Below are 142,609 nucleotides of genomic sequence, written 5' to 3'. Positions count from 1 at the left end.
TAAAAGTTCCAGAAATTTTAAGGAGCAGAACAGTCAGGGTAGACTTGTTTATCATCAAGTGCATGGCTCTCTCCTCACTTAGTCATGATTGCAAAGGTGGAAGGACATCAGTATTTCTCTTAATATACCTGTGAAATGAGGACAGGTAGGCTCTTAATTTTCATGAGTGGCTCTCAATCCTCTGAGTGAAGCCTGGATTATCTCTTGTCCCTTCAAACACATAGGTCTAACCAAGGCCTGCTCTGAGTCTCATTTTCCAGAATCCTTCCAGTCATAATGCTTTGGAAGGCTGTTATCATCCCTTATCAGTAGGGAGACTGAAGTGCAGAGGTGGAGTGATTTATCCCACATGCCAATGGAGTAAGTGTGAAAACTTCCATTATTCACAGGCCAAGTTTAACACTCAGAAGGGGCATCTCTCCTATTCCACTAACAGCTCTGCAAGGACTGTTTTCAAGCCATGCTCTGGGGCTTTTCCTTGCTCCAAAAACTCAAAACCAGACAGCTATTTGGCAGGTTCCTCATTACAGTTCCACCCCCTCCTCTTCCCCCGCAGTCCATCCCACGCTCACAGGATCACATCAAATGATGAACTCATTTCATCACACCCTTTTTTGTCATCTTGCCCACTTTCTTCAAAATTTTCTGCTAAACACCCACTTACCTGCTGGGCACCAACTTTTGCTTTACTGATGTCATCTTTGTTAAAAATAATAAAAAAAAGAAACCAAAACCAAACCAACTCAGCTGCTAAATGGCAGTGCTTCGTTCTGCAGTACGTGGGGCTTCTGGGAATTGCTTGTCATTAGGGACTCAAGCAGCAACTTCATTTACTCTCTGCTAAAATGAACTATTTACAAAGCAGAGGCAACAAACCACAGGTACTCAGCTCCTGCCTCTTAGAGCTCAGCATATTAATACACACAAACATATAGACAAGTAAACACAGACAAGACTGTGAAGTGCAACAGTTGAGGAATGGCTGTTTCCCCACCCCTGCCTTCCAGGATGATAAATTTGGGCAGAGCAGGGCACACACCAAGTAATAGAGTTACCTCTTAAATTACTCTGGGGTGCATTGTCAGAACTTCTAAAGCTAGCCCCAAAGTAGGGAGGTAAGATGAACAGGCAGTGTGTTTATCTTATCTGCATTGCAATGCAACCGTTTTGATTTATCATTTAGATTTATCAACTATTTTGATTTATCAGAAACTGAATGTGCAACCTGAAAGGGCATGTTTGGTTATGTGAAGTTTTTTCTTTCCTTCTTTTCTTCCTTCTAGAGGCAGTGAGACACTGGAAGGGGAAACCTTATTCTTTTCCAACAGAGACTTAGCCATTTGTTGATATGTCTGCTTATTTTTTTATAGCACAAAGATTAACTAAAACCCTTTAAGCCTCAAAGTATTAAATCTCCCTTTGCTTTTGCACTGAAGATTTCTTTATTACTAAACCTGGTTTGCAATGATGACATCTTAGAAAATGTCATGCTGAAACTGAAACTCTTTTGGAAAACATGCCAGTAGTCAAGAGAATGGCTACCAAAAAGCTGAGTGGAGAAGGGAAGAAGGAGGAGAGAGAAGCACCCTTGCAGATGTAAGTTGTGCAGTGACTGAGGACATTCACTGAGACATCATCACAAGGTTCAGCCTCCTGAACTGTCTGATTTGGGCCAGACAACATTACACTCAGCCTCAGAAATTATGAGTGTGAGCTGCATTCCCTTTGGCCACTGTCTGCCTCAAGAGTGGGGCTGCATCTCAGAGTTACAGTTTTATGTGCATACATTTATTCCATACGTAGGCTTAAGCTGGTGTTTCTCTGCATCCTGAGCAAACAGTCTGATTATGGGATTTTCTTTCTTCTGCAGGAACGTGATGGACGCTTTGTCTTTCTAATATATGAATGCTTTGGACTCAGTTGCCCAGTGAGGGGAAGGGAGGGAAGGAAAATCAGTTTTACCTTGATGGAACCTGGTGGATGGCTGTAGGTCTGTGCTGAGGAAAGAGGAAGAAAACACATGTGATTGTCGTTCTCTGGTGTAGCAACACTAGACAAAGATTTTCATCAGCACAAGATTTGCTCAGTCACGGACTGAACATTGGCTGTACAAAAGCATGAACTTGTGTGACAGCAATAGGGAAAAGGGTTGAACCTCTGAGAGCTAAATAAATCTGATGGCTTTTTGAGATTTATCTTGTCTCTAGCTTATACACATCACTGTGTCACACATCACTCACTGCTCACTGACCTGAATTGAACCTGGATGTGCAGTCTTCTTCGGTCTTTTGCTTTCTTCTGGTTTTGTTTCGGTTTTGTTTCATTTAATTAACTGAAATTAGTTGTACATGTCTGTCTTAGAAATTACTGTGTTTTAGCTTTATGACCCATGCAGGCTTAATTCTGCTTGGGATTGCTGGCTGGGTGCTGGGGCACAGAGGCACTACCTGATGTGCTGCATGTGCTGGGTGTCTGTCTGCACAGGTTTGACAGTCTGGAGCTTTTCTGGAAATTTGTCTTTCTGTCCTATAAACATCTAAGTGGCAGAGGTCTGTCATTTTACATCCTGCTTTCCCCTAGCCTTGTCTTTATCAGTCTGGCTGGTTCTTAATATGACGTGGATTGAACATGTTGCTCCTGTAAAATTCCAGAGCTGAAATTTCACTTTTGCTGAAGATAACAGGGCATTTTAAGTCTATTTGCTTTGCAGCATGACGGGAGAGACATCAGTCTCTCAATATTGCATTAAAGCTGCCATCTTAGAGAATTTATGGTGTTTTCAAACATTATTGCACTGCTTTAACACTGCCATGAAATTGCCAGTGTATCTAACAAGAAGAGGGTTTTTACAAATACTGCAACTTGTGAAACTGGTAACATTATTATACCTTTGCTACATTAACGGCTTTACCCCCAAGAGGGGAAAGGCAGCAGCTTGAATCTAAACCAAGACCTCCTGATCCTCAGGAGCACGTGATCCTAACTGTCATAGGGTCTTCCCTATTTGCATCTTCAATATGAAGAAACTGTTTTGTTAGGAGAACACCTCACGCTGACATCTGTTTAGAGAAAGTCCTAAGCAGTGCTTGTGCCAGGGGAACAGGGTCAGGTGTGTGAGCAGATGTGGGCTGTGCTGTTCTGGCATCCCACTGGCTTCAGCAGCCCTCCACCTCTCGGTGGAGATGCCTTCTCCAGAGGTTCCCCCTCTGTGCCTGTGGATCTGGTGGTGCCGTACAAGGGCCAAGGCTCCCATTGCTGGGGGCAGCTGCAAGGCAGGACTGAGGCACCTGGGGCTCTGTAGCTGGAGGGGATGGCTGCCCATTCCTACTGCCATCTCCAGAAACAAAAAAGACCCAAGAACCCCCCGAGTAATCTAGCACAGTGTGACATCAGAGGGCAGGAGTATTCCTCACTGGATGCAGGGAGGTTTCCCTCCTCTGGGATGCAAAATGCCTTGCCCTGGCTGTGCCTGCCAGTTGCCTCTGCAGGGATGCAGAGAGCTCCCCCATGTCCCATTCAGGCCATGCCACACCACCCCCAAGGGGCTCAAGCTGCTTGTTTACTTACTTTGTTTGTGGGAGTGTCTTTTTCTCCGGATGGAGACGGGCACTTTCCACCTAGGGCGTGGAAATAAGGGTGAGCAGGCAGATCTTGGGCTTCATGGTCCTCACCTCCTGCTGCCAGCCAGGGGCACATGTAAATCCATAAGGGAGATGCCTTCTCCAGGCACTTTATGCAGCTTCTCTGCTGCTCTTCTCCCTTAGAGGCACCCCTGGTAGGCATCCAGCCCTGCTCTCAGGGTTTTGGAAGCAGGGGCTGCCACAGGGTAGAGAGGCACAAATCATAGGTCCAGGGATGGAGGGTGGCAGCTGTTGGCAGATATCAGAGCATTTAGCTGTTTCTGGGAAGTACAGCCTTTGTTCCCGGGGAAACCTGGCAGAGCAGCAGCAAAGGTTGTGGATGGGAGGAGCAACCAGCCTTTCTGGGCTTGTCCATATTAATAGCTCTAGCAGTAAATATTGGAAAGACATAGGAAAGAATTAGTCTCATGCTCCCACAAATGATCTACATCAATCTGACCTCTAGCATGTCTTGGGAAAAAGCAAAAGGAAGAAAAATACAGCGATAGTGGCACAAAAGAGAGCAGACACACAGGGGTGAGAGCAAGGCTGGTGGATCTGATCTCTAGCAGTTGAAATAATCCCTCCTGGTTCAAGCAGAAGACTCTACTTGCAGGTTTAAGTACTGAAGTTAATTGGCAAAGTTAGGAGCCCTTGCATTGTGTTCAGGTTGCTGTTAGCAAGTTTCTTGGTAATAAGAGCTAGGCTTTCTGGGGTGTGCATTGTTGCTATAGTTTGCAATTCTGCGCTTGTAAAAGGCCAGTACTTAACAAACATTTTGCAATGCAGTGTTAATATTTATATGCTAGATTTATATATATTTTAAAAATGTGCTAAGGGATGTAAAGCTGCCAAGTCATATGAATATAGGGATTACACACAACATGCGGGTGGAGGTTCACTATGAATCAGTCTCTAATTGCTTATTTGCATTTTTTTTTTTTCCTTTCCCGGGACTGAGGAAAACAGGTAATGCCATTATTCCCTTTTGCTATTGATACTTTCCTTGCTAAATGTGTGCTCCTAGGTCTCATTTCTTTTATAAGCTACCTAAGTTATGCAACTCTTCTGGAATAACTTCTTTCTGCAGATGTCCCTGGTGCTCTTATAAGAGTAGCAGAAACTTTTGCAAATATCAGTGACCTTCCCAATTTTCTATTTAGTGGAAGAACTTAGATAGCTTTCATTACACCTGGATATAAAAATAAAGCTATAATACTACCTCATTCCAGGTTGCCTGATTCCTGGTTTTCTTGAGTTTTGCCTATACTGGATATAAAATTCTCTAGCTAAACTGAACATGCCAGTGTGACCATTTCATACAATTCAATTGAAGTCCTATGGGCTACATTTTAAGTAAAATGTGTATGTGTATTTATAATACACATAACTCACATTAGGAGGCTGTTGTAGCTGTCAGACATCGTGAGTTTGATATCAATATTTTTGTTTCCTGATGTCTATTTATTCCACTTTTTCTTGTTTACTTTAAGTTGGCTTCTGATTTTTTAGTCTCTTGCTCAGAAGAAAAGGCTGTTGGGTTTGGGTAACTCTTCCCCTGGACTGTCAGAAGATAATTAAATAGCGTATGTTCTTAGAGGAAATTAGATCTGTAAATTGATGCATAACTCTTAGATAAATTCTTATTTAGTCAATCATGTAATCCTGCGGGAAGTATACATTGTATAGTCTGAGAACTGAAAGCCTTTCTCAGCATCTGCATTCTTGCTACAGACATGCTGACTCTTTGTTTCAGGCAGGTCCCCAGCAGCTGGTGAAAGTTAGGCTCATCTTGTCTGTGGGTGGAGAGGGGTTCTGAAGGCTTGGCTCTCCTGAAGGGCTGAGGTTTTTGAGGCAATTACAAGTGTACCTTTATTAGTAAAAATGCTGGGGAATAGTTCTGGCCAGCAGTCGTGAAAGAGGATAAATGTGACTCTCATTAAAATGAGAACACAGGTAGATTTCCTTTTCTGTCTTCCCATAGTTTCACTTATCTCTTTGCACAGAAGCTGCATGAGCTATGTCACAGCGCTGCCGTGCTCGGGATGTGGTCAAACCGAATACAGACATGCCTCTGAAAAGCAAACACTCCAAAGAGAAGGGGTGAAATGGCAGACATAGAGATATATAGGAAAAAGGAAAAAATCAAGAAATTAATTACAGAGGAAGCAGCAGAGTTTACAGATAAATGGTAGGGTGCAATGTCTTCTCCTAGCAGCTGCTGTTAAGAGCTCAAGTTTGTGTTGCCTGCTCTGCGCACTTGAAACTAAGGTTGCCTTCAGTGTGAGTTTACTTCAGCCCAGCTGCCAAAGGGCTGAGAGACAGGGCAGTGGACACCCCCTTGTGTCCCTGAAGCAGGGGGCACTTCCTGGGCAGAGGTAAGTGGGATGCTGCTGTCTGTATGGTCATACAGACACCCACAGAGCCACCTCAATAAGGAGTGATGCCAGCCTCAACTTGCTTCCAGAAATAGGAAGTTCCTCTGACCTGCTGTGGGACATGACACCATCAGCCTTTGGGAGGGAGGGCTTCAGGGGGGACCTGCTGCAGCTGCTGGCTCTGTCTAACTTGGTGTCCCACAATACGATGTTGCTGGTCCAGAAAGAGCTGGACCGACCTCCAAAATAATCCAATTCTCACCTGAGTCCTTAAACTCACCATCTCTGACACAAAACTGCCAAACCCTCAAAACTCCTTATATGCAACCAAATAAAAAGCTGTGGCTGGCTGCTTCTCAAAGAAAGCCCAACGCCCCATCACTTCAGTACATTTTAATTCCTGCCACCCCTGTGATTGACTCTGGGGCCTCCTCCCTTGGGCCCCACCAGATATTGCTGGTCCTCACCTATATGTGGGTTAATTCATCTGATGAACTTTGATGGCCTGTCTCATTGGAGTGATAATTTTGGGATATTTCTTCCAACCAGCTGCCAATTTTCCTGAGACTTACAGACACTCCCTCATCTGTAGGTGCCCATCTACTGTGATTTTTCTCCACATCTAGTTAAAGTTACTCAGGAGAGATGCTGACAGCTGGATGATGTAAATGCATAAGCCTCATGCCTTAGGAATTTTATGTGGATGAGCTGCCTGTTAGGAGAGACATGTGAACTTTGTGTTGTAACCTGAGCTTTCCCTTCAGCCTGACTCCCAGCTGGCCCTGTGCTGGGGGGCAGAGGAGCCTTTCCTAGCTGACCCTCAGTCTCTGCCTCTCATGCTGCCTGGAGAGCAGCAGTGGGCAGGACTGGACCTCTGCAGCACCAGAGTTTTGCAAGGATGCTGAGTGACTGCATAGGAACAACTGTTCCTCTGGGGAAAAAAAACAAAAACCAAAACGAAAAAAATAAATAAAACCCTCATCATTTATCCATCCCTCTGAAGTTCTGCAAAGTTTATGATTTTTCTGAAAGTTGCAGCTTTGTCAGCAATGGGGCAGCTATGGCTGAGATGTGCTACACAAAAATCACCCCAAGCTGGCACAGCCCATCGACAGCAGCTGGAGTGAGGTGATTTGCAGTTGCTGTCTGCCATGCAAGGGCCGCTGGTCAATGCTCTCCCCAAATGACTTCTCCTGGCAGAGGTTTGTTGGAGCTTTTGGAAGTGAAGAAAACAGGGTGTGGGGCACCATGCCAGTGATGTCTTTTATGGCAGTGGCCCCTCCCCTCTGATGAGGGGTATAGCTTTCATGGCCGCATCAAGCTAGCAGAAAAAAATCTGCCTTACAAAAACCTTGCTTGCAAGGTTCTTATAAAGAATTGTGCTTTTATTCCCACTCCTAAAAATCAATCAGGAACTATTTCAAAACCAGTACAGGTTCCCACATGTAAGGGTGACAAGACCACTTAAAGCAGTGGAGGATTCAGTAAGCCTGGGAGCTGAGAGCCTGAACCTGAGACCCTTAAGGCACATGGGCTCATCACTGCTCCTTGCTGCCACAGGTGAGGTTTCGCGTGGATTTTGTTTGCCTTGGCTCAAACTGCCTCTGAGAGCAAGGTTTCATTCTTTGGGGACTTCTGCCCTTTTCCTCAAGGCCAGGTAATGTGGTCACAACTTAGATATCTGAACACAGACCTGCAAAGGGACATGAGAGATGCATTCTCTTTGCAAACAAGAGGAACGTTGAATTTTGGCAATGAAGTGCCTCATCTGAGCTGCTTGAGACCAAGTAAGCAATCAGGGTGCAGTACTCAGAGGTTGCATGGCCTTTTTTTTGTCCTATCAAGAAGGCAATGGAAAAGAAAGGGAATTTTCCACCTGTCCTAGGTGGTTCCTGTTGAGCATCCTCTTCTGTATTTATAGTTCCTTAGGAGACAATATATTCCTAACCACTGTTGTACATAAGTACAGGATACTCATGTATCTCGTGTACAGCACTGAAATATATTGTACAATTTAATCTATTTATATATAGTGTATATAAAATCTTGTCTTTATGAGACCTGGCACCAACAGATAAGAGATAGCAAGGTGAATCTTCTCTAAGTGTAGTTTTCCTGCCTGGAAACTTGGAGCAGATGAAAGGTATTCTCTGTTCCTTTTCTTTCTCACCAGGATGGACTGCCTTCCTCCCTTTGGCAGACTCTCAGTGCTGGGATCCTACAGACAATGTCACCTCTGTAAACATCATCCTGAGACACTATTCTTTGACATACCAAGAGCTATATATTTCACCTTCATTTGCTTGCTAAATTGTGTTTTGTTAATCAAGAAACTCCTCGTGGTGCCTTGTATGATCCCTTGAGGCTGACTGATTGCAGGTATCATTTGTTATAGTATTGCTCTCTTAGTCCTATTGTTTAGCAATTAAATATAAAATGGCTTTGGACCTACCTTATTTTTGGCAGGCAGTTTCCCATCCTTCCACTGGATCTCTGCACCTGTTGGTAGCCAGTTTTGGTGTGCCTTCCTCACTGGCTGAATTGTTTTTTATGCTGCCTGTTTTACAGAATGAAACTCAGTGACCAAAGCAGTTTGTTATCTCACTGTAAGTGTATGCAGCACCCAGATGTTGTGCACCTAAAAACCCCAAAGCCTCCAGTGCGTGCAAACATTAACAAGTGGGGGTGGGAGAGGAAGAGAGGTGGAATGGATGAGTGATGCAGCTTCCTGGGGTGTTGGGACGAGCTGGTGACCTCCACAAAGTGGCTAATGTGTTGCAGGATGGACTCACTCTAGGTTCTGTAGTCTGAAATAACAACTTAGGGCGCTTTCTGGCAAGAGGAAACCACTTGCCTAGCCATCCTACTCTTCTGAGAAATGCTGCGACAAACTGAAGGTAAAAACCAAACGCTTCGAGCCACAATAAAGCCTTTGCTACTGAAGCTTTCCAGTACAGTATTTTTGTGCTTCTTTGTCTCCTTTTTGTCCTTTTCAAAAGAATTATGATACTTTTATTCCTTTTTCTTTCTCCTGAACTAGAAGGAAGAAGAAAAATAGAAGAAACACAAATATAATTTGTAAGGCTTGTTGGCTGGGGAGGAAGAAAGTTTTAGTTGACACATTGTAATGACCATACATTGCCAGAAAAAAAAATAAATTATGTAAGACTTCAGGTGTCTGCAGCCATTTCACCAAACCTCAGAGGTAAGAAGTGTCAGGCAGTTAACAGCACACACTAAGAACATGTTGTCCCCTGGGAACCTGTGGTTTTGCAGATAGAGGTACACCACCATGAGCTAAGTCTCCACTAAGTAGCCGTCTATTTTTATTCTGTTTTGCACTTTGCAAGGCAGCCCAACACCTGATTTCAGCATCAGAAGCTGTAACTTGCAGCTGACAGCAGGGGGTCAGCAGAGGGAAGGAGTCCAGTTTGGGGAGAGATCACAGATCGCATACTTCCAATTCCGACATGACAAGGATGAACAGCTGTGTCTGCTCTGATCTAAAACCTGCGTGCAAGCACAACAGTTTGTCTGTAAACCTGCCCAAATGAGTGCCACCTGGCCCTGCAGCATCCCTTGGCTTTGAGCTGCCACAGCCTGCCCTGATGCAATGCCAGAGGCTGGAGCAGATGTTGGTAGATGCAGCTGCTGTCCTTACCTCAGTGTGCTGCAGCTCTCCAAACTCAGCTGGGATGAAGAGTGATTTGCCATATGCAGGCACTACTTAAACGTGTTAGAAAGCTCCAAACCTGTCCAACTGCATTCAAACTGCTTCCCAATAGTGCTACCTACAACTAGAGCTGAGAAACCAACCTCCAAAAAAAAGTTGCTGCAATTCAGAATTGGATGAAACCCTCTCCACCTGTTCTTTGTTCTTTGTACAGGCAATGTCTTGAGAGGTGGCACTGAGTACTTCTGACAAGGTAGGCAGATGTCCAGTTGTTAACTGGGCTTGGATGGCTGAAAAAACAGTGGTTTAGCCTGGTGGTTGACAAACCAATGTTTCAGACTATAGCTGTGCCTGAGTGACTTCCCTTAGCAACGTTTGCTGGAAGTTAACGATGTGAATTATTAATCGCATAAGTCACTTGGTCTGTGGGGAAATGCTGGCATTTCGTGACTACGCAATTCTTATACGTCCCTTTTTTAATTTACACAGAACTAATGAGAACATCCTGGTGAAGCAAAAAGAAAGAAAAACGCTGTGTTTTTCAAGGTAGTTGCCAAATTTATCCCCAAGCTTTTGCTGTCTTGAGAATGTGACTGAAGCTCAGGCATGGTGTGCAGTTCTCAGAAATGAGGACATTGTGCAACCGAAGCTGAAAACCTGGGATCTGACTGGCAAGGAAGGAGAAGGTCTGTAATCCACCAAAAGTCTATGCAGAGATGAACAGAGCAGCAATACGTGCACTTAAAGATACATTCACAAATTTCAAATAATTGGTTGGGTTAATGGATTTCACATTATGAGTAAAATTTTGTGTTTAAAGCAATTAATCAAATGCTGGTGTCGTCTGGTCCCTGGAGAAAGGGGAGTGATCCGACAGAGATGCTGCAGCAGCTGGATGTGCAAACACTGACTCTTGAAGGTTGTTAGAGAGGTCCCTGCAGGCTCAGGTTCCCTGTGGCACCAGGGAACTGTCAGAGGAAAGGCACAGCTTGGAAGGAGCAATCAACTCTTTCTCACCAGGGATGCTGTAACAAATTAAATTAATTTTCCCCACCAGCAGAGTCATCTCTCCTTTGCTAAGACTGAAAATTTGCTCTTCCTTGAAAAGTGTTTCCTCTAGCAGCACACAGTTTTAAGGGCTCTGGAAGATCAGGGTGTTTCTGGGAGAAAATAAGTTCATTAAAGCTGACAAGAATATTTCCTGCATACCAGTTGGGCTTGCAACATTTTTTCAAATCAAGTGCCTTTTGTGATTGCTAAGTGGTGATCTCACATTCTGATCAGCCCAGAATGACCTTCCAGAAATTTTGCAGGAGGGTGAAACTATGTGAATAACTCAAAGAAAGGAAAATAAGTTATTTCAAAGGAAAAAGACAATAGTATGAAGCAACTGTATTTTTAGACTTATGGGAACAAATTCTTGAACCTATTCAAAAGCACAACCAAAATATTTCTTCAGAGGAATACTGACGCTTGAGCTGTTTCTGTTTTCGGATTAGTTGTCACTAAGGAGAGAAGGAATCGTAATTGCAAAAGCATGTTTGAGAATTTTTTGTGTCACTTCATGATTTGGGTCTTCCAGCTTGCAACCAATTTGCATAATTTGAGGCAAATCTGTGCAGCCATTCTAATGAGAGAAAGCATTTTACTTGCAATCATTGTCATTTGGAGTAGTAGGAATTTGCAAGACTGTAAGCCACCTCATCAGAAATCAGAAACGTGAAATACAATTTAGCAGAAATTTGATTAGTAAATGAGGCTGGCTCACAGTCTTGTTGCCATAGGAGAGCCACCAGTGGGCTGAGGGCTTGGCTGGTTTCAGCAGTGATCACAAGCCACACAGAAAGGGGAGCACAGGCATAACAATGTCTAAACAAAAACACACAAAAGCAATGACTCAAACAAGTTATGTGACCTATTTTTATGTCATCTAAGGTGATGGTGGAACAAGAAGGGTGTGTTTGTGTAAGGGCAACCTTGTCTTTCCAAGGAATAGGGATGGGGAAGGATCATGGACCTGTGGAGACGGGCCAACCTCAATGGTGGAGAGCTGAGACCAAGGCTCTGCTCTTTCCCTGAGGCAACACACGACTTAGGGCTTGAGTCTGCCTCTTGGCCTGTTTTCGTATCCTTAACCTAGAAAAAGAGTTGTGTTACAGAAGCATCAGCAGCTCCTGGGTCTTCACTGGCTTACATGATGTGTGCAGATCCCTAACTGTCCTCTGGGTTACATGTAGGGACATTTGCACCACTCATTGTAGCATGGCCTTTCCTGGAGCTCAGCACAAGGCCAGGGTGGCCTTTCCTCCTGCAACTCACAGACACTGCGTGCTGAGCCAGTTTCTAAATCTGTGCTTGCATTTAGGTGCTTATGGAAACCCAACATTATGGACAAAGTGCTTGTGAAAAACCCAAAATGCTTTGTCTACTTTGCAGCACAACTGGGAAAACCTGAGTTTCTGGCTCTGACATTTGCTGTCATGTCCTTTAAAATTCAGTTTTCTCATAGAGGCAGGGGCTGATAAAAATTATTTACAGTAGCTGAATGGTGGGGAAAGTCCCTAGAGTAAGAGTATAAGTAAGTGTATAAGAAAGGGGAAGTGGCACTCAGTGGATCACTTAGTGGTGTCACTGAGCACACAGCTAAGATGATGATGGTCACTTGCCTGCTCCTCTCCAGCATTGGGATCGCTGCTCCAGGTAATTCCCTTGTCTGTCTGGGTGTCTGTGTCATTACCCTAACAGCATTAGGGTCCTTAGTGCCAGCCTCCTTCTGTGCTGCTGGGTACTGCAGTCCCCACCTTGCACCCTCCTGGGGCAAGCCCAGTGGTGACAGGGCACTTGTGGAACTGTACCACTTACCTGAAGCTCAGGCATGTCACTGCTGGCTGCATTGACAGCATCCACTTCTTAATTTAGCACCAGTGCATTCATAAATTCCAGAGAGATACATTAATTTATTGCAATGGGCAAACTATAAATCAGGCAAACTGTGCTTGCAGGTATCTGCTCAGGCCATCAATAGCGTGGATGCATTACACTGGTATTGTATTTAAAATTCATGTAGAAAAGGCTGAATTAGTTTCAAACTAGCTTCCATGATCATGGTTTATAGGCTGCCTATGGCATGGCTAAGGTCTGGAAAGCAAAGTAAGTAGCACAGCCTGACAACGGTTTTCTTGGTCTTTCATGGAAATCTACCTGGCCATGGTCACAGCCAGAATCTCAGAGCACTTTTTTGAGTGGGTTAGCTGCAGACAGCCTCACCCTTCTCTGCAAAGCTATTTCCCTTTGTTGTAAATTGAATTATGTTTTCAGTGCTGCAACTGTTACTGCTGATATCTTCCTTCCCATGCTGGAATGCACAAACAAACTTTGAAAACTAGTATGCCAAGAGAGCTGTGGAGCTGAGCTGTCAGCTTCACCTTGCCTGTACCCTTAACAATTTTTTCATATCTACAAATTGGAAGAGGAGAGTTTTCTTTCTTCCCCTGGAGACGTTTAATACCAGGGCATGTAGGCTGTGAAAGTTTTGTGCCTGTGGACTTTCAGTAGGGTCTCTTCTGCACCTGTTTCTCAGCAGCATGACTTTGATGCTGAGATAAGAGGACAGACATAGTTTGCCTCAGGTCCTCCCTACCTTGCCTTTTTCTTCTGGTTTTCTGCTCTTTGCCAGTCTCTGACAAGTGTGAATGCAAAATGTATAGTGAGACACATAATAATTTTAGCAGTTTTACTGATTTGCGTCACCCCATGCCACAAGAGAGCTAAGAGGGTGGTGTTGGGCCAACAGCTGTTTGGTCATCAGCATGGCTAAAAGTTTAGGGAATCTCTCCTTGGGTGCCCATGGAATAGCTGTCCTAGAAGACAAATCAGTGGCTCCCAACACCAGAGCTGCCCTTCTCAGTGATGCTCTCTGCAGCACAGGTATCAGGCTGGAGAGATGCTTGGTGTGAGAGGTGGCAGCTCCAGTGAAACTCCCTGGGTAGTTCTTTCAAGCTGTGTTTACAATTTTTCCCTGGATGGAGGAATAGGAAAATCCTCCAGAGTTGCTCTGCTTGGAAATGAAGGGGAGGGGCTGCAGAAGAGTGTGAGAAATGCTGAGTGTGGCACCTGCTTCTCCCCCAGCCTCTGTGCAGGTGATGAACAGAAAGATCCAGGCAGTCCAGGCAGGAGAAAATGTTACTTTTTCATGCCGGTCAGTCACGAAAGAAGACGTGATACAGGTGACCTGGCAGAAGGAGACGGACGGGGCTGAAGACAACATAGCAACCTACAGTATGATGAATGGCCAAAAGATAGCCAAGGCTTACGTCAGCCACGTGAGCTTTGCCCACAGCGAGCTACAAGCCTCAGCCATCTCCCTTCATGGAGTCACCCTCCACGATGAAGGATGCTACAAATGCATCTTCAACACGTTTCCCTCGGGAGCTGTCACCGGCAGGACGTGTCTCAAGGTTTATGGTAAGGCACTGTAATTGTGCACAGGCACTCATCTGAGGACCAAGTCATTTTTCCCATGGAAAACCTTCATTAACATTGCTACACTGGTGTGGGAAAAATGGTTCTCCCTGCCTCTCTCCCTCTCTGGTTTTACCTCTGATGGGAAACCATCGTTCAACAGTTCTTTAATTTTCTTCCCTTTCAAGTCAGCACCAGCAAGGTTCAAAACTGACGCGTAACCCATGACTTCCTCCAAGTTTCCCTGGCCCTGTGCTGTGTTGACAGCTGCATGGCCACAGCCACAAACCCCGTGCCCCTCTGCTTCTTTTCACTGCTGCTCTCACCTCCTAATCCTGGAAATCAGGCAATTTTTAACTTGCTCTGCATTTGGTTGTAAAAAAATTGCAAAGTATTCAAAAGTAAAAGAGGCATGTGCATGACCAGAAGAGCAGGAAGCTCATGTTGAAGCTAGAGTAAAAATAACAGTAGTTGGTCTGTGGTGAGGGAATGGATTAAAAAAAAAAAAAAGGCTGAAATATTGTACAGCTCATGGGATTTGACACGTGAATATTTTGAGCAGGTCAGCATCAACTAGCTTAAAGAAGAGAGTTGAAACAAATCATGAGTCAAGATGGCAATATTTGTCACCTCCACATGAAATCATGTGCAACCTGAAATAATGACAAATAGATGAATTCAAAAGAACTATGAGTAACCAGCTGCTTATCTTTTGAGGAAAGCTGTAGGGTTTTGTCCAGCTGAGAAAGCTGAGGCATTATACATGCTCTGAGGACACCCTATTGGCTCCTGGCTTTCCCAGGAAATGACACTGTTGTGGGGAAACTGGCCAAAGTTCATATCCCATGTGGAGAGTATCAGTGTCTGTGCCCTGTCACTGGTGGTATGACCCCTGCAGAGTATTTTGTTTATCCCTAGTACCTTCTGCTGACAAAGACGCAGACACATATGTCCCCACACATGTCTCTGGAGTTCTCTGTGTGGAGAAAGAAAGCTCCTAATTTATAGGGGAAAGGAGGTGGTGGTGGGAAATACAAGGGAAAACCAAGTCTGGAACAAAAGTTCTTTTCCCCCTTTTTTGGGAAAACTGGGGCAGAAAAGAAAAATGAGAAGAAATTCATGCAGTATTTCATACACAAAGAGGAAAATTCCTAAAGAAATCCAGTTCTGAATCATTCAGAGGGTAAACACTGATTATACATTACAGGAAAAACATGGAAGTGCCTTGCAGAAGGTTCCCATTCTTTTTAATCATGTAAATCTAAACACAGAGATTTCTCTTGGTTTTTGTTTTTTGGTTTGTTTTTTTCCTATCCAACTGGGGGAATTCCTTCCCAAACTCAATAACCTTTTGGCTATGGTTCATCCTTCACCAGAGCCCTACTTCTCAAAAAAAAAAAAAAAAAAAAAAAATTGGGATGTTTTTCTGCTGTCACACACAGTCAGGCAAGAATCTCTTTCTGTATCTCAGATGAAAACACATCAACTGAGAAGGGTTTAACTTCTCTCATAGGCTCACAGGCCACTGCCAGAGGCTGCCTCACCATGGTCATGGTGGCCGTCCTGTAATGTGCATTGTCGAATCAGCCCTGGATTTCATCAACCATGAACAAACAGAGCATTTGGCACTCTGACAGAAGGTTTCGGTTCTTATATGGTTATTTCAGTAAAGCTAATTTATATGATGCTACTTAAAAGCCACAGTCTTGCTCATAATTCCCCAACTCCTAATGATGGGAACAACTAGTCTGAACAAGCCCAGAAAGTGTCCCATGAGGGAGAGTGAGGCCAGCAGGAATCTCCCAAGGCTCAGAGGTTCAGGGCAAGGTGAGCAAATCAGAGTCACCAGTTGAAAATTAAACACTGCCATGTCCTTGCCCTCAAGAGGGGACTGCCCGGGAGTTTACCAGCTGGTGATTGCCTGATTACAGCAAACTTTGCAAGCATGGCTTTTCCAGGACAGGAAGGGCACTGTTGCCATGTGATGAGGGGATGTGAAACCACATAAGAACTGAATATAAAACACAGCGAAAAAAGAAACAGGTATGACTGGGGGGATGTCTGACCTGCCTGGCTGAAGACAGTGAGCTCAGGAAGAAGCAGAGATGTCCTACCCTGTATCAAAATCCATTTTGGAGCAGAATAGTTTCAAGCAAGCTTGGTGGTCTTCCCTTTCCCCCTTCTTTTTACTTAGGAAATATTTTACCAATCTTCATAGTCAAAGACGATGAGAATTAAATCCAGGATGAGGATTGAGGGTGAGGTACATAGAGAGAGGGAGGTACCACATGAGGATGGACAAGACTTCCTGAGTCACAAAATTCCCTGGACATTTGCTGTGCTGTCCTTGGAGATTGCCTGCCTTCACTGTAGATGGCACCTTTTGCCTGGAAGTCTTGAGCACAGTTGGAAAAATGCCATCACAATTTCTTAGACAATGAAACCAAGGCACAGTACTGATGGTGAGCACCCATATGGCTGGAAAAACATTCTGTCATCATGATGCATTCTTTGATTCCTACAATCTTTTATCGTTCTATGTAACACCACTGCTAAGCCTTTAAATATAAAAAGCATATCATGACCTGATGGTCCCCCTCTAATTACAGAAAGACGTTACAGAACGTCTCTTTTTCAAATATTTGGGAATGCTGACAGAGCTCAAATTTGGGAACATCTGCAATACTGATCCACAAGAAGGACTAAAGCAAGTACTGCCACACAACATCTCAGGCAAAGACTTTTTCACTGGAAACAAATATTTTGATGGGAGGCAAAAGAAGCTGTTAAGTGTATGCATCAAACATGAACAGCCAGAACATCCTAGCAAACAGTGAAGCAGGACTTTACTGCAAAAGCAAGCACTTACAGGTTTTGACAGTGCATCTACTACAGATATTTGCTAGAGAGGAGCTCAGCCCTAGAGCATCATTCCATTGTGAGAAGAGAGAAAATTGCTTAGTCGGAAGAAGAGCACATGCAGAATGTATATTTTTCTGGCAAGACACTGAGAAATTTTTCTCATCCTTTATGGTAACATCTGTGACTTTTCCCTTTGATTGTTTTTGAACTTTGCTACACAATATTTGAAGTTAATGCTGCGGGTGGATATGCTATTTTTATGCATCCCGTGAGTGAAAGAAGAAGTTCAGAGACCATTTATAAATCAAAACAGAAATTGTTCGTGTTGTCTCTTCACACCTGGGAGATTTTGAGAAATTCCTACTGAAATCCCCCTACTCATTTTCCTTTTTTTCTCAGGGGTTTCAGCAACTCTGTGGGGGTTGAGTTTTTATCTATGGTTGATGCACAAAAGTGAGAAATACGAGTTTATTTTTAAAGGCTTACACAACCATAGTAAGTATATGAAGACTGGCTTGTAAAAAATCAAACAACAAACAAAAAGCAGCAGAATTGTTGGTATACGAAGTCTTGCTTCCACCCTCTGGCAGTTATGGCTTAGAAGACACAGACAACCTTCTGAGGTGCATCTGGAATTATACTAGGAGGTTATAGGTGCCATTAGGCGTTTGGCACATGCCTTTTCCTTTTTGCAGTGTCTGTTACACCTCACAGGCAAATCTTTGTTTACCTCACAAAATCATTGCTTTTCATAAGAAGAATGAAAAGAAGTTCTGTTTACTTGTTTAAAAAGCAGGATTGCTAAATGATAGTGGTGTGTTCTGGTGTTGGGACAAAAATTAATTTCAGTATAAATATTTCACTTACCACTGTTATTTTTCTTATGTAAGTAGTAATATACAATGGAGTTCTTCTAATTATAGCAGTGGATACATTTTAAATCAGAGGATCTTCATGGTAACTCAGACTTGATTGAAACTAGAAATGCCACCGCATTTGAATTTTTTTTTAAAAAAGCAGTGTTCTCAATATTCTCAGAAACAGAGACCTAGAGGTAGAGTGTGGTTTAGACCCCTATTTCATCAGCACATGCACTCAGTAGAAGGCAGGCTGGTGAGCTGCCACACAGAAACCCATGGATTGCACTCCCAAATGGGACTACACACCTTTATAGATATTGGCCAGTGCAAACTGACCTTATCAAACTGAGCAGAGGCTTGAACTAGACAATCTCCTGAAGTCCCTTCTGACCTTCATTATGGTATGATTTTTCACCAAAGGATAAATAGGTAGTTTTTCACATGAGACATGCCTTATGCATTCAGATCTCACCTGGAGTTCTATCCAGGTTGAAACCAACTTCCCTTTTATCTATTCCTTGCAAATTCTGTTTGTATAATAGGAACCAACAAGTAGGTTTCATGTGAGTGAGTAGGAATGAATGATGCCTGCAGTTCATCCTTCTTCCAGACTAAAATTAAATGTGGCAGCATCCGCAAATCCTCTACAGGAAGAGTATTCAGAAGAAGCGACCTTTCATGGTAGTCTTGAGGGATACTATGATCCACCCAAAACCTATTTACAAGAGGAAACAAAGTTATACAAGCACAAACCCTCCACAGGTGAAATCCCATGGTGTAACCACATACAAATTCACTATTACTGTCTTGAATAAATAGATGCATTTAGTCCTTTGACTTGCAACTCTACACACCTCAAACAGCAGTAAATCTAATCCTGCAGGTGATTTTAAAGGAAAGTAATTCTAACTTATTTAAGTAGTTCAGCTCTTTCCCAGAGAAAACGTCATATGACTTCACAGTTTCACTACCTTCTGCTTCTAACTCAGCTATAATCATCACTTCTCAGTTGGGATGCTGCTGCTAGTAAAAGAACTGAAACAGATGCTTCTACCCTCTTGCCCTTTCTCTATTCTGGCTCTTCACTTACAGACTGCTGTCAGACCACTTTCATGTTTATTTGTCACTGCTAGGTCCATGGAAAGGGGGAGTTAAGATTAGATAGCAAGCGTTTCCTTCAAGATAACTGTAAATACAGATGCTTTTAACTCAAACATAGGCAGAAACTAATGGACTTTGTCACTTTGTTGTTTACAGCCATCTCGGACCCAAAAGTGGAAACTAAGCTTTTACCCAGCCCAGACAAAGCTGAGGACTCTGAGAAAATGGTGGGAATGAGCTGCTCAGCAACAGGGAAACCAGCTCCAAAAATAACCTGGCACCTTCCCAGCATCCTGCAGCAGAAACCAAGGGAGTACCTCATAAAGTTCAGCAACCAGACCGTGACTGTCATCAGCAATTTTACCCACACCCACTCCAAAATCCTTCAGGAGTACCCCATCACCTGCATGATCCAACACCCTTCTCTAAATGTGACCCTGGTCCTGCCCACAGACAGCCTGGAGCAGGGTCAGTATGTAACTCTGCTCCTGCTCTGGAGTGGGGCAGAATTTGGGAAGCACCTCCTGGGGTAGATCAGAAAACTCCTCAGAGGGTTGGGAGCAGGTGGGGGAAGCACCTGGAAGAGCAGCTGTGGCTGGGCTTGGGAGGGATGGAGGAGTTGCTGTGGAACATCCAGATGCCCTGGCTGGTGGCACATAATGTCTTAGTGCTCCTCAGGTCCCCTTACCCACCATCACGTGCCCCAGCCTCCCAGTCTCTGTGAAGGACTATTTGTGACAGGGTTCCCTGTCACTTAACGTGACAAACCAAGATGTGCCAGCGTTGGGTAGCTCAGAGGGGCTGTGTTCTGGATGCATGCCTTACCTTAACATCAGACCCTAAGCACAGGTCTGCGGGCCATGCCACTTGGGTGCATCATGCTGGAATGTGCTCCCAGTGCTCCTATCCACCCCATTTCACCCCAGGGAATGGCCAAGGGATGCTTGAGATGTGTTCCGGGTTGTTTTTCTACTTCATGCACAAACTCAGTTCCTGCTGCTTTCCCCACAGGTCCAGACAGCAGCATGGCACCGGTCATTGCCATTGCAGTGAAGGTCCTGGTCCCCCTGGCCTTCCTTCTCCTTCTCATCTGCCTCCTCTACCACTGCCTCAGGCACCTACGTGACCCAGAGAGAAATCCAGCCTGGCCATGCTGGGTAGGTCTGCCTTTCCTCAGGGTGCTGCAACAATCACCCCCACAGGTGTAGGGGCTCAGTATCCTGACCTGGCTCTGCCCAGCCACACCAGGGCTGCCTGCACACTGCCCAAGCCAGGCTGAACCTGGGTTGGAGAGGAACACAGGAATGAGACCCCAGCCAGACAGCTGGGAAGGGGAAACCTGATTCTCCATAGCCAGCCTACAGGTGCCCAAGAGTGCTGGAAGCTAGAAAACATTCACTGTGCCAATGACAAGGCATGCTGCGCTGGAAGAATCACTCTACTACTATATTTATGCACAAAAGAGTTGTGTAAGCAGTGGCCAGACCCTTGCACTAGTCTTCTGCAGCTCCTAGAATAACCTGCCTCAACATAGCCAATGAAGCTCACGAAGGCAGCAGCTTTGAGGATGGGTCTCAAACAAAATATGGTCTTAGAGGAGAACTGTGCCTCTTTGAGGGAAGCCCAGGGTGCCACACTGGGCATGGGCTGAGGCACTGCTGGTTGTCCACCAAGGATATCCTAGTGCAAGAGGTGCAAGATACAAGCTTGGGGTGGGAGCAAACTGAGTGAAGTGGCATAATTTCAGAAAATCACAGTCCAGTTTTATGAAGGCTCCTCATCCTCCTTGGAGGATATGCCTAGCATGTGCACCCGGGATTTTGCTGAAAATTTTGGAGAAAAAGAAACAGTGGAAGAAATACAACACAGGTGCAATGTGTGTATGTTAGAAGTTTCACACACTTCCATGGGTGTTACACCTCTAGGTCCAAACTGAAGACTGCTGGTGGGATTGCAAGGGGAGACACTATAGTCCCCCCTCACAGAGAGATGCAAGGTCTCACTTGGCAATACAAATATCCAGGATCTTACACTTAAAACATCCATATATTTTGAAGAAACAAACACAGCCACCTCTCTTTCATCAGGTACCTCCTTCCTGCAGCAAGGCCAAGAAGTGCAGGCAATGCAGAGCTGCAGGCAGGTGGGGTCCCCAGCCTCAGTGCACCACTGAACACCTGAGAAGCTGCCCCACCCACACATGCAAGAGAGAAACTGAAAGTGGCACCTCAAGCTTCCAAGGATACCGCCTGTGACTTTCTCCAAGAGACATATTCGAAAGGGACATTTTATAATAGATATTTATTTATTTTATGACACTATAATACTCTGTTTTGTTAGAAAAAATTGTCAAGTATGTATTTGAAACTCAGGCTGACTATGTGGATCCATTCAGTGGAACTCATGCTTTGTACTTTGGGGGGTTTTAACATTGCTTATTACTTTTTGATATTCTAACATTGTAAACTCAAAAGTGGATGGGGGATTGCCTGAAACAAGGCAGCATTTTGTAAAGTTGCTGGCTTGGAAAATATTGCTGATAAACCAAAGGAGCCTCCCCACCAGGAGCTGGGCTGCAGAAAACCTGTGGAACAGCCCAGCACACTGCTCTGAACTTCAGGCAGTGAACTTGTTCCCTACAGGGCACAAGATACCAGGCTGAGACTGCAGCCAGCCTGGATTCACAACCCACGTGCCAGGAGCAGCAGGCTTCAAGCCAGGAGTCATGAGGAACTGCCAAGTCCAATTTCCAGCATCCTCTTGTGGAAAGCAATATAAAAGACACACAGGTGTTTCCCTCTTCCCTGTTTCTCAGGGGTTTCCACAGCCCCCTTCTTAATGTCCCTGATCTATCACAACTGCCTTGTGTTTCCTGGCATGCCACCCACCTGCTGGAAGCAGCGGGACAATAAAAGGGCAGTTGCAGAGGTAGCAGGCTGCTTGTGTCTTGGTGCAGTGGCAGATGAGTGCAGGGGGCAGGCAGGTCTGAAGAGGTGGGTGCTTTATTTATTTCCATATGGGAAATAAAGTACCAGGGCAGGGCAAGGAGTGTTCCCTATTCTGACAATTCTTTGCTTCTAAGTAGTGGGTCAGATCTGAGTGGCAATCTCCTATAATTCCCTGAATTTCACCATATGCTTATGAAGCCTTGTGGACTTAGGGAAGGAGAAATGAGCCCAGCTGGCTCATGCTGGTCTTGTGGGAAGCCACCAATACAGGCTGCTTCCTCTCTTTCTGGCTTCCTGCAGCAAATGAATGTAATCTGGTTTTTCCTCATCCATATATTTCAAATGGGGATCCCACATGAATCACTAAGTTGTAGCCAAAAAGCCAAGTGAAGTGAGTTGAGAATTAGCAAACCTGGTCTTTGCTATAAAAGGCTTCTTTCAGGCCCCCCCCCCAGCACCTACAAATAGCTGATGAGTGAGGGGAAAGAGGAACTGGCTGCAGTTGTTACAATTGGGGGTTTTTTTCTCTGTAGCCCCCTAATTGTCAAAGGAGGAAGTAATGGCAATGGTTTGTTTGAATTTTCCACCATTGCCTCTTTTTATAATTTCTTCCTTGATGAGGGAAAAGGCCACAGGAGAAAAAAGTTTTCCCCTGGGTTTGTGGAAGGCAGGAATGGGGTGGAGAGCACCTAGCACCCTTCTTGAGCGGGCTGTGTAGCCTCAGCCTTTGCCTTTCTGAAGGGTCTGCACTTCCAATTTAGAGCAGTTTCTCTGAGTTTTAACATGAGATTTCTGGTAGTTTTTAGACTAAGGTGTTGTGGTTTGGTTTGTTGGGGTTTTTAAATTAAAAATACAAAACAAATCTCTTGCAGAAACAGGGAGTTTGGACATGGGTAAAGAAAAGGATCTCCTGAGGGAAGAGAGAAAGGCACAGTGCCAGTGAAAAAATCTATTCAAACCCAGGAAAATGGCAGTGATTATCCATTACTGTTTTCTAAAAGCTGATCACCTGGAGTGTGAGAAAGCAGGGCTTGGAGTCACTGAAGTATCTATTTGTGTGGGTTTGTAGCTTCTTTTACTTTTTAGCTGAATGTAGAAGTTTTAAAAGCTTTTAGAGGTTTCTGCTTATGAGCACAGTAGGTCCAGCAGCTGGGTGAGGGATACAATGGCTTACAGGTAAAATTCTGTACATGACTTATTTTTTAATTCATGATATCGGTATGAGAAGATGACAACCAGTCACAGAACACTTAAAACCAATACATGCACTTACCTCCATGCTATACAAAGCCATCTACTAAGATGAAGTGCCACAAAATGCTATATGCTACTGCTGTGGTGTTCAGCTTCACGTTGCAATGAAATGAATGCAAGAATACAGACTATGGATAACTAACTGGCTGATAGCTATGGGGGAAAAAATAATATGGAATGGATACAAACTATCCTTTGTGGAATAAACAAAAGCGCAACTGAGAGAATCGGAAGTTTTGACAATGAATAATGAACATCTTAACTGCTGTAATGAGATTTCTTTGAGTTTATTTTGTGCTTGTCTGCCCAGTTATTTCTGTTAACAATTTGTAAGAATTAATTGGAGGTTATGTTTCAAATGGGTTTATACAGATACCTGGTATTTGTTTTAATAAATGGGTGATTAATAAATGGGTGGGTTTGGTCCCCAGCACCTTTTGGCTGCTGTGACCCTGCATGGCTGTAGGTGGAAGTGGTACGTGAGGTTGGTGTGGAGCTTGAAATGAGAAATAGAAATAAAGCTGGTAGGATATTTACGTGAAATAGACTGCTCTATTTTTCTGCTCCAATACAAGTGATATGAAGCAGATTAAGTAAAGGGAAGCAGATCATGTTTTCAAAATGGATGTTACAGGAATGTTCTCAGCTACTGCTGCCACAAAGAAAAAACAAAACAAAAAAACTAGAATTTTTGTCTGTTTTGAGGCTGGGCAGTTGTCAGTCTCACCCAACTCTATCTACCTTTGGCCACTTTGTGTCACTGCATTTTGTCCCGACACAAGGACAAGAGGTGTTGATGCGGGGTATAATTTCTCCTAACTGAGGGGAAAAGGGCAAGTGGGAATGCCAGTCTTCCTGCTCACCTCTCACTTAGATAAAACTGGTTCTGGGTAATGTCTCTCTTTATAAAGCAAATGTAGCCTGCACCTCTCAGCTTTGGGATCCTTTGACCCTGACCTTCTCCGGTTTGGGTTAAGATTTTAACTCATGTAAGAAGTGTCCTTTTAAATAGTTTAGATAGATAGATGGATAGAATGAAGGTTCTTCAGGCTGTATAAAATGTCCATGCTTCTTTTTTGGCATGCCAGGCTATTTTAGAGGAGTACTGTGTTGATATTTTATTCTGCCTAGATACTGGGTTCCTGGTTCTAAAAGAGCAGTAAGATGGCAGCAAATTGGCCCCAACAGCTCTGGCTGAAGATAAGACTTTGAAATGTAGCTGAAATATTTGTCTTCAATATTTTACAGGCACTATGTGAAACAGGAAGAATATTCTTCTTCTGAAACCTGTGCTGGCTGAGGCATGGGATTAAATGTGCACAGTGAAAAGAAACTTTGTTTTGGTGATATACCTTTGAAAGCATCATTCATCAATTCTCTGTTGCATGACCCTGGGGGAATGATTCATCTAAAATACCTCACCAGTAAATCTTCTTATGAAATCAGGCATGAGAGAAAATACTGTTTTTCATTCCATTTTCAGCACTGAGCCCCAGGAAACAAGAGAATTGCACTAATTTATTGCACTTTTCTCTTTCATAAATGAGACTATCAAGCCAGGCAGATACAAATCAAGTGTATTTTTGTTTTCTCAGTACACCAGAAATTGCTCATGTTTTTGGAAGCCATACAAAGGGCCTTCTCATATCTCTGCTGCTTTCATCTTTGGATGTATAAAGCTATGTGTGAAAGGAGCACTGAATACTTGTCCAACTCTTTGTGGATGGACTCTGTTGTAGTCTGCTCAACTTTGAGAAAAGGTACCTGAAATTTCTGGGAAGCTTGAGAGAATCCTAAGTCTAAGACCCCTATACAATACAGAGTTTTAAATACTCTAACATGTCAGAAGCTGTGGTCCTTAACCACCCTAAGGAAAAGGCAGCTTTGTCTAGTAAAAGAGCACTTGAAATTGTACATGAAAGGCTAAGATGGAATGAAAACCTTACAGAAAAGACCCCTACACTTTTTAGTAAAAGAAATCAGAGTATTTTATTTGTATATTATCCTTTAGATAAATTACAAAAAGCCCAGGTCTCATCACAAACACCCAGGGTTAAATTTAAGTTTAAAGAAATCAATTTCCTTGAGCTTTCCTTATTTACAGGAATGTAGCTATTTTCCTAAATGAGATTGTGGTGGATTTTAGCTGCCCATCATCTGAGTAAGACGAAAGATCATTGTTTACTGCAGGTTTCTCTCTAAATACCAGAACCTATACACAAAGAGGAAAAAGGGGAAATATCCTAGTCCAGTTTTGTGAGAATCCTTGCATACCTGCTTTAGAATGGTTTAATTTTAAGCATATTAAGTGTAGGCTGCCTACTTTATAGGATTTAACAGAAATAAGCCATCAGTTGTCTACTCAATACTTCAGTGTTTGTGTATATAATTTCAACATTTCTTTCTGAAAGGCTGTATTGTAATAATTTCTGACCACATCAGGACAATTGGAAGACATTCTATGGAATCTAGCTCAGGCTGCACAGGGAAACCAAGACTTGCTGCATCACTAAGAGAAAGTGCTGAGCCCCCTGCAGGCTCCACTGGGGTGGAAACCTTCTGACTAGGATGCAAAACAAAAAGGGGTCATATCCTGGGTCACAGGTAATAGCATCCCACGCTAAAAGGACTTAATGTACCAGGGTCTTCAGTGAGCTCTGCTCCAGCAGAAGAATTTTGTGGTCATCATGCAAGTTTAATTCCTCTAGTCACAGGTTTGTGACTCTGTATCGCTCTGCTGTGGATCTGGCAGACATGGGTTGGGAGGCTTGGAAAAACTGAAGCCAGAAACTGCCAAGAAACAGCATCAGTCAACAATAGTGAGACAGATGTTTTCCTTGAAAGGTGAGCAAGAAGGCTTGGGGGACCCCTGCTTGATTCTCTACAGCTTCCTTCACCCCCTTAGCCTATTTATTCTTTCTTTGTTCTTTTCCAGGTCCCTGCTGAACTATCACGCAGTGCAATCCCTGCCTCAAACAACAAGTTTGTCCTTTGTATTCCTGTTGCTTGACTCAGCCACCTATTTTGCCTCTCCAGGGTGTTTTGTCTCCCTGACTTCGTTCTGTCTTACCACACCTTTGAAGATGCTGTGCACCTACCTGGGTCATCTCTCATCTGCTGGGCACCTCTTGTTCTTCTCCATCCAGGGTTGTCATAGGGCTGAGCTGGGAAGTGGGAGCTAGGGAGGAAGGAGGGAAGGAGAGAAAAGAGCAAAAGGGCACACACAGAGACTGAAGGCAGGGTAAGGATCTCAAAGTGGAGCCATATGGGGAAAGCTCTCAAGTTGGCAATTTATTAGAAAACACAAGCTTAGGTCTAGGCTGCATCCAGGAGTAAAACTTCTCCTAAAATTGGCTTTGGAACATGAATGTTACCTGCAATCTGTACGTACCTCTCTGTGGCCGGGCACTTCTGCAGGCATCAGCAATTAATTAATTTGAGGAGTTCAGCCAGTTGGACAACCAAGCCACAGAGATACTTGGTAAAACTAATTCGGGGAGTGCTTAGAAAGAGAACTCCTTGAGACTGTGAGCAAATGCTCTGTTTTGTGAAGTCTTCGGAGTTAATTAGTAATGGATGGGTGCAGTTTGCACTCCTTTTTGTCCCTTGATGGCCAGCATGTGACATGAGCCTGGCTGTGGATAAAGCAACCATGGAAGATAAAGACTGAGCACAGCAGGGAGCTGATGCTGCAGGAGGGATCTGGCACTGGATATCACTTTGCTCCTCAACTGATTTCTGATAAAATTCCCTAACTGAAGTACACATGCTACCAACAGAAAATGAGGGGAATGAACCTTTCTGGTGATAACCTGCTCTCATGGAATTTTCTAGTCGGATGTCTGCCCCTCTTGGAGTCTGGGCTTGAAGCCAAAATTTCATTTTTTCCTCACCCCTTTATCTACAGGCTGTGACAAGGAGCAGGATGCCTCTTGGTCTCTGGTAAAACTGAAAACAACAAACATGAACCCCCAGGAATGGGGGGAATACAGCGCTATAAAGCTGCTGATGAGCTGTCTTTCTTTTCATTAATAATTCTCCTCTTTGGCATCAGCAGGAAATTAAAGCCCAAAAGAGAGAAGTCTCCAGAAAGTCTCTTCAATTTAAGCATAGGGCAATTAGGGACAATTTGAAACTTTTTTTCCTTCAGACAGTAAAAATTAAGTAATTAAGGTGACACTCCCCAGTATTAACAGTCCAAACATGTTTTTATCTGAAAATTTAAAAGCATTAACATCTGGCTTGGACAAACAGTCCCCTGTGACTCTTCTGTTTAAACAAACAACTGCTTCATCCAGCAGCTTTGATACAAGACTGAAAAGAGAAAACCAGCTAGCTTCTTTTGGTGAGCAAAGTTCAGGAACTACACAAAAGAAAAAACTGGGGAAGGCCATGTAGGAAACAAGTTGGGCAGATTCTGTTTCTGTAGTCTGACCTGTTGCCAGGACCTTCTAGAGATGCTAATGCCATTTCTGTACGTTGTTATTTTGTCTGTTTGTAAGTTTTGCTCCACAGCATGCAGCTGGCCAGTAAGATCCTTGCCCAGGTAAAAAATGCAGTGAGGTTCAGAGGATAAAGGTTCTTGCTGTATATTGCTGATATCAAAATATCTGAGCCCACTTTGTTGCCTGGACAACAAAGAACTTCTAGAAGGGAAGAACTGGTCATTATTTAAGATGACTGTGCCAATCTCACCTCTTATAGAGGAAAGAAATTTAAGATGTACCTCCACAAAACTCTTTTCGTGTGTAACCTTCCACTGATGCCTGCACCTGGGTCTGCTTTCCCATCTCCACCTAGGGCTCTGGGGATTGATGGAAAAGAGCAGATCCTTTCTGTCTGGTCTATTGTATCTTGGGTGCAAGATGTAAGTGTGTCTTTGGTTGCAGCAGTTGGTATTTGTGCTGGTTGCATAATGTTTGCCACACTGTTTGCTTGGGGCAGTGACATGCTACCCTCATGCAGCTGCCTGTATGCATTGAGCCATAGTCACCTCCACAGTCTCTTTGGCCTTTCTAAGCCAGGAAAGCTCCCTGTGTGAGTTCCTTTCTCATCCTGAGGTACTTCTGCCAAAATCTCCAACAGTTGTTTTTGTTGAGGTTTCTAAGTTTGTTACTGAAGACCATGGACTTTGTTGGAAGTTCTCACCGTGACAAAGGGGACATAAGTGAGTTGTCATTACTTTTTCTGCTCCTTGTCATAGAGTTTGTTTTGCAGCATCTTTCAACCTGCCCCTGGGCACTCACTCCTAGCCCGAAATGCTTCTGCCTTGCTGGCAGTAGGGATACTCCTTCTGCCCAAAGCAGAAATCTGGGACAGAGGAGGCTGGGATGGGATCAGGCATCAGGGAAGAGAAGTTGAAAACCCTTGAGGGACCCTGTGGAAAGGCTCTGACATGGTGGTGTGTGCTGGTTTCACTGCCCTGCCCTTCTCCTGCAGTGCAAGCAGGTGCTGTAGCTAGGAATGAGAGACTGGATGGAGCCTCTTCCCCTAATGGAGGGTGACAGGAGGGATGTCCTGCATCCATCTCACCTTGTATAGAATTAATCTACAAAATGAGGAGAAGAGACAGGGTGGGACTGTAAGGAATCATGGAGCTTATGGCAACTAGAGGACTTGATGCTGCTGCCCCAGATGGAGGGAAGAGTCAAATTCATAAACAGCAGAGATGAACACAGACTGGTATTTGCTTCTCATATTTTCCTGTAAAATAAGCTTCTCCTTTTCTTGTAGAAGGCCTGTGTAGAGTGTAATGAGTGTCCTGCTGTAAGTAAAACTTGGAACCTCAGTGTGGTGCTTGATCTCAGTCCTGGATTGCCATGGGGCAGTATCTGCACTGTGCAGTTTTACCATGAACCCCTTGGACACAGGACATTACCTCTGAGCCCAGGAGCACCCTCACACTCCTGGCTTTCCCCTGCTGGAATTATATCACAAATCTGGGGTAAGGAGACTTCAGCCAAACCTGCCCCCTGCAGTGAATCCTTTCACAATCCATCTGGTGGATCCGATTTGCTTGTGGGTTGCAGCAAAGCACTGGCACCTGCAGGTGTCTCCACACTGCCCTTCTGATGGGGAATCATCTGCTGCTCTTGTTTGTGACTCCTCTGTGCCAGATCCAAGGGAGGAAAGTGGTCTCCTTGAGGACTCCAGTGTTAGCACCGAGGGTGATGTCTGGCAAGCCTCAAAGGCAGTGATCCACAGGCAGAACCTCCCTGTCCACCATCCCCTTCCTGCCAGAGAGAAAGGGAGCAAGGTCTGTCAGGGCCTGTGACCCCTTGTTTCTTCCCTCTCCATCAGACACCTCCCATACATACCAAGAAGATCCCAAATTTACACCATGAGAGGTGCAAATAATTTTGATAGCCTGTAGGAGCTGGGCAGGATGGGGTGAACAAGGGACAGCACCAGCTTTGCTGATGGAGAGAAAGAAAAAGCAGTCCCTGTTTTGTTTCATTTCTGTCAGCAAATTGTGATTAATGATTGACAATGGTACTGCTGATTGGCCACAAAGCACTCTAAAACAAGACATAATATTCTGTAGTCCATCATTAGGTATTCAGTTGCCCTCTGAGGGAAGTGGGGAAAGGGATGAGCTTTCTTGGGCAATTACTTTGTCCGACAGTGATTTTCCTCTTGCTCTTCTGGGCTGAAATCTGCCACCTGCTTCTCTGTGGAGGCTGCCAGCGAGTGGAACCAATGATGGGTGAGTAGAGCACCCTTTCCCCACACTAGCTTAACTCTGCAGCACCACCACCTTTCCTAGCAAGCAGACAGACAGATACCATGCTGACCAAAATATATAACTTGGTGACTGGAACAGGAGCTAGTAAGCTGGGCATGAGTGAGCAGCAGCCAAACTGGGTAAGGCTTGGTCACAGAAAGTACAGGGCACTTTGCTCACAAGCCATATGCTCTGCCTGTATATTCCCTTTCTCTGTTGGTGTTGCTGAACTCCTCAGCACAGGGGATGGAGCAGGTTCGTATTTCCAGAGTGCATGTCTGGGTGGTGCAGACTATTCTGGGGAGAGGGTGGAGCAGGGTATATCCTCTGCAACCCTTTTTGCTGCCTCCTGTGGGGTGCCCTGGGTTGCCCTGCCTTCCACAGCCCTGCAGGTGCTGGCCGGAGGGGAGCAGGGGTGCTCTTGGGAGTGAGAACTGGTTTTGCTGGATGGCTGCTGTGCTTGCTGAAGAGCCTGCCTGCTCTCCGTTCCCATGCTGCCTTCCTCCTCTCCATGGAATTGTACAGCAGAGGATAATGATGTGATGGCTACCTGTGACAACAGGGTGTCTGAGGTCTCCTGGTGTGCCCTATGGCCTAGTGGTGGAATTCCTCATTCCAGTGCTCTGCAAGATGGGAGCAATGTGTCTGGGTGTTTCAAGACACTATGGCCTTCCCTGAGTCTATTGCTTTTCCTCCTGCCCTGATTTGGGGGTTTGCTTTGTCCCTAGCTTTGAAGGAGCCCATCCAATCTGATACCACCATCATAGCAGCCCTTGGAGGAGAGGCAAATATCTATTGCAACTTCTCACTCTCAATGGATGTTTTGCAAGTCACCTGGCAGAAGAGAAACGGGACTTCCTTCCAGAATATGGCCACCTACAGCCCAATATATGGGCAGAGGCTGATAGAGCCATTTCAGAAGAAGGTGCGTTTCACTATAGCAGCCCCAAACACATCAGCTATCACCCTCCAAAATCTCACACTTGAGGACGACTCCTATTACAGATGCATTTTCAATGTGTTCCGTCATGGCTCCTTCAGCAAAGAGATATGCCTCAACATCCAAAGTAAGTTTTCCACCAAAACCTTCTCTCTTTCTGGCACTCAGTTTGGGTCTGTTGTACTCAGGAGGTGGGGATGTCATTATCCTATCCACCACATGGAGATTTTCCATTCAACAGCACCTCCTTGGTGGATAGTGTCCATATTGCCACACCAGAATTACTACCTAACCAACTGTCCTTTTAACTGGGCAATATATGACAGGAATAATAATCAAGTGACCTGTTAAAAATTGAAGAATTACCGTACTATGTGGTTTTTACCATATTGTCTACCTAAAAGTTATCAAGTAAAGACTTGCTTTCATATTCACTCTAACTTATTTTGGGAATATCTGTCTTATTTCCAAGGTGACACTTTCCTCAGGGGAAGTGAAGGCAAATAAGCTAGCAGATGATTTTGGATAAAATCCTTGTACAGACAGAGAGACCCACCCAGCTTTGGTTGTAAACTCACCAGAGAGTGTAAAAAGCACCTTCTCTTTTTGCTGACAGCAATTTCTGAGCTCACAGTGGAATTCCATTCCCTCCTGCCTGCTGAGGGTCTCCTCACTGCAGTGTGCTCAGCAACAGGAAAGCCAGCCCCCGACATCACATGGCTGGATGACAGAGGTCTGAAGGAGACACCTCAAATACACCACATCCTAAACACCAACAGAACAGTAACAGTGACAAGCAGACTCAACTTCTCTGCTAACCACCTCCGTGCCTTGTTCTGCCTCCTCAACCACCCACAAGGAAGGAAAAAGAAGGCCCTTCACCTGGAAAAAGGAAGGGAGGGTAGGCTGCAGCTGTGTGGAGATGTCACATGTAGTGGGGGAGCACTTAGGGAAGGATGTGCAGTTGTGGGAGGACGCCTTGTACTTACCTAAGTCTTGCTAAACCATTTACTGTGGTCAGATCTTATGCTAGATGAAGACTTCAGGATTTGAAACCCTCCAGAAGACTCCTCCCTGTGATGCCTGTGTGTGTGCGTGGTAGATGCGTGCATATATAGATGGAATAAGCATGTACATTTCTGCATACACAGTATGTCTACATTTCTACATAATGCTTTATGTAGCACAGCAATACACCCAGCTGGGAGATACCTGGAGAACAGGCTCCTGGCAGACAAATGCTGGGGAAAAACTTTTCACATAAAATATCTTGCTGAAGGATATGTGTCAGGAAGGATGGGATACTTTTCTTATGATAAAATTTCTTTCAGCAGGAAGAAACACAAATAGATCAAGAGTAAAAGTTTTGGGGTTTGATACAACCTGATAGGAGGGAAATATGAGATATCAGATTTATTTTAAAAAACCCATAAAATGAACCTTCACCTTTGGTAGAGTTATATTGTTACATTGTTCCCTTCTCTCCTTCAAAGAATAAGTTAGCACCAAATGCTGAATGTTGCACTCTGGGTCCCAGCCCCTGGGAAGAGGACAGCAGAAACATATTGGCATCACTTCATGTTCTGTGTGAACTTACTGGTTTCTTTTTGTAGGCACTCAGAAGAACACAGTCATCATCACGTCAATATTAGCAGCTGTGTTCCTCTTACTGGTCTTGATATATTCTGTCATGAGACTATACAGCAGAAGGAACAAGTAAGAATAGTTTCCCTTTTCTTGCAAACGAGGTGCCTTACCTCTGTTCACCTTACAATTTGCCTTTCTTGTTCTTCTTGGTATTTATGTATCTGTTCTGGAAACCTATCTAGCAGGTAACAGCTTCATTAAAATAGCACAATTCACTCTAAATGACAAGGGGTATACTAAGCATCCTGTGACTAATTGATGGTGTGTTTTTTTTCCCAGGCAGAAGACACACTCAGGAGCACCCAGAACTCCTGCAAAGGAGACAAGCTTACAGCAAGACCTATGTGAGAGAGCCTCTCTGAGTCTGCACACACCGAAAGACCAGCACATCACTTATCAAAACGAGGTAACGCAAACGCAAACCCAGGGCTTCTAATGATTATTCAAATCCTCCATTAGAGGTCTCTGTTTGCCGTGTTCTTTGCTGCATGGGACAGACACATTGGGTAGATGACACAACGTATGTCCCATGTGCTCTCTAGCAACGATCGGGAAAAACTGCTTAAAGTTTTGCACCACTGACCTGGAGGGTGCAGCAGCAAAGCTATTCAAAGTTATTTAGGTGCAAAGGCATGAAAGAGGCACTGGTTGTGTCCCTTCTGGACCAGGCCAGGGAGCCCTGCAGAGTTTGGGTGCTGTTAAGAGCAGCCTCACACAGAAGTTTTCCCACAAGGGTCTGCCCTGCCCTCCTCCTGGGGCAGACTCAAAGGTGCTCTGGTGCTTTGTGCTTTTTGGCATCCACAGACAAAAAAAAAGTCATTAGTCACATCTGCGACTCTTTCCCACTAGACACTTTGCTCTGACCTCCCATGTGCTCCCTGTTTTCCCTGCAAGCTCCTGGTGCTCCTGTGCTTTAACTGGGAACCTCTTGTGGTTTGACACTGGCCATGGAAGTTGTTGACTCACTCTCTCCTGCTACTTCTGAGCAGAGGTGAGGGGGGGGATAATTAACCAAGGTCTCATGAATTGAGATAAGGACTTGGAGAAAACAGGGCAAAACAGGTTCAAGTTAATAGGTATAAGGCAAATTTATTATTAACAGAGTCAGGGGAGAATAATGTAGGAGTAAAATAAGCCTTTAAAATGCCTTTCCCCCCCACCCCTCCCTCTTTCCCATGGACAGTGCATGGAAACAGGGCCTAGGGGTTTTGGTCAGTTCGTCACCTAAGATCTTTTTCTGCTCACTCAGGGAGAGCTATGCCATGGGATACCTCTCACAGGAGACAGTTCTCATGAACTTCTCCATCATAGTTCCAATCTCACAAGCAGAAGTTCTGCCAAAACTGTTGCAATGTGAGCCCTTCCCACGGGCAAACAGTTCTCCAAAACTGCTGTGGTGTGGGTTACTCATTCACAGGCTGCAGTCCCCTAAGGATAAGCTGCTCTAGTTTGGAAGCAAGGGTTCTCTGTCTCTGTTTAAATCTCCCACTGGATCACAGCTTTCTCTGGCATCCACCTGCTCCAGCATGAGCACTTTTCCCATGGGCTGTGAGTGGATCTCTGCATCCCCTGTGGACTTCATGGATTACAGGGGGACAGTTTGTTTCATCAGAGTCCCTACCATGGCTTGCAGAGCAATCTTGACTCCTACGCTTGGAGCATCTCCTCCCCTTCTTTCTTTTTCCACTGACCTTGGTGCTGCCATGTTGTTTCTCTCACACGTCCTCACTTCCTCCTCTTCTCTGGCCAGAAGAAGAACTGCTGCTCGTAGGTGCCATTGCCATCAAGTTCCACCAATTCAAAGGTTCCTACAGGATCCCGCAGTGCCGAGAGGTCGATCTCGTTTGGGTTCCATGTTGGGAGCCGCTCGCCTCCATCGCGTGGGCAGCGGCAGCCGCCGCGGAGCTGGCGCTGTTGAACGCCTCTCGCCATGTGGGGAGTGGGAAGGGGAAGCTGCCAGCGCCACCCCTGCCCTTCTGCCTGCAGGGGCTGGCTGGGGGCGGCCAGGCAGGCAAGGCTGGACACGGGTCACACTGGCATGGTGACGGCCACCGCGGCGCCTCGAGACCCCTGGAAAAAACTGTGCATGCGCTCTTTTGATTTTCCTCTTAAATATGTCATCACAGAGGGGTTACCAGCCCCTCCAGTTGGGCCAGCACCATGTCCATCTTCAGAGCCATCAGAGATTGGCTCTGCCAGACATGGTCACAGCTTCCAGCAGCTTCTCACAGAAGCCACCCCTGTGGCCCTCCCCCACTACCAAAAGCAAGCTGTGCCAAATCAATACAGAACCCTCTTGTTCCTCATCACTTCTCTCTACCAAGCAGTGTAGAGCTCTATAGTGATTACCACACCACTCTGCTGGGTCTCTTGCAGGAGCAGACACCAGGCTCCTCACTTGACAAAGAGCCAAAGAGAAACCTGGGATTGAGGAAAAGGTGGAGGCACTTGTTTTTGGAGGAAGGAGAGAATCTGAACAGCAGCTTCCAAAGCGAGTTGGAGAGTGGACCTGCTGAGTTATCCATCAAGGATCTTGGCTGCTTTCCCCTGAAGGAGGATACAGAGGCAATGGCAGGTGAGGGAGTCCAAGTGACTCCCCAGCCCAGCAGAGAAAGGAGACACCAGCCATCTCCACAAGCCCAGAGGAGCACTGGGGACCCCAGGATGGTCAGTAGCCCATAGTAAGGTCTCAGGAAGGGGCAGCTTGCCCAGGCCCCTCCCAGGGATGTCTCAGGAAATCCTGAGCCCTAGGGCCTATGTGGGAAACCCATCCAGATGAGTCCATCAGTGGAGCACTTGAGCTCAAGGCGTCATCACCCAAGGGCTATGGACACATGATGCCTTGCAAAAGAAGAGTATTTGGGGTTTGCACCAGACTGTTAGGGGATTCTTAGGGGAAGAGACAAAGGTGAGAAAGGGAAGAATCAAAGGCACCTGGGAATAAAAAGCCTGGGAAAATGGATGGATGAAGGAATAAAAGGGTCTGGTTTCATTTTTGCAGGAGGCTGGCCAGTACATTTGTCTGCTCTGCCCAGTGCTAACTCTTCTCCTAAGTAAGGGACACCCCAAATGGTGTGCAAGTGTGTAGGGGGCCCTAATGTCAGCAACTGGGCCAGAACCAGGAGCCCCATGTGCCCAGATGTCAGCAGCTGGGGGACCTGAGTGAGAGATGCCAAGTGCCAGCCAGCAGCCTGTACCAGGTCAGAGCCTGTGTGTCCCTGGTGTGGCACCTGGAGCAAGCAGGGGTGAGCCTGTGAAAGCCAGCAGGGGTAAGCCAGACCAGCTGGTGAGTAGGGGATATGTCCCAGGATGCTCTTGTTTCACAAGCAATCAGGCAGAAGGATCTGTGCTGTGGATGGGCCAAGACCAACAGAACTAAGCCAGGATTGGTATTTGGGGAAAAAGAAAGGAGAAGGAGAAAAAAATAAAGAAAACAACAACAAAAATAAAGTTATTTTTTCAAGGCCTTGATCTTGGAAAGCTTTCCTCCAGCTCTGTGTGTCATTTTACAAGGTGTCTGATATGTGCTTCCAATGTGTTTGCAAAAGCTCCTCTGACAGCTTCTGTGGCAGTGCAGACTCAACGTAGAGCACTGTCTGTGATAAGGATCCAGTGAAAAGGAGTTATAGCTCATCTAGCCAAGCAAGAATCTTGAAGTCCCCTGAATTTTTTAAGAGTCATGCCTAGTTAGCTAAAGAATTTATGTGGGGGTTTTTTTTTACTTTGATTTTAATTAAATGTGTTTAACTCAGTGGAACAAGATTAAAAACCCAAGAAAATTAAGAAATAGCTGAACTTGAACCTGCAGAGACCTTTACACCTCAGAAAACTTAATGAATAGAGATTAGTTCTGCTAAGGAAGGAAATTCAATAGGGAATTGTTTATGTAAGAGGAGGTCTGGATTTATTTTTAAATAAAGATCAATGAAGTGTCTTAGTAGTGACTTAGTAGAGTAAGATAAAAAATTAGCAGAAGTGAATTATGCATGTGCTGGGAGCTGCCAAAGTAGGAGGGTCAGCCAGAGGGCAAGTGATGAAGACAATAATGAAGACCCTCTGACGAATATCAAAATAATAGCGGGTAAAGGGCACTATTATGGCAGCCCCGCTCTGCATCAAGACAACATTGGAGAAGACACCTTGGATGTAATGGCTGGGCAGACTCAGAGGGGCTGTAAGGGAATCCTAAATATGGCAATGTATTTAATCCCCAGGGAACTGTTTCTTATGGGACATGCTCATGGCAAAAATTCCTAGCATGTCTCCAGTGCTGTAATAAAGGAATGTCCTATTTAATAGAATTTTGCTCTTGGATTTAAGTTCTTTAATTCACCAGTTGGAGAGATTCCCAATCCACTCACTGAAGGGAAAACTCCTTCACTAGTCTTCCATTAAAATATTAACTTACCAGCACAGTGCTTTTCCTCTTTAGACTTTAAAACAGTCTTTCCGTATCCATCAACCACATCTCTGGTGTTATAAATGATAATATAAATATTGACTTTCACATTTATGTATTAGATTTTATAAGTTATTATTAATTATAATGATTTTTATATAGAACAATTTGCAGTCCCTTTTAACTGCTTTTTGATATAGTATTATCTGTCAGCTTTTCTATGAACCGTATAGCTTATATAAACAGTAATGTGATAAATATAGCTTAGGCTTTTGCATAATATTAAAACAGACTATATAATTTTAAATGCTTTCATTGTTGTAACTAATTGAAAATAATGAAATATCTAATTTTGATCAAAAGTATTTGTAAAAAGGACTAGAACATCTGTATGACAAGATAACATTGAAAAGAACCAGACAAATAACACCAAAAGAGCAAGGAGGAAATGTACTGCTCCCCCTCAACTATCAAAAAGTGTCAAACTACAGACTAGGGAACCCCGTGAGGAAATAAAATACAAGATTCTCAAAATCACATCTGCATTGTAGCACGTATTCTAAGAAGATTAGGTCAAGGATTGAACTAAGATAAAAAATTATCAGAACATGTAAACTCAGAGTAATGTTTGAATATGTATACTATTCATTAACAGGCTGTTAGGGTTGGCTTGGTAGGGAAAGAAAATCTCAGCCTAAGGCTGTGGGAAAACTCTTTTTAGTCATGGTAAGCCAAAGGCTCACTCCCAAGACCCCCCTGTTCAGTTATGCAGATTGTTACTAGGATGTTCTCAGTTCTTTTTGTTACTATTGGTTAATTTTCACTGCAGAAAATGTAATATTCCTAATCACTCTTTCCCATTGGATCTCTCCCTCAGATCCTGCCTTAACCCCTCCCTGCACCCAAATGTATAAATATCCCTTCTCTACCCTGGACCCTGTTTTTTCCCGATTTGTTCCCAGTACAGCTCGCACCTTCCTGCTTGTTGTTTTCACCTCATTAAAGTTTTGTTTCCAAACAATCAGATCAACGCTGTCTCTGTAAAGTCGCCAGAGCTGTTTCCCAGGAAAACCACCAGTCAGACTGTCAGGGCTCGGGCTAGGGGGTTTCATCATGCATTTGACCAATGCATGAAAAAGTATATAAGAAGAGTTGTTATAGTTAACAGTGTGCTTCTGGCAGTTTTGGGCACCCCAGCGCTGGATTTTATCCCTTATTAAACTTCTCAAAATTTTGAAGAGTGAGTTTTGCTTCTCACAGCTGGTATCAAGAAATTACAACCACCCTATCCAAAGACATTCCATGATGAAATGACTTTATGAAGGTTGTTCAGCAGCAGATCTTGACTGTGGTTGCTGGAAAAGATGTTGAAAGGGTCTGATGAATGAACTGGTCAGTGGATATCAGTTCTTCTTTCCTCTGTTGGAGAGAATATATTCTGCTAGACTCTGGTTCATTCTTCCTACTTTCCCACTGGACCGAGGCCTCCATGGAGTGTGCAAGGCCCACTTTACCTCTAACATTTTAGCCGGGCTTTGTGCTATTCCAGTAATGATGTGAATCACTCTGTCTGGTGATATTCCTACTCACACTCCAAGCCTCAGCATAATTTTTTTCACCAAAATCTTCACCAGCTTTGTTAGTGCAACAAGAAGAAGCTTCTGGCAATCCTGAAAAAGTATCTACCAGTACCAATAAATACCTGTGGCCCTTTTGCCAGGTCAGCTCAGCAAAACCTAGTTGCCAGTAGTCTCCTGGATCATTTCCTTTCTTAACAGTCACAGGTGTAGGCTATCTACTTTGATGTGCATTATTCTTTAAGTGTTTGGCACTTTTGTTAAGAATTGTTAATTCTTCTTATGGTAACAGTCATTCATATGTTCAAAACCTGAGCCTTCAATGCTTCTACCATAGACTATTCCTCAGTGAGTTACCAGTTGTTCTTCCCCTTCGGTTTTCCTCATAAGGAGTTGGGGAATCACTACTTCTTTGATGGAAAAAATCCACCATCCTTCAGGACTCCTTTCAGCACTTAACAGTTCTTCCAATTTCTCATCTTTGGCCTGACAATCAGAAGCCTGCTTGTCCAAATACTGTTATTTCTCAGGTAAGACCAACAGGACTACCCCACCAGCCGCCTTCTTGGCTGCTTTGTGAGCCAGGCAATTTCCAGTATTTACTGGGGTCTGTCCAGACTGATGAGCTTTACAATGCATTAATGCCACATTTCAAGGTAACTACACCCCCTCTAACAGTCTCTGTTATTATTTGTCAGTGTTTCACAGGTGATCTCTGGGAGTTTCACAGCTCTTTCTTTCCAAATGGCTCCATGGGAAAGGACCACTCCAAGAGCAAATTTTAAGTCTGACTTACTTGGCTTTTTGGATTCCATCTTTCACAAAGCTTCTCCCATTCACAAAGAGTTTACCACCCATGTCTTCTGAGTTCTGTATATCATCTCAACTACAGCACACCTGTTCAGTGCTCTGCAAAAAATCATGGGCAAATTCCATCATTATGAGTCAGCTGTTAAGAACAGTGTTGGATTCAGTTTAGCTACTTTTAAGTCCAGATTAGTTAAACTCCACGTCATCTTATTCTAGCAGTACCATCTGGTATGTTAACATTCTGCTTGGTGATGACCAGTGTCCTTTTTTGTGTTCCAACACCACTACAACTGTACAGGGCACAAAAACAGTCAGTTGCTGACCCAGGGTTAATTTTTTTTCCTTCCTTACCAGGAGATTAATATTACAAGAGATGGGGCAATTGAGAGACTTTGTAAAAGATGGTTTGTTTCCTTATGACCTCAATCTCATAGAAGGGTGACATTAAAGATGTTACATCCAATTCCATAATATCAGAAGCCATTTAAATCTTAGTTACAATGCCTTATGTTAGTTTTTTAGCCAATCAAATTCTTCTATGAAGTTTGCTAGCATCTTTTTGCACCAATCATTAATTGCTTTGCTTTTGTGGCTTTGCCGCTATGTGTCATTTTTTAACCAATCATATAACACTTCACAAACCTACATTGATACATCTTGAACTTCTAACTAACTTTAAAACTTTAGGTTCTAAACTAATTTTAGGTTCTACTGCTAAACTTACAAATCTTTCACTACCCTACTTAATATATTGCTTTGCTTACATAATACATATCTCAGTTTGCTAAAAACATATTTCTACTTAAACTACAAACTTACATTCTTGTTTTATGTCTGTTTCACTTCAATGCTCTAATTCTCCAAGGTCTTAGGTCAAACACTGTATCCATCTCTTATCTCTGAGCCTGTATGCACAAGGCCCTGAGAGCTCTCTATGCCTGCATTTCCCACAACTCCTGGATTTGGAGAACTGCAGCCACGGCTGTCCTGAGGCAGGCTAACCATCCTTTGCTCTCAGAGGATGCCACTTGTTCTATCAATATTCCCAATGCTCCCTGCCTCCCCAGCTGGGCTTTGTTCTGCTAACACTGCTTTCATTCCTCATTATTGCACATGTTCCATGCTCCTTCTAGCAACTTACTCAAATCCCTAGGAATAACATATCCAATCGTCACATATCTTCACAAATTTCTCTGCGTCTCCTCTACAAGTTTGTGCTGCAGGACTAACCCCTTCATCAGTTTACCAAACCCAAAATCCTGTCTTCTACTCCTCCATCAACTAGATCACGTATGCCTCTTTTGCCTGCAGCTGGAGGAAACTCCCCAGCTGCAACTTTATCTACTCTCTTAGTCCCTCTTGTCCCCTACTGGCTGCCAGGGGCCCTCAGGGACCCTCTCTTCCACAACCATACTTTATTCAACACTTCCCAGTGCTACACCCCCAGCAGCATTGTTTAGGCTTTTTTCTTCATCTTTCTCTAAAGATAAAATCACTTAAGGACCCCTTAATAACACGTAACACTCTGCGTGTGTGTGTGTCTCTGAGTGTGTGTCTGAGTGTGTGTGTAATTCATAGAACACCTTAACAATTATGGATTCCTCAGCTCCTACCACCTGTTGCAGCAGGTGTATGTCCCCCCCTGCCCCCCTTGTCTGCCCAGTTATGGGCTAAACTACCATGGTCACGTTCTTCTTCTTCCAATTCCACACCCACTCCATGCCTTTGTTCTCCCCTTTGTGGTTCTCCTCCTCAATCTTGTCTCCCTTTATACACTGACAAATTTACACTGAAATGCACTCCAGAAATTTTTTGTGCTTTTATCCCCACCCACATGGTTGACTTTCTCTGCTGGGAAATCTTGTGCAGTTTGCGCTGGAGAAATTGGCAGGATCTCAAAGTTTAAACTATTTAACCTTTACTTGTTTTATAGAAGTAAACTTGAGAGAGAGGGAGATGTGGTTTGACAGCGATCCTGTGATCGAATCACCAGCAAAATGACAGCTGGTGGCAGATCCTCTGGACCAGGTTAGAACTTCTAGTAGACCCATTTGAGAATTTATGACTTGAAGATCCACTGCCTGAGAGTAATGATTAAGGGGGATTATGCTAACTGATGTGAGCAGAGTCAGAAGGGAGTTCAGTCAGCAGAACAGATGTTCTGGTATAAATACTCCAGCAGGCAGTACATCCTGTAAAACTTAGCTGTGTTTGGTTTCACTGGAATCTGTGTCACTGACTCAAATCACCTTTTGTGTTGTTAAATAACAACAACTTGGATCAGCTGTACTATATATTTGCCTTAAGCCTGTGCAGTTTCATTGGCTAGTGGCTCAAATGGCTCTGCTTATAAGAGGTCAGTAGTCCAGAAAACAAGGGAAGAATGAAGAAATATTTTAGTATTGGAATGTGTCCACCCAGAAAGTGGAGGAAAGAATAAAGGATAGACCTGATTTGTGACAGAAGGAATTTTAAATTGCTCCTTCCACCAGCATGCATGGTGTATTACAGCGAAATAGATTAAAAAATATTAACAAAGATCTCTCTGGATTTTAGGACAAGAGCTCTCTACTTACTCTCTTTCTCAGTAACTTCAAAGGATTTATCATACCAGAGAGTCCATGCCACCTTGGCTACCAGCAGCTCCAGAGAAGGTAACATACCTTGTAAAACTTGGCAAGGATTGCTGACCTGAGCCAGGTTCCTGTAAAAAGAAAGAGTTGACATTAGACCACAGACTAAGGCAGAAGGGGATTTTTGTGCCTTGTTCTCCTGCAAATATAAGAGTATTTGGACTCTTCCACCATTGCTGGTTTGTCTAGAATATTTTTAATTTGCCTCTGTCTGCCTTGAGGTTACTTCTGGTCTTTGCCTACTACTTCAGTACTCTCCTAATTTAATTCAACTCTAATTTATGCCCTCTCTTCTAAAGAAGCAGCCCTCTTGTTTTCCAGACCCTTTCATCATTATCTTCTTTCTTCTCTAGGTTTCTCCAGCCCACTGAAGCAGTTTGCCTAAATACAGACATTTTCCACCTCAGTAAATGTTAGTAACTAGAATATATCACTCAAATCCCCCAAAAGTCCCCTTTATTTTCATGAAATAAGAACAGGAAGATTTCACTGGGATTTCCCTCCTTTTGTTGTTTTGATGGTACAGGACACTTCTGAATAAATTTATTTTAAGCTGTGTCATGGGCAGTTCTCTGGACTTCCCTCTAAAATCCCTTTTGCTATAGTGAAAGCACATGAGCCTGAGAAACTTGTTAGCACATCTTTCTCATTAAAACAAAAAGTGTGGGGAGCCTGCAGGTACATCAGTCTCAAACAACTGGTGGGTTAATTGCTGGTCTGTTTTAGACAGAACACAAAGGGGAAGGCTGGCAGAGGGAAATTTAAGTGATTCAATACATAGTGATTGATCCTAGGATATAGAAAGAAAAGTAGAAATAAAGGTAGTGGTAATACTGAAATTTTGTTGTAAGGCCAAGGGACTTTGTTTAGTTAGTTGGCAGGGGGAAAAGGCTGCACTAAATCAAGCACAGAGGTGGGGAAGGTGTCTTCAAGTATAGCTCGAGCTATCTGGAAGAGATACTACTCTGACCTCCAGATCCCACCTACAAGCTAGGCTAGATCTGTTGGGATCAGAAACTTTCTGTTTTTCCAGGTAAAAAGGCAGTCCTTTGTGCACTGAGAGCAGAAGGACCATGAAGGTAAGGTTAACACATGGTGAGCCCAGGATGACCCAGGAAAGCTGCAAACATCACCTTCTTCCTTAAGACAGTTTAGTATCATCGTTCCAAATATTCCCATGCATCTCTGTCTTAAATAATTATGACTTTCTGGGTTTATGTGGGCATCTTTGTCAATTAATTTTGACAGGGGGTTGAAACTGTGGTGTTTGCTTTTTCCCATGAGCTATGATGGCTGAAAATAGGAGGCCTTCTAGAGCCTGGCAAGATAAATATTGCGACTGTTATGAACAGTGTATGAATTTGCACGTGTGTATGAATGCTTTTAAAGAAAGAGCAGGCACTGAATGTCCTAAGAACGACGTTTCTAGTTAATCAGACTGTGAAATGGGCTGCTTCTGTCAAGCCTGAAAAGCTGTCTGTTGTGTTTCATCAGTAGAAGATCCTAATCTAATAACATTAAAATATCATAGTGTCCATCCCGCTATCCCTCACCCCCCCCCCCCCACCCAACAGGAAGGTAGCAGTGAAAGCAAAAGACCACTCCCAATTATATAAGCGATATAGTCCAAAAGAATTTGGTTTCTAAACTGGGATTGAGGGAAAGGTTGGCGCTGATGTTCGCTCTGTCGGGACTCTAACCCCCAGCTCCGGCTCTGGGACGAGCGGCTGCGTGAGTCGTGGGAGTTGCCCCCTCCCGGGCTCTCATCCCATCTTTCTCCCTGCTTCCACGTACTTGGCCGTGAGCAGCCATCCCTCTCGCCGCCTTCCCCGGAGGTCTGAGGCAGGTCTGAGGAAGGTCTGAGGAAGGTTTCGGGCGGAGGTGGGCAGTGCGTGCCGGGCGCGGGTCAGCCCGACCGCGCCGCCGGGAGCGGGGGGGATGGATCACGGAGGGATGGATCACGGAGGGATGCACGGAAGGATGGAAGGGTGCAGCCGCCGTCCGCGGCTGGGCTCTCCTTCCTCCGTCTGTTCTAGCCGGGAGGGTCTTCCAGGTGTGGGCTCAGCCGGCAGCTGCCCTCGGAGCCCTGCGTGGCGCCCGGAGGGTGAAAGTTTCCTGGAATTTAAGGGAGGTTCCCAGAAAGTGGCGGGGAGCGGTTTGTCCATGGAGGGGCACAGCCCGTGGCTCAGGAGCCCTGCGAGGCGCGGTTTGGATTTGAGTAAAGGATTTGAGTAAAGGATTTGGGCTTGTCCCAGTCTTCAACGCCTTTTCTTTTTCTTTTTTTTTTCTCCCCCCTTTATTTTCTTCTTCTGGTCGTTTCGGGTTTTCTTTATTTCCCCACCGCCCGCAGCACCTCTGATTGGGATTTTGACCTAAAGGCACTTCTTTTTTTCTGTGCCCGGTATAGCAGCTGTGTTTTTGCTACACGATATAGTTTCTTTCCTCATTTGTGAATTCTTGTAGCTGTCCCGGCTGCGTGCAATAGTGCATTAAGGGCTTTAACGGTGCGAAAGCAGTGAAGCAAAGGATTGTTATTGAAAACTCTGCTTGCCTGCAGGTGCGGTACATCATCTGGTGCTTTATAAACAATTTTGTGACTCGGTAGTTTCTGCTTGCTATGCTGGCCCTTGATTTCTGCATGCTTGTAAGAATATTTATCTGAATTTCTTATAACTGTGCTCAAATATCTGACTACACAAAATTTTCATTTGGCTCATTGCTTATGGGTTCTTGTTTCTGCACATAACAACTTGGTCCATATTTGTTCTTGGTAACTGGACAGTTATATCAGGAGTTGTTTTAGCACAGCACGTTTAAAATTTCACTGGGTTACTGGTTGTGGATGTATGCAGTGTTTATGCAAGTTTGCTGACAATTTGATTGCAAATACTTTTTTCCTTCATCTTATTTATTTACCAGTCCTCTTTTTTAACCTGTGCAATACAGAAAATGCTTTTCAGTTGTTTGGCTCTTTTATTTTTTGCATGTAGTGAAAATCTTTAAAAGGTTGGGCTTTGCTTACATTCTCGACAGAAGATGGTCCCAAGATACATCAGCTAGTTTTGCATGCATTAGCCAAAAAAAACTCTGCAGTGGGTAGAGTGTTTTACAGAGGCATTTTTTTGCAAAATAATGTTTCCACTTAAATATAATGCCAGCTTCAGTTCCAGACAGGAACTGGCAGTTCCTTTGTAGGAAACAGGACAATAAGACTTGTCAAGCCTTGTTGTCTGACCCCAGAACAACACTCTTTTCCACATGAGAAATCGTCTCTTAGTTTTTGCATCCTGAATGTACAATATCGCCAGAAAATGATCTGTCATCTCACCTTGTCTTTCTTTAGGGGAAGCAGATTTTTTTTTTCTTCCAAAATGACTTTACAAATTCTGGTTTTATGTTTGGCATACTCTGGGCTTGGAAAGGAAAATGGTAAGTTGAATTTCCTGAAATCTTCTTGTAATTGTTTGGGGAACTGGTTTCAGATTTCTGAGGCTTCAACAGAGTAAGAGACAAAAATAGGTGAAATACAGATTGCTGGTGCTGTTTAACTTACATACTTACATAGCTGAGACAGAGACATGGAGCTGGTAGTTGTGACACAAAACCTCCCGGACCGGCATTTAGAGATGGGAGGGACAAGAAGCATCCCAAATCTACAGTGACACTGGACACCATTGTTAACCTGAGCTGACAGCTTCCAAGAGTAGAGCATCTCTACAGAACTTCCTTCCCATCATCTCAAATGCACCATGAACTCTGAAACTACAGTTCAAAAAGCCTTTTAAAGGCATTTTGATGTTTACTTCTCTGATAATGTCTTGGTGTGTACTTCTCTTATGCATTCAAACTTCCTCTAGCTGTCAGGGAACAAAAATTGAGTATTTGCTGAGCATAAGAAGTCATGAGCTGATTTAAGAGGGAAATCTACAGGTGTGGGTACAGAAATAAGTAAGCCTTTTTTTGTCTTTTGAACAGCTTAGAAGAAAGTTAAAGCCTCAGCCAATGTAAATCAACATAACTTCATTGATTTCTAGGAGTATGCAGGAGACAGACTCTTTTGTGGGGGAAAGCCACAGAAATAGTATGTAACATAAGAAGTTGTGTCTGTGGGTAATCCAGGCCTTAGAATTAACAGTAAGATTCTGAATATGTGCAATATCTGCCCATCTCATTTACTGTTTACTGTCATTGCAGTGGTTCCTCAGGCTGGACACACAGAAGTGAGGATGGGTGACAATGTGACTCTGAGCTGTGTCCTGACAGAACCCATGGATGTTGTGCAAGTGACATGGCAAAAGGACTCAGAAGGATTAAATGCAAATATAGCTACATACAGTGAAGCAAATGGATTAAAGATTCATGAGCCCTATAAAGACAGAATGAATTTCACAAGTTTGGAACTCAATAAGACAAGCATAACTTTTTGGGATACTAGAATGGATGATTCAGGATGTTACAAGTGCCTCTTCAATGTTTACCCTTTGGGCTCCTTCTCAGGAAATACCTGCCTGAGCGTTTTTGGTGAGGTTCTCTTCGGGAATATGTCTCTAGTGAAATAAGAGGTGTTTTTTCACCCACAGTATTTCCTTGAGCAGATTGAAGAACTGCAATGGTAGGAACGTCCCTTGGTGGAACATGATGTAGAAACGGAGCACTACTGCTTGTGACCAAAATTCTGTGGGTCTTATTCAAGACTATTGTGGTTGTTTTGGCTCTTACTTGTTATTCCTTGAGTAGCAGCTGAAAAGCAAGGAGTAGAATCTTTATAAGTCTTCGATCAGTCCCAGATGGACCTTGGGCAAGCCAACATTGCCCATTTCAGTTTCCTTTTGGTGCAAGATACAACCCCAGTGCTGTGAGCTGTTCTGCCAAGCCCTATCATTGATAGGGAATTAGCAGATAGGACCAATGAATTATTTTACTGAACAGATTATTTTAATACTTGGCTTTCAGATTGAGTGAAATCTTTGGGGTATATTATTATAGACAGGTAAAGGAATTATAAAAGAAAGGCCTCATAAAATCAGGCCTGCTCTGCTAAATTAAAGCTACCCTGTCACTTCTTCTAAGTGCAGTTTGCAAGTTCCCATTTGAAAGCAATCTTAGTACAAGAAGTTCGTTAACACAACAACCTATTCCTGGGTGCAAAAGAAGTGCACATGTGTAAATAATAAGGTTTGTCCCATGAGAACCCACAAAAGAAAAATGTAAACACTTGAACCTTAGCATATACACACAAAGTCACCTTCTGACCAATAAAAGATGTGCTAAGAAAACTAATAACCAATTAGAGTTAAGCACAAAGTCTGTAAAAACTATATAAAAATGCATTATGTGAGTAAAGAATTGGCTTTTCCCACATGAAGAAAACAGAGTTTTGCATGATTTATAACAGTATGTAATTTCAGTGTGGGGGAAGGAGTACTGAGTCGTGGTGGTGCCGTGACGCAAGGAACTCTTCTTGCATTCCTTGCCGTTGGGCTCAGTGTGAAACCAGTAAGCTTTGTTCTGGTTTGTAATGGTTAGGCTGCTACTACTGCTTAGGACCAGGTGCTCACTGTGGTGACGCCTTGTCTCATTTGTGTGTTGGAAGGTCTCAATGCATCTGTCTATCACAACATTTCTGAAAATCATTTGATAGCCGTCTGTGATGCTCATGGCCTCCCAGAGCCCACCATCACCTGGAACAAACTGTTCAATTCTACTCCTACAGAGAAGACAGTCAAGCACAAAAATGGGATTGTGTCCATCACCAGTAAACTGGAAATCTACAACATTCAGAGCATCAGTGCACAGGATTTGACCTGCACAGTAAGCAACACAAACGAAGCAGTTGAATTGCCTGTGAAAATAAAAGGAGGTAGGTAAGCAGTACAAACAACTTGTTAGCTTTCTCAGCTTCATTTATTTGCAGTAGCATATTTGGATAGGAATCTTCTGGGAAGAGGATGGAATGAGATGTGTGTGTGTGTCACGAAATCCTATTTGCATCCATTGTTGTCTTTGAGGTACTTACATACATACTTGTCCTTTACAAGAGGGGAAAAAAAAGCCAGACTAATCAACTACAGATTAGATCTGGGGTTTAGAGGCACCAAGCATTTTGCAGCAAGTTGAACATAGGTTTCCACGTAGGCCTTCATAATTTTTTTTAGCAGTCTAAAAATAAATATAAATATGGCAGCTGATATCTGTGAGTAGAAAGATGAGCAGATATTCTACGGGGATGCTTGATGAACCGGAAATTTTGAAATTCGTAACAAATTATCTCTGAATCAACTGTTTCAGTTCAATTTACTGCAAGTTTTGTTGCATTTAACTGGTACATTATGATTTAGTTTCTCTGATTTTGTACTAAGGCACATGTCCACTGCCATAACGGTCAGGGAGGAATAGTACTTTCAGGTATACAGGGAGAGGGTCAGATGAAGATTCTTACATTTGGTTTATACAGAAGCCTTACGTACATTAATGTAACATTTGAGCATCGTGTAGTGTTAATTTTATTTCTTCTTCCAACATTCTGTTCTGCTGGAAAGATTTTGACCCTGTTTCTGCAGATAGGGAACAGAAACATTAAAAGGTGAAGGTTTTTAGTTCATACAGTTCATTTTTAGTTCATACAGGAGCATTGACTTAGGTGATTTAAAATTCATGTCTCTATATCCAGAGCCTTAAATTGAAGACCACGTGTAAATTAACAAGACAAGGAAAGCAGTTTGTAGCTGTGGGTTAATTCTGAAACTGCATGCTCAAGAAGTGATTGTTATAGGAATAGTAGTAAAGAGCAAGATCTGATTTTTAATATCTGCTCTCTAAACATTCAAAAGCAATTTAGTTCTTAATTCTGAATTACATTAAAATTCTGAAAAAGCATATTAATCTTTTTGTCCTGTCTTCAACATTCTTTTGTTTTGATAATTTGAAAAGAAAATGTGTATCTCAGAAAGCAGAAAACTAAGGCTGTTGTTATTTCTTGCTAAGTGGATGAAAAAAATCAGCTAACAGCATGTTGTTTTAACAATCTTATATTTCAGAGGATAAAAAATTCAAATGAGTAGTTCAACGTAGCTTTGTTAAAAGACATAATAGTTATGGCTTGAGTCAAATAAATTTCAAGTCATATAATTTTCCAGCTAATGTCAGTGAAATGAGCCCTTGAATAACATTTTGATTAATGGCAGTCAAATTAAGTGGCTAATGTCTAACCAGGGAGGAACATTTACGTTCTGCTGTTGGGTAGATGTATTTGCAGGCAGTAAAACATAGGCTGACTTCTTCCCTTAAAATTAATGTTGCCTTTTCAAAAGTGTTTAAAAGTAAAAATAATAAAATTCTGGGTGAACAAGCAAACTCTTCTGAAAGTGTTAAGACTTATATGAAGTTCTGCTTGTGTGTGTATGCCAACCTCTGTATAAGGCATGGGAATGGCAGTGTTCTTTGCCATGAGCCCATCTCTTCCTCCAATTTTCTGTGGGCAAGTAGTTTATTTTTGAAGATACATAGGTTTATTCTCTCTTTTGAGCAATTGCTGCTTCCATTTACCTTATAGCAATACCTTTAACTATATCAGGGGAACCACTGGCTCCTCTTGGCTCGTTTTGCTTTTTTCCTCAATAAGCTAGATTAATTTGCCAGGGGTGTTTTGTTGTTTTGTTTTCACAGAAGAGGGATCATCATTGCTTTGGTTGGTGATTATTGCAGTGTTTCTAGTAGTCATCATAGTTCTGGTTCTGATTATGTTGTTCCGGAGGAAGATCCTATGCAGAAGAAATTGAAGTGGTGAGTCACCAACGTATGGAAACGTGGTTTTCCTAGAGCCCATAATAAGGTCTGATCATCTCCAGAGAAGAGTGAGACTTTGTTGGGATACCACTGGGGGTATGACTGTCATATTGGACAACATAATAATAATAATAATAATAATAATAATAGCAATATGTTTACAGTTTTTAGAGGTTGCCTCAGTTGCATGTAAGTTTAAGAGCTGTTTTCCCACTGCCAAGGGACAATCCAAGACTGGAAACTGTGAGGGAAGGATCCAAGCTGAGCAGGACATGCTGCTTTTGGTTTGCTTTGAAGTAGCAGTATCAGCAGAAGTAATTCACTTATCTTTCACATTTTCCTGGAAGCCCACAAACTGTAGTATGCTCAGATAATTTTTGGCAGGTGAAGTAGGCATTGAAGATAAATCCACTCATGGAGAGTGATGTCACCTCAGGGGAAGCATTTTCTACTGGTGACGACACCATCTTTGTATTTTTAAAGACAAACAGGATAATATGATGAAGAATTGTGCTCAAATTTAGCACGAGTGTGCTTCCTAATGATGAATTAAGGAGAAGTTGAAGTCAGTGTAACGTCTCTGAGTGTGTAATCACCTGGTCATGGATCAATTCAATTCTCTAGTCTTAATTATTAACAACATAATGAATGGAAAAAGTTGAGGGGGGGACACATACCATAACCTTCTGAAATCACAGAAATTTGGTGGTCGTTGGTAGTTTCACTGTTGTTTAACTAAATCCAAATTCTATGTCTGGCTTTAAATTCCACTAGTATATTTAGAAGCACCAGCATATATTAACTCAGTTCATGGCTATTAAGATACTTGCTTCAGGGCAATAATATGATATAAAGTAAAAAAAGTGTTTCAAGGACTATACACCTGTCTATTGTGAACTTAGACCTACAGCATCTACTATTAAGAGGGTTTGACCTAATGAATCTTCTACTGACAGAGACACAAAAGTCTTCACTGAGAAGAAAGATAATTTAACAGTTCTTACACCCCAGATATTATGTCTTAATTGTAAAATATATGTGAGATTTTCATTGATCCTATAAAAAATTCAGAAGATAAAATATCTTGTTGAATTTTCAGACCAACCTGGAAGTTAAAGTGCAAGGAGTTTGTTCTTAAACACTGCTTATTAAAGGATCAGAAGAAAAATATTAAATGTCCACAAGAAAGATGTATTTTTATTCTAGAACAACCATTCCAAACACAAATGAGCTTGTACTAAGCATACCTTGAAGGAGAGACCTTGAGATGGAGGTGATCTCATAGAGCTTTGGCATCACCCCTTAGAGCAGATCTGAGATCGACCAGGAAAAGAGAGTACAAAAAAAAGCACAGGTGCTGCCTTGCTGTGTTTTGAAGCCCCTTCACTGCATGGCAGATGAGAATCACACAAGGATGCTGTGTCTGCACTGAGGCCCAAAGCTGGACCAGTGTCACTCAGTGAAATGCAGCTTGACAAGACCAGTTGTTCATGTTTTGAGTAGGCTGAGGATGTTAACGTGTCCTGGCATGACTCTGCCCTGTGGATACTAGCAGTTCCCTGGGCAATGCCCTTACGTGGGTTCCGTGCCAGTTTGTAGCAGGCAGTGACAGCAGGTTTCTTACACCCTACACCACACACTAGGTATCAGGTTTGGAACCCCCAGGCCATTTCATGTATCCTTGTGCCATGACATGGCTCACTTAAGACATGATTTCCTGCTTTGCAGACACTGCTGTGATGCACAACAACAGAACCTACAGGTTATTTGGGAAACTGAACAGATGCCCCTTCCCTGTCTTGTAAGGAAAGCCTAAGACACAGAAAAGCATTAGTTCCAACTGAAAGCAATGTGCCTCTTTTTCCTTAGCTAAAGGCTCAAAGCTTGAAGTTCCTCTGTGTCTCCAAGAAAAGTGGGCTCTCATGTCCTGCTGCCTGGGAAGATGTCAAGATTCCTGACCCCACACGTATGCCAACATGTCACAAGGTCAAGACTTAATATAAATCCTTGTTCAGTGGGGCAGAGGGAGTAAATTGGATGAGCAGCATTTAGTATTGGGTGTTTGTTTGGTTAAAGTTTATCAGGAAATTGGGATTTGAATGACATCAGTTGTTTGTGGTCCTTTTGGTTTTTCATGGGTTTTGATTATTGCTGATGCCAGAATGTAACTTCTGCAGTGAGGTTGTGAGTCATTAAGTTCCTGTTCTTTTAAAGTAGTCTGGATTTTATCAGCCATAGTCTGTATGTTTTCAGTTGCTCTTTGGTCCTGAGTTTCAAAAATGTAATGCACTGGCCTGGATCAGTTTTGAATAAAGGCAGCATTACTTTATTCAGAGTAATTTTGACCAGCTGATCATATTCCTTCATACACTGACCATCTTAGCAAAATGTGTAGTGTGTCTTTTTAATTTACATCTGTTTCCCTGAAAGCATCATTAATTAGTTTGCTGTAAAACTTCAGGTGGTGCAGTTCAATCACTCTGTCGCCATCTGATTATTTTTTTTTCTCTCCCAGGATGCTCTTTTCTGCTGGTGGCTAAGGGTTACTTACAGTTCATCTTGTATATTATTCCATGTATGTGGGACTTTCCTGGCCATCCTTAGAATACTAATATTTGTGGAGCTAAGGTAATTTTTAACGCCACATTTACAGTGTGCCACCACTCCACAAGTACTGTGAAGAGGAAATCCCCACAACTTCTTAGCCTGCTTTTGTGACGACTTGTTTTTTCCTTGGTCATCTGTAAAATATGTTTATGCTTTTTAAACATTGGTTGTAGCTGGTCCCAGGAGGCAGTACTGTCTTGCAGAAAACCCTCTTCTGTTTTTGTCCTCTATTGTTCTCAGACTGGGGGAAATGAGATGCAGAGCCTACGCACATATTTTTGGATGTGCTGTTTGTAACAGCTCAATAGAGAGCTGATAGCACTGGCTCGAGAATACCAGGGTCTGTCTGGGGCTTCAGTACTTCTTTTCATTCTGCACTGGATAACAAGTACAGCCTTTCCAGGCTTGCCAAAATGCTCAGTTTTCAAAATAAATCAGTAGCTTTTCATCTGGGTGGCTGGGGAGCCTTCTCTGACGAAGTTCCTTCCAAGTGCTTTTGGTTCTGAGCGTGTGGTTAAGTTTTGCTTTGCTTTTATTTTTGTTCCTCTTCATGGTAGATACTTGGAAATCAGGTATCTAGGGCTGAAAGTTGATGTCCCATCCCTCAGGCATTTGTCTTGTGTACCAGTTACAGAGCATACACACATTTTGGTTCTCCCTGAATAAGTCCCAAGGGAAGTGTCTTCACAACATTTGTGGATAAGTGACTTTTTTGGAATCAAGCTGACCAGCCTTTGTAGGAAGTGCTGACACACAAGCTTTGGAAAACTCACATCTCGTCCTCTACCAAGTAGGCTGGCAAACCCAGCTGAGCTAACCACTCAATGTAAGTGCAATGAGCAGGCTGCAAAGAATCTCCAGACATAAATTCTCCCATGCCTGAAGTTTCTTGGTGTTGCTCATCTGATAAAAAGTTAAATCCTTTCATCCCTTACTCAACTAATAGAGCTTAGCTGCAGACCACACTGAGATAAAGCAGTCCAGTTAAGAAACCCAGTGCCTGGGCAGAAGCCAAATAAAGGCTATTAGCCTGAATAAATTTTTGTGACTTACCTGTCATTTATATGTCTTTGCTTGAGTGCTTTCCACAGCATCACTTGCTTATTTCATGGCTTGCAGGATACTCATATTTCAGCCTGTCCAATTAAAAAGCTTTATTGTTAATTCTTAGGAAGTATCAGTCTGCGGGGGGGATAAAATTCCACGCATTTATTTTTTCTTCAGGCTTGTGGTAACATGTGAGGAAGGACTACTTCACAAATGCATGTAGAGGCCAGAATGGTTGGGGGTTTTGGTTTGTTTGGTTGGTTTTATTTATAAAAATTTGTATGTTGATCTCTCTTAGGCAGCTTATACAGGTTTTTCCATGTGGAAAACTTCGGAAATATTCGAATAGTATGTTTGTGTTTAAAAAAAACAAGGGGAAAAAATGTGAATTCTAATTGGGTAGGTATGATATTGAATAGATAAGAAAGCTGAACAGAGTAAGTTAACCTGGAATAAGAAAACCTGAAGAGTCACAGAAGAAGGGACTAGGCCAGACCAAAAATTCCATTCTGCAGAAAGCACCAGCATAGAAATGTGTTTTTCCTGTTTGGAAATCAAAACATTCAGGTTCTCCTTTGAGCAGAGATTTTATGGAGCTCAGATGTAAGCAGCATTGCCTTTGCCTCTTAGTGTTGTGGTTTACTTGGCAAGGTGGTGTTCAGTCAAAGGTTGGGCTTGATGATCTTGGAGGTCTTTTCCAACCTTAATGATTCTAGGATTCTGTTTGTGTCTGAACACAACCAGCTATCTGTGTTCCAAAAAATGCTGAACCTCAATGTGCTTAATATGTTAGACAAGTACCCCAAAACAGGCACAAAATACCTCTGCTACAAGCTGGTTATCATTTAATACCCTGAATAGGAATTTAAGATTCCCTGATTGTTACCTTTTGAATTTGATAGTTGCTATAAATAGCATAGAATCAGGTCTGATAAGTGTAAAATAGCAGCTTGGCTGATCAGCTATAATATGTGGGTATAAGAAACCCAAATTTTGGTGGCCAAATATGTCCTGGAAGGCTGGGCTATAAGTATTATGCAAGAATCCCAGGTTTTGGGAAACTTTATAAGAACAAGTACTTGGTTACACTTTTCATTGCTTTGTTTATAGTAAAGATAGTAACTAATTCTGGAAGAGTCATTGTAGCAGTATTCTCTAGTCTGTATTCAGTTTGGGCAAGGCTCTGGTTCTAAGGTCTGTCATAAAAATTACAATTCTTCTTTTATCTTACGACTTGGCGTGTTTCTTCAGTGTTTGCTTTGACATCTGGTTTTCTTATTAGCAAGGGTCTTGGTAGCTGAGAACAATATAGTAGCAGCCTGTTTTTAGGGAAAAATTCAGAATAATATTTCCAGAGAAGACCATTAAATACCAGACTTTCAGATGACAAACTCAGGATATAACTCCCTGTTTTATTAATTAGATGGATATGACACACTTCCTCTGCTCACAGAGGAATGGGTTTCTGGTAGTCATGTCCCAGCTGGTGAGGCTCATTTTAGAGTAGTTTTGGTTTCCTCTCAAGTATGGTTTTAAGGGGAGTAGGAGATTATATCCATCCTATTTTGAATTCCTGCAAAATAGAAAAAAAAACATGCAGTGAATATACAACAGATTCATTCCTTCACCCTTCTTAATACTAAACCAAAAAAACCCAGACTAACCAACCCGCAAGCTAACCAACCAAACAAAAATCCCAAAACCCAAAATGTCACAGTATAAAAACAGTAGAGACAAACAGACCTAAACAGAGTTACTGAGGGGAGGAATTAAAAAACCAAACAGCAAACCTCATGACAAAAATGTTAGTGAAAGGGTAATTCTGCTGTCAGGTTTCCTGCAGACATAAATATTTTGTAACTCAAGCAAAGATGCTTTCTGGGTTTAAGAACACACTTTTTCCAGACAGGTCCTTGTTCCCTAGTAATTCCAACTAATTTTCTGTTCCCAGAAATGTGTCTGCCAGTACCCTCTGGTCTGTATCATATATAGAGGGAGGATGGGCACATTTTGCAAGCTTTCTGTTCTTTAGTGCTATTTCTTTTCATTGTGAAGGACAGGGATGAATGGCTGGTGTTTTGTTTGTTTTCCCTGCCATATTTTCCTGGGAAGAGCATGCTCCTTTATCCTGCATTCCATTTAGGAGAACAGGGAAAAGGGAGTGGCAGAGGAGGAAGGAGGGGAAGGTCACTGGGTGAATTCTGGTCTCCAGGGCCATGGCTGGGGCTTTTGTCTGGAAGGATGAAATTAATCCTGTTTTGCTACTGACCGGGTGAAGGTAGTGCTGTATGAAACATCTTGGAGTTTGTCCTGCACATCTAGAGTGAAGGCACTGGAGTCTATGCTACCAAAACACAAAGCCTTTTCTTTGCAAACAGGGGGGCTTTTAGTATATGTGATTAGTACAATTTCTATCCTGTGTATCATGTTTGTGCTCATATGTCATTATGAAGTAATTTTCTGGTCTTTTCTTCTTTTCACTCCAACAATAGGGCTTTGTATATTAACCAGAAAATAAAGTTCAGGCTGACAGCTCAAAGGGAGAACAAATAGCATTCCTATAATATGTGAATAGTTGCCTTGCTGTTCCAATTTCTCATTCACTTCCTTGGTAGGAATTATTTATCTTCTGGATTCCAAAATACTTCACAAAATACTTTGTCTGAATGCAGGTTTGTTAGATGAGGAACCTCTTTCATACTCCTCTACATGAAAAGTAAAGAAGCCTTATATTTTATTATTTTCTTTGAAACCATGTAAAGATAGATTTTCAAACTGAATCTCAAACATACAAAGGATATTCTGAAATATCCAATTACTTATATAGTTAAAATACATGTATTAATTAATTATTGGTGTATTATTACCTGTGAAGAAAGTTGGTTTACCATTCACAGTTTACAAATCCTTCCCGGGTTTTGTATATTCCTTATGTCATATTCTGAATTCCACAGTTTATGTGTTTTCCAGAATTAAAACAAGCAGGGAGGTTGTTCACCAAAGGATGGGTTTGTAACTGTTGTTCCCCATGTTCCCCACTGGGCATTTCTCTTCCTCCTGTCCCAACAGCAACTGCACTGCTAAGCAAAACCTGAGACAGCAACAAAATGGTGAGAACTCATCCTTTCCTGGGGTTGTTTTTTTTTTGTTTGTTTGTTTTCTAGGATCCTCGAGAATTTCCATCTATCTACCAGATCATTAGAAGCCAGCAGCTTGAAGTCAACGTTACACATAGTGGCTTGACTGGCTGGAAAGAAACAGCAAAAGAAGGAGAAGAAATCATATACACTGCCCTGTCTGGAAGCTGAGCTGATCACTGGAACAGCTAACACAACATTTGTTAGCTGGTCTAGGCCCTTAAAATGTAGGACTCGAGGGTCCACTTGGTCTGCTGCTCTGCAGAGGAGGAGATTTTGTCAGGCAAAACCTTCTTTGCCCATGCCAATCTTGGTACTGCCTCTGAGCAAAATGCATTTGTCTTCTTCCAGCTGAGTTTTGGAAATGTCCATGGATAGAAGCTCTGCAGACTCTCTTCCAGTGCCTAATTGTTCTTGCAGTAGAGAGGGATTTCATTTTTGCTAACATCTGTTGGCAATTTCACTTGCAGCAACTCTGAGAGTTCATCATTCTCTTCCTGTCATCTGTTTTTTCTTCTCTTATCCAGCTGTTCCAACTCCTTTTTCTCTGTCTGGAAAGACCTGCTGGACTCAAAATCACACGACTAAAACCACACATCATCTGTCAGAGTTACTGGGGGAGAGCCCTAGTTCTCCAAGCGCATGGCTACATAAAGGCAGTAGCAGCCACAGTTTGGAAGGAAGAATTGTAAGTCATTTGTATAACATAAAAGTAATTTACTTTATTTGACTTCTTTCTAATCCTGAAATGTTTTCTTCTGTGTTTTCTGGGTTTTTTAGGGATGTGTGTGATGGGGTTAAATATATGAGTGAGGAGAAGATGGTAACAAAGACCAGTAGTGAGAGCATTGTCTTCTCCATCTTTCCTTTCTGTTAATACCCTATCCTACTCCTTGCTGTCAAAAGACATGGGTTTCATCAATAGTTTTTGTGCTTATGCACTGTTCAGAGCAGTCTTTCTTGTCTTCATCCATTTTTATTTTATCTTTTTAAACACAGATAGATTGCTTAGATGGCCAAAAGCCATGATTCCCTTGGGTGGGATGTCACACGCTGAGCTCACTATCCTGTGTCACTACTGTGGCTGCAATGATATCAGTTGGCAGTCTTACAGAGACTGAGCTTGCTGATTTGTCATGCTTTTGGTAGCAGATAAAGACACTGCACTATTCTTAGGAGCTGGACTTAATTCTGCTCCTGTCCCCAGGTTGGATTGGAGTTCCTCTCTCACTATCCCAAGTTGCTCATCACTGCCAGCCCAAGCCTGTTATCTGGCCATTTCCACTCTTCCCACAAGTTCCAGGTGCTTGATCCCCTCTTGCTGGGCAGCAGAAGCTACTCAGGAGGACCATGCACTCCTGGGCATTGCCCTGCAGCTCCTCATCTTCATGAGGGGTTGAAGGCTCCAGGTGCCCTCTGCCTCCATTTTGGTTTGGACAAATTTAATTTTCCTGATAGAAGTTAGTATGAGGCTGCCATTCTGACTCTCCCCTTCCCTCCTGGGGGACTGTGCAAGCAGCTGTGTGGTGCTAAGTTGCTGGCTGGGGTTAAACCATGACAGCCTCTGAGCACCTTCGCAGGGCTCAGTGCCTGCCCTCCAGGACAAAGACTGCTGAAAGCAAGTCTGTCTCTGGGTGTACCTTCTCAGTGGCCCATTTTAGTGACAGGATAGACAGATGGGAGGACTGCAGGGGCTCCTCTGGTGGTTTATTGCTCAGCTGGGAGTGCTAGTGTTTAAGGTGTTTCCCAGTCTTCTTTCTGTCTGAATGTTTGTCATTGTATCAGGGTCACCAACAGTATTTTCTCTTTTCTTTTGGCTTTGATAAGCGTCTGTGCATCTGAAACACTCTGTCTTACCACAGCGCACAGCATTTTGGACTGTGCCTTTTATGTCATGTGTTTATTAGGGGTACAAACTATCAGGCTGAAAAAAATCAACAACGGAGATTTAAAACTTAGGACTAACTCAGTGTTCAGAACAAATATTTTGCTGATTCTAGAGCAGTGGCCTCTCTGGAGTCTGGTAAAAAGTTTGGTGTGTCTGTCTCCTTGTGTTACCGAGGACGTGAGGGATGATGTTTGCTCCACTATTGTAGGCGCAATATTAATTATTTATTTGTACATTAAATTTTTCTAACTAAAGAAAAAAGATCTGATCCAACCAAAATACCTACCAACTGGTCCTTTTTATTTTTTTTTTTGGAGGGGGGTGGGGGGGGGTCCTTTTTAGTAGTTTTGATTTTTACTTTGCTTCCTTTCAGAACAGAAAATGGGAATTCATGGAGCTTTTAAGATGTTTTGGGATAGTTTTGCTTCTTAAAAGAAGGTTTTGAACAAAACTTTTGAAATAAGTTTACACCAGTATTTTTGACCACAGCAGCTGCAGTTTAGTTCAGGTTTGAAAATAACCTCAGTCAATCTAAACAATGTATTCTATGTTTTTTGCAATTATTGTCTGTGTCATGTTCATTCCTTAATTATTTTTACATAAAGTTACATGCTCTACTGATACATTGTCTGTCTTGTTTTCTGTATTTCCTGGATGAAAAGCTAAATAAAGAAAATTTGAACATAAGGCCTCATAATTTCTTTCATTTGTAGTGCAGTGCTTGTGAGCTTTTATAAATCAATGAGAGAAGTATTACTCATGAGCGCTAAGTATATGAATAATTCCTTTGGGAAAAGCACTAGTCACCCAGTGTACTCTTTAATACATTTGGCCTTTTGAGATAAATTGTGAAATCACAGTAATTTTTGTTTCTCATTACATCAACTTGCACTTTTCTTCTTAAAAGATGCAATAATGAGAAACTTGAATATAGTTAAAAGGATGTGCAAATGCTACTGTATCCCTAGAGGAGCTGAGTGTCATGGGATTGTGTCCTAGATCCGAATGGCATCAGTTTATTTTTTGTCTGAGCTGTATTTGTTGGTGAAATACAATAGGCAGTGACTTCCAGAGGTTTCCCAGAGACTGCAACATCAACTTTTTATTTTCTCGAGGATACAAATGGTTGCTGGTGATGGCTTCTGAAGAGCCTTCTCCTGGATGCTGAACAAAAGTGCAAGTCTTGTTGCTGCAATGCTTCACTCACCCTGAGCAGTGGGAGATTGTAGTTTCCTCTCCTGGGAATTCGTTGCTATAGAATAAGTAATAACAGTTTTAAACCAAAAGAGAGTCAATATAGATAATGTATAAGGAAGAAGTATTTTACAATGAGAGTGGTAAAACACTGGAGCAGGTTGCCAAGAGAGATGGTGGATGCCCTATCCCTGGAAACATTCAAGGTTAGGCTGGATGGGGTCTAAGCAACCTGGTCTAGTGGAAGATATCCCTGATCATTGGATGGCCTTCAAAGCTCCCTTCCAAACCAAACTCTTCTGTGATTCTAAGAATGTGACACTCTCAGATCAGGGAAAGCAGCGAGCCAGCAGTGCTGCTGCCCTGACAAGGCAAGCTGTGTTTTTCCCAGGAAGAAGAGCAGTGTTTACCATGCACAAGAGCAGGATGCACATGCTGCCTGGCCCAGGAGCTCCTGGCACAGCTGGCTCAAGTGGTGCTGAAGCCACCAGCTGCAAGGTGGGTTGTGCTGACAGAGCAGGGCAGGAATCAAACAGTGGGCTGAGGTATGGCAGCAGAGTTAAGTGGCCTTAGAAAGAGTAGGTTGGCCCCCCTTAACTTCACAAAACATAAACGTGCAGAACAGCATGTTTCCTCAGGGAAACCTCAAGGTTGCTGTAAAATCTACAAAAGGTTCGTTTTTTGGCTGTCAGCCTGGTCCTCAGAACCTGTCAAAAATATTTGCTTTATTCTTCAAGTCACAGAGCATTGTTTAATTCCTACAGCTGTCTCCTGTCTTTGTGTTCTTTTATCCCTGTCTTAATCACATCAAGGATGTCATTACTCTGAGTTGTGCTGACATAAGTGACAGGAAGGTAAAGTGTCTGTGAGAGAGAACTTTGTAACCACCATGATGCAGAGAGGGTCTTCAAACCACCAATATGCAGGGCTGGGTTCCTATGAAAGCTGGAATCTGGAAAAAAAAATAATCACTTCTGATCACTTTGTGAGAATGACTTCTCCTTTCTGCCTTGGGTGTTTTCAGTGTTTTCTCATTGCTTTGCCACACTGACCACCCAGCCCAAGGTCAGGCAGCTGCTCCAGCTGCCTCTGAGGTAGTGAATGAATGCATCCTTGTGGTTTTTCCTTTATCCTTTCCTTATCCTTCACCAACCCATGAATTTTGCCTCGGTACATTGTTTCCAGTTTCCAAGTCTGAGAAGTAGGCTTGGGATGCTTCTTGGACACTTCTCCATATAAGTCATGCCATGTGCCTGCCTGCTTTATTTCTGTGTCTCCCAGCTGCTGCTCTGCTAACTAAAATGCTGTTTGCTTTGGAAGCATAGTGGCAGCTGCTCTCAGGGTCTGCTGCATAACAAGATGTCAGGGAAGGAAGCCAAGCTACAAGCTAAGAGGATGTATGGTGGGGGTTTGTCTGGATTTTTTTCCTTTAGATGGATTAAAGCTAGTAGCAGAATCTGCACTGAACAAGAACTTGCATGTTGATGACCAGTGGTTTTTCACCCAGAAAGGTTTAAAAATCTTTCAACTTCAAGTTGAAAGCATTTAAGGTTTTTTTTTTGAAGACCATGTTCAGTGGGCATCCTGGGAAATGGTAACAAAGTGAATTTGGTTCTTTGAGTCACTCTGCCTGCAAGAAGGAAGTGTGGCCACCTGGGGAGGCAGAACTGGGAAATAAAGAATAGGATTGCAGCCCCAGCCTTACTAATCTGGGTTTCCTCAGAGGAAAAGGAGGAGACATATTTCCTTACTAATTGCAGTCTAATAAATTACTTCAGGAAAACAATGTAGCAAAGTGCAATGGCTGACAAAGAAAGTTTCCCATTTCTCCCTTGAAACAGAGGTTAAGCAGGTTGGTCCTTGCTGATGAAGTATGAATCAGAGAGATTGCCTGTTCTGGCAAGAGTTTGTTAATGTAATTTGATAAGAAAACACACAGTGAGAGAATTATTTATATTTTATTTTATCCACTCCTAAAGTAATCCTGATTTCAACTTTCTTCCGCTTGATCTTGCCCTTTGCTGTTCAGGCTTCCCTGATTCATTGGTCCTGGATAAGTTCCATCCTGATCATTCTTGTTCTTTGCAAAGGACTTGGCCTGTTTTCTTGCTTATGTGGACACGCTCTCCATCTGATTTCTTCCTTTCCCTCTCTGGTACTCCAGTGTTCACAACAGTCACTCCATCACTGGAAGGTGTTTTCATCTTCCTGGGTCACAGTAACCACAAAGTGAAAATAGCTTCTGTGAGATCTTGTCCTTGTTTCCAAACCAGGAGACAGACCCTCAAGGAAAGACAACATGGACACCTGTAGACAGACCTAGGGAAAATATCCCTGCTCCTGTCTGTCTACAGGAGCTCCACAGAGCCCTTATCCCGGGCACACACTGCCTGGAGTTCATGAGGAGCCCACTGACGTGTGCAGCCCTTGCTGGGCTGCATGATTGCTCCATCAAAATGTACAGAAAAAGAAAATGTGCAGCTGGGGGCCTGAGTAACATGGTCCATGGAGTAAAAGGAAAACATACTCTCACCACTGTTGCATGCATTAAGTTTGATTTCCATTAAGCAGCTGGTTATTTCAGCTAACCTATTTAGGGATGGTGAATATTGGCATTCTCTGGCGTCCTTTATCCTGTCACAGCCCGGGATAAGACAGCTTATTTGGTTAGGCTATGGTGCTAATAAAGCCAAGGTTGAGGGCTCAATACCCATATGGGCCATTCATTTGAGAGTTGGATTTGATAATCCTTGTGGGGTGCCTTCCCACAACTCAGAATACTCTATGATTCTGTGATAACTTTGAAATTCACTTAGTAAGTCTTCTTTCATTTCTGGACTAATTAACCTGGGAGTGAGAACTCTGTGATGATGAGAGCAGCACTAGGAGAACTCCTTAGGCTTTGATGGAAACACAGGAGAATACTTTCTTGGACAGCATGTAAGGCATAATGTTGGGAATGAGAGATTAGAAGACTTGGGGTGAGAGAAAGCTGGCTTGTTTCCCTGACAGCTCTGAGTGTCCCAGCACAGAGTGGTTGCACTGGTGACGTGGGAGAGAGCTCCTGTGTCCTGCTCTGCTTCCAAATGATGCTCCTGAAGTCAAGTAGCTACTTGTGCTGTTGTCTGTGTGGAAGAACAGGATTGGAGTTGAGTCAAGTAAAGGTAAATGTGTTATGTTTGACCTGAATTAATGGTAAGATCTCAGATGAATTATTCAGGAAAATGTTTGCACTTAGGTACACAGCGCTTCCTAGGATTGATATTTTAATTTTAGAATTCTCAGGGAATTTGTCACAATATTGTCATCAATAGGGTAAGAGTGATGCTGGCCAGGGTTCTTCTGTAGTGAACAGTTCCCCTCTCCCACTGGCCTCAGCACTCCCATCTCTTCCTGATTTGCAGCTGAGAGTCCTACCTTCTAAACTGATTTGGGCACCAGAGGAACTAAATCTTATTGCAACTTACAGTAATAACCATGAGCTGAGATCCTTTTCCCATTTGCTTCACTGGAACGAGGATTTGTTATTTTGCCTGCACTGCCCAGCTATGTTTTGGTTTGGCTGCCTGTCAGAACCACAGTATTTGTACAGTGACAGACTGGCCACACGAGCAACTGAAAAATTGGAGTTGGAGAAATTTAGTTCCTTGAGTAGGTTGTCTGCTTCCTAGACAGAAACTGAGTTTTCCCTGGAAGAGCAGAAATCCCATGGTCAAGGAGGAGCAAAGACACGAGCTCATGAGGTTTACACAGAAGGTGTTTTGTGGTCTATCAAGAATGAGAAGTATTGAAGAAGAATCCCTCCAATGTGGTCCTGACCCCTACAAATTAGCAAGGGAGCAGAGGTGGCATGAAGCCCTACGATGGACTTAGAGCAGCAGGCTGCAGAGGTGACCCAGCATGGCTCTGTCTATCAAGGCTGAGGTTTTTGTCACAGTCTCCCAGTTGGATTTCCTGCGACGTGTTTTTTGGGACTGTTCAGGGGCATGTGAGATCTGGACTCTGAGTCTTCAGACACATTTCCATTTGTGCTGTGCAGACGATATTTCTGTGAGAAATGTTAATCTGATATTAAATGTGGGAAAGACAAAACTCTCTGCTGGGTAATAAATATTGTGCCTAACAGTCCATATAAAGAGCTTATTTTGCCTTCATTTTTTCTCATGTAAGTAGTACTTCCATCTATGGGAATAATCTCATTCCCAGTAGGAGCAGGAACTGTGCCTCTGATGGCAACTCAGATATTTTCCCTCTCCCTTCTGGAACATCTTACCATGCTAATCTAGCCAATAGAAAGACCCTAGGGGTAAAAATTAACCCTGGAAACCTGCATGGGCACCTTGAAAAACTTTTATGCTGAAACCAGGGAAGACAGAGCCATTGAGAAAGATCAGATGTGGAAATCACAAATGGTTTATGTAAGAAGCTGACTGAATCAACTAGAAGATATTTCTGGTTTCCTGGAAATATTCCTCAGGATATTTTTGCCTTGTGTTTAAAATGAGGTATCTGCTGCAAAGTCTTCCCTTCTCAAACTTTCCTGTATTAGTTGAAAGGCTGGTATTTTAATATAAGAGGGAGGATATTCCTGGAAACTGCACAATTGTTTCTTCTGTTTGTTGATCACAGTGCCACATATTAATGGTTAGCTTCTTTTTTCTTCTGCCTTCACTCAGAGTCAGGATAGAATGCACAAGAGACGGATTTCTTGTTTGAACTTGGTTGTGTATTAAATATTATCTAAAGTACACAGAGTTCTGTAACACTTCCAGCTAACAAGCTGAAAGCAAGAAGAATGGAGATATATCTAGCTAGTTACAAGTTCTTTTAAAGCCTAACTATCCAATTAAAAGTTAATATCTATATTATTTATACTTTTGACCCAGTAACCAAACACCTGTGACCCACACTGTTGTACTAACTATCCAATCCAAAAACTACTACCTGTAATCATGAAGAAGAAGGAATAAGAAGGAAGAAAGAGACAACACCCAAGAACATCCATCTTGTCCCATACCCATTACTATATTCTAAAATCCCAAATTCAAAACCCTTCACCATGTGAAATCACACATTCTATTCTAATTATACACCAGTGATTCTATCTCCATCACTCAAATTTGGAAGCCTTCTCCAAGGCCTCAAGTCAAAAGCAATGTTCTTTTGAGGGTCAGTGTCAAAAAGCACAGAAAGTTTAAAACCCTCAGGCTTCAGGGTTCCTACAGTTCTTTATGACCTTTTTAAAGTCTGAAAATTTGAGGGGTTGAGTACTGAAAAACAGGCATGAACTTATTTTCTATCAGCCTAATTTTATGTATTATGTGGATAGCAAATTATTTAACATTAGCTGTAAATCCTCTGCTCCGTGGTTTAACTTCACTCTTGGGGTAGCACAGGAAGACTCAGTTTGATATCCTTGTTTTGTTTGCTTGCACCGTGTGCAGGGTGGCTGTTCAGATAGTGTGTGTATAATCCATGCCACTATGGAGTGGGCTTGGGCAGGCACAGCTTTCATATGGTTAGAATTTTGTAATTCTAACTGGTTGTATTGGTACATATTTGTTTGCCTTTCCCAATGAAATATTTGGGAGAGTTTCAGAACTAAAAATATTTATATCCTTTTGAGAAAGTGTTTGTCTTGGAGCTGTTTCTCAGAGTAAATTTTCCTTGGCAAACATTTGGAGAAGGGAGTCTGTTTTTACAGTCCTGTCCCTAAACACTGTCTTAGTCCAGATTAAGCTTCTTATCTGCTGGCATACACATATATGGTGCATTCTATTTTTGAAAATAAGATTTTATTCATCATTTATGATTATAGTGTAAATAATGTCTACTCAAGAAAGGAAAATATTACTTCACCATCTTCACTTTTGAACTTTTGCTTCCAAAAATAGGCAAGAGCAAAACAGGCAAGAATTTTTTGCTTCCAAAAATAGGGCAAGTATAAACAATTGTGGGGTTTTTCCTTTCCGACTGAAATGGAAATAAATAAATATTTTACATGAGAAGTATTTCAAGGTTTAATAAGTCTTCCAGTTAGCATTTCTTAATGTTTTATTTTACCTTTATAAATTGCTATGAACTGTTTTATGTTAAATAGTTTGTGAACAACCCTAAATAATGTAAAATTCTACATCTACAGACTCTAAATTGCTGCTCTGGTTGAAGATAAGGGACTAGAGTAGAGGGAAAATAGAGAGTAATATTAGGATGTGCAACAAACTGAATTAGCTTTCCTGAGACACTAGGGATAGGTTTCAGAATGCCACTGAGACTTTAGGTAGAAGTTTGACAATGCCACTGGGAAGGAGATTTAAGAAAATATGGAATAAAAATGAATTTATAAATATATTAACAATTAATAAATATTAATTAGGTTCATGAAAATATAAAAATTAATAATTCATAAAATATTAATATCCTTTCCCAGTGGCACTCTCAAACCAGTAACTATGTGGAAATGGAACTGCCTCTTACCTGACTTGAAAAGGAATTATCTTAAAGGAAGAGCCAAGAGCAACTTCTACATGGCTCCATGTCCTTGTCTTCAGAGCACTAACAGACATGTGATGGTGGAGGCAAGCCCCCTGGTTAGGGCAGAGACTCTGAGCCTGCCCTGTGTGACACGAGGTGCCATCAACACCGGGCTATAGAGCAGCAGAGAAACTGCAGCAAGTAGCAGAGATGATTACGGGAATTACAGAGGATTACGGGGGAGAGAGAGTTTACTTTTGTGAGGAGGAATTGAAGGAGGCCACTTCTTTCTGTCATGGAGAAGAATTTGATGGGAGAGCAAGCCAGAGAACAGCTGCAATCTGAAGTACAGAAGGAGAGCTCATCTGGAAAGTCTATGCTATAGAAACCTGATACAGGACTTCTGATTTTTGCTGCCTGTGTGAACTCACCTGATTCCAGGTCGTTTTGCTAATGTCTTCTGTGCTAAAACATCCCAAACCAGACCCACACAAATTCTCATATGTACAAGACAATTTCTGTTTATATTACTTTAGTTCTAGGTGCGTCATTAGTTCTAGATAATAGCTTCAAATAGAAATATGTGGAAATACAGATGTTTGGGGTTTATTCTTGTAGAAAAACTTAAAGAATACTCCAGATTCCTTCTTGGGGCACATGTAGTCAGATTTTGCCCTCTGTTTTAAGATGAACATATTTACATACATACATACATACGTATATTCATACATACATATATACATGCAACTAGAACTTTACTGTGATGCTTACTGACTTCCGTGATAAAATACTGAGATGACTCCAGCTTTGACCTTAAGTAGCCCTTCTCCCTGATCTTCTACTGTTATACAGCATGACTTGTAAATTCAACAAAAGTAAGGTTTAGTTAGTATTTAAGCTAGGAGTTTTCACATTCTAGGAAGATAAAACTGAGGTGAAAGACAGAAAGAAAGGGCCTGTGTGTTTCCTGTTCCCACCTTGTTGTGTCCTTGTAGGCAGGTCCTTACTTCCAGCAGTGCTCCCTGGGTGCACTGAGTCCATGTTGTCCAGGATATCTTGTCTTCCAGAAGAAAATGTCTGATTTTGCTACATATCAGAGGTTTTAATCTTCCCTGGTAGGCATTAGAGTCTTCTGGGAGGAAAATATAAGAAAATAGAAAACGCAATACTAAAAGAAAGAGATGTGACATAACCCAGTTACATAAATCCAGTGAGTTCAGGCTGACAATAAATCTTTTGGTATTAATGTGGAGATTAAGATTCTGTTTCTCGTTATTTGTTCTCCATATGATGAAGCAGCATAGCACAGAAAAGCACTAAGAATGACATTTTTCTGCCCTAACTTGGGAGAAAAATTGTTTTGTCCTGTGGGGGTAGGAATTAAAATTTTTCACTAAATCCTGATTTTGAGTGTGTGTTTTCTTTCTTATCCGTAATCTCCAGAGAGCGAGCTTCCAGCAACACCTTGTCTTTTCCACATCCTGAGAAAGTTTAGATTGCTTTCTTCACAGCATTTCTTTTTCCCTTCCCAAGCAATTGTGCAGGAAGGGGTGCAATCACAAGTTTGCCTTGCTGCCTGTGAGCAATGCTGTTGGTACTGTGACCTAGTCCACATAGAAAGAAGAAGGGCTGAAATGTCTCAGCCTTGCAGCAAAACCTTTCTTTGGGCTAACTCCCATCCTTTGTTTTCCCTTGAGGTTTCTGGTGGCTACCACAATTTTCCTGCAAGCAGAGCGCTGAGGAAGGGGGATGACAGATGTTACACATGGATGTGGGTTGTCTACTGAGCTATTTTCTTTTGTAGCCTTCACCATTTGAATTCATGGAAGGTATCTGAAAATTATCAGGAGGAATAGAATGTGCATCTGTCAGTTTTAGATCACAAGAAGTGATTAGGAGGGGAGGAGGAAAGTGAGAGCCAGTGCAGCAGTCATTGATATGGGTAGGAAAGGAACTTTTATGCTGACTTTCATGGTTCAGATTCACAGAGAGGTTTTCTCTGTTTTCCCCATCTTGTATATTCTCAGTTCTTGTGCCTTAACGTTTTTCACTACCCACAGTCTCTCTATATTTTTTTTTACTTCATAATTTGTTGGCCCTTTTGGCTGCTCACTTGTTACTGTTTTTGTTGTTCCTTAAGGCCACACACAGTGCAGTGAGAATAAGCCAGCTGTGCACATTTTTGCCCCCAGTGGGTTGTGTACATTTTGGAGGTGCTGCTCAGATGCCTGCAGGTCTTTATTGGTGAGCTGAAGAAAAGTGTGGAGATATGGGTCAAAGGAAGACCTTGTGCCATTTATTTTCAGCCATGGAAAAACATGCTGTGAGTATTGAGGTCAGTCCAGTGTGTGCCATCAACCCTTTAGGTGAGGATTTATTTTTAAAAAATTACAATATTTGTGCAATATTAGATATTTAAAATATCCAATATTTTAATATTTATATTAACAATAAAAGGCCAAAAAGTGGGAGGGAGGCCCATTTTTTCCAATACCTGTTACTGTAAAAATGATTACAAGAAAATTATAAAGGAAACTAGTGCAGACTGTATACACTAGTATTTCACAGGTGACTTTTATCTGAATGATTCAGTCCACATCAGAGAAAAAAACGTGGTATCACTTATTCTTTTCATTTATCTTAAGGCATTTCACTTCCAGAACAGAGAAGCTCTGATTAAATGTCATAAACTGTAGCTTTCCTTGTTATTTTTCCCTGCCTGGTGAGACCCCACCTGGAACACTGCATCCAGTTCTGGGGTCCCAGCACAGGAACTATGTGTGTCTGCTGGAGCGAGTCCAGAGAAGGGACACCAATATGATTAAAGGGATGGAGCAGCTCCCCTATGAGGAAAGGCTCAGAGAGAGTTGGGGTTGCTCAGCCTGGCTCCAGGAAAAGCTTGTTGTGGCCTTTCAGTACCTGAATGTGAACCTGCAAGAAAGGTGGAGAGGGCCCTTCTGCAATGGCAGGTAGTGATAGCACAAGGGATATAGGCTCCACACTGTAAAAGGATAGGTTTAGATTAGATGTTAGGAAGAAATTCTTCACTATGAGGGCAGTAAGGTTCTGGAACAGGTTGTTGGGATGTTGCCCCATCTTTGGAAGCGTTCAAGGCCCTGAGCCACCTGGTCTGGTGGAAGGTGTCTGTGCCCATGGCAGAGGGGTTGGAACAAGATCATCTATATGGCCCCTTCCAACCCAAGCTGTTCTATGATTTCTTTGCCCTTGCTTCAACTCAGCTATCCAGGAGAGTCTTCTCACCTATTAGCTAGAAATACATTAACTTGAGATACTTAAGTTATTAAAATATTGTATGATGTGCCGATGAGGTTGGTGACGTGTTCGATCTTGAAGAGCTGCAAGCAATGTCCTTCTTTTTGTGGGAATGCAGATTTGGGCTGCCTCATGTGCAACCTGTCATTCTGACATGGTAAGAGGCCATCCAACCTTGCAGATATCAGTGCCAGTAAAGGTAAGCAACAAATTATGTGGAACTGAGATGTAATGCTCTCCATGAAAATAGAAAAGCCTCACTTAAACTAAACAAAATGTATGTATGAAAATTTTCTGAAGTGTTCTGCAAGTCTTTGTATCCTTTTCTTTGCTTAATTAGTAGAGTCCAGGACAAATTCTTTGTTTCTATTTACTTTAACATATTTTTAACAAAACACCTGCTAGTTCTCCCCAGCTCCTATTTTGCCAGATATCATCAATTTGAAGCCAAAAATAATTCATTATATGGGCAGCATTTCTTGACTGACCTGGTCTGAAACTGAGTGAGACCAGCAAGGAGATTCCCCTTTCTACACCCTACTTAAAGTAGTCAGTGTTTTAAAGGCAAAACTCCCTTGTATTCCCAAAAAATGTGTAACTAGCTAATTGCCTGGGAAGGGGTTAATTCATGAAAAGTGTGCTCAAAATACCCAAACCTGGGTGTTCAGTAGCAAGCAAATGCATTTACTCTTGTCTGCAACTTGTTTCGTTTCCTGGACTTGCTTGGGCAAGAATTTGTCTACTGATGCCACAAAATACTCTGTGAGGCCCAAACTGTGGCTTGGGGAGCTGAAGAGGAAGTCTGCTGCCCTCAAAGTGCTGTTACAAAGTAGTTCATGGAGGGCAACAGGAAAGGCAGTGTTTTTTCTAAGTGGACGAACCATGATTTTGGTTACTTTACTGGCAAGCCTAACAGGAATAGGCAACAAGGATCCCATTGAGAAATGGGCAGCAAGAAAAACACAGGAAAAGGATGTGGAAATTCCTCTTCTGCATTGATTGTTTGGAGCATGAAGAATGGAAAAGACATGACCAGAGGAAGTACCATCTGCCCTTGAATGAAAAAGAGGAAAGGAGGCTCTAAAAGAAATAAGTTGCTCGGGTAACAGGATGAATAACAGGGAAACCAGCATAATCCCTGTGTAAATGGGAGATGGGAAATTGTAAAATGAAAAGTTTATGCATATCCTTTGGCCTCCTTGGGTGAACTGAATGACCATAGCCTCAACCTACATTTTTCCATGGGGCTCTCCCACATCCGGTGACTGGACAGCACTCATCTATTTTCATTTTCAAGATGTGGTTTTAAGTGACTTTCACTGCTCCGAGTGTTCTATGTCAGTATTTCAGCCGCCCATCTCTTCCTGTGTCCTTCCCCTTTCTCCTGAAGGAGACAAGGGCATGGATATGCAGAGTCCTCAGGAGTTACATGAGAGCCTGGGGGCAGGGAGCCTTGGCAGAGGGTCAGGAAATGAGTAACTTGCAAGCAGATTGTAAGAGCTTCTTCTCTCTTCTCTTCTCTTCTCTTCTCTTAGGAATATGGGGGTAGACAATGGTTTTACAGTGATGGCAGCATAAAGATGACAGATTTCTTTGCCGGTCAGAAAATACCTATTTAACTCATCCTGTCATTTCTTAACCAAGACAACAACTTCTGAAGCAACAGCTGATATGGTGATGGGCTAGCTGATTTCTAGCAGGTGTCAAAGCAAGCCACACATGAATTAAACCCGCATTTCCAAATGGAGAGAATAAACCTCCTATTCAGACATGGAGGAAATTAAGTTTTACAGTTTTGCAGAAATGTGTTTTGTTATTTTTATAATTTTTACCTGAACAGCCTATCTGAAAAAAAAGTATTTTTCATTGGGTCATTTTTTTTTCCTGAACATTTCCATCAGCATTTTAGGGAAACTTAGGAGGAAACAAACTCTGTAGAACTTTCCTAGGGAAAAAAGCAAAGGGATAATTTAAGATGACTGCATTAAACATTACAGGCATGTACCACTGACTTGAGCCATAGTGTAAACTACTGAACAGAGCTGTCAAACACCTTTTGTGTCTCTTTAGATAAAATATCTGTTTTCATATACCTGATACATTTCAAACACTTTTCCCCCTCATAAAGGGGTTGGAGCCAGTTTGGCAGATTGCCAGTCTGAACAGAATTCCAGTGTTTGGCATGTGGCTGTGGTGTGGTTATGCCCATGCTGACCCCTTCCTGCCTTGCTGGGGCCACTTGCCCTTCTGCATTTCTCTTCTCTTTCTGTGGCTGCTGACAGAGACTGAGCCTGTGGCTTAGATACAGCAAAGAAATTATGAAGTGACCCAGACACCTACGTGTCTATGAAAATTATGGATTATTGCTCTCTGTATGTCAAACCACAATTGTCCTTCATCCACTACAAACATAACCTTCTGCCAGGAACAAAACAGCACTTGCAACAAATTCAGGGAAAACAAGATGACACGGTATGAGAATTTTTTTTACTTTTCTTTTTAAAGGAAGGACATTAAACCTTTTTTTTGGCATCTGAAAAGTTGTGTTGTGCCTGCTCATTATTCAAAAAAAATCTTGCAAGCTCTGGACAGTCTCAGAAGAAACTAAGATTGTTTATTTCTCCTTATCAGAGACTTTCTGCTCTGGAGAGGGCCACAACACAGTCATCATTTTTAAGAAGATAACCAGAACTTCATCATTTAGATCTGTTTCTTTGGGGAAGACTTGTTCTCATGTGCTCTAAGTCTGCCCATTGCGTAATGTCAATGTAGGCAACTTGATTTGTTTCTGTGGGCTTTGTGACCCCTGAGTGGGTTTGGAATAAATCGAAACTTGAACCAGAGCCGTGTGTCAGATCAGATAACCTAATGAGAGCTCCCGAGTCTTCCTGTGAGCTTTACCTGTCCTTGACCTCAGGAGCACTGCCTGAGGTAGCCCCATAAAATCCTGCTGCCTTTGCTTCCTAACAACCAGCAGGAATAAGCTAAGGGGGCCCAAATGCAACGTGTGGGTGGGGGATGAGTACTTTTAGCTTGGCTGATTGCAAAGGTTATCTCTTAATGAATGTTCCTGACTGTCTGCACCCTTTTTCTTTAGGAATGTGGATGTCCCAATTTCCCTCGCCAATGACTGAAGCTCTCTAAGAAAGAAAAGTATTCAAAGGTCAAGATAGCCTCTCAGTAAGTTCAGTTTTTCCATGGTACTATAATGGAATTTTTGGTGTAGTAACGGCATTCAAGTGATGCTGGAAGTACATATGATAACACACAATTTTTAAAAAAGTCTATCTGCACTTAAGTAACAGACTAATCTACCAGAGAGAGTATCTACTACTTCAGAATGCCAAAAACAAAACAAAAATGACTGAAACATAAAGAAAATCTAACCCTGTGTGACTAGTAAGTAAAGGTACAGCTTTTTACAGAAAAGCAGCACCTAGCAAAAAAAAAAAAATTTCAAAAAAGAAATGTGAGAATTTTAGGGAGATTAATTTTCAGTATATTGTTTAAAAATTCAGGATCGATTTTGAATAGCCTCCCTTCCCCAGATCTGGGCAAATTACAGTTCTCTGGAGGCCTGTAATAGGTCATGTTTGTTTTCTGTTCTTTGGGACATAAGTTATATTTAAGTGTAATAACTGTTTTTTCTGGTTCTGGAAAAGCTGTACTTGCTGGGACAGTCCTTTGGGTATAAGGCATTTTATAAGGATAAGAATAGTAAATGCAGTGAGGAAATTTCCATATTATATGGAAATATAATTTCCATATAATTTCCTTAATATAGTTGAGCAGAGGAGGAGGAAAGAAAAAAAATCTAAAAGACTCATGGGGTCAGATAAAGAGAAAACACTCTAAGGGCAAAACAGGCTCAAAACTTACAATATATAAAGAAAAATTTGTCAATAGAATTAAAAGACAATAATAAGAACTAACATAAACCTTTAGAACACTTTTCCCACCAACCCTCCATTGTTGCAGTGTGTTTCTTGTTAATGATATGTTCTGTTATTGCCCAAGCTAATGGTTTAGTCCAAAATTATACCTTCCCATCCACCTTGTCAATCTATCCTAAACTCTCTGTCAATCCTGCTTTGTGCCAGCCCCCTGCTTGGAATTTCTCTTTGGAAATCCCCTAAAATTCTATGTCTCATTAGTCCATGCAACCCAGTTTTTCCCCCTACCTCTCTCATTGGACAATGGCTTTGCAAACCCTACCCTTTATCCCTCCTCAAAATGTCTCCAATTTGCTAAGAATTTGTACCTTCCCCTTGAACCTCTCCCATATTTAAGTTGTTGCACTTTTGCCATTTTTGTCTTTTGCTCCTCCGCATTCCCCAAAGCAATAAACCCTTTTTATCCCATGCAAAAGACCTCCCCCTCCTCGTTGCCTCCTTTGAATGCAATCTGTTACCCAAAAAGGCCATGGAGCCATAGCTCTAGCCACATCTAAGGCATCCTGTTCCCAGGGTGGAACTCACTCTAGGCACTGGACTGCAGTGGAAGAGTGAGAAAATCTCTGGCCAATGCAACACTCCAGCCTTTCTTTCTTTCCTACCAACAGCACAGGGACACAAAATATGGGGTTTTCAGTCAGTTTGTCACTTCTAAAAATCTCTCTTCGGTTCACTTAGGGAGAGGAGTCTCTTCTGCTTTGTCATGGAGTCCTTCCCAGAGGAGACAGTTCTCGCTGAACTTTTCCAATGTGGTTCTAATTTTCACAAGTAGCAGTCCCACCCAAACCTACTGCAATGTGAATCCCTCCCATGGCAAAGCAGTCTCCCCACAACTGTTTGTGTGGGTCATTTAGTTTGTGGGGTGTAATCTTTTAAAGATGAGCTGTTGTAGTATAAAAGCAAGGGTCCTCTTCCTCTGTCTCTGGAAGCAAGAGCTCTCTCTCTCTCTCTCTGTTCAAGCCTCTCATCAGATCACAGCTTCTCAGCATCCACCCACTCTAGTGTGAGCTCCTTTGTCTCACGGGCTGCAGGTGAATTCTGCATCCCCCGGCCATGTTCTTCATGAATTACAGGTAAAGAGTTTATTCTATTACAGTCCTCACCATGGCTTGAAGAAGGATCTCAGCTCCAATGACTGGAGCACCTCCTCTTCCCCCTCCTTCCTTCTCCTCGACCTTAGTGTCCTGTGTTGTTCTCTTCACGTGTCTTCACCTTTTCCTTTTCTCTGACTTGGGAGAGAATTGGTGTCCATAGGTTCATTTATACTCAAGTTCTATCAACTAAAAATTTTTATAGAGTTTTGCAGCACTGAAATGTTGATCCTGTCTGGGTTCCACACTGGGGAATTGCCCACCATGCCCCTTGCTGCTGTTATGTGGTCCTTGCCTTCCTGTCTGCAGCACAGCTCATTAAAAGCAGATAAACAAATAAAGTTCATTGTGTGATAATTGATAAAAGATTCGTGTTAAAAGTATTGGGGTTTGTATAAACCAGAATACTAAGGTCTGAAGTGAAGCATGGACATTAGATAGAGGAAAATATATGAATAAATTGTTCTGTTTTAAATCCCCGTTATGAATATTACGTTTTCTAAATAAGTTGTATCTACTACCAGTTTGCAAAATCAGACTTCCTGCCTTCGTTTGATCAATGCTGCCAATCTACAAAGACCAGACCTCCCAACTTTTGCCAGTTTTTATCTACCAAGACCAGATGGTTACCTATGAGACTGACTATCACCCGAAGACTTCACAGATGTTTATTCAACCACCACTTCTTACCTGGCAAAGTTAAAAATTACAATGAGAGACCATACTATAAGAAGAGGCTGCAAACCAAGGTTCGATGGAGCGTGGAGTGGGCGGTGACCCCTCACGTTCCCCAGTGCTGCTTGCTTCATCTATATCAAATAAAGCTATCTAAATTTTGCTAAATACCGAGACTTTTTGTTTCTCATTTATATCAATTGTGAGTCATGCTGAGATGGCGGCAGCTGCGCAATCTCGGCCGTGCCCTCCCAGACTCTCCGTCCTGGCCCTGGCTGCGCCACCCTGGCCACTCTCGGCTCTGAGATGGTCCCTGCATGGCCACACTGGGATGGGCTCCCTGCCAGCCATTCCAGATGGCCTCCTGGCAGCCACCTCCCTAACCCTCAGTGGAAGAAAGGGGCCTTGTGCACGCTTTTTCCTTCTTAAATATGTCATCACAGAGGCATTGCTATCTTCTCTAACTGGGCCAGTCAATATGTCCATCGTCACAGCCCTCAGGGATTGGCTCTGCTGGACACAATAGAAGTTTTGAGGAGCTTCTCTCTCAGAAGCTCTCTCTGTGGCTTTTTCTCTATCCCCACTAAAAGCCAGGTTGCGTTAAAATAACACAGCTGCTCTTTCCATGCTTGCACTGATCTGCTGGGTGGAACCTGAGTAAAACTCCCTTCCTTCCTTGTCTAGCCTCCTTCATTTCTTCAATTCATGCAAGAGAGATCATCCTAAATTACTGACCTGGCATTCTCCTGACTTCATGGACATTGCTCTTTGATGGTTCTTCCAGCAGCGCTGTCTTTAGCTAAGGAAGAATGGGAGAAATAGTTCAGGATTTAGTCTTCAGTTTTCCTTTACAGTGATGGATGAGGGTTTCTAATGGCTGTTTTTCGGTGATTTTAACAGAGCTGGTCTTACAGTAAATCATGCCATGGAATTTAACATTCTTGCCCCCACATATTTTAAGGAAGTTGTTTTCTTCCGTAATGGAGGTTAAGTCTAGATGCAGCAGCCTGTGTGGTATGTCTGTCACCCTCAAATGCTCTCTGCTTAGACAGATATGAAACTATGAAAATATTATTTTCTATTATTATTAATTTTCTTCTTTCTGGTTCATTTACCAAGAGCTCTCAGAAGGTGTTTATCCCAGAAAATGCAGAATCAGGTTTTTTTTCTGTGCAGAAGAAAAAACTAGGACTCAACCTCTTGCCAGCACTAACCTTTACACTCATTCCACTTGATATGAAAACTAATGACTGACCCTGTAATGACACACCCTGAAGAGGAAGGCAGCACCCTACTTTTCCTTGTTTACCTACATATCTGGTACCTTGCTTCAGATGCCACAGGGATCAGAGGACACCTATGGTGTGGCCTGAAATCTTTTATGCACACAAATGTTGGATTTCCTTTTGCTGCCACTTTAGGGTGTTAGAGAGGAAGGCGGCAGCTCTGTTCACCTGCACTGCAGAGGGGTGGGTGCCAGCTCTTGCACTGGGACCTTCCTTGTGTTACCTCCTCACTGCTCTAAGCTCCTGAGATCTACCTTGTAGCTTCAGTTGCTGCCAATCCTCTGTGTTTGAAGGGCTGAGACAGCAACTTTCTGCTGTGGTTCATGGTAGATTTGCTTCCTGCTCAGTTTTTGTTAACTGAGCATGGGATGTCAGACCCAGCATACAGATCAGATGAGCTGATCTCAGTCTTGGACCTGCCTTAATTGATCCAGGTGGACATTTTTTACAGCAGCTGGAAAGGAGGCTTGCAGAAGATGGAAAATAAGTGTATGACAGCAGATTAAAGGAATTTATGTTCTTGGTGAAGCTCATAGCAAGGCCACTGGGTCCCTACTCTGTGAATGGAAAGGCTTCCTTCACAATCAAGGAGTAAATCATAACTATGATGTGCAGAATTTCTCAGTTAGGATTCATGTTTTTCCCATGACTCTCAGTGGTGCCTTGGTCAATGGTCTCAGATACAATTCTCCACTGTCTGCAATGGGTGGAATGAATCCAACACCAGAGCTGGGCTCCAGGGAGAAGATGACAAGGTCAGGCTTAAGAGGCTTGGTTATATCCCATGTGACAAACAGTACTTTGTTTAGCAATGGATTAGTTTCTTCCTGAAGAAGGGAGAAACTGTGGGGAAAGACAAGCATGTTTTGAAATACTGTATCTGTTAGAAACTAAGCTGGTTGGGCGTAGAAAATGCAGAGAAATTAAATTCAAAGTAAACATGAAATTTTGAGAAAGTCTAAAGAAGTCAATTCTTTTAACACTTGGTTTGGGACAGCTGAGTAGAAGCATGCCTTGCAGATAAGGCATCCTGTTAGCTGGTGGCAAGGAGGGATTTGGGACCTGTGGCAATTGGAGAGTCACCGAAACAAAAGATGTTCAGCTCCCTGCCTTGGCTTCATGTGGCCAGGCACATCCAGGGCTCAAGGCAGAGATGGGGCAGGAGACAACTTTCATCCTTGTGGGGAATTCCTCTGGGTCCATAAAGACAGGAGGTAACAGAGATACTGTTAATAAGAATCTTGTTCTGTTTCTGCTTGGAATACAACTTTTTGAATGATAAGGCCTCTGACTGACATCAGAGTAATGAAAAACCATTAGCTTGGAGAAAAACTCGAAAATGGGTAAATGTAGTAAAACAGTTTTGATCTGGTTCTTCAGTTAAGCAAAGGAGAATTGTTCTGGCTAAAAATGCAAATAAAAATCTTACCTCAGCTGCTAGTTCTGTAAACTACCCAGAGTAAAGATGTTTAGCCCTGACATTTCAATAGTTTTGTGGGATTTTCTCTCTGGGCACATAACACTGCAGCAAAACAAGCAAACAGTTGAGCAATTAAGGATGTAAGTCTCTGCAAAGGCTTTGGCTTGTTTTTAAGCAGTGAAAATCACTTTCAGATGGTGGCAGGTCAACCTGTCTTGCAGAGAAGCCCCTGCTCCTCCCTAAAGTGCCCAGGCTCTTTTCATGCATCACCACCACACCATGGTTCAGTGGCATCTCAAAACAGGTACCATGGCTTCTTCTAGCACAGCAAGACAACTAAGCAATACCAAAGAATCCCCAAAATAACACCTAAAAATAAAAAGAGTAAATTAATTCGAGGGCTGTTGACTGCAGAGGGGTTGTGCCTGTGCTCTGACACACTCCAGTGAAGTAAGGAGGACCATTCTGTAGTCTCCAGCCGGGACTTGACGGAAGTATGAGGAATCCCTCTCGCAGTGAAGACATTGAAGCACAGCTGGTGCTCAATCCTTGGCGTTTCTTGCCATCTAGTGGACTGCCAAAACACCAGTCCCAGAGAAAAGAACACTGAGAGGCAGGTTCTGCCCCTGCACAGCCAGGTCACCTCCATCCTCCCTGCCTGCCCTCCTCTGCCCGCTCTTCTTTCTTCCCTTCAGAGGATGGCCAAGTGGCAGAGGCTTTGGTCACTCATTGTGACCTTGTCTAGGCTGGAGAGGGCTTTAAAATTTTATCTCTGGTGTTTCCTGAATAACTAAGTTGGGGTTTGGCCAGCACTGAATTGGAGGATGGTGGAAACACAACACGGGTTTTTCTGGTCCTTGGTGCTACTGGGCTGAGTGGAATAACACCCTCCAGGCTTGAACACCTTGATGTAGTCAGCCTGGCTACGGGTGTGCTACCAGCCATTCCTCCATAGTAACAGACATAAAATTCTGCCATACACTAGGCAAAAATTTCCTGGTGTAGGCAACTCTCCAATGTGGTCATCCTTGGTATTTGACATCTATTCCATAGCATCCACTCTTTTTGTGAGGTTTTACCATCTCTTTACTATTTGGGAATAACTATTAGATTAGGATGGTGAAGTCGGATGTTGCCATCTGTTCAAGAGCAAATGCAGGTGAGTGCATGGGTCTGAGAGTCCACTAAATCCCCCTTCTGTGGGAGCTGCACAAGTTGTTTTAACTGTACACTTTTGGTACACTGAAAATATTTCAAGTGTAAACGTCAGAGTATTTGTTTTCGTAGGCAGATTCAGGTTATCAGGGTTTTTTTAGTTAAAACATTTCCCAGAGAAAGTAGGATGCTTTGACGCATCCTTCCAAAAATTCCCTACAAGTAGAAAATGAAAGGCAATAGTGTGCTTTGAAAGCCAGGTACTTTCCACCCTACATTCCACAGTAATTAGATAAAGCAAAAGCAAGAGATTACTTGGTCTTTTTTTATTTAGAACCTTTCCCATCCCCAGCACAGAGAAGTTGGAGTGTATCTAACAGCAGTGGAATGGGATTACAGGTGCTTTCTCTGCCTGTGCCAGAGTGCAGTGGGTTGGTCTGGAGCAGCAGAGTGAGTCTGGCAGCCAGGACTTGTCCTACCTCAGCTGGGAGCAGGGCAGGCAGCAGACACTGGGGGCACATCTCTGGGGATGGGGACAAAACATCAGCCCTCAAGTGGGGTTTGCTATCTATCTGTTCAAGCCACAGATGATTGTCATGCTCTTGGGGACATTGCCCAGAGGATGTTCATTGTGATGGACAGAATGAGGACTTGCTGGCTATGATCCCAGCAACAGGCAGTCTTGATGGGTTAGGTGCTATGCTCCTCACCCATTTTTTGTAAAGAAGTGCTCTGTCTACTGACAGTGGTTGTTTTGGACCAAGGGGACTAGAGCCATCTCCCTCTCACCTACCAAGTGGCCACGGTGACTGTGGCTGCTGTAGTGTCCAGACAGGCAGTGTCAACTCCCCAGCATTCATGAGCCTCTCCTATGCTTCTGCACCTTGTATATCCAGGAGCATGTCTGCAGACAGCTTTTACAGATTTTGGAAAGTTTTCAAAAATCTAAGTTAAATTCCTCTGCAGTCTGTCTTCAGGATCCATGCCAAAGCATGTGACTCAATCACCTTTGTTGAGATGGGGTTTGCAAAGAACTTTTGTGGTCCCAAACCATAGAGCTTGTAACAGAAGTATTTGTGAGAAAAGTCACCACAGAAAGAGCTCAGTTATATATTTGGTCGAATCAGTATGTATTTCTCTGGTTTTTAAGGTAAAAGCATATTATGGCATCTCTGTAGGGGAAGGAAGGGAGGGAGGGAGGATGTTCCTATCCTAGCTCCTCTTTCCACAGCCTTTGAAGTAGGTGTCCAGGCCCAGGATTGTCACAACTCCTGGCAAAATAAATGTATACAATTTGAAAATCAATTTCTAGCTGTATAAAGCATTTTCACAATCCATGTTTCCCTTGAAATTGCTTTTACAGTATTAGGGTGAACATCTATTACATAGCATCTGTATGTTTTCTGAAACAATCATGGTGTTTCCAGAACTATGACTGCACAATCTTTTCATAGCACAGGGCACCACTAGATTTTCTTCTTCCCTGTAAAGAAACAAAGCAATTAATTGAAAATTGCATTTGCTGATTCAGAGAAATAGGATCTTAGAAGGTAGTGTGTCCAATTTTTCAGGCATTGTGCTTCAGGAAAAGATGTCAACCAATTTAGAAGAGCAGAGAGAACAACAAGTGAGACTGCTAGTCGAAGGAAGGACTGAAAGACTTGAGATAATGAGACTGCGATGAAATGTGAGGTCTTCAAATATAAATGCAAACCTGTAAAGAGGATGAGAATAAATGTTCTCTGCTTCAAACAGAGTAAGAAGTGACAGTTTTAAGTCTACCTTGATTTTCAGGATAAACATATAGGAGAATCAGTAGGTAGTGATTATAAGATTTTGGCACATATGGTTTTGAATGACCAAAAACATCACTAAAAACCTTTAGAAATAAGTTAATGAAAGGCCAAAGGTGGCTTCAGTCCTGTCCTGGATGATCTTGTCCTGGATCATTTTGTCCTTCACAGTATTCATTCTCTTGCCTTTTACTCTGCAGTGATAATGTCACTCCATTCATTGTGCAGATAGGAAAGCTGGAATGATAAAAAGTATCCAGCCTGAGGGTAGGTCCAAAGCTGACCTTAGCCAATGTGCCAGCTGGACAGAGGGGTCACTGGAGTGTTCCATCCAAGTGATATTTCCTGAGCTGCAGATGTCAGTCCTGGTTCTGGGGCTGCTCTGAACACACCTGGCAGTGCTTTTCAGCTGCCTGACAGAGGGAAAGCTCTACAGGCCCAGGCAAACACACCCGCTGTTGGAAACTCAACCGGAAACCATTCCTGAATGTCTTCGGATTCTTCCCTACAAGTATTATGGTATGGGCAGAGTACTGCAAAGTATCTTCAAGAACAATATTGTTTCATGTGTATGCATTCTCTGTAAGGATGGCCTTTGCCTTTTTCCTGCAAGGTCATGTGAAGCCACTAGAGAAGGTTCAAGCTTCTTGTTCTAATACATTTAGGCTCTTCAATGAACGGCTGCTCTTGTTGAACAGTTTAAGACCAGTGAAATGCAATCTGGATCAGAGAAACAAAGTGAAGTGAAAAGAAAGAAAAAGAAATACAGTGAAGTGAAATGAAGGAAAATTAAGTGGAACATAATGAAATTAAATGGAATGAAGTGCAGTGAAATGAACTGAAACTTAATGAAATTATATTAATTGAAAATGAGAGATTTGATTTCCTTTCATGAAATGAAGAAGTAAAATTTCATTAACAGAAAAGGAAATGAGAAATCACAGAATGAAATGGAATTAAAAGAATGAAAAGTAAATATAATTGTTTAATAATGCTGTCTTGACTAATTCTGTGTCTGTTGTGATGATCTTATATGTTATTAAAAAAGTCTTCCAGAGCTTTGTCTCTTTAGATCTTCCATCTTTGGACCCAGTGCACTGTTCATGTAAGTATAACAGCACATCTATATGCAAGTATAACTGTTCCATGCAATAATTAGGAATGCATAGTCCCCAGATATATGTTTCTCATTTTCATGTTTTAAAAACTATTCACAAAGAAATACTAGCTCAATTCTATAGATACAGAAATCAAAGCAAAGAGAGTCTGTTGAGCATTTCTGAGATTATAGTGCAGCCTGAGGGGGAAGGGGGATGCACCACCACAGAGCCTGAACTATTTACTTCACTTTCTGCAACAAATAAGTAGTGCTGCAACTTGAAATCCATCTTCCCCTTTCTCAGACAAATTGCAAAGCCTACACTCGTGTTCGCTGGGTTGAATCCTAAATTTCAGTCACTGAGTAGTCTTATTGTGGTCTAAGATTAGTGACCGGGTGGTGGCAGGAACTGAATTTTATTAGACTTCTATAAATGTATATACAAGATGTACTATGAAGAACTAGCACTGAAGTGGAAATCCTGTACTTCAGCTTCCAGACAACCATTAAATTTCCAGTGTATAATTCCTCCTCTCTGTAGCTATGCTGGATTTAAATGAATACTCTGAATCAGTGGTGCTCATTTTGATGTAGTTATCAAGCACTTTCACAGGTCCAAGGCACAATTAGAAAGCTTGTTTCTGTCAGAAGGATACGGTGTCTTTCTGAACAGAGAGGTGAAGCAAGGGTCTTTCCTGTGCTGGGTGCTGTCCTTGGGTCACCACAACCCTGTGCTGTGCTCCAGGCTGGGGGCAGAGTGGCTGGAAATCTGCCAGTCAGGAAAGGCCCTGGGGATGCTGGTCAAGAGCAGCTGCACATGAGCCAGGTGTGCCCAGGTGGGCAAGAAGGTCAAGGGCAGGCTGGCCTGTGCCAGCAGCAGTGTGTCCAGCAGGACCAGGGCAGTGATTGCCCCACTGTGCTGGGCACTGCTGAGGCACCTCCAATCCTGAGGTCAGTTTTGGGCCTCTCACTGCAAGGACATTGAGATGCTGGAGTGCATCCAGAGCTGGGAACAGAGCTGAGGAAGGGTCTGGAGCACCAGGAGCAGCTGAGGGAGCTGCAGGGACTCAGACTGGAGAAAAGGAGGCTCAGGGGGGACTTTCTCACTCTCCACAACTTCTTGACAGGAGGGTGCAGCCATGTGGGGATCAAGCTCTGCTCCCAGGGAACAAGGGACAGGACAAAATAAAATAGCTTCAAGTTTCCAACAGCACCAGGGGAGGTTTAGAATAGATATTATGAAAAAAGGGTTGCCAAGCTTTGGAACAGGCTTCTCAGGGAATTGGCCAAGTCACTATATCTGGAGATGTTTGAAATGCACATGGATACAGCACCTGAGGACACTGTTCAATAGTGAACATGGAGATGGTGCTGGGTTGATGGTTGGACTTGAGGATCTTAAATGTATTTTCCAGTCTTAACAATTCCATGATTCAAGGCATGCTATTACCATCCTGAAATCTTCTGGGCAGTAGTGTAGTGATTGTACTCCCTTTTATTCCATTTCACAAGGAGGACACTACTATGAAGTAATCTAGATGAAGAGTACTCATCCATGAAAAGGTATTAAGGTATCTGCCTTCGGATCAGTCATTGGCCTTGCAAAGAAGTAATTTAGAATAACCAAACTGATGAAACAGAGGCAATGCTGGAGTTTTAGCATCAGTAACTATGAAACAATACAGCTTGTTCCCTACTCTCTTCAGTTAGACCTTCTCAATACCATCTTTAAATCCTTTCCATTCTCACCTACTCAAAACAAAAGGTCAAGGAATATCTCCTCTGGAAGCCCAGCAGTACCTGTTAAAAATATAGACTTCAGTTATCAACAGCTAAAAATCTAAAATAATAGCTGCTGAGGAACAGCCAACTGACCATGCTACATACTCAGCATCTGAAAATGAATTAATTTCTTAAAGTCTATTGCACACAGGAAGAGACAGCAATCCAGAGACTACAGAGATTGACAAAATTTATTTATTTATTCCCCACTTTTATTGACTTTTCAAAGAAACCCACCACAAATCCAAGTTGGAATATACTAGTATGCTACCACTGTTTAAAAAAAAAGGCATGAAAAAACATGTATAGTTGAAGGCTATTAAATTCTGATACATCTGCATGTTCACTTAAGAGTTCTTATTATTCTAGGACAGTGGAAGTACAGTAGACATTCAGTGACAACTAATTTTCCAGCTCATGAAGACAAACAAGGACTGATCAGTGTGTCTGCCTTCTCTTTAAAAAGCCAATCAGCAATAAATAGATGGTGTCATTCATTGTCATGCAGGAATGATTGTGGTCTCTCTACTTAGCTGGGCTTCTGGGTTTTCATGATTTTAGGCTACTGGATGGTTGAGGAGTTTTGGGAAAAATAAACTTTGAAAGGTGGAAGTTCAGTTTATTAGAAGATACTATGTTTAAGTTTTATGTTTTAAGAGATTATCACCACAGTTTTATGCCTTAGTGTCCAACAGCAACAACATTCTTTTTTCCATAAAAGGGACTTATTATGAATGCATTTTAATCAAAAATCAAATCTTTATACCACCTATGTTATATTCAGCTGTTACATTAAGAGGCATCACCAGGCTTAATTACATAATACCATGTTAGATTATGCCTAAAATAAGAGGTTTTAATCAACTATGCTGTGGCTTAAACACCACTTATCAGACATAACTCTGCATTATTTCTGAAATTTTTAATATATCTTAAAAATATACCAATTAAAATAAATTACTGTTATATATTTCTTTATATCAAAGAAGAATCTTCAAATTTACAAAAAGTCAGTCCAGAGGTAAATATGTGTTATATTCCACTAGTGAAGAATTTAATGTAACTGACATTATTCCCAAAAGTTAACTTCTTTCAACATACAATTTATTGCCTGCTCTTTATTTGTTATTCAGCTCAAAGAAAGAAGAAAAGAGTATTCTTTTTCACAAGAATGTCTCTCGACAGAGTGGACATGTGGATTTGTTGCTGGATGAGAACCATTTGTACTGAAAAAGAGAAATACATTTGTTTAATACATGAAGGCAAGCTTAGTATCAGAAACATTAGTACATCATCAATAATAACCATTATTGCCAGGGATCTGTGTTGTTAAGCTGCACCAGGGCAGGTTTAGACTGGACAATAGGAAGAAGTTCTTCACAGAATAGTAATTGGGCATTGGATTGGGATGCCCAGGGAGGTGGTGGAATCACTGTCCCTAGAGATGTTTAAGAAAAGACTGGATGTGGCACTTAGTGTCATGGTCCACCTGACAAGGCGGTGTTAGGTCATAGGCTGGACTTGATCTCAAATCAAGGTCTTTTCTAACCTAGTGAATTCTGTGATTTTGTGAATGTAACTCTCAAAACATTTACTATACTTCTAAAAAAAACAAGAAACAGTAAAAAAAAACCCTTTTCACTTATGCATGTATGCATGTGTACCTGTACATATGTGTTTGTATATACATGTAATAAAACACACACTGTGTAGCAGCTCTTCTCTCATTACCTGCCTTTACATCTTAGTACAAAATCCACAGAAATAATTTATGAGTGCAGGTAAACCCAGATACTCAAATGACAAAGTGAAAAATTGTTGGTAATACAGAAGTTTCTGGTTTAAACTATATGGACAGCCAAGCTGGATGAGGTTTGGAGCAACCGGATCCAGTGGAAGGTTGCTCCCCCTTCCATGGCAGGGGGCTGGAACAGATGAGCCTTAAGGTCCCTTCTGACCCTAACTGCTCTATGATTCTGCAATATTTTGCCTATTTAAAAATATTTACTCCAGGTACTTACCAAGCAAGCCGAATGAAACTTCTTCTTGCATGTTCTGCAAGCTTTTTTGGGAAGAGAATAGTTTGAACCATGAATGACTGAGAAACAGATCATGCAATCTTCAACGCCTTCAAAACGTTTATCCACATTATTTTTCCACAAAGACAAGCCTTCCATAATACTTCCATTCTAACAGAGGGAAAAGAGCTGTTAATACTGTAAAACTCCTTTGGACTATTCCTGTTGTAGTCATAAAAACATGAAGGAAACAAAGCCTGAAGGATTTATAATGTGAAATGACATGCAGTACACGCAGCACTTATTTATTATAATAATAATAATCTATATTATTATAATAATAATAATCTACAGAAAAGTGAGTTTTCATCAGAGCAGGAAGAGTGTATTCAGGAGTACTTAAATAGGGACTTTGAAATTTTCAATCACTGCTTTCTTTTAATCTAACCACAGATGATGCAATTTCAGCAACCATCAGTCTTTTAGAGAATTCCATGGATGGAGATTTTGGTTTTGATTTTTGTTGTTGGTTGTTTGTTTGCGGGTTTTTTTCAAATTACAGTTGAGATGATATTGCCATGCAGGACAAACAACTGGCTCACATCTTGAGATCTAAATTTTCAACTTGGGCTTTGGATCTAACAGGACCTAGAAGGCTGATCATTTCACCTCTGTTTATGTACCTGGAGAAAAGCAGATGGTTAAGAGTGACCCAGTTCTATGTAGGCCTTTGCAATTTAATGAGATCAATTACACAGATCTATAAAATACTGCATTACTTGGAATATTTTTCTGCTATAAGGACATTTTAAGTTTTCAAAACTAGGAGATTTATTTAAATTCACCTGATGTGTAAGATATGTGCTTAACTGCAGCATCCAATTGCGCCACTGCTGTACAGCCACACCAACCCTCTTTCCACTCTCAACTGTTATGGATCCCAGTGGATAATTTGATGGAAGCTGGATTATTAGTTCAATAAAGATATCATCAACAGAATACGTTGCAATGACTTCTCGTGCTGCAGACCGAGCTTTCACCTTTGAAAAAAATACACGTATTAAAAAATTACACAGAGAGATACCCAGCATTTCTAGTCTTTGTACATATATATATACACACACACAGATATATATATATATATATATATATATATATATATATATATACACACACTATAAATACATTACTGTACACATTAAATTATATACTTAGATCAGGTAAACGCTTTTTTTACAGAAAACACAAACCTACTCATATCTCAGTAAGCTAAAAAGAAATTACCAGCCAGTTTTCGATCTACTGATTGATTACATCCTTTAATAAACAAAAAAATAGTATATTGATAGCAGTACCTTCCACTTACTTCCTCAACTTCTTCAACATCCTAAAATTCATTCTTTCATGTTTTTCCAAACAGAACATCAATAAACATCAATTTAATTTATTGATACCGAGTAAAATTATGTTTAATCACTCATTTGGAACAACAAAACTGCAATCATACAAAACAGAACCATAGTCTGATTCTGAAAAGTAAAATTTCTTGAAATGTTTGCAAAACACTCAAGTAAATAAAAAGAAAGGACAAGAAATCTTACTGTCATGCCATTAAATAACTGTGTGCTAGTCTGAACAGAAGATATTTCCTGAGAGGAGAGCACACTGCTGACATATTTGCTTGTGAATTTATCCACAACATTGAAGACACGCTTCTCACAGCTATTCCACCACAGCCTCACCATGGCTGGCAGATCTTTCAGTGTTATATGGTACACAGAGCAGGCCAAGTGTGGGATCTGGGATGACAGCACCCCTGTCCCTGTGAGGGAAAGAAAAGGTGTTGAAATACTCTTTAATACCTTAGTCATGGATGTTGGTGCCTCCACACCATGTACAAAAAATCAGATTCCAATAGAACTGTGGTAATTTCTGTTAAATGTTCCTATTACTGCTATTCAAAGGGCTTGTTTGACTCAGCCCTTCCTCACCAGGCCAGTTTCTTTGTTCCTTAGCCTGACACTCCCACACCTCGGAATTCACCATCTAATTTAGAGACTGAACTCCAAGTGAACACCAGGAATCAACAACAATTTTACATCATAGAAATCACAAAACACTCACTTTGGAGTGAACAAACAATAAGGACAGCTGCAGGACAGCCGAGCTTTGCAGGAATGTATAGAAGTGGCCTCAAGTTCCACCAACAGAGGTTCAAGTTGTGTATTAGGAAATAATTCTATGCTGAAGGAGTGGATAAGCATTGGAACAGGCTGCCCAGGAAGCATGGAGTCACCATCCCTGGAGGTGTTCAGAAAACAAGCAGACATTTTGTGATAGGGTTTAGGTGGTGTTCAAAGGGTGAACTTGGATTCACCCAGAGGTCTTAATAATTCTCTGATAAGAGAAGACTTTCCCTTGGGATGTCATGTAATTCTTTCTTACTGTCATCCAGATAAATTGTTCTGCAACATACAGTAGGTGTCCAAGCAAAAAATTAAGAAACGGAAACTCCATTTCCTTGCTTAAACCTGCGTAGGTACTTTAAAAAAAATTCAATGAAGTGATTTTAAAATCTAATTCTCTTTTTTATGTTTCTCAGCTAAAAAAAGCAGTAAATGTTCTCTCATCATCACTGATTAACTGGGTCTTCTGAAGAGCATGACGGAAACAACACACAATTTAACATCTCAAACATTTTAAAAATATATATCTTTTTTAGTATTTTGAATTTATAGCTTAAAATACAAGAAAATATTGAAATTTTAAATAATATTAAAAGTATCTCTAGAAGCAATGGTTCCAGAATAGATCACACATTTCTAGTGTTTTGGAATCGTTATGTTCAGGATTCAATATTAGCAATGTATTATTCCTGTTTTGGTTTTTTTCTTGTTTTCTCTGATAAACATGTCAACTTTGGTTAAATTTCAAATGGGGAGTGTTAGCCAAAGATTATTATATATATGTATATGTTTGTCTCTCTGTTTTATAGGTATGATTTTCTAAATAAGTATTTTTAAGAAAAAAAGTTTATTTAAATGTAACAACTCTCTCAAATGCACAAATACAGTTTTTACTAACCTTTGACATCTAAACGAAGCTCTTCAGTAAAGAAGGTTTTTGTGTCCTTATTTGGAACTTCTGAAGCTGGCCCAGAAAAGACAGGGTTTTCAGGCATAAGCCTGAACAAGTGATAAAGCAGTTTATTCAAGCTTTTAGTTCTTCTAAGGTATTGTGAGTAGAGAACTCGCAGCTGGTAGCATTAAAAAGATTCACAAAAAAAAACCACAGTAAATACAGCTTACTCTGTAAAAAATACCAATACGTCCTTGCAGGGAGGAAGAGTAGCACTGTGATTCAGAACTAGTGTTTAGAAAAGAAGCTTAGTTCTCCACACCATTTTGAATTATTAGAAGATTATAATATGTACCAAGCTTGTTTGAAAATGCAAGAAAGAGTCATCTTTTCATGAATCTTAGTTCTGTATTGCTATAATTTTACCATCCTCAAATACAGCAGTGGAGAAATCTAAGTCTATTGGTGCTTTCAGAATCTTCACTAATTTCACAAAAACAAGGGATAAGAAGTTACATAATTAAAAGAAAAAGGCAGGATGAAACTTTGAGACTGAAACTAAGTAAGTAGGCTTGGAAATTCCATTTTTAAACAAGACTCTGAAAATATACCTGAGAAGAAGCTGCTTTAAAGAAAGCTAATGTTAATTTCCAAGTGAGAAGATATCCTAGAACAAGGCAGAACTCATCACTCAAGGGTTGAATAACTGCAAATTCTCCAACTGGAATGCATTCCAGGATGTTTTCTAGCAAGAGCTCTTGAGTGGCCAGGATAGACATCAGAGCTGCTGGAGGTGATCTGTGGAAAAATGTTATCTGGAATAGTAAACTCAAATCCTGAGCACAATTCAGCATGAACTGAATTTATGTTCACCGCCTTCAAAAAAAGTCATAAAAGTAAAGCCATGCATGCAGAACATAAAATGAGCCTTTTATTACAGGAAAATTGACTCATTCTAAAATTTCTTCTATTTCCCTGAATGGGATAGTGGTGTTTTTCTCTTCTTAGAAGACAAATTTAAACTGAATCACTTCATCTGGGAGTGGTCTATGGCTGAGTTCATTTAACCCACATCATGGATAGCTGCTTTGCTTGCTTTCTCTGGCATCACATCAACAAAGGAGCAACTGAACAACGACCTCCTAATCACTGTTGGCTCTGGGCTGAAAAGCTTTTTGCAGCTCTGCAGCTAGGAAAGATATTAATCATTGGACTGAGGTTAGAAAGCAATTTTAACCAGTTATTGCATTCCCTCTTCAAACCAGACACTTCACTGGATTCAAGCTGTATTAAACACACACAAGCTGTATAAAACACACAAACAAGTAATTGAAATTACCTGTGAAGATGGACACAAGTAAAAATTTGCCAAGCTTTTCTAATATAAAGCATATATATGGCATTTAGTCTAGTAAATGCACCTAAAACCAACTGCAAATACTGTCTCCAGTTTTAGTGCAAAGACAGATAAGACCAAAATATTTAATATTTAAAATATTTATAACCTTATTGTCATAGCTATGCAGTTTTTTAACATCTCCTGGCTGACAACTACTCTGTTGCAAATTTCAATATTTTAGCACATTTTAAAAATATGGAAGAGAGTCTTATAAAAAGTGAGGGAAAAAATACACACAATGCCAATTCCTCCTCTTCGTCACCATAGGACTTGAGATCTTCGTCATCAAATCTAGGCAATTCAGGCATTAATCTATAGAAATATGGAAAGGAAATCAGGTTTAATTTTTAAATAATTTTTAATCAACTCTTTTAATAGATGTGCTGCATAGTTTTTTTGCTTATCAACACCAACATTACTGACAGGTAATACAATAAAAAAACCAGTTATTCCTTAACAGCTGCACAGAATCTTTCAGAGACGTATCACCATTGCAAAGATGGTTCATGAGTGACAGCCAACCAGCGTGTATCCTTGCTCACTTCTCTTTCCAGACCTCATACTTTTCCTGAATCATGCTAAAATAAAATTCTCAATCAGAATAAAGTTATTGCAACTTTATGCCTCAGTATAAGTGAAAGATAATGGTGGCTGGCTTAAGCCATCTGCCTTGCAATCTGCATTTTGGGAAGCCAAATGCAGGTATTTTCAAATTCTCTATTGTCTCTCTAGGTATTAGAAATACCCAAGAAATTAGCAAGAATACTACCTATCCATATTCTCTTTCTTACCTAAATTAGTGAAAATAAAAACATCATACTATTTAATGGTAGCATCAGGCCCAAATCAAACCTGGAATATTTGAGTCCACAATTTAGGATACTACAAGTGCTAAAATAAGGGCTAAAAATAAATACTTTTATTAAGTCTGCTAATACAATTAACTTTAGCATTTATATTTTTATATAGTGCCCTCCAAAAAAGAACACTAATTGCCCGATTAAGGACTTTCTCCCAAAATTAAACATGATTTTGCTACAAGCACATATTCTATAGCATATTAAAAAAAAAAAAAAAAAAAAAAGGGGGGCAGGAGGGTTGGGAGGTGACAAGAGTGAGAAATTTTTTGTTTCTTACTTATGAAGCATATGGTAGACAGAAACCTGTACAGGTCGAGCCCGGAAAAGCAACAATGGGGAGAGTGTATTCAGTAGAGTTTGGAGTTTATCTGGAAGATTTGTCTTCTGGCCTGCAACAAACTTCGGTGGCAGCTTATGGTTTAACAACTGCTCCTTTGAGATGTAAGTTAGAGCTTCACCCAAGGATGATAACACAGAGTTCTGAAAAGAGCCTTCTGATGCATTTTTGGTTTCTCCTATTTAAAACAAGACAAGCTGTGATGCAGCATGTATGGCTGATACCATGAACAAGCTCTGCTGGAAACAACTCAAGACTGCACTTGGCAGGTTCCATGTAACCTTAACAATATCTACATTGCAGGCAATCACTTTACCAATTAGCATGTAAGTGTTAAAAAAAAATGAGCTGTTATAAACTCTATTTACTTTATATTCCTGTAAATTCAAAAATGTGGCCTGTTCAGTTCTATTTCAGAACAGCCTGGCTGTTATCCCCTTATCATATACTTGCCTGTGATTTTCACCAACAAAGGTAACAGCAAATTGTGAATTCCCTCAGAAAAGAATTCTTTCCATTCACTGACCAAGTTCTTAGGAAGATTTGCAGTAGTGTCAGGAGCTGCAGCCTCAAAGTAAGCGCTAAGGGCAGATGCCAAGTCACAACTGACACAAGCAAAAATCTGCACAAGCGGGACATGGTAAAGCAAACGGCTTTCACTTGTTGTCTAGGAGGAAATAAACACAGAGGAGGATTCCTTAACCATAAATTTGCTTTAAAATATGTTTCACATTTCCTGTCTACACCAGAAAGTGTAATTTCAAAGACGATTAAGTTGCAAGAACCATTTGAAAATTATTTGGGGCAGGAAAGTGTTTAAAAATAGAATTTGTACTTTAGTAAGACTTTCTGAAATGAATTTCCAAGTCTCACCAACATTTAGAACCATGGACTGTTTCCATTATATACTCTTCCTTATAATGACATGAAGAAAATTCAATGGACGACATGCTACTAAAAACTGGAAATTGATTAAGTGGCTATCAGGAGAATATTTCCTCTCCCCCAACAGAGCTGCTTTCTTATTTTTGTTCTTACTTGTTCTGCCACAAAGGAGGATCATTATCAATTAAAAATATTTCCTACTTAATCTACACAACAAGATTTTCTTAAAAGTTTGCTGTCTGTTTTTAAACAAAATACATAGTTCCAAGGCACATACCATTAGGCAAGATTAATCCTGAGATCAAGAAAGGTCACATGAAGTTTCCAGCCTGCCCTTCCAAATGCATAGGTGACAGACAGTGAGAGATTCTGCATCTCTATTTGATTAGTAAGGACGTAGTCAGCGGACTACTGACACTACTGACCCCTTTCCTAAAAGCATTAAAATATAACTTTGATATTTCATGTCATCAGTTAGGATACTGAAATGCAGACATTGATTTTTATTCAGTTGATTTTGATGTATCATGTTAGACAGCGTCTTAAAGGAATACTATTTTTCAAGACAGAGACCTACAGAGAACATATTTCAAAATTATTCTCCAATTACCAATGCCATTACTGAATACCATATTACTTGAAGGGTGAGCTGATTCTATCTATAATTGCTTGTGCTTTTAAACCACACATGACCTTTGTCCAAAGTCCAACATAAATGGGATTTTTGTGCAATTCTTCTTAACATTGTGTCAAGTATTTGGTACGCTGAGATTACAGTCCGTGCCATATTCAGAGAATAATCAGAAAGGTAAGTACATTAAATGTGAAGATGCTTCCATATTACCTCTAACCAAGCCAGCATGGAGCACATCAAGAAATCCCACTCATTATCAGCCAAAGGAGCTGTGGAATATTTCAGCAACAAAGGAAGGTAACGCATCATCTCAATGTTGAAACCAAGCAATTGAGCACTTGCCTCTTTCAGATTGCTGTAATAAAAATATAACCATAGCTTATACAGCTTCATGTTGTAGATGTGAGTATTTATATTCTTGCCTTCACTCCCCATTACAGGATGAATTTGTCTGACACCACCACACTCTGCCCTATTGTGCTTTTAATATTCTGTCGTTCAAAGGTAGAGTGCTACATTAGCTGTCAAGTCTAAGTAAGATTCCTAAATTACAGATTCATACATTTCTACAATTTACACATTTGCTCAACAAATATACTTACATAAACTAAGAATTTTAGCAATTTCAATTAAATCAATGCAAGAAAAATAAGCATTTTAAGTTAATGATTTAGGAAAAAATATTAGCCCTCAAGTGTCCAAATATTACAGATTTAGATTACTTGGAAGAAATTCTTCCCTGTGAGGGAGGCCCTGGCACAGGTTGCCAGAGGAGCTGTGGCTGCCCCATCCCTGGAAGTGTTGAAGGCCAAGTTGGATGGGGCTTGGAGCAACTTGATCTTATGGAAGGTGTCCCTGCCCACAGCAGAGGTTGGAACTGGATGAGCTTTAAGGTCCCTTCCAATCCAGACCACTCTGTGGTCTTACCATTATTTTGAAATTTTGTTGCCTGGACTTTTCTCAATATAGAAGAAAAATAAATCTCAGTATATTTTCACTCCTGGCTGGAAGCCTTTCAAATTTCATTTTTGGGTCCAGAATTTTAAAAGACAGACACCTAAGTTTGGTGTGCAAGTTTTCTTCTTGCTATCAAAATAAGCAATCAGAACTTGGAACTGAATATCCAGCAACACCTACAAAAGTTGGTCAGTTCTGAATGCATTTGAAAACAGTTGACATCTTTCAAAAGCATTTACAAAGCCCCTTAATTTCCCAGCCTTCAACCATCCAGGAAATTTTCTGCAGTATGAGTTAGTAAATTCCTAATAACAGATGTATTAAATCAAGGTAATATTAGAGCAGGAGATGGCAGTTGTACAGATTGATTTTGCTTGAATTAATAACTAGTGTGTATTTTTAAACTCTTGTCTTAGAAATAAGAGAAAAAAGTCAAATTATCTCAAAGTTGCACCCACCAGCTAAAGAGAAAGCTATCCTCATTATCATTTTTCCAAGATAATATGATTTTCAGTATTGCAGGTAGTAGATGATCACAATCAATACTTCTATCCTTCAAGGAGGAGTTCAAAATGGAAAGACACCCAAATGCTCCTGTGACATAATAAAAATGTAAAGTCAATAGTCTTAATTATCAAGACAAAATAAACATTAGAATGTGTGTCAATAGAAGTTAATTTTAACATTGCAAGACAGTTTGGACAATACCTAAGGTTTTCTTCCTTGAACACTTAATCAACAGATCTCATTGTTAAATCAAAATACAATATCCTAAAACAGCTCCTATAAGATTAAGTAATAGTTTACAAAATTTTAAAACAGGAAAGATACTTGCTAAGATTGAAATTTCTTTGGGCTACTAAAAATACAATATGCTAAGTAATAATTTGGACAGATAATTAAGACAATGCAACTGAAAGCCGTGATTCTAATATTATTGGAATGTTAAGGAGTTCTAGTCAGAATGTTCATTTTTACTTTCAGAGTGAAGAAGAACTATTGCATTAGTACTGTTTTCCATTTTTAAGAACTCTATTTATCATTTCTTGGAGAAAATATTTTAAAATATTAAAAGATTTCTTGGAGAAAATGAATATATCCAACAAGCACAATCACAAAAAATAAGGTAACGTATCACATATGCACAGCAAAACCAACCAATCAACCCCTGCTTCACTTAAACAAGTTCAGCAGCATTTATTTCAGCTGACCTGAAAAAAAAGACACCATTGAAATGGTAAGCCTACAACCTACATCCCACTTCATATGAATTTGGACATAAACATTCTGCTCAGGGACCCCTAGAAAATTGAGAAGTAGTAGAAGCAAAATGCCAATTTCAAATAAAAGGCCTCCACAACAGAGGAGAAGTGAGGATTCTTCCATTTTCTTCTTTTTAAAGTTTCACAGACACATTTGTTTGCCTGACTGGTTCACTTAGAAACCCAGGAAGCCTCAACTAAGTTGACAGAATAGGAAACTACTACAGCAGAGATGTTTAAGATTCCTCTCAATTTCTGCATGACACTAACACTGGCAATTTTCACACCTGAACAACATCCATTTGAAGAACTCATCTGAAATCCTGAGAACACTGCCAAGGGACAAATGGCCCCAGTTTAAAAAACAGGCTTTTTTCAATTTAAGTAAGCACAGTTCTGTTACAAAATACAAAATCTACATTTCAGTTTTCATACAGACTGAACAATGAGAGTGTGTGCAAGAACACACCAAAGCAGTAAGGGACAAAAACAGAAAGGAATTTCCTCTTAAATGACATCTAATTCATAAAGATAGAATGACTGTGTGAGAGCACTTCCAAATAATCTTCCTGAAAAAACAGACCCAAATTAAGTGGCTATATTCAAAGCAATATCACAATACATCTCAACCACCTCTTAATTAATTTACCACAGCTGCAGACAGTTAATGTAGTGCAATTTTTAGTTGGAGGAGCTACTCAAAAATTATACATAAACTGTGAAAGAGTTCTTGGCAAAGCACCTGAAGACAACCATGACCAGTTGACAATAGTAAGATTTTTGCATGATGTGTAAAGCCTAAATGGTTCACTGAAAACTTTGATATTTACAGACACACATATATAAGATAGATGAAACTAGAAGTACAGCAACATCAGGATGCTTTTTAATAATATCAGCCTAAATATTTTCATTTTAATTTTGTATCTGGTATTAGAGCTTGTACTTTCTGAATGAGGCAGAAAATTACTATGCCAAACAGTCTAGAAGAAATAGGTGAAGTGAGAAAGATTTCTTTCTAGGAAAAGCAATAATAAATACATTTCATCTAAAAGAAAGCATTATTACAACATAATGTTCTTAAATTCTAATGAACTGAGGTAAGAACATACTCACCATCAGTGTTGGAAAGCTCTGTCTGTGTGCATGTCATAAGTTTGGCCACACAATGGAAGACAAGTTCCCTCTTTTCCTCCTCAGCTAAGAAAGGTGATAAACACTGAAGTGTATGCAATCTGCCCTCTGTTAGTGGAAGGAACCTATTCATACAAGCAAAACACCAAGAATTAAATTAACCCAAAAACTGAACTAGGAAACAAAGTATCAGTTAGTTCATAATGATGTAAATGCTAAACCAAGTCTGACTTGCACATGCCATATACATGTATCACTTCATTTTCAGCCTTCAGTTGTCAATGGTCAGAATCAGGAACACTTCACACTATCAACATTGACAACAAACTGCAAATTTATAGGCAGCAGTATTATAATACCCTTCTGTTGTCTTGAAAAGTTCTCTCCTCTCCCAGGATACAGCGTTCTCAGCACGGATCACTTTGGCCATGGTTAATGACCACAGTCTTCCATGTTCCTCTGATCTTCAAAGGAGAAGAAAGACTCTGGTTAATATATACAGATGCTCAGGACTCACCACAAAAGCATTTGGATGCATTCTGAATCAACACACAGATGGAAATATAGTGGCACTCCATACAACACAAACTGTGAAGACAGAGCTAAGGGCTGTTTCACTTGTTCTCACATACCTGTCAAATATCGTTTGCTGCAGGCTAGCTGTACTAGTCAGAGTACTGAACTCCTCATAGGTGATGTGCATCTCTTCTAACATATGAAGATATTCCAGAAGCAGGTAAGGAGGATTCTCCAATTCTTCAATCCATTGTAACGAGTATAACAGTTCTGCAACTAATTAAATAACAGCTGTTGTTTATAAATGACTACTTACTTGCATAAGCAAGAACTTTCAGGTCAAGTTTTTGTTGAGTTTTTTTAATATGTATTTAATGCATTAAAGAGTTTATTTTTACATGCAATCTCAGGTGCTTCAGAGCATGAACTGGGTATTTGCTATTGTACCATAACATACAAGAGAAAAAAGGTTACAGTAACCTATATATTCAAGACATTTTAAAGCAAATTAAGCATGGCATGACTCCTCTTTGTTCTCCCCCTTTTCTTTAATATGTATTTCTTACAGACAAGAAAACCAAGCAAATGTCGTAAGAGCTAGCATGTGGTTCCTTCATTAGCTTACAAACACCCACACTAAACAATTACACTTCTCATCATAGTGAGATTTTTGGAGAAAGAATTGTTGATTTGATAATGCTGCATTTAATTTGAGCATTCTTGAAAATAAAAGGAAAGTACACTCCACCTCATGGAATTAAGAAAAGTTGCTGTCTCAAACTATCTTTACATTATGGGTAAACCCTCAAGGGAGGGATACAGTTCTTATCACCCACTCATGCCAATGCATGGTGTGTTTAGGCACTGAAAAAATCTGAAGTTCATTGAAAATTCATACTTCTCCTAATTCAAAATTCTGTTGAGATAGGATGTATATTACCAAAATAGGTCCCATGAATATAAAAACTACTTTTAAAGGAGACCTGAAAAAAAAAAAAACCAAACAAAAAAAAAGGCAACAAAAGGTAAAAGGATAATTGGGTAATTTCTCATACCTGTATGCCAAACTTTAACTACGTATTTCTAATTTTCCATTCAGTTTACTACTACTGTAAAATAAAATTCCTTAAAGTTTTACCATTGCAACTTACTTATATTATCAACTTTCTTTCTTTCAGCATCATCATTTCCATGGACTACACTATTTTTCAGTTGAAGTAGCATCATTTTACTTAATAAGGCTGAAGTACACAGATGGCCTGGAAGTTTAGTTGTGCCACACAGCTTGACACTTGATCCCAGAGGTTCACAATTCATACTAAGCCTTCCTTCCAAAAGGGGCTTGTGCATCCACTGTAATATGTGCATAAAAAGAGTATGAAAAAATACTTTGATCTGTTTAACCTTGAAAATTCAGAATTATTAAGAAACAACCATGAAACATACACATTCATATCAAAAGCACAATGGTCAGGATGACCCACTCCAGTGTATTAAAAACCTAATTGCACAGCAGTGATTTGGAACTGCACTGCTGCTCAGAAACAAATACATTTCTTTAGAACTCAATGTATTTTACAAGAAATTGTAGTGTTACTGAAGACTGGTGGCCCCACTCTCTACTCTGTGTATGTCAGCATTTTGTTGATAGACAGCACACCATATTCTTCTGCAGATATTGGTGTCTTATCACAAAATTAATCTCTATGAAGAATTAACTTAGAGATATAAACACCTTCACAATGTATACTCTGTCATATAAAATTCCTGAAATGTAAAGCAAGCTGCTGGTGTTCCATGCAGAAAAGGGGAATTTCATGGATTTTTATTTTTCTCCAGTTGTACTGGATGGGTTAATAAACAGAGTTTTTACCCTCTTTATTGACATAGGCTGAAAAGAAACTCTGCACAAACATATAGTATTCATAAGTGCAGTGCCATTAGTCAAAAGAAACCACCCTAGGGGACAGAAGCTTGAGGAAAGATTGACCACCCTGTGCAAGCCATTACCATTTCCATACCTCAGAGCACAGAGACTCGTGCAATTTCCCCCACTCAGTTTTGTTTGGCGTGACGTGCTCAACATAAGCTCTCACAAGATATTCAGACTGTCCATCAGTTTCCATGAGCTTCAACAACAAATCACTGACTGCAGAGATCAAAACCTGAAGACTGAGAAAAGGAGAAAATGCTGCAAACTAGTTTGGCACTATTCATTAAGAGCCACCTGCAGATTTTCCACTGATACAATTCTCCATACATGCTGTACCAGGGCTCTACCCACTGTTTCCAACAGGCTGAAAAGTCTGTCAGTAATACAGATGTCAACTAAATAAAGGCTGTTATAGCACTGTATATAGCACTAATCCTGGTTTGTTTTGGAGAACACCACATTTTGGAACAGACATGTGCACTCCAATTACCTTTTAACGTCCAAAGTGGAAGACTGAACTTGGTTCTTGACCCACAGTGCAGCTTTAAGCAGAAAGGTGCTCTGTTTCTGAGTGCTCTGAAGCTGATGCACAAGTGAATTCACACCAGACATCCAAGTGTGTTTTAATTTGCATACAAGCACATCTATTATAGGGAAAAGAAAAAATAAAACAGAACAACAACAAATGGACAAGCAAACCACCACAAGCAGGTAAACTCTAATTGTAACCTACAGTATACAGCAACAATCACATCTATAGGTCCTGCAGAGGGAAAACAATTCTCTTTTCTGTGGTTACATACAAAATCTCTCAAATGCACATACATAGCTTTCTAGTTGCAGAGCCATTTTAAATTAACAGTGACTCACAGGTAAGATTTAACTGAGAATAAAAGCGATGTTTATGTTGTCTGCTACCATATGTCCATACAGTCTTCAAAACCACAGATCCTTGTACCAAAATATTGAACATTCACAACATCAATAGACATTCACAAAGCAGCAGTGGTTCCCAAGCTAGTAGTGTCCTACTTCACTTCTATGACAACTGAAACATTGTATCCATGTGTATTAATGTCTGTAAATGCATGTACCAATTTAAGACCCTCAAATTCTGCATTCAAAGAACATGAATCAAGATCTCAGTCTGAACATGAGACACTGAGAGAAAGAAGAATGGATCACAATTTGTCCGGGCAACTTGGCCAATATAAACAGTTTCAAAATAAATGCACGCCATCTGTAAAGAAGTGATTGTACATATTTTTTCCATAGACTTCCCATACTGCAAAATGAGAAAAAAAATGTCCTGTTGTTATATTTCATAGACTTTAAACAACTTCTGTAGCAGTGCAAAAAAATGTGCAACATCACAGCCTCAGAGTTAGCTGATACTAACATTAAAAAAGCTTCAAAATCCTTGTAAAGATGTTCAGGACTTGATGCTTAGTAGTAACTACGGGCACTATAAATCAAAGCACAGGTTTTCATGTCAGTTACAGCTGCAAATGCTCAATGTATGTGAACTCACTATTCTATCACATCCTTGATTCTGTTTCATGAAAAGGAAGAATTTAGATGCAATGAATGTAGATGTAAAGAATGTAGATGGAATCATCGCTTATGAAAGAGCTTGGCTGAAGTTGTTTTTCCAGATTACCTGTCAAGTGTGTTGCATCCTGCCTCTGAGCACACAGCTGGAAGATGGTAAGGAGCAAGTCTTCTGAGGATGGCATCAGCAAGCACCCTTTCACTGAGCTGAAAAAGCTCGAGGCCACATCACAGATGAAAGATACTGATGGTTCAGTATTTCCAGCTTCAGAAAGATCCTTCGCTTTAGACAGAGCTGCTTGAAGTTTATCAATGATCCTTTCAACAAAAGTTTCACCAATCAATGATTCTGTTGGGCAGAGGAAAAGAACAGTGTGCTTTGATTGCTTAATAAACATAACCATGCAAAGACATCATATTAATAGGGACCAATTTGATTTCTATTTACTAATTCTGAATGCAAAATAAAGTGCAAAGCAGTTTCAGTCTAATGGATACCTAGACTCTCTTATTTCACAGACAACAGCCAACATTTCATGCTGCCAAGTATCTTCTCTTTAACCAGCAGAAGCAGCTTTGAAAAAGGTATTTAAAATGGAGCAAGTGCAAAGTGATCCCTCCCCTTTTTTGCCTTCCTAGCTCCTGGCAACCATCTGTGAACCCAAGATTTCACTGTACTCTTGCATGTAGCCATGAACATCCTTAGGTCCTTTTTCATGGGATACAAGCAAGCCAATCCCATTTATCCTCAAACTCCACAGTATCCTGTGTCAATGAGTTCCATTATTTAACTATAAACTGCAAGAAGAAATGTAATTTTCTCGCCCCTAAAGACTGCTATCTAAGCATGTGTTAGAAAATCAAGTATTTTTACTGAAAGAAACAATGACAGATTTCTCACTATTTGCATTTTCTATACAAATTGTGATTTTTGGCTTTTAAACACAACCCCATCCCTAATCACTTCCACTACAAGCTAACAAATTCTAGTCTGCTTTCTTGACTGTACAAACAGAAGCCACTGCTTGTCAAACCATCCCAGCCAGATTCTTTGGGCATGTTCAAATTCTATTACAAGCTTTTAAAAAGCATATTTTGAAGAATACTGCAATGATCACAATTACATGCAGTATTCCAGATATTGACAACATATTCAGTATATTGACTACATGCAATCACTTGTCCTCTGTTCTTTTCACAGCAGTTCCTAATAACCTGTATTCCTTTTTTATTGCTTATTTACAGCCTGTCACTTACAGGGAAACAAAACAATGACTGAAGTATTTTTTTGAGTTTTAACAGGTCAGAGCCCATCATTGAATTGATACAGTTACAATTATGTTCTTCCCACGTATACTTGTAATATTTATTTGCTTTGGATTTCTTTTGCAATCTTTTGTATCAGTTAAGCATTCAGTATCACAACACACTGCTATGGGTGAAGTTTCAGTAACAATTATCTTCCTTTCACTCTTTATCCTGTTTCCCCTTTAATTCCTTTCATCATAGGCGACTGATCCACAAAAGGCTCTTCTATTTCCTTCATGACAGTTTGCCTTAAGAAACATATATAAGAGATGTCATTGAAAAAAATCCCTTTGAAAGTCCACATGCTCTACTTTGGTTTGAATGACTAAGTCAAGAACCACCATAGCTCTTCAAATTCTCTTAGGCTTCAACCAAAATGATTTCAAAACAGGTCACCCAATACCCAGAAGAAAATGAGCTCAGGAGTGTCTCCACTCCAGAGTCAAAAAAACAAAGTCAGTGGACAATCAGCCCTAGAACATCACAGACTCACAAGCACATTTGTTGAACTCTCAGTGGAGAGAGAAAACAGGTTTTCCTGATGGTCTTTTACATCAAAAGTTTCAGAAACAGAAAAAACAATCTTAGGACACCTTCAGTATGCCTTGTCTAAGAACATTCACCACAGTGAGCTGCCTGTGTGTATCCTTGAAACTTGAAAGCACCATGAATGTGCACAACATCCACTGACGCTGAAATATGTCACCTCAGGGATCAAAGCAAATGCTGAGTTGACATGGAAAACATGAAGAAAATTGAACTCCCCTGGAAGTCTATATCAGAAACTAAAATTGCAAGCAATAAATTATATAGGATGCTATTATAAAAAAATTAGATTACATATACAGCATAAGAGCACACACAGAGTTACTAAAAGACATTAAAATAAATGGAAATGGCTCAAAACAATTCAAACGTCCTGTAACAAGGCATTCAATTGACTTGGCATTCTAGTTTTGAAGGTAAATTTCACATGGTTTGGTTTAAAAATTCCTATTATTTTACAGCACATCAGTTGATAGATCAAGCTTAATTCTTCCTCAAGTTTTCAAAACTTGCAAATCCAAATCTCCTCTTTAAACACTGCCCTTATTTAGCAATGTGGACCAAAAAATGGCAGCTACTGCTGCAAGTTAGTGTTTACAAAATTAAATTGAATGTAGTAAACTGGCTAAGGTATAAGAAAAGCCCAAAACTAAGAAAGAAAAACCCCAACTAAAAACAAGTAACAAAACACTGCCAGGAAAAAGCCTAAATGTTCTAAATGAAGTATTCTGGAAGATCCCAAATTCCTTTCAACCTTATGCAAAGCATAAGTGCAGCATTTACACTTCATGAACTCCAAGGATTATATACACTCACCACTTTTAACGTGCTGTGACAACACCAAGCTCAGGAGGGTCCACCTTTCTGAAGAAGCTGATCCTGATGAGGCTGCTCTAGGTTTTAAACCCAGGTGACACAGATCATCTGCCAGCATTACCAGTCTTTCTCCAAGTGTGTCTCCTTTCAGCCAGTCAGAGACTAAGGAAAGTTTCGTTGCACTTGAGCATGCCTGATCACAAGAAAAATATTCCAAGAATCTTTTGAGGGTATAGAATAACAGAATGGTTTGGGTTGGAAGGGACCATAAAGATCTTCCAAGTTCCAATTTAAGTACCAACCCCTGCCATGGGCAGGGACACCTCCCACTAGACCAGCCTGGTCCAAGCCCTGACCAACCCGGCCTTGAACACTTCCAGGGATGGAGCAGCCACAGCTTCTCTGGGCAACATGTTATTAACTATTAACTTTTATTATTAAGCATAAGATTAGTATGTCTAACTTGCACACACAGAGTGAGAACTATATCATCTGCCACAAACAGCCTTTAGATTTTACATCTGCAACAACACCCCCAGCTTTCTTTTTGTCAGAGACAGCAACTTATGGCTGGGTCAGATCTCCACTGCAGAGTGAAACTAGTCACCTTCTGAAAATGCTTCCTCTACATTTCTCCTCCAATTATAGAGTCCAGGAAATTCCTACACTGGAATTAGAAAAATAACTTCTGGATGACCAAGTTGGCTGAAATAAAATCTATTTAAAACATAAAAACTGCTTACAGAACCTGAATTTCTTTAAGAAGAAACAGAAGGTCACAAATTAAAAATATTATTTTGCTGATGAACCACTGTAAGTTACAAAATCATAAAAAAACTGAGTATTCCTAAAATATGCAGCATATGTAAGGGAAGATCCTGTGGTCTATGCACTGGACTGTAAGTCAAGTGCTATGAGTTCTTGTCCAAAAATTCATCATACACTTCCTATTTCATCCATGAAATTACTTAAAATGTCAGTTTGTCAATATTCAGTGTGAAAAAAATGGATTACTACCTTTTCCTTATAAGCACCTTGTAAGGATGATGATATAAATAACCATTTAAATTACTGGTCTAATCCCCAGGTCCATTCTCTCTAGCTTAGAAGATATGATCAACAAATCAGGAATCCCTCTGGCTCAAAAAGCAAACTGACCAAAAACAGAAGGGACAAAGATTCTATTGTTTTGGCATCATCATTTCATTTTTAAGACTGGCCCCAGATTTAAATGCATTTAAAACAAACACAACTCCGAAACTGTAATATTTTCAAATTATGGAAATTATCACTAAAAACCCATGTGAGTTTCAAAGCTAACATCAGAAAATTGTTAAAAATTATGCATAGGAAGAACAAAAAAAAAAAAATCTTAAGAGGTACCTTTTGAATTATCTGGAGAAATATAACCCATTTCAGATCCATCTGAAAAGAGAAACAAAATTCCCCAATATTTAATAAAAATCCTTGCTGAATAGGAAGCAATAATGCCATTTTAACTAACTGTTCTGTAGGCTTAAGCAGAAGCTGCTAAAATCCAGTAACAAAGTTATTGATTGTGTAATTTTTGTCTTCCAAACCTTTCTCTCCCACAAAATTCAGTAAGGGACTGTATTTATATGAAAGGCTAACAGTGATTCCTGTTAAAGTACAGTGTATAAAGAAGTGAGAGCGGAGAAATTCTAATACTTTTTTTAATGATTTATACCATATAGAAAGGGACAGAACCTTTCACCCCAACACTATCATGTCCAACTTTGCTAAAACTACCTTCCTTATGCTGAACTTAAACCCAAATTCCTGTAAAATTATCTTCCATGTGATGGGGCCAAAGTAAGATTATTAAGGAACCACAGCCCACAATAACAGTAATGGCTCTGATAAAAATTAGTAACATCATGTACAAGTCATACCTTTACTAAATCATCAAGAATAGCTTTCCTTTCATCATTATTGTTGCAACAATGAAGTACACTGTATAAAATATCAACCAGAAAATGGGTATCTTTCCTCCAGTCTTCTTTCAGCCAAGTTATTAAATTCATATACAGAAATTGTGCAGATGGACTTCGGTGGACTTCCACTTCATTCTGAGATTCAGCTTGAGCAGGGCTTACATCATTTCCCTGCTCTAAAAGTACTTGGAAAACTCTGTTTGAGGAAAAAGAGTTGAGCAGGGCAGAGAGAAATTTCAAATGCTGTTCTGACTTCTGTTCGTTGACATACACAATGCTCAGCTCAGCCAGGTTGCAGACTAAGTTCTCTAGAGGTTCTTTCCTTAGACATGAAGTTTGCTCCAAGAGAGCCTGAATTTCAGAGTCACCATTTCTCACTTCCATGAGCTTTCGACTCTCTGTGCTCCTTTCAGATTCATCCTCATCTGTAAATCTGATTTTTAGAGATTTTCTGTTGTTTGGTTTTGTAGCACTCTTTGGATTCTGAAGAATTTCTAGCATACTAGATATGGCAAACAGTAATTTCTCATCAGCATCCAACCTATCAACATGAAGCATACACATTTTTAAAAGATGGTCCCAAAAATCTGACAACAGTTTCTGGAAAACTTCATCTGTACCATCATCACTGGAGAGTTCTGCTTTAGCTTCCCAGGAACTCAGCATTTCTGCTGTTTGATAAAATAATGGTCCACTTTGTAACTTGGGCTCCTTAAGTACAGCATTGGTGAAAGGAATTAGCTATAAAGACAAAAAAAATTATTAAAGAACAGTGATCCAATTTATAAAATCATTTTATTCTCTATAATGCAAATAAATTATATAATTCTGAAAAACATTCTGGAAGCAACTTTGCAAATATCAGAAATCTTTATGTTTGAGCACTTTATAAAAATATATACGATGGGAAGCACTTTTTTTCCCCTTAAATATAACTTCAATTGCACAGTAAAAAAGATGAATTCATAGGCAGAAAAAAACCCTAAAATCAGTACTTTTACTTGTGTTAGACATTGCTCTCTACATCTCACCTAAAGGTGTGGGGGGGAGGGGGTTTCCTCTGCCATGTATCAATTGAAAGGATGAGAAGGAATGGTCTTAAAATTGCAGCAGGGGAAATTCAGACCAGGTATTAGAAAAAAAAAATCACTGGAAGTGTGGTCAGGCTTGGAATAAGTCCAGAGACGTGGTGGAGTCACTACCTCTGGAAGTGCTTAAGAGACACCTGGATGAGGCTCTTGGGGACAAGGTCTGGGGGCAATTTTGGTGGTGCTGGGCTGATGGTGGGACTGGATGATCTTGAAGGTCTTTTCCAGCCTTGACAATTCTGTGTGGTTTTTTTTCATAAAATCTGGGGAAATTCTCAACAGAGAAGTAAATCCTCATCTAAACTTCACATTTTTCTTTAATTTTGACTTATTAAATGTACACACAACAATATCCAGTATTTCTGATTAATACCTGATCACATATAAGCATTTGATGAATTTGGCTTTGGTCTTCTTCTTCTCTTTTCTGTAGTACAGCAAAGCACAGACACTCCATAAATGCAGTTATAATTGCTGAACTTTCTGAAGGGCTGGCTATTGTCCTCTCACTTGACAACCTGAGAGAGGACACACGGTTACAGCTGTGCTTCCAAGAAACCCAGTATGAATGCTATCAATGTACCCTGAGTTATGTTGCTCTGATCCAGGACCATAGAATCATTTACAGGAGTCAGATTAAAATAAAGTCAATTTAGAAAGTTGATAACCCAGGTATTTAATAGAACCTATATCAAAATAACTTCTTCATCTGGTCTTAGCATTCAGAAAAAAAAAGATCTATATAAACAGAGTAACCATACACAGCCTAGCACACTGTCATGTTTCAGATGGCTGTCAGAACTCTTTTGCAATTTTCCACACACACCACAGAGGTTCAGATAGTTTCACTTTCTGCCATTACCGAGAAAACAAAGAGAAAAAAAAAAGAGGAGGGAAAAAAAGAAAAAAAAGAAAGCCACCTAAAGACAGTCTCACAAGTTTTGAGTCTGAAAACTCTTGTAATGCTTCATGTAAGGAAGATGTAGTAAAATCAAAAGGAAAGCTGAAGGTTTAAGAAACAGCCACAGTGGACTGACTCCACTTTTGGATACTGAGAAGAATTTTTTAAAATATTATCTCATCCATCTTTAAATGCTTAAAGATTAGTATCTTTATCTCCAAATGTAGAGAGAGAGATTGAGATTGAAAGAGACTGATTCTAAATAAATAAATTTTTGATCCATACCCTTGAATCATAGAGCTGAAAAAAACTCTGAAGTATTCCAGCTTCGGTTCCACAACATCAGGAGGCACCTTGCTAATGAAGGGCAGGAGGTTTGGGTAGATAACAGTAGCTAATCCTCGGCCACCTTCTCGAAGCACTGTCCAGAGCTTTGGCAGAACTCCTTTTCTGGCATTTACATGACTCCAACAATCCTACAGAAAGAAATTCACTTATTATAAATTAAATATGTTGCCTCAGAAGAACTCCCAACGTCACCATTTAACATACCTCCCTGTATTATAGCTGAAACAAATTATTGTGAAATTTAAATTATTTTAAGTTACTCACTTGTCAGTATTCTTTAAAATTACTTTCTCCCTATTTTGGCTTGTGAAGTTAACAAGATAAAACTATTTCGGCATTATTTAAAATCATCTGACCTTCCTCGTTAGCCAATCAAAGGTTTCTCTTTAATAATGTTTTCATGATGCCTCACAGAAACCAGTACTGTAATTAGTCCTGTATTTAATTTAAGTTCTCATTATCAAGGCCAACTAATAACTGACCTTAGGAGTATCACTAACTTCAAAACTCTCTTCAAAAATTTTCTGATGGCTAGAAAACACATTGGAACTTCCCCTTCCCTAAATTTTTTTGTCATCTGATCTATTTTATTTATTATCATACTTATTACAGTTAAAGGTATGAATATGTATAACAAGCTGAACAAAGACCATTTAGGGGTTTTTCTTCACAAAAACTTGTTACAGTTCATTCCAGCAGTTGCAAAAGGGATCTGCAGTGTTAAACCCTCAAAGCATCCCAGTCCATGGCAACTCCTCACCCTGTTAATAAATTCAAAGCCAGTGTTTCACTTAAAATTAAGAGAAATTTTTAAAAAAGAAAAAGCTATAGAACTCTTACATTTGAAGGGGAAACAAACTAACCAAAAATGCACGGCAGGTCATTTTTGTAACTGTCTTTAACAAAGAAAAAGGTTTCGAGCATTATTTGACTTACTAGTAACTACATTTAATGAAAGGGTTTCAGGTTAATTAAATTAAATTCATAAAACAACTCTAATTTTCACTTATGCTGGACATGATATATTTGAAAGTTACATTGAAAGAAGGAGGGTGTAGCCTTAAGGAGTTCCTGTTATTAATCATAAAGAAAACCCAATCAATCCTGTCTTCCTAATTCTACACAGAGAACAACACTCAGTGAAAAATTAAATTTGATGAAAATATCTGCCCCCTACGCCTCCCACATTACCTCAACAGTGGTGATAGTATAAAGCACAGCTTCCCAAAGAGTAGGACACACCACTGCATCACTGTCATCAATGCTGAGAAGAACAGCAGGACAAACTCTTGGTGCTTCAGCTTTCACTGCCTCAGGCAAGTGCTGGCAAAAAGCAGAAATCAGCTCAAAGAATGCTGAGCGAACCTGACAAAGGCCAGAGAAGGAAAAACAGAATTTGTCACTACATGCAGTTTGTAAGATTTCTTTTAAAGTCAACCAAACCTTATAACACACTATCATCATATTTTATCATATTGACCAAGGTTAAAATATTATTAAAACCAAAGATGTTACTAAACAGTCTTATCAAATATTTTAAAGTCATTTGTTTATTGATAAAATGCCTGTCAAAATTGTATTTTTATATACTTCTCCAAAGGCGTTTTTTTTTCCCAAAAGCAACTTAAAGATTTTAAACAAAATGCTATTGCATGAATTCATCACTTTTTGCACCACTGGCCTTGGCAGACTAAAGACCAGTAAAATGGTTTAAAAAATTAAAATCCCAAAGCACTAAGAACACATGCTGTAAGTTGAGAGTATCTTCTATATTAATTTTAAATTACAGCAGATTGCCAAGAAGTAGATCATGATGATATGGAAATAAAAACTTTGCCTACTGGATACATTTTCAAGGAATATTGTCTGTACTGAGTTTGGGGAGTTTTAAACATTAAGTCTGGTCAGATATTAGTTCCAGACCAAGAAGATTTATCATTATGTTAACTGAACAGTCTCCTTCTGGAATCTACCTAGAAACCTGAAGGCTGTTTCAAACCTAAGCAAAGTACCAAGTTCATCCTTGTAGAATACAAGTAATTAATACTTCCTTAGGTTAAGGGTATTACCTTTAATGAAAACCAAGCAAAATAAAGAAGAAATTAAAAAGTCACCTGTGACATGTTGTTTTTGCTATATTTCCAAAATTTGTTTTGGGACAGAAGTGACATCAATTTTTCCTCCAGTGAATGCATCTCTTTCTTTGGTAACATGCTGAGCAACTTTTTTAAAGCTAACAAGGAGCAAGTCAGAATCCGGGAAAATTTGGCTTCCCTTTCTTCTTCTGGTACAGTTCTCAGAAAGCAAAATAAACAAAAAAGTTAAAAGTGGACTGCAAAAAAAAAACAGCAGGCATCCCAAGTTTGTCTAAACTAAACTGCCTTCACTTTTTTGTGGTTTTTTATTTTATTTCGGGTCCCAGCAATACAATAAACTTTCCCAAATTTACAATAAACTGTAAATATGTGAACTTTCTATAGGTTCTAAATTACACTATAAAGTGTTAGAATGAAGAATTTCAAGTCATCTCATCTTCCAGCTACTCACAAGTGCTATTCTTAAAAGAGCTGAACAAGAATTAGATAACTGATAACATTTTTCAAACCATTTATACTTAAGCCCCAAACAAAGCTGCTGGGAACTGGACTCAAACAATCATTCTGTCTCCCAGAACAAAACTAAATTCACCACTTCCAGGGACAGAAAACACAATAAAGACCAATATTTAAAGACTTAAATATACATTTAAGCAGGCAAACATACTGAGGGTCACTGAGTGTATCAGCTGTTTCCTTCAGAAGGTGATCTTGAAGTACCTATGGGGGAAAAAATAATGCATATAAACACTAAGAAATCTAATACTTATATGTGAACAACACAGGCCACACATTATTCAGAGATAGTCCTACAATAAAATTTCACAAGATCTGAGTTGTCTAATATTTTTAGACATACTAGTAAAACACGCTAGAAAAGAATCTGACTCATGCTGAACATAGTAGCTGTGGTACTGTCTGAATTAAGTCTTCATAATACTTAGTAAATTGCAGCCCTATGCCAATGTGCTGCTAAAAGGAAGCCAAACTGAGGTAAATCAAAACAGTTAGGTTTGCACATGATGGGGCGGCAATGCAATCTTTTACCTTTTTTAAATTCAGTCAACTGAGTATCATATCTAACTGGCAGAAGAGCATAAACCTTGGTCAGAATTAAACTTAAACAGAATTAAACTGCTCAGCATTCCTCATTCCTTTTTCACTGTAGCTAAACTATTTCAGCATCATTATTACATCTGTCAGCAACATTACGTGTTGACTGAGCATCATTACATAGGAATGCACGCAAGGAAATTCACTATGCATTCCTTTGGTTCCAGCCATTCTCATCTCAAGTCCAAAAAAACAGGCATATTTTTGTCTCTGCATTCTTTATTCTTCTTCTTTTTTACATTTCCTTACAAAAGAAATTCTTCCCTGTGAGGGTGGTGAGGCACTGGCACAGGTTGTCCAGAGAAGCTGGGGCTGCATCATCCCTGGAAGGGTTCAAGGCCAGGCTGGATGGGGCTTGGAGAAACCTGGTCTAGTGGAAGGTGTCCCTGCCCATGACAGGGGGTGGAACACAAAGACCTTTCAAAAAGGTCCCTTCCAACACAAACCATCCTGTGGTTCTCTTCACAGGGGCAAAGTTTCAGGCGAGAAAGAAATTTACCCATGAAGAATAAATGGGGGAAGGATGACTTTTAAACTTCTAATATAAGTTGATATATGCAAAGACTTAAAGAAATACAAAAGTATAAACTCACATTAAGAATTTCATCCTTACAGAATACTAAGGCTTCAGGTTGTTTGCTCAAAGGAAAAGCTTTTTCAAAAGCTACTTTTGCAGCAGAAGCAGCAGGGGAGTAAGTGTCACACTGAGCAATCAGCCAGTAACCCATGATACTTTTTAAGTAAGGAGCCAAGTGTTTTTTTACTTTAAGAATCAGTTGCTCGAAAGATTGCTGAGTTGCTTCTCGAACACGGCGATCATGATCCTGTTAAATAAAGAAAAGAAAGAAAGAGAAAGACTTATTGGTTTAAGAATTGTACCTTTGCTTTCAGGTACTTCAAAGCAGAAGTGGCGATTAAAAAGCCATATTGGCAATTAATTGGATTTGAAACATAGATTTGAAAATACGCACTGATGACAAAAGAGTTTTGGTATCCCAAGGTATGGGGAGAGTCCTAATTTAGTGGCATCATATTCCCAAAGTGTTGTACACTCAGAATTGTAACCTTTCCCTGATATTTCTAACAACGTTAGAATTGTTTCCAATTTACATAAACGTTTTACAGACAGACAAGAGGCAGGGAAGCAGAAAGCCTTGAATACATAATTTGAATCAGAACTACCATAAAGCTGGGCATTGTTATCCTTTATTTGCACATGAATTTTCAATATCATGATTTTCTACACTCTTGACTTCAGAAAGAAACAGTAGGAATTACTCTAATGGGTAAGAATAGTGATTCAATTTGTCCCATATAATGTTTTCAACAGCAGTCATAAAAATACAGTAAAGAAATCAATAAACTTATTGCTAATCTGGCTACACATGATCTTTCCATATTTGGGTTTGAGTTTATTTTAGTGTTAAGTCTGGTCAGATATTAGTCCTAGATGAAGATTTATAATTACATTAACTGAACAGACTCTCTAGCCTTTCTGGAATCCACATAAAAGAGCTTTTCCTAAGTAATATAGTACCATCTTTTAAACATAAAGGTCTAACAGACCTATCAAGGAAGTACAGCCCGGACACCAAGAGTTCAAGATTCCACCCACTGCCAATACTGAAATATGTCCACAAAAAAAAAAAAAAAAAAATAAAAAAAAAAAAATCAGTATTTTTCTTCAACTTTGATGCTTCTCCTAGAACAAGTCAGTAATTCCAACAAACGTAGAGAGGTCAACAAAGACCACCTTAGAGGTAGTCACAGGAAGTATATAGGTAAGTTCTTAATTTAAATACTTCAATACTTACTAGTGAAATTTTACAATAAATTCTTGGCCAGTAAGGAAGAACACCTTTAACAACTTCTGCTTCTCTTTCCTTGCACATCATCCCAAACTCTTGCATAGCCTAAAATCAAAATATCAAGAGTGCAACTTAAGAAGTCAGGAAGATACGTTCTGTAATTCACCTGTTTGTATCTGAACCTGCAACTCCCTTTTCCAAAAATCAATTCATTTCTTGCAAATGAGAATCTATAATTGCATCATGGACCTTGCTATAAGTTATCCAAGTTATCTTCTGGATTGCAGTTGTAGCAAATCCACCAAAGTGAAATTAGTGTTAGTTACTTCCTACTCCTCTTCCACCCTTGAGAAAACTGTATTATTCTCCAAATTAAAAAAATAACAAATTATGGGGGGCAAAGGATACACCTACTTTTAACTTGGTTGTGACATCCCTTTTAGAAAGTTTTCGCAACACCATTCGGAAATCAGCATCCACAAGGCTGTCTATTTCCTCTGCTCCTTGAATTGCAGGAACATATCCTAGATCGCTCTGAGATGTTCCAAAGCCGATAAATCCAGGCACTGTTCCACGTTCTTTGGCAAGGAGCTCTGCAGCTCTGCCACTGCTAGAAGGCTGACAAAAAACAGGGACAGGAGTCAATTATCTATTTAATTTTTTTTTGCACACATCGTGCGTTTGAAAATACAATCCTATTAATATTGTATAATTAACCTTCTAATTAAAATAAAGTCTCTCAAAGAAGAGTCCACCGGTGCTTTAAACACAGAAATTTGACCTAGAAAATTATTCTTCTCTTTAGGATGATGCTGAGAAAGTTGGGGCTGTTCAGCCTAGAAAAAAAAAGGCTCCAGGGAGCCCTCATAACATCCTTCCAGTATCAGCGGGGAGCCTACAAGGAAGCTGGAGAGAAGTCCTCATCAGGAACTGATGAAGTGATAGGACAGAAGGAAATTACTTCAAACTGAAACAAAATAGGTTTAGATTAGGTATTAAATTCTCCCCTGTGAGGGTGGTGAAGCCCTGGCACAGGCTGCCCACAAAAGCAGGGACTGCCCCCTCTCTGGAACTGTTCAAGGCCAGGTTGGACGGGGATTGGAACAACCCGGTCTAGTGGAAGGTGTCCCTGTCCATGGCAAGGGGTGGGACTGGATGACCTTTAATGTCCCTTCCAACCCAAACCAGACCCTGTAAGTCTATTCAATCTATCTGATGATTCTGTGAATCAGAATTCTCCTTTCTCATGATGCATGAACACTTATGGAAAATTTTAGTGCTGTTATTGCTTTGTATCACTTTTTTGCTATACAAAAAAGCTGAAGAGAAAACTCCTTCTGCAAGCAAACAATTTATTAAGAGACTATAATCAACTTAATAAGAAACTGTTTATCCTCCTTCATTATTTCTGGTTTTCCTAGCTGTCATGGCCAATACAGCTACCATGGAATGCTCTTTTTTTCTCTGAACAAATAAAAACACATAGACAAAATAAAGGATTCTCCCATCAAACAAGTGGCCAAAAAATTGTTTAGAGGAATGGAGCAAAAGCATGCATATGTAACAACTATAATAAATACCACCACACAGTCTGTGTTTTGGATCTCAGCACCTCTTCTAGTTTACCCCTTTGTATTTGTACCCTTTTACCCCTCATTGTATTACTGGCTCAGGTATGTTTCACCCACGCTGTTTTGGAAAGACCGCCCCAAAACTAATTGATGCTTTAATGTCCTCTGGGACACCTCATCATACAAATACCTTTTATTTCCTAATGACAACCAGCAATTTTGTGAGCTTGCAGCGTTTAAATCCCCTTTTCTGCATGTGAGCTGTTAAGGACATGCTGCTTGGCGCTCCCTAGTCTTCCCTAAACCCAGGGAAGAATTAGGGAACCTGAACACCAGACTTCTCCCACAATCCTGAGTGACAGGCCAGATGTCACATCATCTGTGGCCTTGCGGCAAGAGCGTACTCTAAGACTCGGCACAGAAAAGCACACCGGATGTACCACCGGCACCCTGACGAACCTACCGTCTACACACACCCGCAGTGCTTCTGCTGCCCCTCTCCGCGCAAACAGCACAGCACAGCAGCAGCAGCAGCAGCCGCACTCCCCTGAAGCACGCCCCAGGCCAAGAGGCGGCCCCGGGCCCGGCCCCAGCTACCACAGCCGGGCCCGAAGATCGCGCTGCCCCGCGCTGGGAGCCGCGGCCCCCGCCCGGGGCAACCGGGGCGCCGGAACCCCGAGTGCCCGAGGCCTGGCCCGGCCCCGCCACCCTCCCCGGCCCCGCGGGCCGCGCTCACCCGCAGGTTGCCCTTGGTTCGCTGCTTGTTCTTGCCCCCCATGGCGGCGGCACCGGGACCGGGACCGGGCCGGACCCACCGCGGGCACCGCGACACTTCCGGGGCGGGGCCGCGCGGCGCGGGAGTGAACCTGCCCCGAGCGGCCTTAACAACATCCTTTAAAGAGAAAAAAAAAAAAAAAACAAACAAAAAAAAAACACCTTACAAGATTTTACGAGATTACTTTGGATTTGGGAACAGTTTCACCCACGCTTGTCGAATGGCATGGCTGCGAAGTATCGCTACGAAAGGTGTTCCGAGTCCGTACCAGAGAGCTGAACGTCAGCGATTTTACTGGATGTGTACAGAAACATTTAATCAATACTTAATAAAAAATATTTAATCCAAATGAACTAATGTCTACCAGGGGGTTTAGATACAGTAGCCACAAAATTAGCATTCATTGATATAACTCTGTTGAAATCCCACTCGAAAACACACACAACATAAATATTATGTTCAGCACTTCATATTACAGGGCTGAAAACGTGCGAACTCAGAAGGCTGAGGATCGTTTCAGAGTCTTGGAGCATGCCATAAAGGAGCCCAATCCTTGGTACACTGCTGTTTTTACACAAAATAAAATAACAGATGTAGTGGAGCCACCGTGGTATCTATCTTACCGGCACACACTTTTACCTACAGAAAATTCTTATGCCTTAGAGTAGGCATCCTAGCTCATCTTAGCAGCATGAGTAACTCTTGTAAACTTGCTCCCTCCCTTTGTTCTTTTTTAAATAAAATATTGATCTCATGGCTTACTAAACTTTCAGGTAGAAAGTAGAAGATCATTTTTTAAAGAAGTTTTCATTAAGTGTATGTAAACAGTAACAATTAATGTAAACATAATGTTCTTGCTCCTGAGATACCCACACTACATTTTTGTCTTTTCTTATTTGTACACTCATTCACCATATTCCATCTGTTCACCCATCTATAGTTCTGTAACTGTCCAGTAGATTATCAAGCACGTTTTCTTTCATTTTAAATAGTAATGTACCCTAAATCTCCTTAAGGCCAGAAAGTCCATAAAGCATTCCTATAATCATTTTCATTATTCAGGATTTCACTGGATATTTGTTTTCATCGAAAACTGGATTAATCACATAAATCATGAATTATTAATCCCCTCTCTGACCAAATGTTGCAGAAAAGCTAAGGAATCTGTTATGAGGATTAAATTAGAAATGCAGGTGCTGGGGCCTGTGCTGATCTTCAACCCCTTCAATGCCCTTCAACCCCAAAGTACATTTGAAATATGTCAGCACATCCTTTTTCTTCTAAAAAATGATACAGTTGTCCCAAGTCCATATGGTTTCCCCTGGCACCATGTGCATCAAAACATTTTTCTTCCAAAGTGGGGAACTTTCGTTGCTTCTGGATCTCAGCATGTCCTCCACCTTCCAAAGAAACATCTTCTCTGTGCCGAATAAGAATTCTTTTCCATGTTAATCTTCTTATCCTGAAAGCAATTGGGAAAATATTAATCTACCTAAAAAATAAAGACTGTCCTAGGAAATACTGTGGGATAACTGCTATCATGAAACTCAATAAATTCTGTTTGTGTACACAGATTGACAGAGATAATGGTTGATGAGCTGGTGATAGAAATACAATTCACATGCAAACACTCTCATAAGGAGAAGCTTGGTTCTTTAATATCTCCTCAGGACTGAAAAACTTTAATGCTATTCCTCACAAAATAATTAATGAGGATGTGGTTTCCATTTCAGGGCTCACTTCTGCCTTCCCTGTGCTAAGAATTCTCACACAGTCTTAGCTGATACAATCAAATTACAATGCTTATTTAGTCTGCACCACCCAGAAGGATGAACAATGGGAGCAGAATTAAACATAAATGTGAAGTGATGTAACAGCACACATATCTGTAACACAACTGGGATACTGCAGTCCACCTCTATAAAAGTGAAACACAGAGGAAAACAGAACAGAAATAAATGTGCACCATGCAGTACTGGTTTCTTTGACTGCTGCAACCAACAGTACAGTGGATATTCAATTATACATGCATTATTATAAACACAAATACTCTGCAGATCTTCACAGCTTGGCAGGTGGTTGGATTTCCCACCTTCTGGCCACATGTACAACATGACAAAATGTGATATTCTAACTACTAATGGTATTTGAGTACAAAGAACAACTAACCTTGACCAGAACTCTTCGCAACTACTTTGTAAACCTTCTACACAAACAACACCTGGTTTCCCTGGCATGCAAAATCCTGACAGAGAAAGTTCCTTGGCCCAGTCAACAATATTCTTTCTTTTTTGCTTGTTGTAAATGTGATGACTGTAGATCCACAATCGAGTGAACGTGGTGACTTCTGACTGCGTGGCATCTGAGGCTGCCATTGAGGAGGATGAAAGATCTTTATCAATGTAAGCAGCTGCATGGTCTTTAACCCATTCCCTTGCACTCAGCACGCAGGGCTCGCCACTGAAGTTTTGCATCAAATACATTTTTAGATCAGAGTTCAGGAGAATCTGCTGAGAGCGGCTTAATAACGATGACCTAAAGAAAAACAGTGATGCATATAAAGATATATGTGTTCACAATTTAGCATGTTTTTGAAAACACGGAACAATAGAATCCTTAGGTTTGGAAGAGACATCCAAGATCAAGCCCAACCTTTGACCAATGATCACCTTGTCAACCAAACCAGTGTGCACCAAGTACCTCCAGGGAGGCAACTCCAGCACCTCCCTGGGCAGCTCCTTCCAATGACTGACCACCCATTCCACAAAGCAATTCTTCCTGATGTCCAACCTGAACCTCCCCTGGCACAGAGGCCATTTCCTCTCATCCTGACACTGGTTCCCTGGGAAAAGAGGCCAATCTCCACCTGGATACGGCCTCCCTTCAGGTAGCTGTAGAGTGATAAGGTCCCCCCTGAGTCTCCCTAAGCAACCCCAGCTCCCTCAGCTGCTCCCCGTAGGGCTTGTGTTCCAGACCCTTTCCCAGCTTCATAACTTTTCAAAAGTTTTCCTTCAAGCTGCCAGGAAAATCAGGCATAGTTAGATAACACGCACTATTGATATTGATAATACGCACTTGCTATTGATATTTAACTCATATGAGCTGTAAAAACATCTTAATTAGTATTCAGTTGGTGTGCTAACTCTTGAATTCACAAACAGCACTTCCAGGCTGTGAAAGAAAATCCAGAAAAAGGTACTTGAAAAGTAAGTATGGTGGCTGAACTAATCTCCTTTAATACACAAGTCTACTTCTTTAAACAGAAATTAAAGAATCAGAAGACTGGAAGAAACAGTGTTGTGACAAGGGAAGAATAAGACTTTTGACTCTCTTTTACCCCTTTTGTTAGTCTTTAAGCTTTATCAAAACAGACACGTCTTTCTTCTTGACCATCAGACCTATGAACAGCATCTGCATGTAACCCTTCTGTACAGGTGATGGCTCCTTCACACTTTTTTCCTTTCCCTCACTTATTTGCTGAGCACGCCAGAGAAATAGTAAGCTTGTATATTTGATTTTTCTTCAGTAGTGCTGCCAACCTGGCGTAACTCAGCAGTAAAAAAAAAGGACTGCATTCTCTGATCATAGCCATATTTGTGCAACACACTCTAACTTATAAATGTTTTTATTAGCAGTCGTACCTCACAGTAATTTCAGGGAGAACAGTCGGATATTGAAATGGTAAAGCACAGGCCATAGAGAATTCCACCTAAAAACAAATGATCAAACGTTTACTTCACATAAGCCATTAAGTCCCCAAAAGTAACACAATATTTTTGTTTAAAAATGGTGTTTACAATACCATAGAGGCATTAGGCACCTCTGTCTTTACATTCAGTATAAACTGAACTTTTGAAGATGGCACCTCCGCAGACTCATTTTCAACATAGTGTTTCAGTTCAGCTAGAGCCAGTTGGTCTGTCACAGCAAACTCTTCCTCATAAGGAAACATGCTAGACAGTAAATCTAACTCTGAAATTTGTATCTCTGCTTCTTCTCGGTTGGCCATTTCTGTTGATCCCTGAGCAAAGAAAAAAGAAAATCAGGGAAGACAAAGCTCATTAACTACTCCTATGCAAATCATGTTACAGAATAACAGAATATGCTGTGTTAGAAGGAACTCACAAGGATCATGGAGTCGGACTTCTGGCTCTGCACAGGACAATCACAAATCACACCGTGTGCCTGAAAAGCATTGTCCAAACGCTTCTTGAGTTCTGCCAGGCCGGGACAGTGACCACTTTCCCAGGGAGACTGTTCAGCTCCCAACCACCACCTAGGGGGAAGAACCTTTTTTTTTTAAATATCCAACCTTAAACCTCCCCTGACACAGCTTCATATCCTGCCCTCGGGTGCTGTCACTGGTCGCCAGAGAGTGCCTGCCCCTCTACTTCCCCTGACGAGGAAGGTGAAGGCTCAATGGATATTAATAGTAATGAACAAGCCCCGCGGCCCTCAGAGAAAAGAGGAGGGAAAAGCGAGCCGCTGTGGCGTCTGCGCATGCGCGTTGACGTCCTGCGCCCCACCCCCGGTCACGGCCCCACAATGCAGCGCGTGGGAAGCGCGCATGGCAGTCGGTGACCGCCGCCGGTGATTGAGGTGAGAGGTCTGTCCCGTCTGGCGGAGTCATGCGCCACCAAGTTGCTCGCCCCGCCGCACCGGAAGGTGAGGGACAGGAGCCCTCCGGGGCCGCCGCCGCGCTCCTACCGCCGCGGCCACTCTCCTCCCAGTCCGGGACTCGCTCCGCCGGTGCGCTGCAGCCGCCGCTCTGGCGGGGAGGTGCCGGGCTCCCGATTGGCTGTGGCAGCTGTCAGTCATGGCGCGGTCCAATCGGAAGCCAGCGAGGCCGGGTCACGGGGGCGGCCCAGGCCCGGGCCCGTCCGGGGTTCACCTGCTGCCCGGGGAGGGACGGGAGGTGCGGGCTGGCGGCGGCGTGAGGCGCGCTGCCCTCCGCTCCCCGGGGGTTCCCCGAGCGGGGCTCTGCGTTTTTTTTTTTTTTTTCAGGCTGTCAGGCAAACGCAGGTGCGCGTTTGGTCGTTTACAGACCGCTCTGTCTTATTGTAAAAGGAAGATATAAAATTCTTAAGTCGTTTCGGCTGTGCATTTCCTCGTGAGGGCTGTGGCCTGGAAAGGCTGGTGTAGAGCCTGTCGGACAAGTCTGCCCAGGCACAGCGTGGCTTAAATTAACAGCCTCACGTGTTGATGCCGTCCTGCCTTCCCGGCAGAAACAAGGACAATTTGGAAAGGATTTCGTTAATTAAAAGTTGCTCATACAAGATCAAGCGCTGCAGCTTTTTGCAAAAAAACGTGCTGTAGAGGAAGGTTGTTGGATCAACAGTTACCTTTTTTCTGAACAAGCTGAACGCTGAGTTGCAAAAGTTGGTAATTCTGCTGTCGATGAAGTGACTGCCAGGCAGCCGTCACCAACTGGGTGCTGCTCTGAGAGCATGCTCATGCGAACATGCTCGTGTTTGTAAAATGGCTTTTCATACAGAATGTCCTCTGTGAGTATCATGCCTAAAGCTCTCCCCGGCTTTGTTTTTCTCTCTGATTCTCTTAGTGCGGGCCTATTTTTTTGTCCGTGGCAGCTCCAAGCAGCCAGTTGTGCTCTGGAACTGGTGTGCTGCCAAGTACGAGCAAAGAAATGGATTTGGAAAGATGAATTGATATAGATTTAGTGCTGGTTGTGCTTACATGAAGGGTGAACAGCAGAGTTAAGCTAGCCTGCAAAGATTGCAGAGACTTGATTTTGAACCCTTTTAGCTTCCTTGTTTTTATTGTACAACATTCGTTGACTTTTAGGTTTACCTGAGATCTTTGAATGACCTTTTGTCAGGTAAGGTACAGAAGCAACCTACTAGAAACCAAAAGTGTTCTAGCTCATGTGTAGTAGCCACCTGTCTGAAGCCAAGCACTTAGCTTAGGACTCTGTAGTAGTAGATCACTCTTGTTGAAAGGGGTCCACAGGTATAGTATATAACACACCCATCTGAATTATTTGCTTGTTGTGTGGGGAAGGTAAAGATAAATCTTCCCCAGTAAACGTAAATCTTCTCCAGTAAAGAAATTGAAAAATCAGACTTCTCATTGTCTGTATATTTTCAGATGTGTTAAAAGTACTTTACATGTGTCAGACTTCATCAAAGACACGAGGAATTCGCAGTAAACAAAATGAAGAGATTGAAAATGCTCCAAGATTTAATTAGGACAAAACCAATTCTTTTTCGTAAAATCCCTATGGTGTTTGTTAAAGTCCTTAAGGTTTATAGGATTTTTTGATACTGAAGTTTCCAATCTTGTTATTTTCTGCAATGCTTTTGATTTAACATTTTAAATAATTTGGGTTTTGTAATTTGCACAGTGCCCTTGTCTGTACAACAGTTATAATTTTTTTCATGTTGAAATGTAATTAATATTTTGTTCTGAAAATGTCACGTTAAAGCAAGTTAATTCTCCTCAAGGGACAGCTTGGCTATAGAAATAACTTGTGTAGCAATGAACAAGGAAAACTAAAACTGCTTTCTGATCTTACTGTTTTTCTTTGTTAGGTCACTGTTCCCTTTAGGAACAATTACAGACAACAAAGATGGGGAAGAAACGCATCAAAGGCAAAACTGCACAGTCTGATGAGTCTCCAGATATACCGAGTATGTTTCCTGGGAGAAGTCTGTGGACTTAATATTTATTTTAACCTCAAAGAAGGCTTGAAAACTGATGAACATTAAAAGGCCTTCACACTAGCCACTGGCTTTAAAGTCTCATTTACAAAATCTGGATTTTTAATTGAAACTCAAGTCTAGCAAGAAATATTGTTGTCGTGACTTTTCTAAGTATGCTAGAAAATAATAATCCTGTCTTGAAAACTGAGATTAGTTTCTGGTTTTTCAGGAAACTCAAGCCCATAGTTCTTTATTGATACAGATTGTGTAAAATTACTCAGAATATAAAGGGTTTGTGGAGTCAGCTGCCAAGCTTAAATTGCATTTTCCTAATGAAAAGTTTGTTGCAGCAGATTCTTGCTTTAGCAGTAAAAACTGTGACTAAAATAAATTTGTGAAGCAGTTTGCCTTTATTCTAGCAGCTAATTTGGTATTTAATGTGGAAACTGCAGCTCTCATAGTGTATTTTGGTTAAAACCTTTTTGTTCTTCTGTTCCTAATAGTTCCTAATCCCACATAGTAAGTTTTATTCTCCTAGCTCCACTGGATCTCACCTGTGCTGTTCTGCTGGTTTTTTTTTTTGTTTTTTTTTTTTTTGTCTTGTTTACCCTGGTTATTGTAGCTTTTGTTTTTACTGGTGTTGTGTTGCATTCTCTTCTACCACCTTATCTTCCAGTCACAAATTGTGTCTTTCTCATCTTTTTTTGTTGATCCCAGCTGGGGAAGTGAGTTGAACTAGATTAATATAGTTGGGAGAGAGAGCACTTAGAGTTTGAGGAGGATTAGTGGGATGGTGTGGTGGTTTGTATAAATTTCCTGATAAAATAATTAATTTCCTGTTTAAGTCCACTCTGCTTTGTTATCCTGGTTGTTCTGGGCTTCTTGTGTTAGCTTCTGTCTCTAATGGATGCCTTTTTTAACTGCTTTTGTCTGGTTTGGCTCTTGGGGGTGTTTGGGCTTTTTTGTTTCCTGAAGGCAGGGTCAATGTCTACTGTAAGTGTTCCTCTTTTTCTCCTGCAAAGAGATCAGTTATGTTCTACCTGCTGCTGGCATCTCATTTTTTTTGCCTGTAAATAGGTTATCTTACTATGCCAAAGACTTGTAAAGCTACAAATGAAACTAAGACTGATCATGGTGAATAATTCCACTGTAACAGGAGCTGCCATTATATAGATTTTTTTTTTGTTTGTTTTTTAAATTACAGTTTTTAGGTTGTAGATGAAGCGTATGTATTTCAGAAAGGCTAGCATTTGCACTTTGATAAAATACTGCAATCTTGGACAGGAACAGACCTGTAGGTGCAAAAACTAGCACCAATTTCAGTTTATGCCAATAGAAGTTTGTGATCTTGAGGCTGTATTCTTTCTTGAGCAAAGATGGATTCAGAGCTGTCACATTATCTTGAGCAATAAAAAATTCTCAAAGTGAAGTCTAGGATGCAACAACAGTACACCCAGATTTTGAATGGTGGTAACAAAAGGTTTCTTTCTGATATTCTGATTAATTGTCAGTGTTTCTTTGGCTCTAGAAAGACTATCCTAGTTTCTGGATTGCTGCTTGTGTCTTCAATGCTTGCATTTGTTAGCCTACCTACATCTTTCTTGTCCTTTTTAATTTGTAGAACCTGTGTGCAAGCATATTCGTAAAGGACTGGACCAAGGGCATGTGAGAAAGGCACTGCAGAATGTGGAATGGCGTGTTTGTCAGGACTGCAAGGCAGACAGTAAGACACAAGAGAAGGCTGAGGAGGAGGAGGAGGAGACTGAAGGCACTTCGATATGGTTATGCCTAAAATGTGGCCATAGGGTATCTCTTTTGTTGTTAATTTGTCTTAATACCTTTCAGTGTCTCGTAATACAGCGGAACAAGAGAGTTTCTAATTAAACTCTTATATTCCCTCCTTTTTAAAGATGGTGGTACCTAGATGACTTTATATACTGTAGAGTGTGATTTAAAAATGTCAAATGAAGTACTTGGAAGATGGCACAGAGGCATTTAGCAGGCTTAAGGCTAAAACAGTATCTTGAGGGCTGGTTTTCCTGGAAAGTTTGAATCATTTTGCTGAGAAAATTGAAATGCACCTAATCTGTGATTTTTTTGTTTGTTTTTTGCAAGATCTTAATGCTCATGTTAGTTCGTGAAATTTAGAAATCTGCATGCTGAAGAGGTTTTGGGTCTGTTTCATTCTTTCAGTTGTTCAGACTGGAATTTGTTCATTACATGTTCAGTCCCATAACAGCTTTATTCCGCACCCAGTAAATTATCCATCTGCAGAAACAAGTATTTTGAAATTGATAGCCATCTGTTGGTCCCAATTAGTTGAACCTAATTGAACAGTTTTGATTGTAATACTTTGTTTTTACTCTGACTTTATGTTTCATTGACAGTCAAATGGATTTTGTGACACTTGTGGTTATCAATATTGTAGGGCTGTGACAGAAGTTCTCCAGACCAGCATGCTTTAAAGCATTATAAAACACCAAGATCAGATCCCCACTCTTTGGTTCTCAGTTTGGACAACTGGAGTGTGTGGTGAGTTTGTCAGGCAGCACAAGACAGAGCTGGAGGGCAACTGAGGCTGGAATATTATTTGTCCTTTCTTTGTGAATTCTGAGGTTTTTCTCTAGGCAGATATTAAAGTATTTCCAAACATGTAATTTCCAGCAGTCTTTGCTGAGATTTGCAGAGTAAGTGTTATTTTCTTGTAAAACATATGAGTAGAAAATTTTCATAATTAAGGTTTAACTTGACCAACTAGTAGATGTGGTTGACTTCATATTTTACTGCTTTTACTCGGTCAGAATACTGACACATGGAAACAAATGTTGATCTGTAGCTCTAAATCTTAAGTTTTGACCTTGAGAGAAGGTTCTTTCTGATGTACACTTAGTGACAACCTAACTTTTATCTCCTCGGTAAAAGGATTTTTTAATACCACATATAGACAGGAAGTACAACTAGAATTATGTGATGCTACTGGACCAAGTAATACAAAATCCATGTCCCTGGTAGTTTTTGCTTCTCTCAAAAGTAATTATACCATTATATATATATATAAAAGGGGGAACCCTAATTTTCTAATCTGTGCTATATAGAAATACTGTACTTGACCATAAAGAATTTTTGTTTTGCTTAGTAACATGGTTTTGCAACTTAGTATCTGTCATTATGTTCATTTTATATAACTATTTATTTGATCATACTTGGAACTTATGTGTAATGATCACTACTTTAATGAATTCTAGAATGGAAATGGGCATAATTAGTAATATTATTAGTAATGAACTAGTGAACTTTTCTTTGTGAATTTAGATTAGTGTTAAAATTGTGGGTTTGAAGTGCTCTATTTTCCCTGTCTTTTAATCAAAATATTTGCAAATGAGAGGAAGCTGTCAAAGTAAGATGTTTTGGCTTTGTTCTAGAATTTCTTGATTGTACAAACTTGCCCAAGAAATTATTCAAAGGTTGATGTATTGGCTATACATTAGTTATAAATCAAACCCACAGTCAAGAACTATATTTCACAGTGGGCCTAGTAGAAAAATTCTGATTAAAACTGGTTTTGCCTTTATTAGTTACATGAATGTGTGACCAAATCTCGCTGTGGTATGCGTGCACATGTGGCTCAAATTTGATATAAATAATACCTATCAAGTGTTTAAAGACATGTTTTGGAGAAGAAAGAGTTCTAGGAATTCACTAAGTTCTGCTCTTATGGGTTTACAAGTGCTGTTATAATAATTTTCGCTGCTGGTCAAACAGCCATCACTAACAAAACATTTTCCAATCCCTTGATTCTTTCAAGGTTGCTACAATTTTTTTTTGACAGGAAGAAGGTTATGGTGTGAAAATAAACCATGGAAGTAACTATCCTTTGTTATTGCAGGAGTGAGAATGTCTATTTTTATGATTGACCAGATAGACAATAGATAAACAATCAGGGATCCAAAAGCTGAGCCAATTTTTTTAATGAGATATGAGGAAATGTGATGACTATAGCTAATGCCAAGGATGCTAGAGATTTGGGGAAACACTTGGCTGCAGACCTCTGCTTTTAATATCAGAAAATTGAGTCTGACTTACTATAATCCTGAAGTCTGCCTAAGAACTGTAATTGGTGTTTTCCCAAATGCAGAAGTATCAGTACCTTTTGCTTCTTCAAAGAATTGATTGGGTGGAACTACAAAATTGGTACATATAAAACTCCTTCAGAAACAAAAACTCCTTCAGAACAAAAACACTGTTTTTGTTCTGTCAGGGTTTTACCCTTCTGAAGTCTTTATGACTGCAGCTTCTCCCACAATTTTCTCTAAAGCAGGTTATTAAATACAATTAAGTATTTGCTTGGCTAGAATATTCAAAATATTTTTCCATGCTGTAATATGTATAAGTCATTTCCTTTTGGTCTTGGTATCTTTGTTTCTCAATTTTTGGCAAAATTTTCCAAGCTTTTCTTTTTCTTGCAGCAGGAAGCACATATTTTATAAGTCTAATTTATACTTGTAAATTGCAACTGTCAGTCACCAAAATAATTTACTAAAGATAACTTTTAAGTGTTTTATTTTTGTGCTAAGTAGATTGAATTCTTCTCTAAGATTTGCAAATCTTACACTAAACCTTGTAATTTTATAACTTTGTGTAATGAAATAAGTAAATAGTTTAGGATTTTTTAATAATAGAAAAAAAATAGGATTAATTGTTTTCTTTTGGGGGCGGCGGAGACAGGTGCTACCCATGTGATAATGAAGTTCCTTATAAAACTTCAACACTTTTGGGCCAGACTGTGGATTTTGTTAGAAAACAAGTTGGTATTGACTCATTACATGCAGGTAAGTAATTACAGTATAGATAAAGTAAATTAGAACATCTCCTAAGTGTTGGAGACAGTACTGTAATTTCAGAATTTACACTAAATTAGATTTAGCACTTTATCGTGAAGAGGAAAACTAATTTCTCCCTTTTTTATCTTCTTTGTCACAATTCTGATAGCATAATTAACATCAGGATTTTGCTCAACATCCCCTCAACTTTTACAGACAAGACACAAAAGAATAGGAAGGAAAAAAGGCGATTTTACTGTGACTGTTTTAAAAATGTGACATTCAGTTTTTCTGTGAATAGGCATTTGACTTGCAGTACTTAGGGTGCTGTGTTTATTCATCAGTGTTGCTCAGTCTGTCTTGAGATCTAAAGAAAAATTGCTTAAGGATAATTTGATTTGATTTTTTTTAAAGTCTTTTTGTGGGTATTTGTGAATGTATCAGGAATGACTAAATCTCCAGCTGATGCAGCACATACCCTAATGGAAGGAGTAGTATATAGAGGTTTTGTCACTGACTGGGTCTGTACATTTAGTATAGGCAGCTGCAGTGCTCTTAGAACTCTGAAGTACTGTTTTCAGCCTGCAGTCTGTCTGAAAAATACAATTATTTAAAAGAGAACAAACCCAGCAAAAAAACCCTAGTTTCCATAATGGCAAAACTGGTTTGGTACAAGGCATTTCCACTAGAAAAATTGGAAGAATTTGCATCTGAAAATAAATGGTATAATAAATGACTGTCAGAAATTCCAACACTTGATTGAAATCACAGGCCCTGTGGGAAATGGAACACAAACATGCAGCAATGCCACGTGGATGTCTCTGAATTCAATTTTTTCAGAAAGCAGCTGAGGTTTTCCCACAGGGAGCAGAGGTTTTTTGAGCGGTCAGTCTTTCCCAGACACACAGTTGAACTTCATATCAGTTGCCAAAATTTTCTTCTTGGGTTTGAACTGGAAAACCAGTGAATACCTGGGTGCAGTTGTTGCTTGTCTAATGTGTTCTGTATGTTGTTGTCCATCTGTTTCTTGTCCTAAGATTGTATTGTCTGTTTTTCTTGCTTTCTCTGAACTTTTTTTACTTGACTTTAAAGTTAGTATTAGCTCTCAGCCCTATTTACCAGAAACCCAATCAATAGCTGACTGCCAAATTGGCAGAACCAGTGTGGGTGTTATTTTGGAAGCTGCCTGGAACTCCCTTACAGCTTTATTAAACAGGCCATTGAAATTTTCAGCAATACACCGAAATAATTTTGGGAAAAAGTATTTTTAACTAGTCTTGAAGACTGTAAACCTTCAGTATCATCTGTTTAAGTACATGAAATGAATGAGAATGCTTTGATAGTGGGAGCCTTGGATGTTGTAGAAAGCCCTCACGTAGATGATTTTGACAGGAATAAAATTAGAGGTAACACTTGAAGAATTTCAGAGGATGTTTGCATGAATGGCTTGTGGGCCAAGAGATGTTTAATTTGCTGGCTGATTTGAAATGGCATTTCAGGGGGTTCATGATTCGTTGTTTTTGTTGTTTTGTTCTGTTTGCTTTTTAACTTCTGTTACCTAGACTATTTAAGAACCTAAACCAGTTGCTTTATATTTAAAAATTCAAGAATTAATTATCACATATATAAGTTCTAAACATCATAGATTGCTGCTGGCTGTAATAATCTTTCCTAGCCTATACCTTATAACTATGTTAATATGTGGTATGTTCTTACTATTTCAGCAGAAAAACAAGAGAACAAAAAAGTTGAAAATAAAAAAGTAGAAAAAGACAGCAAAAATGAGCAAGAAAAAGAAGATTCACAAAAAGAAGAAAATTCTCATTCAACTGCTAATGGAGAAGTCACTGTGAAAGGACTTAGTAACTTGGGGAATACATGTTTCTTTAATGCAGTGATGCAGGTACAGGACTTGCTGTTGTTTTTAGAAAAACTTTGAATAGGAAAAAAAGCCACAAACAAAATGAAAACCCACCCACAACAACCCTGCCCCCAGCATTTTACAGTGACACAATTAGAACGTGATTTTTTTAATCTGCCAGGAATGATGGCTACTTTCCAAAAATAGTGTGTTGGCCTAGGGAAATACGAAGAAATGGAGCTGCAGGTTGGGACTTGCTCTGAGGGGAAATACAATAAACTGCCTTGTCCTTGAGGGGCAGTGTTTTTCACTGGCATTAAATAAGCATGCCAATTTCTGGTTATTTTTTTAAAATATGAAATAGTCTGACACATCACCCTTGTGACTTCCTAGACTATAAGAGATTAGTACTTAAAAACCATGGGCATTTATTGAAATACAAATGTGTCTCTCAGCAACAGGAAATCAAAACTAAATATTGGATGAAAAAACCAGGATGAGCATGTTGCAGGCATTGCCCTCTTGTGTGATTTGTTCAGCTAAGAAGTGTAGAATAAACTTGTTCTTTCATGTGTATTGAAACTGACGTGATCTTGTGCTCTTTGGCTTTTGATACTGAAGCTTTACTCCACCAGAATTCCCACTGTTCTTGCAGATTTTCATAAGTGGAGTTCAGCTGCCCTTCCTGTTGTCCCCATTTTCCAATCTCTTTCTGTCTTTTATGTTCTGCAGAATTTATCACAAACTCCAGTCCTGAGAGAGCTGCTTAAAGAAGCTAAAATGCCTGGCACAACAATTAAAATTGAGTCACCTGAGCTATGCACGGTAATATGCTTTGACCTCTGTAGTGTTTGTCCTCACCTTCCAGTCTGTTAAGGCAATAAGCAATATTTATCTGTCAATTTAAAGCTGTTCCTGCTAAATACTAACAAGACTAGGATGTAAAATCAGCAGGAGCTTCACCACTGATTTCCATAAAGCTGCTTCTGAAGTCAGTGGAGGTATCAGAGTGTAAGTGATTCAGTACTCTGTTGTAGAAGTGGTGCTTGCATTATGATGATGTTATTTAAAGGAAGAAAATGTGTAACTCTTGCTATAGTGCTACTTGTATAAATGCAAAACAGGAAATTAGAGGATGTCTGTAGCACTTACTTAAATAACACACCTGTCATTAGAGTCAGAGATTTGGACAGCAAAGAAAATGCACCATAACCTTTTTAAAGAAATTGGTTTTTTTTTTCCTAGTAAAGGTGAGAAATCCAGACTTTGAACTAAGTAATAAGTAACTGAGTTTTGCTATTGTTTCATGATAAACCACACGCTGTTTTTGTCAGGTTAACTTATTGCCATTTTTGAATTTTGTGTATTCTATTTGACAATAGTGTTTTCCGGAACTGAAAAGGAAAAACTTACTGCAAAAGAATCTGCCACTGAATTAAGGCAAAACAGCTCTGTTGCTTTTCTTTCAAACAGGAACCTCAGCTAATAAAACTAGATCAGCCAGGTCCTTTAACACTAGCCATGCATCAGTTTGTGACAGAAATGCAAGAGACAAAAAAAGGGGTAGTGACTCCTAAGGAACTTTTTGCTCAGGTTTGTAAAAAGTGAGTATCTGTACAATTGCACGTTATAGTGAGTATGAAAGAATTTGCTGTTTTAAGACTGTCAGTTTTTCCTTTTTTTTATCTCTAGCTCAAAACATAGCATATATAATCTGTAGAATACTTAACAATATTTGAAAGAAGAGCAAAATACAAATGAACAGAAGTAAAACAAAAGATACTCAGTGACATACTGAGTATCTGGCATCACATTTTTAGAATATGTAGACGCTTGTTGCTTTTATATACATACATTCTGGGGATTTTGTCCATTTGTGTTTGGTGTGAGTCATCTTTGCCTCATCTCTGAGTTCAGTTATACTTTGCAATTTCATTTCACAGAGCAATACGGTTCAAAGGTTATCAGCAGCAAGACAGTCATGAATTGCTTCGTTATTTACTTGATGGAATGAGAGCAGAAGAAATCCAGGTGAGTGCTAAAGTCATAGTTGTGCATACATTTCTTCTTCATACCCCAGACCCAGACTCTTTCTTCAGCTGAGGGGAGAAAGAATGTACTTTCTGAGCTGTATCACCTCTGTAGCGTGGTTGTGCTGTCCACAAGAACTCACTTGAAGCATTTGAGCAAAGAGAAGCCACAGAACAAGTGGGTTTGGAGTATGTGTAGTCACCCTAAAGAAATGTCCTTAGGTCTTCATTTTGGAAACACGCGTGTAGAAATTCCAGGGAGATTTTTTGCCGGTTTTAATTTGAGCATGTGTTTCATCCTTTCTTACATACTAATTGGAATATTATGGTTGCAACTTCTTAGTTGATTTTTTTTTTTTGGTGATATCTACAGGAATTTTTATGTGGTTCTACAGTATTTGTGTTGTTTGTATTGATTCTCTTAACTGGTGAACATCATACTTTTTCCTCCACCTGAAACACATCATAAAATGAAGTAGCTAACTGAATTAGTTTAGGAAATTTTACAGAGTATATTTGTTTTGAAAATTTCAGCAAATAAGTGTTGGAATACTAAAGGCGCTGAGTGACTCTAACAAACAAAATGAAGAAGAACTTAAAAAGAAAATTAAAGGTAAAATAAATTATCACAGCATTAGTAACTTGTAAAATCTCTTTTGTTGAAGAATATAAAGTAACATTAATAGTATCAACTAAAAGATACATGTTTACTTGTATAACTTTTTGCCACCTCTTGAGTATGTGTGTATCTAGAATAAGAGGCTCAATAGTTTTAGACTATATTTAAATGTCTTGCTGGACTTGGTGACATTTCCGTCTTAACAGGAAAAGAGAGTTCATTCTGTAGACATCATACATTAAAATATGTTTGGGCAATGATTAATCATTTAAACATGTAAGAAATTAAAATACTAGTATGTGAATATAATTTATGCAGCCACTAATAGTCCATTGTTACTTGACAGTAGTATAAAAAAAATCCAGACGATGAACAGAAGAATTTTTAAACTTTTCAACATGACTTAGGAGTTGAGCTGCCAGTTTAAATTCAGACTGTGTTACTCTGAAATTACAACTTGAGGAAAATGGTTTTGTTTGTCAGACAAATGTTGGTGCTTGTTTTTAAGTTCAGATAGTTGTTTCAGTCTTGAGAGAAAACAGGAATTCTTACTGAGATGCATTACTTCTGAGAAAATAGGGAAATGATTTTGAGCAGGAAAAGTGGTAGAGGTATGATTTAACCAAGCTGTGTTTGGGGAATGTGTTTTCGCCCCTATTCTTTTGATACACAAAAGATTCTTAATTTAAGAGTCTTGCTGTACTTGCTATCCTGAGGAAACCAAAACAGGCCAACATGTTCCATCATACACCTTGCATGTTTTATTCTTTTTTATTCATTATGCCGTAATGGAATTGGTTGCCAGTGTACTGTATGTAATTTTTTTAGCTTTACTTTTTGATTTATCAGAATATGAAAAGAAAAAGGGAATACAAAGTTTTGTAGATCGAATCTTTGGTGGAGAATTAACCAGCACAATTATGTGTGAAGAATGCAGAACTGTAAGTAAACTGCCTGCTCTGAATAACCTAGTGTCATGTCCTGTAATCTGCAGGAGAAACCCACAGTGAATGTCTATAGAAATAAGACTTGACTAGCTGCATGCTTTTCAAAAAGGAGCATGATTTGGCTGGAATCTTTCTTCCCTTGTGTTTTAAAGTTAATCTTTCAGTTCCTTTCAAAAGCCTTCCAGAAAAAGAGATCCAGCAACAGCAAGCTGCCTCTGCCATAATTCCCGCCTAGTTTCCCAGTGAACACCTTCCACTGGTACAGATCATAGAGCAAATGAATCGTTATGGGGCCCTTTCCTTTTTCATTCAGGGGATTACATTTTTCCCTTTCCCACAATGAAAAGACCGTGGGTTTGCCAGAAAAACAGTTAAGAATGCACTACTGGGATAATATATCCTGAGAATGAAGTAACTGAGTGTATTAGCAAATGGGCTAGTTGAATATCATGATAGATTACAGCTATGAGTCTCTTAGGTCCTAAGGTGCAGTCTCACTAGATAACTGAAATTCATAAAAGTGTGTCCTGTTCGTTTCTGTGGTAGTGTATCTGCTGGATTTTTTTGGTCATTGGGAACTATTTGTGGAGATGAATGAGCTGTGTTTTACAGCTGTGTGCACAAGTAAAAGCAGGCTTTGAATGCAAACACACCTATTGACAGCAAGCCAGCTACTTCCAAACAAAATTAAATTGGACTCTTGATTATTCATTTAAAGGTATCCTTGGTCCATGAGTCCTTCCTTGATTTGTCGCTTCCCGTACTAGATGTTCAGGTAAGAAACAGTTCATAAGTGCTTTTCAGCTTTTTTGTTTCTTTGTTTATACAAAAATACTTATTATACAGTCATTAGGAAGAGCATTTGAGCTTCTTTCTAGAAGTCTCTGTAGCAAGTCAAAATTGCACAGAAAGATAGAGAATAAGATTTTTAATGAGAGTCATTCCTGTAGGTTGTGGCTCATGAATTGTCTCTGGAAAAATCACACAGGTTGGTTGAGTTCTTTGGGGGTCTGTTTTCACTTTTTTTATCCATTTCCCTACACCAAGTCCAATAACACTTCTAATACTCAGGTTATGGAATAAACTTAAGAAATGTTGTTAGGGTAGTATGTGAATACTTTTTGACCAACCTCCAGACACTCAAAGTACTTGATTTGCTTCGTGTTTTGTATTTATAATCTGTATATGTAATATTTCAGATTTTTTGTGTAGCACTGCTTACTCATAAATATTGGAATGGAACCCCCAGAGTCAAGGGGGTCATGACTTCTGCCACAAACAAGTTTCATTTTAGCAGAAGCAAACAAATTCTGTGGCAGGCAGTTCAACTGAAAATGTCTCTGCTTGTGTTAAACATTGCTCTTCGATGCATTTAATGAGATCTGTCAGAAGCAAAGGTGATGTTACCCCTTTACAAGTTTAGAATTTGGCCCTCGATAGCTTTACTTTTCTTTCGGCTTCATTCTGTTTCATATGGACTCTTTGGTGTGAGACACTCCTGCCATTAACATCAGGGTGTGAATTAGTTGTATGTTACATCATTAAAATGTTGCTTTTGACCTGAAAACTGTGGTAATATCTCTATTTCTGTGGCTGTTCTGTGGTTTTTTGGCTTTTGTAGAAAGTGAAAATTACAAAGAGAGAAAGCATTAAAAAAAACAAAGAAAAGGAATCTGAAGATGAAGAGGACAAAATCAATGACCATTACCTTAAGCAGAAATATGAACCCCCTGGTATGAGTAAACACCTTCAGAAAAAAATGAAGAAACAGACCAAAAAACAAGCCAAGGTTGGTTTGGATTTGTATTTCAGTTTGTGCTTGCTATTTCTGTTAAAATAAATTATTTTTTTGTTTCCTTAGTTTACATGAAGGAGGAGACAGCTTAGAATTTCTTCTCCTTCAAATGTACAACTGCAAAGACCAATTATACCCATGTCTTTGCTGTTAAGATGTTCTCTTGAGCATTGCTGTGTAGGAATAATATAATAATATCCAGTAGAATTTGTTGCCTCTCTGAAGTAGCTTTAATTTGTATCAGGCTGTTTTCCAGTCATTGATTGCAAGAATATTCACAAAACTTTAGAATACAGACATAAGAAAGATTGGGAAGATAGCGAGGGCATCATTAGCTGCATTTTGATGACACCGTGTAATAAGGAGCAGTGGGAACTACATCTGAGTGAGGATAAATTCAGCATGAGTGGAACTGATCACCTCTGGTCATTAAATTACAGATTATTTTTCCCCCTCCTGCTTTGTGCATCTATGGCATGCAACAAACATTCTGATAAAGAAGTGGTAAGAAATGCTAAATATAATTTATACTTACTTTGGTTTTTGTACTTTTGTTTATTATGTATTCAAATGTGCAGAGCCAACGCCAGCAGCAAAAGCTTCAAGGAAAGGTGCCTCACTTGACATATCTCTGCACAATGGAACAGCCAGAGAGAGATGTCGAGTACAACCAAGAATCAGATACTGAAATGAGCTCTGAAACTCCTGATAAGAAGCAAGAAGAGGAATCATCACATGATTGTGAAGATCACTGCTTAACTCAAAAAGACTTGAGTATACAGGGAAATAGTTCAGAAATTCAGAGCAGGCATGAAAATGCAGGGAAGCCAGAACAAGAGTTCGAAGAAAAGGAGTCTGTCACGGATCTCTCTATGGAAGGCTTAGATTCTCCTGTGAAGTTTGTCAATGGCCTTGATGACCTGTCTTTGAAAGAGGAGGATGATGACAACGAAGATGAGGAAGAGCTTGCTACGGACTTTTCAAAACTCCACTTGAATGCCAGTGAATCTGACACAAGTACCTTGGATGGCCTTCAGCCTGATGCTAACAAGACATGCGAAGTATCTACCGATGACCCCGAAACGGCATTTTGTACTCTGGCAAACAGGGAAGAGCTGAACCCTCAGGAAGATTCAATCCATCATTGTTTGTATCAATTTACCCGTAACGAAACACTTACCGAGACCAATAAACTACTGTGTGACGTGTGTACACAAAGGCATTGTGGACCAAAGAACAACATAAAAAGTATGACAGACGTTTTAAAGAGAAAACTTTAAATATATCCCTGTCTGCTTCTTGAATAGGTAAAGGGTGGGGGGATTATCCCTAAAGTGGTATTTGCATAACCTTTGTCTACTTTCATTCATCATATTAAAGGGGAATGCTCAGCTTCTCGGTTCTTGTAGTAGATGACATTGTAACAGTTTAAACAGTAAAAATAAATTTCATGCTGTAACATTTGTTTTGATATAAAACACTTGTTTTAATCCTTGCTGATTTTTCTTTTCTCCAGGTGAAAAGAAGTATGTTTATACTAATGCCAAAAAGCAGATGCTCATCTCTCTAGCTCCTCCAATTTTAACCCTTCACTTAAAGAGGTTTCAGCACGTAAGTAGCAGGCCGATACATGTACAAAGCTTCAGGTTAATGCATATATATGTGTATATATGCATATAGTACTAGCTTAACTTGAAAACATGCTAGCATTACTTTTATTTTCTATAAAACTAGTTTGGTTTTTTCCCCAAACTTCAGAAGGCATTAGTGTGCAGCATTGTGTTTTGTGGTTTTTGAGGCACTGAGGTGTGTTTTCCTGAAAGAATATTCCCTTAACTAACTGGAAAACACTGTTTTGCGAGTGTATTTGCAACATATTCCCTCACTATTCTTACTGTTTACTGTATTAAGCAGAATCTTAGCATTAATGTTTTCCTTCTATTACAGCTCTTCATGGGCTCATACATTACCATAGGTATAGGTAAATGGGATCCCTTACAAGTAACAAATAAGTAAAAGTTGGCAGAAGTGGAAAAGAAAGGATTCTGAGCCTTGTGGGGAGAAGGAAGTATGAAAGGAAAGCAAAGCAAAGTAACTTAAGTTTTATTTACAGACACTGAAGTCACTTACCTCTTTATTCCCAAGTTGTAGAAAAATTTTTAACTCAGGGCTTCAGCTTTTCAGGCGAGAAGGAGGAAAGGGAGTACTACCTCTTCTAAATATAAACCTGTTTGGTGTTTTGGTCAATATACTTGAAAAATAAGGGAGGCAACTTTAATTAGATGAAAACCAATTTCATATAGAAAACGGAAATGTGTAGCCTGTTCCAAGAAGAAAATAACATATATGAAGAAAATAACATTTATTATCATCTCCTTTTGTTTTTCCAGTTCGATACTGGACGATTATTTGATTAAGGTGGGAGCACAATTTCCATCAGTTCAGATGTTCTAAGATCAGATCCTCAGGCATGTTACAGTATCTGAAAAGCAAGAGTTGTCCTTTATAGTTACTGAAGTGCATTAGAGCTGATTCTTTTTCCACTTCTGCAACCATTACATTAATGTATGAGTGAGCTGAAGAGCCATCTTAACTTGTGCTCCAGTTCAGCATGTGGGGGCAAGGAAATAATGCTGGAATACTGGACATCAGAGAAAAATTTAAAATTTGCTTTTTCTCAGTTTTGTGTAATGTAAAACTAATTTGTATTGTTGAAACTTTAATCTGAAACAGTTAGTAACTAAACATGGTTTTATTATGATCCATTTTAACATTATGGGGTTTTCCCTCTATTTTGGTTGTTTAAGGCTGGATTTAATCTGCAGAAGGTTAACAGGCATATCAAGTTCCCAGAGGTGATAGACTTGGCTCCTTTCTGTACAGCTAAATGTAAAGTAAGTGGGAAAACAATCAGATTCTCCTTTTCCATGATTTAACGTGCTTTCACAACAAAGCTGCTTAGCAAAGTCCTTGTAGAACGCTTGTTAAGCCTGTTACTTTGTGTGGTAACTTGTATTTCGCTGCTCATAACTGTAGTGCTTGCATGCATCTCTAATGATCAGCTTCCATTTCATCAGCAAAAAAATCAAAGAGTTTACATTCTTCAAAACCCAGCACTTGGCTGACATGGCTAAACTTGTGTTTTTCTAGAATGTGGCTGAAGGGAATACAAAGGTCTTGTACTCTCTCTATGGAGTTGTTGAACACAGCGGAACAATGAGGTCTGGGCACTACACTGCCTATGTTAAAATGAGAGCTATGAACAACCACCTCTCTGATCTTGTCCTTCGAGGACAATCTCAAGGTAAATCATTAGAAATATTTTACAGATTATTTCTTACAGAATCACGAAATTGTTTGGGTTGGAAGGGGCCTTGAAGATCACGTAGTTTCAACCTCCTGCCATGGCAGTAAGTTCTCTGAGGGCAGTGAAGCTGGTGAAATCCTACAAGGAGCTGGCCAAGGGAGCTGGGAGGGCTCAGCCTGGAGAAAAGGAGGCTCAGGGGAGATCTTACCACTCTCCAGAATTGCCTGAAAGGAGGGTGTAATGAGGTGGAGGTTCGAATCTGCTCCCAGGCATACCGGTGAAAGGATGAGAGGAAATGGCCTCAAGCTGTGCCAAGGGAGGTTCAGCTTGGACATTAGGGACAAATGAAGACAAAATGGTAATTAAGCATTGGAAGGGGATGCCCAAGGATGTGGTGACATCCCCATCCCTGGAGGTGTTCAGGGAACAACTGGATGCAGCTCTCAGTGCTCTGGTCCAGTTGACAAGGAAATGATCAGTCACAGGTTGGACTCGATCTTGGAGGTCTTTTCCAACTCAATGATTCTCTGATTGTACTCTATGATTCTTACTGAAGAACAATAATAGGACTGATTGCTTCAATTCATTGTACTAACTTTTACTCTGAAATTTGTCCTTTTCACAGCTTCAGAAACTGAGCCAGTCAAAGGTCAGTGGTTCCACATCAGTGATACCCATGTACAACCTGTCTCTGTGTCCAAAGTGCTGAGCTCCCAAGCCTATCTTCTGTTCTATGAGAGGCTGCTCTAACTCATCAGAAGAGCCTTCTTGTGTGTGCAGCCACCTTCTTCGGAGGTCTGAGAAGGCAGACTTGCAAATCATGTTGTTAACATGTTGGAGCTACTGTTATAGCAGGAATTCACTTTATGTATTTTAGACACAGACAAGCAGTTAACTTATACTTTTTCCAGTGTTTCCACTACTTTTCAATAAAAGGTTTTTTTCAAAATTACAGTTTTGTGGTTTTGTTGAGTAATTTTGGTGTTGATATAAATCTTGGTCAGCAGCTTTTTCGCTTTAGAGCAACCAGCCCTACTTTTGAATTGTAGTTAATCTTGGCTATAATGTGTTCCTGTGTCTTTCTTAGACCTGGGTTCAAATCATAAGAAGCAGTTTCTTCCTACACAGCTCAAGAGCCTACGCCTCTCAAACCAAAAGTGAAAAGAGAGCTGAAGCTGCAGTTATGTCCAGTAGAGGAGCCCTCAAGCTTGTAAATGCTCCAGGAATTCTTTTGCTGGTGCTCTGGCAAGGCCGAGCACTTGGTGCACTCTCACTCCAGGCAGTCCCGTGTAGCCTTTCCCACAGCAGGCATAAGACCAATAGTCCTGCACTGACTTGTAACTTTGACGTTCTCCACAAGCTTCATGTTGGCTTTCGTGTGAATAAAATCTTGGCTCTGCCATGCTAGAGCAGCAGCTGCTTACATTCAGTGCATTTTTCACAGCAGCCTTACTAAGAAAATGGGTATCTTGTTCTTGTAACCCTTAGAGCCAGTGGCAGCAGCCCTCATGCAGCTGACTACAGCAGTATGCCAATCCTTCTGAAAACTTGCTGAGTTTATTTTTCAGCCTCACCAACAACTGACTATAAAGCCAGCATTAGTAGAGGTGTTGTATGGCAGCCTTATTTAGACATAAGATAGTTCCAGACTTGATTTAGCCTTCCACTCCCTTCTGGTTGTGAGATAGAGTAGCACTGGCAAGAGTAGTAAAAGGATTAATTATTGAAGTGGCTTGGATTTCAAGTGCAGTTCTCCTTTCAAGCTACTTGGAGACATGTAAGCTGTTTATTTCCCGAGATTAATCATAACAGGGGGCTTCAGTTGAAAGATTCCAGCACTCTGCATCATGCTGGCTAGTGCTGCTCTGCATTTATTTTTAAGGTCATTAGAATGTGATGCAGTTCACTGCTGTCAGGATGCCCTTTTGAGAGCTGGGGACTTAAAAGGGTGAGAGATGCATGTTAAAAAAAACAAATCATAAATTGGTTTGTGTGGGAAAGAATCCTCCAGTTCCAAACTCCTGCCTTGGGCAGGGACACCTCCCACAGGACAAGGCTGCTCCAAGTCCCATCCAACCTGGCCTTGAACACTTCTAGGAATGAGGCAGCTACAGCTTCTCTGGGCAACCTGTGCCAGGCTTCCCCACGCTCACAGGGGAGAATTTCTTCTTAAATGGACCTTAAATTTCCTCTATTTCAGTTTGAAGGCATTCCCAATTGTCCTGTTACTATATTCCCTGATGCAACTATATTCCTTCTCCAGCTTCCCTGTAGCCCCTTCACACACTGGAAGGTGCTGTGAGGTCTCTACACAACCTTCTGTTCTCCAGGCTGAACAGGCCCAACTTCCTCTGCCCCTCTCCAAAGGGCAGGTGCTCAGTCCCCTTAACCTGGTGACCCTCCTCTGGACTTGCTCTAACACTTCTCAGTCTTTCTCATGTTTGGGGCACCACATCTGTACCCAGTGCTCCAAGTGGGGTCTCAGGAGAGGGGCTACTGAATGCAGGAGACCTGCTGTCAACACTTATTTATTTCAACATTCATTTGGCTGTTGACACTCAAGTACTGGCCAAGGAGCACAAATAAGAGCACAAAGAGCCACAACAAGCGTGGATCATGAGATCCGTGCAGCAGGATCATGGTCAGCCTCCCTGTACATCGAGTTTCTTGTGCCCAGAACAGGAACTGGTATGTGATCTCTCCCTTTAACTCAGACCCTGAGAAGTTCTGCCTTCTTCCTCACCAGGAAAGAGTGTCAGGCAGCCAGCCAAGGTCAGCCCATCATACCCACTGTATAATTCATCCCCTACACATTCACAGATTGGGAATGACCATGTCAGGCTAGCTCCAAATGAAGTAAGTCAACATTTTAACAGTGAGTACATTTATTGAGGTGCTTGAAGTTCTGCACTCCATCTGACACTGTTCATAATTTAAAGGCAAGGGCAAAACATTGTGACAGGCTCCAACTGGGATATTAAAAAACTCACAAAGTTGTGTCACTTAAGAAATATAGTTAAATTGTTCAATCATTTTGGTCTTCATCCCAGTCTTTCTTTCCTGACGGAGGTTTTGGGCCACCAGCTGGTTTTGCCATAATGATCTTGAAAAGAATAGAGAAGCAGGAAAAAACTTATGTTAAAATCGGGCTCGCACCCTTCTCCTACAGCCACACAATGCTGACTGCTAGCATTCACTACGTTCATGCAGTTTTCCCTACACTGAACCTAAGCCAATGAATATCCATCTAACTGAGATATTAACAACTTTTTTTTTATCTTAAGAATGGTAGAGGCTGAGCCCTGATACAGTAAAAAAAGGTATTTTACCTCATTTTTTGCATGCAAAGTAAGATTTCAGTTAGTCTACAGAAAGTGAGTGCTTAAATAGGCCAACAGCAGACTAGTTTAAATGGTGCACACTACAGAAAGGAGGATTATGAAAGCTATTGTTCTCAATTATTGTCTCTAAATAGCACACTTTAAAACCCTGAAGTCCATCAGTCCCTACCATGTTAAAGCTCATTCTCTGCACTGGCTACATGGACAAGTAAGGTAAATCTGAACTTGTACTTATCACCCCTTCCATGAAAATTTGGATTTAGGAGCAGAATCCATTTGCAAGGGGCACGAATATAGAATGTAGCAATCAGCACACAGCAGAAGACAGCAGTGTTATGTGTTCTCAAGGAGCATACCATCTGCCATGTGCTTGTCAATGAAGTCATGCATGCACTCACACAGGTACCTCTCTGCTAGAGAAACAGAGCTTACTGCACACTAGTTTTCAGGCTCATCTTTCCAGTCATCCTTATCCCAATGTCCTTGTTGTTTAGGAGCTTTTGGACCGCCTGCTGTTTTTGCCATAATAATCTACAGAAATTTTACATTCAAATTCATTTCTGCTGAAGTTTCAAAAACAAATAAAATACTTTTATCATCAAGACTGTAACCTCTAATTTTCCTAAAAATTGGATTTTCATGTAAAAATATATGAGAGAAGCTTTCTTCCATTAAAGCTTGTTCCTACAGAAATTAGGGTAACTCTCTAGATACAAATATAAACAGTCTTTAAAATATCAACATAAATCTGTTAAAAAAAATCCCAAACCAAACATTAATAGTACTGCTATAGAAGCAGCCACATCCCAGATTACAGACTCTTGAACAAACTACTTCCTGGCTTCCAGAAATAAATAAACCACATTCTCAGGTTAACATTATGTTTACGCCTTGCATTTCCAGGAGATTGCACCTATTTGCATGAGGGTTCTGCCAGGTTTTAATTCAGCACCCAAATGACATGTAAGCTTACCTGATCAACCCTTAGGACAGTTACTGCTGCATTTGTAGCTAGCTTGATACCCCAGAACTTTCCAAGATATGTGTCTAACACACCAGCTTCCAACATGTCCTTTACTGCAGCAGCTTCAGCCTGTCAGATGGGGGAAAAAACATCATGCAGAACTTTCCCAGGCTTTCACCTAGCAAAGTGGCATCACTTTTCTAATCTCATCTTCTCCCTTCAGAAAACCTTCATTCCTGATTCATTAGCAGGAAGACAAAGTCAGTAATTACCAAAGACCTAGTCCCTGTCACATTAGTTCAGTATCCCCTCTACCTCTGACATAATGCCATTATACTAGACTGAATTGAACTGCTCGCTGATAAAAGGAACATTTACAGATCTCATTTCCAAAAAGTTATTATTCCAGACTGTGCAACACAGAGCTTCCAACAATTTAAAAGGATCTATAAATAATTCATACTGATAGAAGTACTATACAGTATAACCCTGCACTGCGGAGCAACAAGAAACACAAGAGACTATTTACCTCAATATCAAATCCAATATTTTTCTTCCCTTCCTGATGCACAGCATAAAGTTTGGAGATGACCTCATTAGCCTTTACTCCAGAGTTTTCTGCCAGTGCTCGAGGAATGGCTTCAAATGCCTCAGCAAACTTCTTGATGGCATATTGGTCAAGCCCAGGACAAGTCTAAAACAAAGTTGAAAACCATGTCAGCATTTCAAAAACCGTAAGAAAGGGAGGCATTTCCCCCCACGCTTGTTGTTACACATATGTATATGTTGGTATGAAACAGTATTTGTATTTTTTTGTAAGATGTGTGTGTGAAGATGAAAAGCCAAGAAGCCTGTTTGCTGTACCTCTCCATAAGATGTGATCTGCTTGGCTAATTCAATCTCCGTCGCACCACCTCCAGGAACAAGACGTTTATCCTGTGGAAAGACCACACCAAAACACAGTGTTTTGCTTAAAGCATCCACTGCTTATTGTTTTAGGATTTTTCTAGTCTGTCAAGAATCAGAACATGCATTGTAAGGGAAATCTACCAGAATTTACCCGTTCATTCCAATGTCTTTGAAGAAAAACAGCTTCTTTTGTAAAAACCAAAATAGTAACGCAGTGGGTTTTGTGTCTGGGATTTTTTGGCTATTTAAAAAAAACTGCAACTCCTATAGTTGTTAACTATATGCTATTAACTATAACAGCATTCCTAGATTTTCTCATATTTTCTATTATTTTGGTGGGAAATATCATACAGGAAACCAATCTACTGTACACTAAGTTTAATATGTCAGTAGGTATTTCAAGGTGCTGGGAGTTTTGTTTTCTTTCATTTTAAATTAAGCGTTTTGTACATCCTTTGGCAAACCAGAATTTACTTATTAACTCTGGTCTCTTAACTCACAAAGTAATCACCATAAATCTTAAAACAGAACAACTTCAGGAGACAATCATAAATGCACAGCATTTCTGTACTCAAAATCGATGTCCATGTCTTGGTATGTAGAGGAGATTAAGATTCTAATACTTTAACAATTTTTGCATGCTGTTTTCCAAGTAAACACAGGAGTATTTCCTTTTGTATATAAAAAATGAAATAATAATATTTAAAACCACATAAACTGCTCACAAAAAAAAAATCCTCTGTAAAACCAAGTTCTTCCATCCAAAAAAACCCACCAGTATTATGTGGAAGAAGCATGAATTACCACCAATGAACTAGAAACTGAGTCTGCAACCAATAAGTTTCTCCTGATCCCAAGTGACAAAGCTATCTAGCTTTTCTTCTGTGCCTGGTTTCCAAGGAACATGATAAAACATGTAGGG

General features: G+C 40.6%; 6 protein-coding genes and 1 pseudogene across 16 annotated transcripts in view; 4 read left to right on the top strand and 3 right to left on the bottom strand.

Annotated features, from left to right (window-relative positions):
- Positions 1-12,216: 12,216 nt before the first annotated feature.
- LOC134055541 (OX-2 membrane glycoprotein-like) lies at positions 12,217-20,298 on the top strand (annotated as a pseudogene).
- Positions 20,299-30,545: 10,247 nt separating this feature from the next.
- On the top strand, positions 30,546-33,825 carry LOC134054837 (nectin-1-like). The gene is made up of 4 exons (XM_062510834.1): positions 30,546-30,948; positions 32,435-32,537; positions 32,748-32,874; positions 33,718-33,825. The coding sequence occupies exons 1-4, from the start codon at positions 30,546-30,548 to the stop codon at positions 33,823-33,825; spliced, it is 741 nt and encodes a 246-aa protein (XP_062366818.1).
- An 11,427-nt stretch (positions 33,826-45,252) lies between these two features.
- On the top strand, positions 45,253-49,665 carry LOC134055533 (OX-2 membrane glycoprotein-like). Its single transcript, XM_062511932.1, has 4 exons — positions 45,253-45,316; positions 46,082-46,408; positions 47,481-47,747; positions 49,553-49,665. The coding sequence occupies exons 1-4, from the start codon at positions 45,259-45,261 to the stop codon at positions 49,663-49,665; spliced, it is 765 nt and encodes a 254-aa protein (XP_062367916.1). The 5' UTR covers positions 45,253-45,258.
- A 34,088-nt stretch (positions 49,666-83,753) lies between these two features.
- Positions 83,754-114,617, bottom strand: LTN1 (listerin E3 ubiquitin protein ligase 1). 3 transcript variants are annotated; one of them, XM_062515404.1, is made up of 30 exons: positions 114,397-114,617; positions 112,504-112,707; positions 112,096-112,194; positions 110,875-111,105; positions 109,836-109,888; positions 109,187-109,367; positions 108,264-108,437; positions 107,010-107,200; positions 106,197-106,341; positions 104,694-105,476; positions 104,164-104,205; positions 102,781-102,973; positions 100,220-100,459; positions 99,050-99,203; positions 98,648-98,798; positions 97,778-97,979; positions 96,743-96,902; positions 96,470-96,574; positions 96,093-96,235; positions 94,173-94,308; positions 92,968-93,112; positions 91,692-91,905; positions 91,179-91,416; positions 90,279-90,353; positions 89,254-89,440; positions 88,649-88,820; positions 87,166-87,386; positions 86,410-86,604; positions 85,568-85,735; positions 83,754-84,772 (listed from the first exon to the last, which is right to left on the bottom strand). In XM_062515404.1, the coding sequence occupies exons 1-30, from the start codon at positions 114,436-114,438 to the stop codon at positions 84,710-84,712; spliced, it is 5,307 nt and encodes a 1,768-aa protein (XP_062371388.1). In that variant the 5' UTR covers positions 114,439-114,617; the 3' UTR covers positions 83,754-84,709. The 3 variants fall into 3 exon arrangements, with proteins under 3 accessions (XP_062371388.1, XP_062371389.1, XP_062371390.1); XM_062515405.1 differs by lacking the exon at positions 104,164-104,205; XM_062515406.1 differs by lacking the exons at positions 83,754-84,772; positions 85,568-85,735; positions 86,410-86,604 and having other exon boundaries at positions 87,267-87,386; positions 88,649-88,714.
- A 154-nt stretch (positions 114,618-114,771) lies between these two features.
- RWDD2B (RWD domain containing 2B) lies at positions 114,772-118,983 on the bottom strand. Its single transcript, XM_062515403.1, has 6 exons — positions 118,748-118,983; positions 118,561-118,620; positions 118,238-118,456; positions 118,077-118,144; positions 116,605-116,970; positions 114,772-115,897 (listed from the first exon to the last, which is right to left on the bottom strand). Exons 1-6 carry the CDS (start codon positions 118,772-118,774, stop codon positions 115,660-115,662), a joined length of 978 nt encoding a protein of 325 aa, XP_062371387.1. The 5' UTR covers positions 118,775-118,983; the 3' UTR covers positions 114,772-115,659.
- Positions 118,982-137,425, top strand: USP16 (ubiquitin specific peptidase 16). Of its 9 annotated transcripts, none has more exons than XM_062515399.1 (18): positions 118,982-119,100; positions 120,984-121,082; positions 122,716-122,900; positions 123,523-123,626; positions 125,820-125,923; positions 127,642-127,817; positions 128,508-128,600; positions 129,249-129,379; positions 129,719-129,806; positions 130,340-130,418; positions 131,274-131,365; positions 132,090-132,146; positions 132,993-133,160; positions 133,745-134,414; positions 134,683-134,777; positions 135,974-136,060; positions 136,317-136,470; positions 137,099-137,425. In XM_062515399.1, exons 2-18 carry the CDS (start codon positions 121,022-121,024, stop codon positions 137,221-137,223), a joined length of 2,469 nt encoding a protein of 822 aa, XP_062371383.1. In that variant the 5' UTR covers positions 118,982-119,100; positions 120,984-121,021; the 3' UTR covers positions 137,224-137,425. The 9 variants fall into 9 exon arrangements, with proteins under 9 accessions (XP_062371383.1, XP_062371380.1, XP_062371381.1 ...); XM_062515396.1 differs by having other exon boundaries at positions 129,225-129,379; XM_062515397.1 differs by having other exon boundaries at positions 127,639-127,817.
- A 1,929-nt stretch (positions 137,426-139,354) lies between these two features.
- The window catches only part of CCT8 (chaperonin containing TCP1 subunit 8), a 10,787-nt gene continuing 7,532 nt past the window's right edge, over positions 139,355-142,609 (bottom strand). Inside the window, exons 12-15 of the mRNA XM_062511919.1 lie at positions 141,643-141,714; positions 141,308-141,472; positions 140,788-140,907; positions 139,355-139,576 (exon numbers count right to left, since the gene is read on the bottom strand). Of these exons, the coding sequence (XP_062367903.1) occupies positions 139,499-139,576; positions 140,788-140,907; positions 141,308-141,472; positions 141,643-141,714 (435 nt within the window). The 3' untranslated portion in view covers positions 139,355-139,498. The remainder of the gene's footprint in view (positions 139,577-140,787; positions 140,908-141,307; positions 141,473-141,642; positions 141,715-142,609) is intronic.

The sequence above is a fragment of the Cinclus cinclus genome, chromosome 2 (genome assembly GCF_963662255.1).
Source record: "Cinclus cinclus chromosome 2, bCinCin1.1, whole genome shotgun sequence".
NCBI classification, from domain to species: Eukaryota; Metazoa; Chordata; class Aves; order Passeriformes; family Cinclidae; genus Cinclus; species Cinclus cinclus.
This window is presented reverse-complemented; position numbering and strand designations above follow the sequence as displayed.

What these genes read in the sequence shown, in the direction of transcription:
- LOC134055533 (XM_062511932.1), top strand. Translation starts at nt 45,259, where the DNA reads ATGACTTTACAAATTCTGGTTTTATGTTTGGCATACTCTGGGCTTGGA. An exon ending in TGGGCTTGGAAAGGAAAATG is followed by an intron (nt 45,317 to 46,081) that starts GTAAGTTGAATT and finishes CTGTCATTGCAG; the next exon opens with TGGTTCCTCAGGCTGGACAC. An exon ending in TACCTGCCTGAGCGTTTTTG is followed by an intron (nt 46,409 to 47,480) that starts GTGAGGTTCTCT and finishes GTGTGTTGGAAG; the next exon opens with GTCTCAATGCATCTGTCTAT.
- USP16 (XM_062515393.1), top strand. Translation starts at nt 121,022, where the DNA reads ATGGGGAAGAAACGCATCAAAGGCAAAACTGCACAGTCTGATGAGTCT. An exon ending in TATTGACTCATTACATGCAG is followed by an intron (nt 125,924 to 127,638) that starts GTAAGTAATTAC and finishes TTACTATTTCAG; the next exon opens with CAGAAAAACAAGAGAACAAA. An exon ending in TGTGTGAAGAATGCAGAACT is followed by an intron (nt 131,366 to 132,089) that starts GTAAGTAAACTG and finishes ATTCATTTAAAG; the next exon opens with GTATCCTTGGTCCATGAGTC.
- LTN1 (XM_062515404.1), bottom strand. Translation starts at nt 114,438, where the DNA reads ATGGGGGGCAAGAACAAGCAGCGAACCAAGGGCAACCTGCGG. An exon ending in TTCAGCTCTATGATTCAAGG is followed by an intron (nt 106,342 to 107,009) that starts GTATGGATCAAA and finishes GTCCTCTCTCAG; the next exon opens with GTTGTCAAGTGAGAGGACAA. An exon ending in GCTTCGTTTAGATGTCAAAG is followed by an intron (nt 87,387 to 88,648) that starts GTTAGTAAAAAC and finishes TTTCCCTCACAG; the next exon opens with GGACAGGGGTGCTGTCATCC.
- LOC134054837 (XM_062510834.1), top strand. Translation starts at nt 30,546, where the DNA reads ATGGCCTTCCCTGAGTCTATTGCTTTTCCTCCTGCCCTGATTTGGGGG. An exon ending in CTATACAGCAGAAGGAACAA is followed by an intron (nt 32,538 to 32,747) that starts GTAAGAATAGTT and finishes TTTTTTTCCCAG; the next exon opens with GCAGAAGACACACTCAGGAG. An exon ending in ACATCACTTATCAAAACGAG is followed by an intron (nt 32,875 to 33,717) that starts GTAACGCAAACG and finishes CTGCTCACTCAG; the next exon opens with GGAGAGCTATGCCATGGGAT.
- RWDD2B (XM_062515403.1), bottom strand. Translation starts at nt 118,774, where the DNA reads ATGAAGCTGTGTCAGGGGAGGTTTAAG. An exon ending in TGTGTCAGGGGAGGTTTAAG is followed by an intron (nt 118,621 to 118,747) that starts GTTGGATATTTA and finishes AATGCTTTTCAG; the next exon opens with GCACACGGTGTGATTTGTGA. An exon ending in TGCGAAGAGTTCTGGTCAAG is followed by an intron (nt 115,898 to 116,604) that starts GTTAGTTGTTCT and finishes AATTGCTTTCAG; the next exon opens with GATAAGAAGATTAACATGGA.